The following is a 101595-nucleotide window of genomic DNA, read 5'->3' as shown; positions in this document are numbered from 1 at the left end:
GAAGAGGGGAAGACAGAGAGGGGGAGAGAAAGATAGACACCTGTAGACCTGCTTCACCACTTGTGAAGCGACTCCCCTGCAGGTGGGGAGCTGGGGGCTCGAACCGGATCCTTAAGGCGGTCCTTGCGCTTTGCGCCATGTGTGCTTAACCAGCTGCGCTACCGCCCGACTCCCTATGTTTTATTTTAATGAGGTAATAGAGAAACTAGAGCACTGCTCAGCTCTGGCTTATGGTGGTGCTAAAGATTAAAGCTAGGGTCTTGGAGTGTCACGTATGAAACTTGAAAATCGACTACTCAAATGATGTTTTTTGACTTTTTTCAAAATTGTATTTTATTTACTTGTCTTTATTTTGCCTGTGGAATTTTCACTGGAGTTATATACATACTTGCACAATTCCACCACTCCAGAGTGAACTCTTTTTTGTTGTTGTTGTTCTTTTCTTTCAGAGCTTATGAGAGACACACAGATAGCAAGAGGGAGAGGAGTAACACCACGGTATCCCTTCACTGCTAGTGAAGCTTCCCCATGCAGGTGATCTCATGCAGTGAGAAAAGCTCAAACCCAGATCTCCAGGCATGATAAAATATATGCTCTGCTAGAACTCATCTGTTGCTTGCTGGTTAGCAAAGGTTGCTTTTGTTATCCTGCTAAGCCATACTTCTTTTTTAAAATCAGGAAGCTATCCTTTGTATTAAGTGCTCTAGATTTAGATTCTGTACCTTCCATTTGTTTTGTCATATAGGAACTTTACTCTAGAGAGTTGGGCGGGTTAAGCGCACATGGCGCGCAATCGGCTGTAGGGATTCCGCGATCCCGGTGAGCCCCCGGCTCCTCACCTGCAGGGGAATCACTTCACAAGTAGTGAAGCAGGTCTGCACGTGTCTATCTTTCTCTCTTCTCTGTTTTCCCCTCCTCTCTCCATTTCTCTCTGTCCTATCCAACAACAATGACATCAATAACAACAATAATAACTACAATAATAAAACAACAAGGGCAACAAAAGGGAATAAATATTTTTAAAAGTTATATAAAAAAGGACTTTAGTCTTTCTCCATTAATATCAGAGAGTAGGAACTCCTTTCTTACAGCAATCCTGCACCTACAACATTTAAAGTTTAAAAGAGTTTTTTTGGTGGCCAAGGATGCTCAGTAGTAGGAGCAAAGGACTTGCCTGCTTGGGGTCCTGAGTTTGTTTCCTGGCTTTGCATATGCCAGAGTGATGTTCTGGTTCTTCACCTTCTCTTATCATATAAACAAATAATTTTTTAATTAATAAAAATATTAGAAAAGATTTTACAGAAAGTGCAAGGTTTTTGTGATTGCTTCCTCAGCTGCAAGGATGCCTTCACACATTTCCTTTTGTTCGTTTATTTACTTTTACAACAAATGGTTCTTGTCCTGGAGACATTAATCTTTAAAAAGTAGACAGTTCTAAGCGCAAGAACCAGGAGTAAGGATCCCAGTTCAAGACCCCAGCTCCCCACCTGCAGGGGAGTCGCTTCACAGGTGGTGAAGCAGGTCTGCAGGTGTCTATCTTTCCCCCTCCTCTCTCCATTTCTCTCTGTCCTATCTAACAACAACAATAATAACCACAACAACAGTAAAAAAACAAGGGCAACAAAAGGGAAAATAAATTTTAAAAGAATAAGGAAAATGAGGAGAAAAGATTGTATTATGACCATTCAGTAAGTATCATTCTATTTTATCTCACTGGAAAAAGTTTATGGGGGGGGGCAGCCAGTGGTGCACCAACACACATAGTACAAAGTACAAGGACCCGAACAACATACATTTCTTAACTTAGTATAGTAAATACATTCCTTCTTCACTTCCAAGGCAATTTTTCTACCTACATTTTAGATGTTATTTTTTCATAGGGTTGACTGCACTTAGACTTGCATAATAGTAAACTATCCCTAACCGGAAAGTTTCTTTCCTGTACTAGTTCCTGTATCTAATTTACGATCATTTGTCAATTCTATATATATATATTTACAGTTTAGGAGATAGAGTCAATGTTCAGTCATATTCCTTTCTATAGTGGGACTTTTTCTTTGGCATCTGGTTATTCCAGTGACTTGGAGACTTAAATTATTGCCACTAATTTCTTTGTAAAGTCACAACTTATGGTTGTCCTAAGGCAGTTTAGGGAGAAACTCAATCAGAACTTTACTTCCAGGCTATTCTTTCCCTGCCTTCTACTACAATCTATCTAATCTAACCTTAACTTACAAGCACATATTTATTCTAGTCTTCAGTTTTCCCAGGATTTATCAGTTTGTTTCAATTCCAGAAAGCCAGGTTCTCTATAATTTCTCCAGAATAAACTAAGACTAGAGGGAATTCATTTATGCACATTAAAGATTGGTCTCTTTTTCTTAATTTCTTTATTGGGGAATTAATGTTTTACATTCAACAGTAAATACAATAGTTTGTACATGCATAACATTCCCTAGTTTCCCATCTAACAATACACCCCCACTAGGTCCTCTGTCATCCTTCTTGGATCTGTATTCTCCCCATCCACCCACCCCAGAGTCTTTTACTTTGGTGCAATACGCCAATTCCATTTCAGGTTCTATTTGTGTTTTCTTTTCTGATCTTGTTTTTCAACTTCTGCCTGAGAGTGAGATCATCCCATATTCATCCTTCTGTTTCTGACTTATTTCACTTAACATGAATTTTCCAAGGTTCATCCAAGATGGGCTAAAAACGGTGAAGTCACCATTTTTAACAGCTGAGTAGTATGGTTTCTAAGAATTTTGTGTTTCTTTACTCATCATTTTAAATTTTATTTAGTGACTACCAGATGTTATTTCTCAATAATTCATCATATCCCTTTGACATTTTCCTTCTGATCCTGGCATTTGATAGTTCACAAATACCTTATCCTCTTCTGGGGGTTATTTTTCATGTTAGAAGATATTCTTCAAATACCTGACAAACCAGTACAATGCTCATCTAAAAGTATGTGATACTGTAATGAGAACTTCTATGTAATAAGGAGTGTATTTTGCTTACTTTGTGATCTGATTGGGTTGATTCATTGAGGATTGTCCACTTTTGGTAATTTAGTCTTTTGAGTATAATTTTCTTATAAAAGAAGACCTTTATTTTCCCTTCTTTTTTTAAAGATTTTATTTATTTATTAATGAGAGAAAGAGAGAGAGAGAGAGAGAGAAAGAACTAGACATCACTCTGGCACATGTGCTCCTGGGGACAGAACTCAGGACCTCATGCTTGAGAATCCAAGGCCTCATCCACTGTGCCACCTCCTGGACCACTGTTTTCCCTTCTGATGAGGGAGGGACTTGGGGATTAAGCTGGATTGAAACAACAGGTTTTCACCTTTTTCTATTCTCACAGAAAACACCAAATGTTAGTTTTATGTTAGAATAAGAATGTATGTTATTCTTGTGTGTCAGAGGAATTCTTAGAATTCTCACTCCAAAAAAAAAAAAAAAAAACAAAAAGAATTCTCACTACTAAAATAATCTTTGAATTCATCCTCCAATTTATTTGGCATTTCCTGTGCACCCCACTATTAGAACTGAAGAATGCTCATTCTCTTACATTTGTGGGGCTCTGCACAGTGAATCTGTATTGCCATATTGACCCACTGTAGCCTCATTTTGATTTCCTCTTCTGCACTCACTTCCTAGCTTCCAAGTTCTGTTACTGTCATGTTTTGTCCCAGTGGGATTTGTCTTTTTCTTTTTTAATTTCTTTATTGGGGGATTAATGTTTTACATTCGACAGTAAATACAGTAGTTTGTACACACATAACATTCTTAGTTTTCCACATAACAATACAACCCCACAGGGGGATTTTTCTTTACTCGCTTACTGCAATTTTGTGTGTGTGTGTATTACTGAACAATCAGTGATAAACTTCTAATTATACACTCCAATTTTTAATATCAGTTATATCCTTTTTAAAAATACCATTGACATTCATTACAGATTCCATTATGTTTTATGTACTCACTAAAATTTATTTCTAAATCCCAAATCAATATCACATATTTATGACCATCTGTTAGACATCTCACAAAAGATAAAAATGTTGACACTGAGTTCTGTCTCCTCACAAATTGTTTTATTATAACTACCTTTCTCACACTCAGTTTGCCTTCCTTCTTAGTCAGTGTCATGACTTAACAATTCTATTCCTCTTTCCCAAGGACAATATTATAGAGTTCCAAAGCATGTTGACTGGCTACGGAAGAAGGGCAAACGCTAGAAGAACTACTTGAGTTCAGCCATATTGAGAACTTCTAAGCATTTTCCTCCACAGAGTATTTACAACTCAATCTTCCTATTTAAGTTTTGAAGTGTAATCTCTCCCAGTATAGAAAAAAATGAACATATGCTTTTATTTTCTTTCAGACCTGTAATCTATGTGTAACAGCAAAATATTGTCTCTAAAGAAGAGACATTTTAGCCAGGTAATAATATTTACCCATGAAGACATGCCCACTTTCATTCAGCCTACATTTCTCAGTCCACATAAAAAATATTTGTGAAGAGAAATTGTCTCAATGTAGGTTATGTGGAAAGACTTTTAATCAAAACTCCAAATTTATTCAGCATCAGAAAATTCATTCTGCTGGGAAAGTCTATGAATGTAAGGAATGTGGGAAATCTTTTAGTCACGGCTCACTTGTAACTTGGCATCAGAAGATTCACACTGGTGTGAAACCCTCTGAATGTAAATAATGTGGCAAGGCTTTTAGTTGTAGTTCATATTTTTCACATCAAAGGATTCACATAGGTGAGAAACCCTATGAATGTAAGGAATGTGGAAAGACCTTTAATTATTGCTCAAACCTTAATGATCATCAGAGAATTCAGAGGTGAGAAACCCTATGAATGTAAAGTATGTGGAAAAGTCTTTACTAAAGTTCACAACTTTTCCCTCATCTAAGAGTTCGTACAGGTGAGAAGCCATATGAATGTAAAGAATGTAGGAAAGCCTTTACTCAACAATCAAGGCTTATTCAGCATCAGAGAATGCATACTTGTGAGAAACCTTACGAATGTAAGGAATGTGGGAAGACTTTCAGTAGTGCCTCAACACTAACCACCACAGAATTTATGCTGGTGAGAAACTATGAATGTAAAGAATGAGGAAAGGCCTTTATTCAGAGTTCAGAACTTATTCAACATCAGATCATCCATCCAGATGAAAAACCGTATGAATGTAATGAATGTGGGAAGTCCTTTAATAAAGGCTCAAACCTTACAAGACATCAAAGAATTCACAGTGGTGAGAAACCTATGACTGTAAGGAATGTGGAAAGGCCTTTGGTAGTCGCTCAGATCTTGTTCATCATGAAGGAATTCATACTGGGTGACTTGAGAAACCTGCTTGGCAAATATATAATAACCAAGAATTATCGCCGAGGCTTGGTGACTGCACGACATCATTGTTCCTTGCAGCCATTTGTTTCTTTTTGATTTTTGAGAGTGAGAGACAAGGGAGAGGTAACTACAGCACTGCTGTACTGCTCATGAAGCCTGCCCCTTGCAGATGGGGACAGGAAGCATGAACCTAGATCTTCACATATGGTCATTTGTACAGTTCTACCAGATGCATCACTGCCTGGCCCCAAACCCTTACATTTTTAAAACCAGGTATTGTTAAAAGAAATGAAGTCATAATGAAATTTCCTCTGTGGGGAAAGAAAATAGCTCGTAGAGAAGGACACATGCCAAGGCTGTGTGTGACCCAGGTTCCAGTCCCAGTACGAGATAAAAGTATCACAGCATGTGAGTGGCAGTGATGGACGCTCTGGTGCTGTGGTAACTCTCCCTCCTAGGTGAGTGAAAGCAACACAGGAGCAATGGAACTGCATGTGCCAGCTTCTGGTTCATGAAAGCAAACAACAAAAATATGCTCTGTTTTCTAGAACTAATGTATCAAAATGACACCTACTGCAACAGGAATTTATTCTCATGGTTTTCTCTTGAAACCCAAAGTCAGAGTTACTGACAGCTGCTAAGGAGGAGAATCTGTTTCATTCCCTTTCAGCCTGGAACAGCCAGGAAACTTTGACATTTATTGGCTTCTAGATATACTAGTCCAATCTCTGACACTCTCTGACACTGCATTTTCACCATCTCTGTCTCTCGTCCCCTTAACAGACACAGATCATACCAGGTTGGAGTGCACACTAACTCCATCTTAAATTGACTACATTCACAAAGTGTATACTCCTTGTAAGGTCACATGCACAAGAAGAGATGAGAATTAATCATAGTTTAAAATATAATCTCTTATGTAATTTTCTAATTTATGCATAACTTCATGGCCAAATGTGATTTAAATGTCACAATAAACTTTATTTAAATTAAATATGTTTGAGGGCCATCTTTTCTGACCCCCTTATACAGATAGCTCTGCTTCTGCCAATATTACTCTATTGTGTTTCATAGGCCATATTTTTAGTCCTAGCATAATTAACTTTGCTTTGGGAATTCTATTTTTTCCTTTATAAAATTAGTATTTTATCTTATTGTAGACAGAGAATACAAAGAAAAAAAAGAGTTGTAGTTCTATAAAAGAATACTGTTAATATATTTTAAAATAGTTTATTAATTGGATAGAGATGCATAGTGGTTATGCAAAAAGACTGCCATACCTGAGACACAAAGGAGCCAGAGCTGAACCGTGCTCTGGTAAATTCAGTCAACCCAGAAACAGTAGATTTGCACATGTGCAAGGGCCCAGCACTGCACATATGTTGACCTGTAGGTAAATGCTTTTCTATGCAAAAATGTTTCATGACATTTTTTTTTTGCCTCCAGGGTTAACACTGGGGCTATGTGCTAGCACTACTAATCCACAGTTCCTGGTGGCCATTTTTTCCCGTTTTGTTGGATAGGTCAGAGAAATTGAAAGGGGAGGGGAAATTACAGAGAGGGAGAGAAAGAGACACCTGCAAACCTATTTTCACTGCTTGTGAAGTGATCCTCTGACAGGTAAGGAGCCAGGAGCTTGAACTGGGATCCTTGTGTGGATTGTGCTCTGTTCTTAACCCCCCTAAATTATTAGTGATTTAGTAGTGATTAACAAGGCTGTGGGAAAAGTGGCATGACTTTTTCAACAATACAATACATAAGATCAAGGTTAATATCACCAGTAATTCCCCATTTTACACACATGTACCTTATATGATGCATTTAGGACCCATCACTTCTGTAATATTAATGTATAACCTTACATAATGAATATTAATGGAAAGTGCTGCTGTTTCCTATTAATGGGAAATGCTGCTGTTTCCTTACTATTGAATTGTTGGAAAAGTGTTTTTTTGTTTGTTTGTTTTTTACCAGAGCACACTCACTGCTCAGCACTGGCTTACGGTGGTGTGGGAGATTGAACCTGGGACTTTAGAGCCTTAGGCATGAGAGTCTCTTTGCATAACAATTGTGCTATCCACTCCTGCCTGTGTTTGTCTTTTCTGACAATCCAAAAGTTGTTGATAGTGCGCAAGGACCTAGGTTCAAGTTTCTATATCAAGTTTCTCGTTTTTCTAATTACATGATTCTGATATTAGGGAAAGCTGAGTAAGGACTATGCAGGAACTCATCTTACAAGTTGAAAATAACCTCCAAATTACATAAAAATACCCTCTCTACTTAGGTATATCAAAGTATTTACTTTTGCTCTTCAAATACACTTCTTTTATTCTAGTGACAACATAAGGACTGAACTGGAGGAAAGGCAATAGATTGGGTAGGGAATCATTTTGTCAGAAACATGCATATATAGTTTGACAACCATCCCTTATTTTTTTAATTTAAAAAGTAGTATGCTGCAACAGTAAAATAATACATATGCATGAAATAAGTTTGTATTTCCTTTTCCTATTAACATAACTACTGTTAAATACCTTGTATGTCCTTTCACACTTAGCTTTGTTCAAACATACACGTGCATATGAACAAATATAGGGGGAGTTGGGCAGTAGCGCAGGGGTTAAGCGCATGTGGCGCAAAGCCTAAGGACCAGTAGAAGGATCCCGGTTCGAGCCGCCGGCTCCCCACCTGCAGGGGAGTCGCAGGTCTGCAGGTGTCTGTCTTTCTCTCCCGCTCTGTCTTCCCCTCCTCTCTCCATTTCTCTCTGTCCTATCCAACAACAACATCAATAATAACTACAACAATGAAACAACGAGGGCAACAAAAGGAAATAAAGAAATAAAAAAGGAAAAAAAAAATTTTTTTTAATGAACAAATATAGGGAGTTTTAATAAATACTACTTATACACATTATTCTAGTTTACTGTTTTCACTTTACAATGCCACAAATAGTCCAGCACATTAGAGTTCTAGCTTTCCCCTCAAATGTATTTAATAAAACATTTGCGATATAACTTGGCTCAGTCACTTACATATTGTTTACACTGATTTTCCCCTCCCAACTCTCTGATGATCCAACCTCCCCATAACCCATAAACTTGGAAACATTTGTTGTACATAAAACACCAAGAAGTATTTTGTCATTGATATGTAAAAGCAAATCAGGGGCCAGATAGTGGCACACCTGGTTGAGCAGACACATTGCAGAGTGTAAAGACCTGAGTTCAAGTGCCTGGTACCCACCCTTCTGGCAGGGGCAAGTCTCATAAACAGTGAAGAAGTATTGCAAGTATCACCCTCTCTCCCTCCATCTCTATCCAAAATAATAAAGGCAAGTCACAGTTTATATATTACTTTGCTTGTTTTTCCCACTCAAGAAAACCTAGTAGAGGGGCCAGGTGGTGGCACACCTGGTTGATCAAGCACACGTGATAGTGCACAAAGACCTAGATTCAAGCCCCTGGTCTTCACCTGCCTGGGGAAAGCTTTGCAAGTGGTGAAGCAGTGTTGCCTGCATCTGTCTCCCTTCCTTCTTGATTTCTGATTGCCTATTCAATAAATAAAGATAATAAAAAAAGAAAACCTAGTGGAATTTCATTCAAGCCCACAAGAAAACCTAGTGGAATTTCATTCAAGCCCACCAACATAGTTAACTTCTCCACATTAATGGCTTTATAAACAATGGCATAGATATACTGTAATTACTTCCCTTGTCTGATTTTCAATGAGAATTTATTTTAATACTAGTGTTTGCTTTTTTAAAAGCCACGGAAAATAATTTTACAATTCTGTCCTTTATGTATTGGGTTTTAATTCTAAGGGAAGTTTCCTCAGGGTGTCATAAGTTATAACAGATGTCAGATTGCTATTCAAAAAAGCTGTAGGAGCCAGGGAAGTAGCACAATAACTTCTGCTACAGATTTTCATACCTGAGGCTCAAAGGTCCCAAGTTCAATCTGAGCAGAGCTGAGTAGTGCTCTAGTCAAAAATAAATAAAAATATATTTTAAAACTCCCATATGGTTGGGAAAATAGTCAACTGGTAGACCACTGGACTTGTATGCATGCCTGAGGTTCCCAATTTAATGTCAGTTGTTTCTGTCTCATGTGAAATTCTCTCCATTAGAACATATTACCCTGAGGGAGGACTCAAGTCCCCCATCCCTACATGCAAAGGGGAAGCTTCATGAGTGGTATAGTAGTGTTGTAGATGTTTCTCCTCTCAGTATCTCAACTTCTATAAAAAAAAAATTTTATAAAAAGCCACTCAGAATGGTGGAGCTATGTAAGGACTAATCCCTAGTTCTAACTGGCAACAAAAACAAACTTATAAAGTAAAATAAATCCTAAAAAACTAAAACTTGCAGGTTGAGGAGATAGCTCACTGAGTAGGCCATCTGATGAGTAGACTTTTTAAAATATATTTATTTACTCCCTTTTGTTGCTTTTGTTTTTTTAATCTTTATTTATTGGATACAGACAGCCAGAAATCAAGAGGGAAGGGGGTGATAGGGAGATAGACACCTGCAGCCCTGCTTCACCACTCATGAAGCTTCCCCCTGCAGGTAGGGACCGGGGGCTCAAACCCGGGTCCTTGTGCACTATAATACAGGCGCTCAACCAGGTGCACCACCACCTGGCCCTTGTTTTATTGTTGTAGTTATTATTGTCATTATTGGATAGGACAGAGAGAAATGGAGAGAGAAGGGGAAGACAGAAAGGAGTAGAGAAAAACACCTGCAGACTTGCTTCACCGCCTGCAGGTGGGAGCTGGAGGCTCAAATCGGGGTCCTTATGCCAGTCCTTGCACTTTGCGCCACATGCTCTTAACCTGTTGCACTACTGCCCGATTCCTGAGTAGGCATTTCTTTTTGCATCGAAATACCAAAGCACTGAAAGAAGTTTATTTACTGTGGCATCTCTTCTTCTGCGTGAATGAATAGAATTTAAGAGTGCTGAAATCTCTCACGTGCAAGACACCTGCAAAAGACTGAAGGAAAAAAAAACAACTAGCAAAGGGCCCAAGAGATAGCTTACCCCAAATTCAAGACCCTTACTCACTACTTGGAAGCACCATGTGAAGGGGAAGTTTCGTGAACAGTGGGGTAGTGCTATGTAGTCTCTCCTCTGTTTCTCTTTCCCTAGGGCTTTGTCTCTCATTCATGATCTTAAAAAAAAAGAAAGCGTGGTAGAATCATGGAAGCGTTGGTAGCAAAAAAGACAAACAAAGCAAACAAAATTTCATAGGTGATGAATATAGTTGAAACTGTGCTAATTTGAAGGCCTGATGCCCCCAGAAATCACAGGTTCAACTCCTGACACGACATTGTTAAAGGTCAGTAGTGGTCTGATCTTCTCTCTCACTAATCTTATTTTTTTCCAAAGTTAAGATTCATCATGAAATCACCTGGACTTGGAGCATTTTCAATTGTAGATCTTAATCTACAAGTTTTCTTTATCAAGTTTTCTACTTCGATTAATTTATTTATTGGAGACAGAGAAATTGAGAGGGGAGTGGAAGACAGAGAGGGAGAGAAACAGACACCTGGAGCTCAGCTTCACCACTTGTGAAGCGAAATTTCCCCCATAGGTGGGGACCAGCGGCTTGAACCCAGATCCTTGTGCACTCTAATGTGCGCTTAACCAGGCATGCCACCACGTAGCCCTCAAATTTTCTTTTTTAATTGCATTTTTCTTTTAATATTTATTCCCTTTTGTTGCTCTTTTAAAAAAAATTCTAAGAATATTTATTCCCTTTTGTTGCCCTTGTTTTAATTGTTGTAGTTATTGTAGTCATCATTGTCGGATAGGACAGAGAGAAATGGCAAGAGGAGGAGAGGGGGAGAGAAAGATACCAGCAGACCTGCTTCACCGTCTGTGAGGCGACTGCACTGCAGGTGGGGAGCCGGGGCTCAAAACAGGATCATTATGCCAGTTCTTGCACTTTGCGCCACATGCACTTAACCCTCTGTGCTACCACCCGACTCCTAAATTTTCTACTGCTTATGGCAATGTTCACAATTTATGTTTTGATAAAAAATCAGTGTCCTACATTTAAATAATATGCTATTTTAGGGCTAAGAAAATAACTCAGTTCATTCCCATGTGCATAATCCAGGTTTAAGCCTAATCCACACACTGAAGGTAACTTTGGTATTGTGGTCTCTAATCTCCTGACTCTTTCTCTCCCTATGTCTCTAGCTGAAAAAGTCATCCTAGACCAGCAGAGCACCAGAGATGATAAAAAATGTTCTAGAAGTTGCATAGTTTACTTTATGATCCTTTTAATCATGTTATTTGTAACGATATTTCCTTTCCATTTCAGAACATTCATTCTTACAAGGAGACAAATCTTGACCAATGTAATCTTTTTTTTTTTTTTTTTTTAATGATATGACAGCTCAAGGAAGCAGTCCCCATCCTCACTCCTAAAGGTTTGGAATGTTGAAAAACAAACAAAACTAGGAATTCAGAGTCCAGAACATTCAAAGGGAAATGTACAGAGAAGTGGATTTTGTTATACAAATTAGAAAAAAAACAAACTCCTGTCATTGGCTTCTGCTTGAAACATTTCTGAATTGGGACTGGCTGTCGGCGACACACCTGGTTCAACGTTCACATTACAGCGCGCAGGGACCCAGGTTTGAGCCTCCAGTCCCTACCTTCTGGGGGCAAACTTCATAAGTAATGAAGCAGTGCTGCAGGTGTCTCTCTCTTTCTATCTCCCCCTGCCCTCTCAATTTCTGGCTGTCTAATCAATAAATAAAGATAATAAAATTTAAAAAAGAAACATTTCTGGATTATAAGATTCATAGAGTATATCTTCTGCTAATTTGCTATAAAAATTTTAATCCAGGAAAAAAAATAGGAATAGTGTACAATACCAGGGCCATATTCTGTCAAATAATTAATTGTTAAATTACTTTGTCCTCCCAACATTGATAAGGGCAAAATAATTTATAATTTATTTGCTTAGTATTCAGTATTATTTAAAATAAATAATTTACTATGTATTTAATTTTAATTCACACATCTTATATAAAGGGAAAGTAAATGCCTTTAAAAATTATCTACGTTTAATAAAGTGGGGCTGGCTTAACAAAAGATGTTAGGCCACTGTATTCCTATTCAGGAAAGAGTCTATTAACAAATGTCATAGTTGCCACAAAGAGGTGGAGAAAATATAGTTAGTATAATAGATTAACAGTTTCTTTTTTATTCCCCTTTGTTGCCCTTGTTGTAGTTATTATTGTTGCCATTGTTGTATAGGACAGAGAGAATTGGAGAGAGGAGGGGAACACAGAAAGACACTTACGGACCTGCTTCAGCACTCCCCTGCAGGTGGGGAACCGAGAGCTCAAACCAGGATCCTTCTGCCGTTCCTTTATATCACAATTGAAGCACATATACAATGACTATACCATGAAGCTGGGTAACTTGTTCAAGTTTTTTCCATTATAATGTTTTAATTTCTATAGGTATTCTTCCTAGCATGAATTTCCTGATGTCTACTGAGGGTGGACTTCTGGTTGAAAGCTTTGCCACATTCCTTGCACTCATAGGGTTTTTCTCTTGTATGTATTCGCCAGTGTTTATTGAGGCATGACTTTTGACTGAAGGATTTTCCACATTCTTTACAATGATAGGGTTTCTCACCTGTGTGTCTTTTCTGATGTACATTAAGGTATGATTTTTCAGCAAATGACTTTCCACATTCATTGCATACAAAGGGTCTCTCTCCTGTATGGGTTCTTTGATGTTCTCTGCGGTGTGACTTCTGGGTGAAGGCTTTTCCACAAAAAAAGCACTCAAAGGGTCTAACCCCAGTGTGAATTCTCTGGTGTTTAATAAGCGTTGATTTATGTGAGAATGCTTTCCCACAGTCAGTGCATCCATATGGCTTCTCCCCATTGTGACTTCTCTGATGTCTAATGAATTCAGACTTGTAGCAAAACGCTTTTCCACACTCGCTACAGACATGGGGTTTCTTTGTAGGCGGAACTCTCTTACGTTTGTACACAGGAGAACTGGCTACTGCTGTTTTATATTTAAGTTCTGAGTTATGGCCAAAAACTTTCTCACAGTGACTACATTCCCATAACTTTCCTCCATTAGGTTTTTGATCATGGTTTGGATGCTGCAACAACTTCAAATATCCAACAAACTCATCTCTTTTTTTTGAATAGTTTCTCTTCAAACCAGTCAAGGCTAAATTATGGTTAACAAACTTCCCACAAGAGCCCCAGTTGGTGGGGGTTTGAACTGAAGGAAAAAGATTAGTGGTCAGAAGTGGTTTCCTCCCAAACTTATGGCATTTGTGTCTTCTTTCCTTGGGCAGTGCTTTCTTGCTGGTGAATACATTTTGCCTCAAAAGCACATCTTGCTGTCTTTTCCTCTTGATATTAATTTGCCACACGTTTTCTAGAGAAAGTAGAGTGAACCTTTATGAATATTTCTGTTACTATGATCTGGAATAAAACTACTTGAGAAGTGTCTTCGAAATTTAAAGGGTACACAGTAAAAGCAATAAAGAACATGAACCAACTAACACTCAGAGCAGAACAGGTATTGTTGGAATATTTTAAAGAGCTGATAGCAGCAGGACAGTCATTCTTAATATTAAAGAGAAGTAGTTAAAAATAGCTAAGTTTTTACAAACTGTTATATTTTACTGTCAACTGTAAACCATTAATTCCCCAATGAAGAAATTTAAAAAAAACAGCTAAGTTTAGTTATCTTTTACCCAACTGCGCTATCTCACATGGAGTTAACTGCTTCCTCCTCTGTGATAGAAATTAAAGAACTAAGGGATGACTAAGGGACTAAGGGAAAGCTGAAAAGTGAGACTGTGGGTAGGGCAAGCAGGTTTGAAGCATTTCACCTACAAAGTGTTAAGATGAGAGAATAAGAAGGGATTGACAAGGATGGAGGAATCATAGGAGCTTAATTGTTAAATTGACTGAATGTGAAAGAGAAACTACACCTATATTTTCAAGATAAAGAGTAAGTATGGGGCTGGGGGTGATGGAGGAAGGAGAAAGAACAAGCACACAGGGAGAGGAAAGATTTAAAAGAGGGAAGAGGAACACCTGGAAAAGGGAGCTAGGATTCATGAAAGTTGAAGAGTCACCAATGGCTGAAGTTTGTAGAGAATGTGTCCAGGTGCTTGCAAATCTCTTATTTTCAGACCTGTTAGTCCCCCATAGTTCCTGGTGTTATTGGTAAGTTCATCATACTTACCCTGGCAGTGGCAGCCAGAGCACACTGCCTCACAAATCCACGGTGCTTCTTCCTGCTCCAGTCTGAGGATCACATATGGTTTGATGCCTTTATAACCTGTTCCAGGGAAACAATTCAGGCCTTGAGTTGAACTCTGGGTTCTAGAAGCACTCAGCAGGCATAACACTGGGGACTGGACTGTAGTGCAGTGGGTCAAGCACACATGGCGCAAAGTGCAAGGAACAACCTAAGGATCCTGGTTTGAACAAACCCATGGCTCCCCACCTGCACGGAGGTCGCGCTTCATGGGCAGCTAAGCACGTCTGCAGGTGTCTATCTTTCTCTCCCCGCTCTCCTGATTTCTTTCCGTGCTATCCAACAACAGTAGTAAGAATACAACAACAGCAAGGGCAACAAAATGGGGGGGAAAAAATGGCCTCCAGGAGCAGTGAATTTGTGGTGAAGGCACCAAGCACCAGCAATAACCCTCGAGGCAAAAGGAAAAAAAAGCAACACAATAGGGCAGAGATGATAGTATGGTTATTCAAAATCACTTTCAACCTGAGATTCTGGGGTCACTCTTCCACACTGCCATAAACCAGAACTAAGTAGTGCTCTGGTAGTGAATAATTTAGGATCACCCAGTCTCAAAACAACAAAAAAAACTCAAGAAGCACAAAAATGCAGACTGGAGTTTAAATCCTACCATGGCTCTGCTATGTACTGGGTAACACTGGTCAAGTTGTTTCACTTCTCTGTCTAGGTTTCCAAAGTGGTAAGGTACTGTGTACCTATCCCATAAAGGTATTTTGAAGATGAACTAAGTGTTTTAACAGTAGCTAGAAGTGTTTGACAAATAGCAAGCTACTTCAGAAGCTCTAGGGAGTTCATAAATTTTAGCAACTGAGAGGAAAGGTGGTCATGTAAGCATATTCTAGATTGAGCAGGGAAGTGGTCCTTACCCACTGAGATGAGGTTGCTATAGGTCTCCAGCATCACATCCCGGTATAGGGCCCTCTGAGTAGGATTCAGCCTGTGCCATTCCTCTTGAGTGAAATACACTACCACATCCTTGAATGACACAGGTCTCTGCTGAAGATGACATGCCATTCAACCAGGTGGTCAAAATGAAGGCAGGGTGAGTGGTACTGATTTCTTGTGTGTATAAACCAGAGCTTATCATGCATTTACCTATCTAGGATGCTTTTTATATTCCTGGCTTTGGGCTAGGTAAGGTAGAAATACTGGAAACCCTTGTATACTCGGAGTCTGCCAACACTGACTAAAGATCTACTATGTCCCTGACCCCATGATGGTTACTAGAGATATGATCATGATGGTTCCTGGCATCAAGGAGTTCACACCCTGGCACAGAGATCACTGTGTAAAAGCCATCAATAAAAAAGTACTCTAAGAACTGTGGTGGTAAGACAACTAGGGCACGGCATACAGAGAAGTGAATGATCCACTGAACATCTCACAGTCTAGTGAGGTTTCAGAGAGAAAGGCTTTCTTGATCCAAGGTTTCTCTGCAGAGGGTAGCATGAACAAAGGCGTGATGGCAAAACACTGGTTTTTATATTATATATATTTTATTATATACATTATATATTTTTATTTTTATTATAAATATATATTTTTTATATATAACAGGACAGGGTACAGAGGTCTGTGATAAGATGATGGACTTCAAGACAACAGATGGGCAGTAAGGTAGCTCCTTTAGATTGTGTGCCAGCTCTGTCATTTACGTAATCCAGGTTCAAGCCTAGCCCCCACAGCATTGGAACATTTGGTACTATGGTGTTTTCCACTTCTCTGTCTATCTGAAAAAGTCAGGTTATATGTTATATTCCTAAATACTAATATCAAATGTAAAGAAATGTACCTGAAGTAAGTAGAATTCTTAGAAATATTCATCCACACAAGCACAAAAAAAAACACAGAAATTGAGGATCAGCGGTGAGGTGGTGGCACACCTGGTTAAATGCACACATTATAGTGTGTAAGGACCCAGGTTCAAGTCCCTGGTACCCACCCAAGTGGTGAAGCAGGGTTGCTGGTGTCTCTCTGTCTCTTTCCTTCTCTACCTCCTCCTCTCTTCTCAATTTCTCTGTCTCTATCCAGTAATAAATGAATGAAATGAAATAAGTTAAAGAAACTAAGGATCCGAAAAATTGAAAAGATGTCGACAGTTATCAATTCAACCATCTCAGTCATTAAATTAACTACATGGAATTATAATTTTATATACATGTTCCAAAGAGGCAGAGAATGCTAACTGGATTTAAAAGGCAACATTTCTTAACAGTAATTAAAAAAAAAAAAAACTTTGAAAGTGAATATATAAAAGAAAAACTGTCAGTAATCTGGAGGGAATGGAGAAGACCATAATAACTTACAAGGGCAGAAACATGGGGAGTAGGAACACTAAATGGAGCAGATCCTGCACCCAATTATGAGTAAGGAAGAGGCAAGGCATGAAAAGTCTTTTCTATACCCACTATTCCTAGCCTGTATCTTATTGCCCTAGTAAATAACTATGAGTTTAATTTTCAGTGAATTATTAAACCTGTGTATAGCCTTGTGGATTCCACTCTAACTTTAAGTGACTGACAGAGGTTAAACAGAGTACAACGGGGGGAGTCGCTGGCGCAGGCACAGAGGGTGACGTGCACGTGGCGAAGTCCAAGGACCCGCATAAGGATCCTGGTAAGACACCCCTCCTCTACAACCCCCACCTTCTGAGGGTTCACCTCACAGGCAGTGAAGCAGGTCTGCAGGTGTCTTTCTCTTCCCCTCTCTATCTTCCTCTCCTCTTTCAATTTCTCTCTGTCCTATCCAACCACGACAGCAATAACAACAATAAACAACAAGGGCAACAAAAGGAAAAAAATAGCCTCTAGAAGCAGTGGGTTCATAGTGCAGGCACTGAGCCCCAGCGATAACCCTGGAGGCAAAGAAAGAAGCTTACACTGTGGTTTAAACTACCTATCTGAGTCTTGACCTTGAAAGATTTAACTTCTCTGTGCCTCAGTTTTTTGCATCAATTCAATGGAAATAAAATTACACATGTCTCTTAGTTATTATGACATTTAATGAGTGAATATGTATAGTCTTTAAAATATTTATTTATTTATTGGATAGAGACAGGTAGAAATTGAGAGGGATGGGGAAATAAAGAGAGACACTGCTTCACCACTTCCAAAGCTTTCCCCCTGTAGGTAGGGACAAGGGCTCAAACCTGGGTCCTTGCACACTGCAAAACATCTGTGGTCAAGTGCAACACCATCCAGCCCCTTAGGGTCTTTAAACCACATCTGGTATACAACTGCATTATCTAGAAGAGGACTTTATGAAAGGAAAAAAACATTTCTAACGGGGGTCGGGCGGTGGCACAGTGGGTTAAGCGCATGTGGCGCAAAGCGCAGGGACCGAGGTAAGGATCCCGGTTCGAGCCCCCGGCTCCCCACCTGCAGGGGAGTCGCTTCACAGGCGGTGAAGCAGGTCTGCAGGTGTCTATCTTTCTCTCCTCCTCTCTGTCTTCCCCTCCTCTCTCCATTTCTCTCTGTCCTATCCAACAACGAATTGCGTCAACAAGGGCAACAAAAGGGGGAAAAAAATGGCCTCCAGGAGCGGTGGATTCAGGGTGCAGGCACCGAGCCCAGCAATAACCCTGGAGGAGGAAAAGAAAAAGAAAAAAAAAAAAACATTTCTAACAAGAAAAAAGGAGGAAGAGGAGAAGAAGGAATGTCCATGTTCAATGGAGAAGTAATTACAGAAGCCAGACCTTCTACCTTCTGCACACCATAAAGAATTCTGGTCCATATCACAGAGAGAAAGAATAAGTAAGCTTCCAAAGGAGGGGATAGGACATAGAACTCTGGTTGTGGGAACTGTAGGCCTATTATCTTACAATCTTATTATTCACTATTAAATCACTAATAACAGAAAAGAAAGAGTAGGGGGCCCCAGACTGTGTGTCCTTGGTGTTAGTGTGGTGCACTGCACACTGCAAAGTGCCAAGGGCACTGGCCTCCCCCGCCTCCAGCCTCTTAGAGTGAAAAGAGGAGAGAAACACTGACAAATCCTCATAGAGATGAGAGTGGGTAAGAGCAGTCCAGACCTGCACTCCACTCTCAGGAAGCTTTTGGCCTATTTGAAGAATCCCAGACCTTCCAAAGGATGTAGTAACCCAGGCAGATGATCTGAAGGCAGGACCAGAAGCAGAATTGGGGGGGGGGGTGTTGTCCACGGGTACAGGCACATGGCACTCTTGAAACTACACAAAGACCAAGTACACGGGAGATGTCATCAGATACCCTCACTGATGTATCTACCCACTGTGTGTCTAGTGAATTAAAAAAAAAAAAAAAAAGCTGGAGCGGTAGCTCAGCAGTGGAGTGCATGTCATGCATGTGTAATGACCCAGAACAACATAAAAACAAGACAGATGGTGACTAGGGAGGTGGCTCAGTGGGTTCGAGCACAAGGCTTGCTTGCCTGAACTCCCAGATCTCATCCACTGAATTGTATACATACATCAGAGAGGTGTCCTGGTTTCTAACAAATCTTAATTTTTTAAAATTAAAAACTAAGGCCAGCCTGGGAGGTGGCAAAGTATCTAGAGTACCAGACTTGCAAGTATAAAATCCCCGATTTAATACCAGTATCACATATGCCAGAGTAATATTCTGGTTTTTCCCTTTCATGTGTTAACCTTTTAAAAATAAGAAATGCAGAGCTTGGCAGTGGGTTGTCCAGTAGAGTACACACATCACTGCGCACAAGAACTGTCTGAGTCTGTTTTCCTGAGAAGCCAGCCTGTGACAAGGGTTCAAGCCCCCAGCTCTGACCTGCATGGGAGAAGCTTCTGATTGGTTAAGTATGTCTGCAGGTGATGCTCTCTCTCCCTATCTTCCCTTTCCCTCTAAATTTCTCAGTCTATATCAACAAATATAAAAGAAAATATAAATAAAAAAGAAAATCAAACAGAACACCCCAAATGGCAGTGTTTTGTGTGTGCTCTGACAAAGGAAAACAGACAAAAGATTTAAAAAATAAGTTTAAAAGATTAAATAAAATGGCAAAGTATAAATATAATACCTCTCTAAGATATTTTAACTGAAACAAAAAGGTAGAGTAGTATGTATAATACGTATCTTGTCTTTGCATATCTATGTACAGATTAGCTGTGAAATTTCACTCAAATCTCCTTTAGGATCAGGCATGTCTCTCAGCTACTTGTAGAAGGTTGACTACTACAACAGACATGAGACTTTATTTTCATGCCAGAGCATAGTTCAACCCTGGCTCATGGTGGGCTGGGGACTGAACCTGGGACCTCTGGTACCTCAGGCATAAAAAGACTTGAGACATTATTGAGAACCTCCCCTGATGGCAGGAAGCGTCTTACTTATTAACAAGGTTATGATTCCTCCTTTGTGCAGTCTATAAATAGTGACGACCTGACTTCAGAATACAAAGCCCTCTGGTTCCATTTGGGACAACACTGAAGACTGTTCTAGCTTCAAAGCAACTGACAAGATCAGCTGACACTTCTGTTCAACAACATGTCCAATCCTGTTTCCTTCTCTGCCTTGCAAGTGTTGAGTCTCCCTAATAAACTTCCTGTGTGCATATCTTCATCTGAGTCTATTTTCCTGAGAACCCTGCCTGTGACAAAGTATATAGGCCTGAAATGCATGTGTTTTTTTTCTTGAAGAGTTTCCCCATGAAGGGAAAATAGGTTACTTAACACCACACTTACCTGGTATGCAGTCATTTTCTTGGAAAAAGATCTTAGACCTGTGAAGATAAAAGACTGGGGGCTGGGGAGTGGAAAAAACAGAGCAGTGAGAGACCATGCTTGTCATGGGACTTGCAAATTCTCTGTATAGTTTCTATACAAAAAATTGCATTTTATCTTTAAGATTAAAAAATGTTTATTATTGAGAGACAGAGAGGAGAGAGAACCAGAGGATCCTATAATGTCCAGGATTAAAGGCAGGATCTCATGCTTCCCAGTCCTGCATTTTAGATATAGTGTCACCCTGGTTGACTAAAACCTTGTTTTTTAAGGCATTCTGGGAGGGGGAAGATAAGCCATTCAACTCAAAATATAGATGCATAAAACAGACCCTCAAGGAAGTAAAAGCTATCATCAAGGAGGAACTGAAAATTGATTAAAATCAAGCAGGGGCTGGGAAAATGGTAACATGGGGGAGTACCAGGTTTGCATGCAAAAAGTCACAGACTTGATCCCCAGCGCCACCAATAGCTGAGTATAATAAGGCACATGCCCAGCTACATGAGCTATCGTCATTGTTGTAACTAGCTCTAATAAAACTCATGAGGTTAAAAGTACCATGCCAAGTGTCAAAATTGTAACTAAGTTTAAGATATATTTATGATTTATAGGAATAAAATCATGTAACTGCACATAGAAAATAAATAAAATAAATAAAAGTACTATGACTTCAATCCAGGTACCACCACAAGCCAGCTAAGTTTGTAAGCTGATAAAATTAATCAAGATAGAGTGGTGGTGCACCTGGTTGAGCACACGTTACAATGTGCAAGGACCAGGGTTCAAGCCCCACTTCTCACCTGCAGAGGGAAAGCTTTGCGAGTGGTAAAGCAGGTCTGCAGGTGTCCCTCTGTTTCTCTCCCTCTCTGTCATTCCCTTCCCTCTTGATTTCTGGCTGTCTTTATCCAATAAATAAAGAATTTAAAAAATTAGGGAGTTGGGCAGTAGCTCAGCGGGTTAACAGCACGTGGCACAAAGGGCAAGGACCGGCATAAGGATCCCGGTTCCGGCCACCTGCTCTCCACCTGCAGGGGAGTCACTTCACAGGCAGTGAAGCAGGTCTGCAGGTATCTATCTTTCTCTCCCCGTCTTCCCTTCCTCACTCCATTTCTCTCTGTCCTAACAATGACGTCAATAACTACAAAAAAAAAAAGGGCAACAAAAGGGAAGATAAATATTAAAAAGTTAAAAAATTAAAAAAAAAAAAAAAAAAAGGAGTTGAGCGGTGGCCCAGCGGGTTAAGCGCACGTGGCGCAAAGCGCAAGGACCTACGTAAGGATCCCGGTTCTAGCCCCCATCCCCACCTGCGGGGGAGTCACTTCAGGAGCGGTGAAGCAGGTCTATAGGTGTCTGTCTTTCCTCCCCCTGTCTTCCCCTCCTCTCTCCATTTCTCTCTGTCCTAGCCAACGACAACAACATCAATAACCACAACAATGTGGGAATTGTGCAGTTGTACCCCTCCTACCCTATGGTTTTGTTAATTTATCCTTTCTTAAATAAAAAGTAAATTAAAAAAAAAAAGAATTTTGTTTAAATAAAATCATCCCCTCCCCCCCCAAAAAAAGAAAAAGACTCATGGCTCTCCAGCCAATCATGACTAGCTGATCTTTGCCCATTGCCTATTTTGCGGTAACTATGACTGCAATGTTAATAAACTCCCCATTTGTTTAAACCCTGACCACATCTGCATGAGAAATCATGTTTTAGTTACTATAATACCAAAAAGATAGAACAGAATTGACCCAAAGGCATATATGTACTCCCATGTTTAAAGCAGCTTTATTCACAATAGCAAAAACCTGTAAGCAACCAAAATGCCCTTCCACAGATGACTAGATAAAGGTATGAGAATATATTTGAGTTGAGCCCATATAAAAGTATTCTATATTGGGACCAGGTGGTGGCGCACTGGGTTAAGCTCAGATGCTGCGAAGCAAAGCATTAGGACCTGAGCAAGGATCTCAATTTGAGCCCCTGGCTCCCCACCTGGAGGGTGGGGGGTGTTGCTTCACAGTGAAGCAGGTAGGTCTACATACAGGTGTCTTTCTCTCCCCCTCTGTCTTCCCCTCCTCAATTTCCCTCTGTCCTATCCAACAACAAAATGGAAAAAATGGCCACCAGTAGTGGATCAGTAGTGCAGGTACCTAGCCTCAGTGATAACCCTGGGAGCAAAAAAAAAAAAAAGTATTCTATATTTCTAAATGCTCCCAGTATGCTCCTTCAATTTCTTTACAATATCAGTTTAGATACTTACTCATTAAACTCTGTTTTCTAACCACAGGCAAGGTCATATACACCATAGTTTCCATGGAGTCAGAATAGATTTCCAGGAAGCAGGTTCACTATTGGCATATGGTCACAGAAGGGCATGTTATTATTTTGGTCAGAAAAAACCTTAAAGAGAACCTTAGAAGAAATATACATTAGATCCTTGGTAAGAAAAATCAAAAACCACATCTTTAGTGAGTAACTATATTAAAGTTTAACACTTGATTTTCTTAAAACCACTATTATCGATGCGGAGGGGGAAATCTTTTTTAAAAGGAAGGGATGTTTCAAAAAAAGTTTCAAAGCTGGCCTGAACCCACTGGTGACTCTTCATCTGGAGAGTGCCACATTGGTGAACTGAATATACCTTACAGCCCCCAAATCCTTAATTCTCCTATCTTCAGCTTCTGAATTTCACCTCAACACCAAGTCCCTGAAACGTCCTCATTATATGGTGGTGCAAATAATACAGAACTCTCACAGTTCCATGTATATAACAGCCCATAGGTATAATTATGGTCAAACACCATAGTGACAGCAAATTTCACTGATCCATTCTGATAGCAAAACAGTGAATTACAACGCTTTCCAATCAATAAGTCACACTGATTACCAATGATGGGGATCAGTCATTGACCATCACAGTCCTATCTCTCCCCCACAACTGACAATTTCCACCGTTTCCCATTTCCTGATTTGCAAAACGTTCAATAAGTATCCTCATATGCTGCCCTCTTCCACCACTGATCTGAAGGAAGCCTCAATCATCACTAACACGTATCCAAACAACGACGCTCACTCACCCCTTCATCACTGAATCTCGATGTTTCCACAATCACCAGGTTCAGCAACTAAATTATTGCCCACAGAACAGAGACCCTCCAACTATTGATTCCCTCAAACTTCCACTCACTGAGGCCTAAAGCTGTTCAAATCAATGTCTAGGAAGGACCCCTCCTGGCCCCGTGTCTCCTGAATTACAGCTGACCTCCTCGCATGCCATCAAATGAAAGAATCGAGAGTCATTTATTGAGCCCCACACATTCCCAACCCAGCCTCTTCACAACACACTGCCAGTGATTCCCACAAACCTCTTCCCGTTATCTTTCTCTCCCTCACCTCTGAACTCAAGAAGTCCAATGATACAGACATACACAGACGGCAGACACACGCACTCCCACCTCTGGACTCAGACATCCAGTGACTAATCCTTCCGCATGCTCTGAAACCTTGAAGACGCCCAGGACTGACCCAGTCGGGCTACCGTGGTGTGTCCCCATCCTACACTGACCTTCCCAAAGCCCGAATCCGTGAGACTGACCGCCACGCGGAAGCGGCTTTTCCCAACCCGACGGTGGTGGTCAGTGCGCAGACTCAGTCGCGACTCTCAGGCCGCCCGCAGCCAGGCGGCGCGCGTCGGGAGAACAGGATTCTGGGCCTGAAGAGGAGCATGATGGCCACGCCCCCGACAGCCGCCGCCCCGCAGCCACGTTTACGCTCCTGCCGCGCGGAGGCGGGGCCAGCGGTTTGCGTCACCTTCGCAGAGAAGCAAGTCTTCCTGCTTGGCTAAGCACCGATGTTGGTTTTAGCTTCTCAGTAGCGCAGACCTCTCGTCCCCAACACTGCGGGCCGTGAAATGAGATGGATGTGTATATATTAACACGTGTTACGTGCGGCCATGCCGTAGGAGGCGCTTTGTCCAGCAAGGGAAAACTCTTTCTGGGTCCACTCAGGCTGGAAAGCGGCCTTTGGCACTTGTGTTTCTCCAGAGCCTCAGACCCGATAGGTGCAGCTGCCAGGCTTCACCGGGGGGCGGGACCCTAGGGGCGGGGCCCTAGGGGCGGGGCCCTAGGGGCGGGGCCCTAGGGGCGGGGCCCTAGGGGCGGGGCCCTAGGGGCGGGGCCCTAGGGGCGGGGCCCTAGGGGCGGGGCCCTAGGGGCGGGGCCCTAGGGGCGGGGCCCTAGGGGCGGGGCCCTAGGGGCGGGGCCCTAGGGGCGGGGCCCTAGGGGCGGGGCCCTAGGGGCGGGGCCCTAGGGGCGGGGCCCTAGGGGCGGGGCGGAGTTCTTAGCGCAGGCAAGACTTGGGGATATAGCATAATGGTTATGCAAGAGAGTATTTTATTATTCCTGAAGCTACAAGGTTCCAGGTTCAGTTCTCAACCAGAACTGAACAGTGATCTGGTAGAAAATAAATTTGTAAAAAAAAAGGCACACACATATGAATAAACACTGATATTTCTTTAAATTGAAGACGAACATGTTTTTTATAAACAAAAAAAAGATTTTTTAAATGACAAGAACAGGGACTTCACCCCCGAAGCATACTTGAGACATGAACAGGACTGCAGGTAGTTTACTTGACAGGTAGAGATGGGATAAAAACCAGTACCAAGGGAGCCAGCGGATTAAGCGCACATGGCGCAAAGCGCAAGGATCCTAAGGATCCAGGCTCCCCACCTGCAGGGGAGTCGCTTCACAAGTGGTGAAGCAGGTCTGCAGGTGTCTTTCTCTCCCTCTCTCTGTCTTCCCCTCCTCTCTCCATTTCTGTCCTATCCAACAACGACAACAGTAATAACTACAACAGTAAAACAAGGGTAACAAAAGGGAATAAATAAATATTTAAAAAAACAGTACCGAGTGTACTCATGGGTCGATGACTCATCTCAGCAAAGCAGGCTCAGCCCTGTATGGATCTCTGAGACACTGAGTAGACACTGATACATCTTCAAGTTGTCATACTCGAAGCCAAATAAAGCATACATTTTGATATATCATCTCACATTCCTCACTGCTGAGATCTACTGGATTGTCAGAAAAGTCATGACGTATTTTTGTTTTCCTTTGCAAAAATGTATCATAACTTTTTCAACAGCCCAATACTTCTAGTAAGAATCACAGCCAAGTCTCAGGCAATGTGTGGATATGTGCACATGATGAATGAGGGGGGAGGAAAAATAAGCTCGGAGCAGTGATTTATAGTGCCCAGCTACGAGCCTCAGTGATAACCCTGGTGGTAATTAAAAAGAAACGAATACTATTGGGAAAAGGTAGATAGCATAATGGTTATTTTTTAAATTTCACTAGTGATTTAATATTTATTTACAAAAATTATATGTCAACAGGGGTATAATTCCACACCGTTCACACCACCAGAGTTGAATCCCCAATTCTTCCATTGCAGTCCACCCCAAGTTCTCCCAAGGTTGTAGACATGGGTTAACTGTCATCTTTACAACTATCTGTCTACATTTGTACATAATTGCCCCCTTTTTTCTTCCAGGTTCCATCCTCTCTTCCCCTCCAAGCCACACATAACTCTATTACTTCTTCCAAATGTCTCTCCCTTTCCCTTCCTTTCTCTGGGTCCTGATAGAGCTGGAATTCAGAGCTCTCTTATCCTCTTCCTCCTGTCACTTCTCTCCCATTGGGAGTATGGATCAAAATTGATTTCTTCTTTGCTGGACATGGACATTGGCAGGTCATTAAATATTCCATATGATTTCAATTATGCTCCCTGATTGGCACCCACTGGTTAGAATTTAGGAGTACCTGCACAAATACAGTTTCCTTCCATTCCACAAGTGTTGGTGGCATATTTGAAATCTGAAAGGTGCATTGCCTGATCCCATGCAGTTTAAGGATAGAAAGTGATCTGAAGTTGGGATGATATGTGACATCCTTTTCCTCTGGCATTACTTATATTGGGCATTTTGAGGGTTCTTGATCAGATAGCCTATGAACTCCAACTAGGTAGGTCTAGACCATCTTGTAATCAGCAGATCCTGTGAGGGGGTGGAGACGAATTAACAAAATCTCCAGGTGAGATCATTTTCCCCCTCTCACCATCATGAATCTACGTTAGCCAATCAAAAGAGAGAAAGGAGTTCATTGGTCAGCTTCTGGGGGAGCAGGTCTTTTTCTTCCCACTTTTTTAGTTTGCTGACTGTGGAAACTGGCCCAGGAGATTTGGTACCAGAGTGAGTGAGTTTATTTTTCTTGCCAACTTGGTTTCTTTTGATTAAAAAGGAATTTTGTTTATTTTGCTACTGAAATTCTCCATTTTGGGGGGTTAAAATGTGCTAAATATTATTAGTGGGGGGAAGAGAGGGAGAGGGAAAACATTAGTCTGGTACTTGCCAAGTACAATGCCAAGGATCAAACTGAGGACTTCATGTTCTTAGGATCAATGCACCACTTAGGATCAGTGACCCCTGCACCACCTCCCAGTCTCTTTTTTATTGTTTTTCTTTATCCAAAACTTCTTATTCTGTGTGACCTCACTACCATAGATATCATTTTGCTGGTTGGTACAAATGTTGATAGGCAAGGGTACCTTTTTGCACATTTTGTTTTAATGAGAGAGATACAGAAAGGGAAAGAAAGACCCTAGAGCACGACTTAGCTCTGGTTTATGGTGATATTGGGAATTGAACCTTGAAGCCTCAGATATGAAAGTTTTTTGCATGACCATTACGCTGTCACCTCAGCCCTAGACAGGATATCTTACGTTTATGGTGTGCCAGAGACTGAACTTAGGGTCTCAGACATGTGCTTTACTGCTGAGGAATTCCTCAGTCCAATTTGAAGACTGAGAGGAAACCAGCCAGCAAAGCAGCTTACCTGCTAGTGGGCCTACTTTGTCATGTATACACCCCAAGCTGGAGTCCCACTTCCGCATGATTTTCTGCACTCTTTCCTCCCGTCTTCTCTCTCTTCTTTCCCTTTCTTCTTCCTTACTTTCCTTCTATTTTCTTTTCCCCTCCCTCCCCCTTCCTTCGGAAACAAAAGGTAGAGAATGAAACAGAAGCTTCCTTCAATACAGTGGGGGCTGGGCTTGAAGATGGAGCGCACACATGGCAAAGCACAGCACTATATAAGTGAACTGTTTCACCAGTTACTGTCTTATCTGAGAAAGTCAGCCTGAAGTTGTGAAGTTTAGCAAAGGCAAAGAGATAAAAGCAAGCACCACTCTGCTATCCGTGGAGTTCTACCTATTATGTTTTTATGGTTTTCATGTGGTGCTGGGGCAGGGAATTAAGGTCTCATGCATGCAAACAGGGTGTTCTGGAACTGAACCATCTCCCTGTTCCTTAGATGTAACATTTAAAAAATAACCCAATACGTAGGCAGGTAGCAGAGCACATTAAGACCACATAGTGCGAGTGCAAGGACTGGCATAGGGATCCCAGTTCAAGCCCCGACTCACTACTTGCAGGGGGGTTGCTTCACAAGCAGCGAAGCAGATATGCAAGTGTCTAACTCTCTCCCTGTCTTCCTCTTCTCTCTTGATTTCTCTGTCCTGTCCAACAACAGCAGCAATAACAATGGCAACAAAATGGGAAAAATGGCTTCCAGGAGCAGTGGATTCATAGGGCAGGCACTGAGCCCTAGTAATAACCCTCAGGAGGCAATAAATAAATAAAATAACCAGATATGTAGGCTGGGCAGTAGCGCAGTGGGTTAAGCACACATGGTGTGAAGCCCAAGGACTGGTGTGAGGATCCCAGTTCAAGTCCTCGGCTCCCCACCTGTGGGAGATCATTTCATGGGCAGTGAAGCAGATCTGCAGATGTCTATCTTTCTCTGCCCCTCCTCTCTCGATTTCTGTCCTATCCAACAATAGCAATGGCAGCAATAACAACAATAAGGGTAACAAAATGGGAAAAATGGCCTCCAGGAACAGTGGATACGTGGTGTAGGCACTGAGCCCCAGCAATAACCCTGGAGGCAATAATTAGATACTAATTCTACTTCTAGGAATGCTCAGCTGTGTTCTAAAACAGTTCTTCTCAATTTGGGCTACTTGTCAAAAAATCTAGGAATTGTAACAAAGCCCAAACTCCTGGGTCTGACTTCCAGAAATTCTAGTTTAATAGGTGTGGGCATTTCTGGTTGCTGGGATTACAAAGTAAAAATTCAGAAATAGGAAAAACTACCAAGTCATTGAAATATTTCAGATGTGTTTATGGTGCATGTAAGATTCAGCTGGGGTGGGGGTCTGGCGGTAGCGCAGCAGTTAATTGTACATGGTGTGAAGCACAAGGACTGGTGTAAGGATCCTGGTTCTAGCCCCCGGCTCCCCACCTGCAGGGGGGTTGCTTCACAAGCGGTCAAGCAGGTCTGCAGGTGTATATCTTTCTCTCCCCATCTTCCCCTCCTCTCTCCATTTCTCTGTCCTATCCAACAACAATAACCCTATCCAACAACAATAACAACAATAATAATACAATATTACCCACAACGATAAAACAAGGGCAACAAAAGCGGGGGGGGGGGGAAGCCTCCAGGAGCCGTGGATTCATGGTGCTGGCACCGAGCTCCAGCAATAACCCTGGAGGCAAAAAAAAAAAAAAAAAAGATTCAACTGGGGACTTTGAAATCTCCAAGTGATGGGGAGTTCAGAGGTGTGAGACAGGATGGCTTATGAAGAAAATAAGAATATCATTCTCCACAGTGGCTGGATATATACTGATACCGTGGGGGTAGGCCTAGCGATAGCACAAGTGGCAATGGGAACATTTTCTATTAAGAGATTTTTATCAGCTCCCCAAGTGATTCCCAGCAATGCTAGAGATGGTGCAGTCTAAGACCCCTCATTGGTCACTAGTTATTGACCACCTCTCATGTGTAGCTGGGTTACTTCAAAGCTTTAGTGGTAACTTTTCATATGGAACTCAGTGTAGGTGTTGAACCCCACCAAAGCTCAAGTGAGGCTGAAGTCACAAAGAAGCTCAAAGAGGGTGTAAATGACAAGTGAAAGAAGGGAGTGAGCTTAGTTTAGAAGAATGGCTAAATTTTGTGAAACTTAAATCTTACTACTGTATGCTAAATTGAGATCCTCGATCTCTTGAATTACAAGAACGAAAATGGTGGTTACAAGAAAGAAAGGGTGTAGAACTGGGTAAAGAGTGAAATATAAGTAAAAGATGGAAATTAGACTCTGGTGGTAAACAGTGTGGTAGGTAAGGATGCTGAATCCAAGGTGGCGTGCCTAAAACCTATATGTCATGAAGTAATCTTCATTGGAAAAAAAAAAAAAAACTATTACATAATCTTTATGCCTAGCAGTTCTGCTTCAGTTTAAAACTAGGTATATCAAGTGTCTCGAATTAACAAAAACTTTTAATACAGGGTTGTGCCTAATTCCTAATTTTCAGAGGTACTTAAAAGAAATGCCAGCTAATGGCATTTCACCTGTTCTTTCACTTCTGATTTTACAATTGGTTGAGAGCACCTTCTGCTATGCAGAAGGACCCAGGTTCAAACCCCCAGTCCCCATCTACAGGAGGGGGACTTCATGAGTGTGAAGCAGGACTGCAGGTGTCTTTCTCCCTCTTTGTCCCCTCTGTTTCTTTCTACTATCAAAAAAGAAAAAAAATGGCCATGAGGAATGGTGAATTTGTCATGCAGACAGCAGAACCCCAACAATAATTCTGGTATCAATGAAATACAACCACTAATGATAAACCTTTAGTGCTACTTATTTTCCTCATGAAACAGCTCTACTCTCCACCTCCATCCTAACAATCCTCTGTGCTGTGATGCTTTCTTTGAATTATAGAGCTCCTGAATTAAGGTTAATTTTTGTTAAAACTTGGCTCTTTTGAATTACATCTTTGTTTACTGCTACTGTCAGTTTTCTTGGGATAATACATATGACATAAGCTAATTTTTAAAAAAGATTTTATTTATTTGAGGAAGATAGGAGGAGAGAGAAAGAACCAGACATAACTCTGGCACATGCGCTGCCGGGGATTGAACCCGGGATCTCATGCTTGAGAGTCCAAAGCCCCATCACTGTGCCACCTCCCAGACCACCATGAGCTAATTTTTAAGAAAATATTTATTTACTCATTCCCTTTTGTTGCCCTTGTTTTATTGTTGTAGTTATTGTTGTTGTTATTGATGTCATCATTGTTAGATAGGACAGAGAAATGGAGAGGGAGAAGACAGAGAGGGAGGAGAGAAAGATAGACACCTGCAGACCTGCTTCACCACCTGTGAAGCGACTCCCCTGCAGGTGGGGAGCCAGATGCTCGAACTGGGATCCTTATGCTGGTCCTTGTGCTTTGCACCATGTGCACTTAAACTGCTGCGCTACCGCCCGACTCCAACATAAGCTAATTTTTATTGCCACCAGGTTTATCACTGGGGCTTGGTTTCTGCATCCACCGTCCCCAGTGGCCATTTTCATTATTTTTTTTTCCTTTTGATAGGAATAGAGATTTGACAGATTTGTTAGGGAGGGCAGAAGAGACACACCTGCAGTACTGCTCTATCACTTCTGAAACTTCACAGCTGCAGGTGGGAACCTGGAGCTTAACCCCAAGTCTTCATACATGGTAATGTGTACCCTGCATCAGCCTATGTTTTTAAGTGGCTATCACACCCTTTAAAAGGTAAAACATACACATTACTGTTGGTATGCTTCTAAATTCTCCTTCTAAGACCCCTTCTGTTTCATTGGTTTAATCCCCCCTGCTTAACACTGTATTCTATTTACATAACCACTGTTAACTAAGCACCACCCTGCCTCCAGGGCATTGGTTTAATCCTCACTGTTTTGCCCGCTTTTTCCTTCTCCCCACCCCCTATCCTATGTACATCCTCTTCGGACCTGACTCTTCCGCCTCAGGATAGATAAGGACAAGATTGTGATTAGAGATAGCTTATATTGTGCTGCATTCCACATGAATAAAGACTGAACTGCGTACCATTCAGCCATGAGTCCTTGGTCATCTCTTTCTCCTGCCCGCGAAGCTAGCCTGGCACATTACCATGCATAAGGTCCTGGGTCCAAGATGCCATGCACACCTGCAGTCAAGGAACTTTCACAAATGGTGGAGCAGTGCTGAAGGGGGTTGTGGGTTTGTCACGCAGGTGCTGAGCCCCACTGGTAACCCTGGTAGCAAATAAATAGTAAAAATATAACTGGCTAATTTGAAGTTTGAGTATAAACTGGTAAAAGACTAGTGCTTCTTCTCATTTAAACAATATTCTGTCTAGGAATTTAATGAATATATTTCATGGCAATGGGAAATCATAACACTGTTACTGTGTGCTCTGTTGGGGCTGCTTGTGAATATATGCATAACACACAGTACGTTTCCCCCTAAGTATGACTTTTCAGTTACAAAAGAAAGACTACATAATAGAAACAGATGTCTGTCTCCGCAAAAGTTTCTATTTCTGTCAAATCTCAAAACCAAAATGTTTATGAATTGGGTTGTTTTTTTAGATAAGAACATTGCCCTTGGACATAAACAATATTCTATGTTTATCTCAATTCACAGAACTTTATCAAGGTCAGTTGTCAGTGACTGCCCCAAAATTTAGATCCATTTAATTTACTGTTAATAAGACTATTGAAAGGCAGATCCATGCAGACCACAGGAGTTTTCCTATTATGTCAAATTAGGAAGAACTGATGCTACTATATAGTTACATTCTTTAATTCATCTTTATTTTCTAGATTCCACATTGCTAGATCCTCAGGATCCTTTCTAAGTTTGACTTTGCTGAAGAAGTAAGATGGCAGAGCCAGTTTCTAGTGACTTTGACCTGACATGGTATCTACACAAACTCAATAAAAAGGAATTCCACACTTTACTGGATCTCATTAGAAATGAGTCTCTGGAAAGGGGACTTCCCCCAATCCAGAGGAGACGCAAAGAAGAGCTGGTAAACCTACTAGCAACTTATGAAACACAACATGTGTGGAATATCATGTTCAGTATCTTCCAAAAGATGAATCGTAAAGATCTCTGTGACAAGATTACTGCTAGACGAAATCGTGAGTACTGGGTAGGGATGGAGATAGATTTTAGGAAGACTGGTTGTTTTCAAAAGTGACTTCCAAGAAGTTGGGCAGTAGCACAGTGGGTTAAGCACATGTGGCGCCAAGTGCATGGATCCGCACTAAGGATCCTGGTTCTAGCCCCCAGCGGCTCCCCACCTGCAGGGGAGCTGCTTCCCAGGCGGTGAAGCGGGTCTGCAGGTGTCTTTCTCTCCCCCTCTATCTTTCCCTCCTCTCTCCATTTCTCTGTCTTATCTAACAATGATGACATCAATAACAACTACAACAATAAAACAAGGGCAACAAAAGGGAAAATAAATATTTTTTAAAAGTGACTTCCCCCTCACCTCTCACTGTAACCCCTTCATTCCACCAGTCAGCACATCTAGAAGCCTTCTAAGGATCATGAGCTCTTGGTCAGTATTTTTCTACTGCTATGCCCCATTTCAATTCATACTACTTCTGCATTTTAGGTTTTTTTTTTTTCATTGTCACTAGGGTTATTGTTGGAGATTGGTGCCAGCACTTTGAAACTGCTGCTCCTGGTGGCCATTTTCCTCTTACAGAGAGGGAGCGATGGAGAATGAGAGCAAACAAGAACAGCCTTCAGCATAAAAACTTCCTTCAGTGCAGTAGAAGCCAGGCTCAAACCTGGATTGTGCACATGGAAAAGCAGCACACTAACAAAGTGAGCTATTTTACTGACCCTCTCAACAAGTGCACAGTACAATTGTTGCTAGACACTACATTGTGCAACGGAACTCTAGACTTTTGTCTTACGTAATAGGAAATGTCTGTCCATTGAAAAAGTCCATCTTCCCCTTACCTTAAGCCCAGAGTAGCCACCATCCTATGCAGACCTGCTTCTCTTCTTGTGAAGCAACTCCCTTGCAGGTGTGGAGTCCTGGGCTCCAAGGGGAAAACTTGTGTAGGTCCTTGCACTTCCTACTAACCCAGTGCACACTGCCCAACCCCCTCAATTTCCTGCTGTTCTCACTAGTACTTGTTAGCTGAGGTTGTTAGCTGAATACTATGAAAGGAAAATGAAAATACTTGTTATGAAAATACTTGTTAGCTGAATACTATGAAAGGAAAGGTCTCACCCGAGTAATGAAGCTGAAGGGTTGTCATTCCACACCTGAAGTCTTTGGACACAGTCTGAAGTGAAGCATGCTGGGGTGGCACTAGCTGAGTTGATTAGGTTGTGATCGGTGGATGCAATATTATTTGATAAGAATTGAGAGAAGCATGCAGGAAAGTGCACTCCACAAGGTTCCAGGACTGGGGAAAATATAGGCTCTATAGTGGAAATGTGAAGTTTTACTGTCTTAGGGTTCAAGAAGACAATGGATAGTTGTTATCATCACATTATTTGGTAATTGGGTTAACTTTGAAAAGTCCCTTTATTAGGGTTTGCTGTGTAATACCCAGCATCTTGTATATAGCTGTGCCACCCGGTTGCTTCTGTTCTACCTGGTCTAGGCTTTTGAGAGAGTCAACATATCAAAGACTCAGCCTATGTATTAAAAAGACTCAGTCTGTGTTTTTAAAAGTTTGAGGCATACAATCAATTTATTAATTAGTGATTTATATGACTAAAATTTAATCAGAGTATACATAAACATCATTCCCACCACCAAAAGACTGTGTCCCATTCCACCCACCCACCCCTTCCCCCCCCCCCAACGCCCCAGGAAGCCGAATGTTCACCCTCCCCCTGAGCACAGGATTTTTACTTTGGTGCCCTACTCTAGATTTAGTCAAATCCTGCTTTTAGTTTCCCTTTCTGTTCTTTTCTCAACTTGTTGATGAGTAGGATCATCCCATACTCTATCCTTCTGACTTAGCTCACTTAACATAATTCCTTCTAGCTCCATCCAAGATGGGTCAGAGAAGGTGGGTTCCTTGTTTTTAATAGCTGCATAGGATCACTTCTCTATTTTTTAAAAATTATTTTTATTGGATAGAAACAGCCAGAAATCAAGAGGGAAGGGCTATAGAGTGAGCAAGAGGCAGACACTTGCAGTCCTGCTTCATCAATCACAAAGCTTTCCCTCTGCAGGTAGGGACCAGGTCTTGAGCCCTGGTCCTTGCACATTCTAACTTGTGCGCTTAACTGGGTGTGCCACCACCTGGCCCCTTCACTATATTTGCTTTTATCTTGTAAAATAAAACCTATTAAGAAGGGAACAGAAACAAACTTCAAAGAATCATTACCAATATATGAATGGTAGCAGCTTCAAATCAGTTAAATCTTGGTGGTGATGGGATCTCTAAGCCACTAGTTCTTCAAATACTCATTCTATATTTTCCTCCTTTTGAAACTGCTTTATGCTTTTATTTTTTGATACTGTGTTACAATTCTCTTGAGTTGTTGTTGAATCTAAGGATCTTTGGTCTTCTAATTAGGGTAGTTAAATTAATCTATAGCTTCCCAATCCTATTTTTTTTAAAAAAACATCTGTCATGCTGTTTGAATTCTTTTTAATTCTATTTCATTCCTTCTGTAGTTTTTTCCTTTACTAACCCCTGTTCAATCTTCTTGTCCTTCCTTACCTCCTAAACTGAACAGCAAGCAAGAAAGGACCAGAGTATCACTTAGCATATGTGGTTTTAGGGATCAAACTCAGGGTCTCATGCTTACAAGTCCTGATCTCTGCGTTAAGCCATCAACTAGACCACAAATCTTTGTTCCAGATACTATCTGACATAATTTTCTACTATCAAAATAATAAAATATTTTTGCTTTCTGAAATATTTTTTGAGGAAAAAAAATGAGGAAATAGAGACAGAAGCATTGTTCAGCTCTTGGGTAAGGTGGTGCCAGGAATTGAACCTTTGGATCTAGGACCTCAGACATCAAAGTTGTTGATTTCAAAGACTAAACTATCTCCTTGATGTGTTCTCTTCGATTTGTTTCTGTATGTCTCTCCATCACATACACACATATTCCTATTGCCATAGCCAAGGCTTTATTGCTCTAGGCCAACATTTTCAGGTAGAGAAAGACAGGCAGAGGGAAAAATACCACTGTACTGAACTTTTCTCCAGTGTGGTGAGGGCCAAATTCAAACCTGGGGCATGGCAGATCAGGTGAGCTATCTTATTAACTCTTAAATTTTTTAATTGAGGTAAAATGTATCTACATTATTGTATGCTTCAGGAGGGTTTTTATACAACTTCCAAAGTAAGTTATCATATCACACCCAACACCAAAGTGCCATATACCACTACCATCTACTCATCCTAATTACTTGATTAATTTCATGAACCTACTAGCATTCTGTTCAACATGTGTTCTAGCGTCTAATATTCCATGTGCACTTAAGAAGAATGTTTATTTAGCCTTTGAGGGTATATGAATGCCCTATAGCTATCTAGTAAGCCCACTGGGTCTAATTTGTTCCTTATGGCTTCTCATTGTTGGAAATTCTTATTTACTAATCGCATATAGAAGATATTACTTTTCATTTCTAGGTAGTTTATCATTTGTGATAAATTATAGTAGAAATACTGGGTCAATTTTTTCTTTCGTCCTTCCTTTCTTTTTCTTTTTTGTCTCCAGGGTTATCACTGGGGCTCAATGCCTGCACTACACATCCACTGCTCCTGCAGCCGTGTGTGTGTGTGTGTGTGTGTGTGTGTGTGTGTATGTATTCTGATATGACAGAAATTGTGAGAGGAAAGATAAGATACCTGCAGACCTGCTTCACCGCTTGTGAGGCAACACTCCTAAGGTCTCCTGGGGAGTCAAGGGCTCATAACCTGGATCCTTGCACAGGTCCTTGCGCTTGGTACTGTATGCGCTTAACCCAGTGTGCTACTGCCCTGACCCCTCAAATTTTTCTTTTGATATCTTGAGCTTTGATCTGTTTTGTATGTTTTTTCTCCTGTCTCCACTCACTTAGGTAGCAAAGAAATGCACCGAGTTCTGATGAAGGAAAAACTCATGCACAAATGGGAGAAACACTATTCTGGATATACTGAGAATGAATTCTACAAAGATCTAAGAGAAGAAATTCTCAAAATACTTGACTTTATCTATAGTTCTACACAGGAGGTGTACTCAAAAGATAGTAACCTGTTCGTTTTGGGAGAGCAAGGCGTGGGGAAAACTTTGGTGATAACGTGGGCAGTATTAGAGTGGGCTAAAGGCTCATTATGGAAGGATATGTTTTCATACATTGTGTTCATCACTTCTCATGAGATAAACCAGATGGGCTACATCAGCTTGGTGGATTTGATCTCCAGGGATTGGCCCAATGGCCAGGCTCCAGTGGCAGATATCCTATCAGACTCTAAGGAACTGCTCTTCATTGTGGAAGACCTGGACAATGTGGACATGGGCAACAATATCAACTCATCCAATTTATGTGTTGACAGCAGAGACAGAGTGTGTCCGTCATTCCTCTTAGCCAGCTTGCTGAGGAGAAAGATGACTCCAGATGCTTCATTCCTCATCTCACTGAGATCCGACTCTGAAGCGAGCCTATTGTCAATGGTGCAGGCATTGGGGCATAGTATGATGATGGGACTCTCTAGTAAAAAGAGGGAGAAGTACTTCACTGACTTCTTTGAGGGTGGTGAAAAGGCTGAGATAGCCTACCAGTTTGTCCAGGACAATGAGGTAATCATGAGTTTATGCCTGTCACCTGCTTTGTGCTGGGTCACTGGCATGGCCCTCCAACGCCAGATGGATCAGAGAGTGGATGTGAAACACTCCCTCCAAACACCAACGGACATATATGCTCATTTCCTGACTAACAGTCTCACATCTGAGGCTGGAGATAGTGCTGGCCATTCCCATCTGGGCCTCCTGGGACGTCTTTGTTCTCTGGCTGCAGAAGGACTATATTGCCACACACTGCATTTTTGCAAGGAGGATCTTTGTAGTGTTGGGTTCACTGAGGCTGAGGTCCACACACTGCAAGCCCTGATGATTCTTTTGCCAAGCAGCAGGTGTGGAGACTATTACATGTTCCAACACTTGAAAATCCAGGAGTTTTGTGCAGCCCTTGCACATATGATGACACTGAGACAATGGGTAATCCACTCAGCCAGAAGGAGGATCAAAGAGAAACGGGAAAGATATGAGGATTTTACTCATGTTGCAGTTTCTGTTTGCGGTCTTCTTAATGAGTCGAGGAGAAAAATAATTGAGGTAACTTTTGGCTGCCACCTGTTAACGTGGGAACTCAAGAACTACATTCTAGAGAAGATGATATATTTGGGTAATCATCCTGAAGCAATGAATCACCACATGCCTGTGTTTTATTGTCTCTATGAGAATCGGGAGGAAGAATTTGTGAACCAGATTATAAACTCTTTCACTGAAGTTACCATTTATATGAAAGAAAACAAAGATATGCTCATTTCATTATATTGTCTGCAGCGTTGCCACACTCTGCAAAAACTTAGGCTGGGTATTCAACACATTTTTGAATATAAGAAACGTAGTGATGTGCCTCTATCTGCCAAGTGAGTCTTTAAAAATCATTTTATTTGAAATAATTTATAAAACTTGTCACATATAGCACAAGTCTTGTTTGTCTCCAGGATCATCACTGGGGCTCAGTGCCTGCACTATTAATCCACTGCTCCTAGAAGCCATTTTTTCCCGTTTTTTATTGCACTTGTTACTATTGTCATTGTTATTGCTGTTGGACAGGACAGAGAAAATGAGAGAGAGGGGAGTAAAAGATAAGACACCTGCAGATCCAGTTCACTGCTTATGCAGTGATTCCCCCTGCAGGTTGGGAGCCGGGGGCTCAAACCGGGAACTTATGCTTTGCGCCATGTGCACTTAACCCACTGTGCTATTGCCCGACCCCTGCACATAAGTCTTTTTAAGGTGTTACTTCCTATGAATCAGGAGTTGGGAGAGCACAGGACTTTTAGGCATAAGGTCATGAGTTGAATTCTAGTCATATGTATGCCAGAGAAATGATCTATGTCTCCTTCCCTCCATTTCTCTTGAATACATTCTTAATATTCCCAGGAAGAGAAGGCAGAATCATAGAAAAAAATGGGCAAATATGTAGTTCTAGAATTTAGTCAATCCATATGTGTGACTTTGGGAGAACTACTGCAGTTACCAATGGAGGGAATGGGGACACACAACTTTGGTGGTGAGAAAGGTGTGGAGTTATACCCATTATCTCATCATTTTGTAAAACAAAGCACTAATGAAACAAAAAAATCTTCCCAGGATACTAATGTCTGCTGAGTATCTAAAACTAAAACCAGGGGCTAGGTAGACCTTGATTTGCAGTCTAGTCTCTAACTGAACCAATGAGACCTTTTTGGTCATTGTTGGGGCTTCATTGTTGGGGGGGGGGGAGTGAGCATGTAAACACAGGATTCAAGTTTCTCCCAGGCTGGTGGGGGCCAGGCTTAAACGTGGGTTGTACACATGGCAAAACAGGCACCCTCTCAGGTGAGCTATTTTGCCAGCCTGAATCAGTGACTTTTGACATTTGCCTACTTTAGGCTAACTCAGGGCTTCTGGCATTTGGTTTGTGGTGGTGGGCAGTTCTGTCCACTGGCCTGTCAACCAGAATATCCATAAAACCTATTCAGGGGGGCCAGGTGGTGGCACACCTGGATGAGTGCACATATTACAGTGTGCAAGGACCCAGGTTCAAGCCCCTGGCCCCTGTAGGGAGAAAGTTTCACAAGTGGTGAAGCAGTGCTGCAGGTGTCTTTGTCTCTCTCCCTCCCTATCACCCCCATCCCTCTCAATTTCTGACTGTCTCTATCCAGCAAATAGATTTAAAAAATAAAAATAAAAACCTACTCAGGGAAGAGGGTAGATAGCATAATGGCTATGTAAAGAGGTTCAGTCCCTTGCACCATCATAAGCCAGAGCTGAACAGTGCTCTGGTGTAAAAACAAAACAAAACAAAACAAAACAAACAGACCTATTTTTTTTCCTCCAGGGTTATCACTGGGGCTCAGTGCCTGCACTAGGAATCCACTGCTCTTGGAGGCCATTTTTCCCATTTTATTGCCCTTGTTGTGCTTGTTATTGTTGTCGTAGCTGTTGTTGGACAGGACAGAGAGAAATGGAAAGAGGAGGGGAAGACGGAGAGAAAAAGAGATACCTGCAGACCTGCTTCACAGCCTGCAAAGCGACCCCCCTGCAGGTGGGGAGCTGGGGGGTCCCCAGGATCCTCACACCGGCCCTTATGCTTTGCACCATGTGCGCTTAACCCACTGCACTACCACCCAGCTCCCAAAAACCTATTTCTTTAACCAGGATAATGAAAACTGTTGAGATGCCCAAATTTGTTCCTAGTTGGGAACAACTAACTTAATCTCAGCTCTTTGGATGTGGGGTGTGGGCTCACTGAATCTTCCTTTTGGAACTGGAAGTGGCACATGTCTTGGATGCCTGAGTCCCAAATGATGCTCCCCATCATTGCATTTTTTTTAAAAATTGAACTCCTTCTCATTTAAAGTCCCTGACACAATAAGTTGGCTGTCCACAGATTAACAACCACCTTTGTGAATATGGGTGTTTAGTATACTTGCTCATATTTTCTTTTCTGGTATTAAGTTTAAGCCAGGTAGCAGCTATTCTCAAGACTTTGTGTGCATGTGGTTGCTGGTGATTCACTGATGCAGGCTTTTTCAGATAGAGAAAGGGAAAGACAGAAGGAGAGAGGGAAAGATACCACAGTACCATAACTCCATGACACTTAAGCTTCCTTCAGCATGGTAGGGGGCAGCCTCCAACATGCCTAATTTGCATAACAAAATAGGCACACTATCCAGGTGAGCTATCTTGTCAGCCCAAACATTTCTTAAGGATTTCTTTATTGGTGAACTAGGAGGTATCTTACCTGACAGAGTAAGGGTTTGTATGCATAACGCTCCTGGTTTGATACCTAGTGTCATATGTGTTAGAATGGCATTTCTGAAACTTGTACAACTGCGTAACTCTGGTTTATGATGGTGCTGAGTGAAACCTGGACCCTCAAGCTTGTGAGTTCTGTATTCTAAGACTCAACTATTTCCTGGTCCCTCAAAATACATTTGAATAGAGGTATTAATAGTTTGAGTTGCTGGAGCTGGACATATGTCTTTAAAGAATTCTTTTTTTTTTTCTCCTTGTAGTAAAGTGAAAAGCCTCATCTACTGGAGAGACCTCTGCTCTCTACTCCACACCAAAGAGACCCTCCAGGAACTGGAAATATCTAATGCCTATTTTGATGACACCTCAGAGCGCATTCTGTGTAAAGCCCTGCAAAACCCCAGCTGTCGGATTCAAACGTTCAAGTGGGTGTGATCTTGGCCCTCTGCCTTCAAAGGTCCTTTGGGAATAAGTGTCTCCTTTGTTTTCTCTGGGAGGGGAGACAAGTCATATTTCCCTACATCATGGAGTAACCATTCTACATGAGAGGGAATTCTGGGAAAGGGGAACAGATGAAAACTCCTTCAGTGTTGTGCAAGGGGTGGATAGACTCCTGAGTTTCTGGTAAGGGTTTGCAGATTAAGGAAACTGATAGGTTAAAAAAGAAAACAATGAAAATTGATAGGTATAAGACTCAAAGCAGGATTAAGCTCTGCCTTATATTGTAACAGAATCATAAGAAAACACCAAGAATTGCTCATGTTTCAGTCCACAAGGGCATTCATTGGAAATTTCACATTTTGAATGGCCAATGAAATAGTTTAACTAGTAGAGTGAAGGACTTGCATGCCTGAGGTTCCTGGTTCAATCCAGGGCACTACACATACCACATTAGTGTACTAACTTCTTTTGCTTTCCATGTTTTTGTGGTGATTGTCCTGTGTGGATGACAACCAATATTGTGGCTGGATGGACCCCATTGATTCTTCCCACAATCACAGAATACCATTCAACAATAACTATCAGGAAACTTTGAAAACAGTTTAATAACTTGAGGGGGTCTGGAAATTACCCAACACATCTCACTTGGCCTCAGTGAGGTCAGGAGAGAGGGTAGGGGAGAGGTAGCACAGGGGGAGGGTGAATTTAAAACTGGAAGAGGGGTAAGGAAAAAGCACACTGGTTGTGCATTAAATTTATATGCTTGCAGAACCCAGAGCTTGCAGGTTTAATCTGTAGCACCACTGTGCCAGACCTAAGCAATGTTAGTATATCATGAAAATAAATACTCAAAATTAGCCCTCAAAATTTGCATATGTAATGAAAAAGAAGCAAAACTCACCTGTACTTGTTTTGTCATGCATGTGACCAGGTTCAAGTCTAGCTTCCATTATACTGGAGGAAGCATTAGTACTGTGATGTCTTTCTCTGTTTCTGTTCCTGTATCTGAAAAAGTTGGCCTGCAGTAGTGAAGCCCTGGGGCAGGGGGGAGAGAGAGAGAGAGAGCCACAAAGTTAGTTCTCTTGAGTCTATCTATAAAAGTAAAGAACCTCTGGGCACGTGGGTGCCACCCTTTAGCCTCACCCCCACCACCTTCAAGCTGTTTATTTACCTTTTTCCATTTCTTGCTTTTTAAAAAAATATTTATTTTATTTATTTATTCCCTTTTGTTGCCCTTGTTGTTTTTTTTATTGTTGTAGTTATTATTGTTGTTGTTCTTGGATAGGACAGAGAGAAATGGAGAGAGAAGGGGAAGACAGAGAGGAGGAGAGAAAGATAGACACCTGCAGACCTGCTTCACCGCCTGTGAAGCGACTCCCCTGCAGGTGGGGAGCCGGGGTTCGAACCGGGATCCTTATGCCGGTCCTTGTGCTTTGCGCCACCTGCGCTTAACCCGCTGTGCTACAGCCCGATTCCCTTTTTCCATTTCTTAACTTGTGATTAATAGGTTATAAAATTGTAATACTATAGTGTATAGTTCCATATCCTGTGTTTTCTGGTAGGGTGAGGATACAGAATTTTGGTAGTTTTCTTAATTCAGAATTTTTCTTAATTCAGAATTTTGGTAGTTTTCTTTCACAGTTGTCTTGAGTCTAAGAAAGTTTGCTTGCTTCTGTTTTTTAGTCCATGTGTATCTGATCTTTAGATTCTATGTATGAGTGAAACCATACTTTGCTAAACATAATCATATCCAGTTCCATCCATTTTTGTCCCAAAGGACAGAATATATATTTTTTGATAAGTAATATTCAATGGAATATATATCCCATCACTTCTATAGCCAGTCATCTGTTGATGGGCATTTAGGCTGCTTCCACTCTTTGATTATGGTAAATAATGCAGCTTATGTTATAAGGGTACATATGCCCTTTTTGAATTAGTATTTGAGGGTCTTTTAGATAAATTTCAGACTGGCTTTTATTCTCACATGCTTTGTAATATGTATGCCCTGGGTCTGAGCCACAAATGACAAAGATTGCTCTGGGAGAGGAAATGAAACTCCTGGATCCCAGTTTCTATTAGTGGTGTGTGGGCTCTTTTTTCCACACTGACTGCCCCAGTTTACATTCCACCAGCAGCACATAAGGTTTTCCTTTCCACCACATCCTTGCCAACACTTGTTTCTTCTATTGTGCATGTAAACCATGGTGAGGAAGTTTAAATGTGGACCTATGGAAATTACCCAGGTTGATCTTTGAGTATATCCTTCTCATGAGATGGGGAGGGCGACCACCTTCCTATGTTATATAGGTGTGCCTGCTGGCAGAGAAAGCAGCATGCTCCAAGACATGTACAGATATGAACTGCAGTGTGAAAGGAGACAAGTATGAGCTGAGAGTGCAAAGGAGAACAGGAAAAAGTGAGGCCAGAGTGTGACCAGATCCAAATTATAAACAGTCATGTTGCCCCCTCAAGCTGTTGTTAACTGATTGATTAAAAAATGGCTGGAAAGTGATTGGTTGGAAAGATAATTTGACTGGCAGAGCATCAAACTTAAATAGCTGAGGCTCCTAGTTCAATTCCCAACATAAGAATAGTGCTCTGGCATATCTCTCCTTCCTGCCTAATGTCTCCTTCACATCCAATAAATAAAATACATAAAGTAGTTTGAGAGCTGAAATCAGAATAGTGAGACACTATCTAATAGTGCCCAAATACAGCTTCTGGGTGGATGGAGGAACATAGGGAGGAAATGTGGAAAGAACAAAAATTGGAAGGCTTATGGATTGGGGAGACAGCTATGGAAAGGGCCGTTCATTCCTGAGTCACCAAAGGTCCCAGGTTCAATCCGTAACACCATAAGTTAGAGCTAAGCAGAGCTCTCTGGTCAGTGAAATATAAACTAGTGAAAAATTCATGGGAAAGACCAATAAAAGTAGAGAGAAAAAAATGAGCTGATTTGTATGTATTCCAGAGCTACAGGTGATAAGATCTGCTTGTTCTGGGGTGTATTTGTACAGGAGAAAAGATATTCTCACTGTGGTGAGGTCTCCAAGGATCCAGGGACTTTTTTTTCTATGAAATTGAGTTATTAATGTATGTTCTTGTAGATATTGGCCATCACAGGGCTAGGGAGATAGCTTCATGTTATAGTACAAACTTGATGTCAGAGGCCCCTGGTTAACTCTCCAGGCACCCCGCTGAGCAGTACTAATTTATGTGTCACAGAGCTGAGCAGTATTAATTTATCTGTATCTCTGAAAGTTAAGTCTTGAAAAATGTTAACTTGTATTTTAAAAAAAATAATTCATCCATCAGCATGTTACGATCATGGCACTTGTGGTACATAACGTTGCTTAACTTTGGATATATGGAGTGTATGTTCACTTGACATCATTCTCATTCTGGGGTACTGCTTGGAGGAAGGTTAGTGTAGAAAACACATGATCAAGACATGGAGGAATGACCCTGAGATGGCTCAGAAGTAGAAGTGATCTTAAAAACATAGTCTTGAACTTAAACTCTCACAAAGTATATGTTCTGGTTTCTGCATTCTCCCTAGATAAATAAATCATACAAAAAAAAAAAGACACAAAGACTATTTGGACCTGCTCAGGAACCTATGAATAAGCAGCTTATTAGCACCTATACTCAAAATTCATTCTAGAATGAAGGCAGGCAAGCAGGACAAATGGTAAGCAAGTCATGCAGACCTTGCGTGTATCTTTAATCCTACCCCTGCCACTCTTTTATCTTCTATAGGTTGGCCTATCTCCCCACATCGTTCAAATTTGAAAGCATATTTAACACGCTTGCTCAGATCCAGAGCCTAACCTTTCTGGGCCTAACTTACATTAGCATCTCCTGTGAGATGATGTCACTTATTCAGGATTTGTGGCAAGATCCACTGTGCCACATGCAGCACCTCAGGTGAGGCATCTGGTGGACTGTTCCTTGGGCTTGGGGGCCTTACTGGGTGTTGGTGCTCAGGGGTGCTCCTTAGATAATACCTGTTGTCTCTTTGCTGCCATTTCCCCCCCCCAACACTAGTTCTCCTATCATTTCGGATGACTTCAATTTCTAAGTGGATGACCTTTTCTATAACTTGGCTTCTGATGCCTGCCTCAGAGAAATCTTTTTTTTTAATTTTTTTTTATATTTATTTTATTTATTTATTCCCTTTTGTTGCCCTTGTTGTTTTATTGTTGTGGTTATTATTGTTGTTGTCGTTGTTGGATAGGACAGAGAGAAATGGAGAGAGGAGGGGAAGACAGAGAGGAGGAGAGAAAGACAGACACCTGTAGACCTGCTTCACCGCCTGTGAAGCGACTCCCCTGCAGGTGGGGAGCCGGGGTTCGAACCGGGATCCTTATGCCGGTCCTTGTGCTTTGCGCCACCTATGCTTAACCCGCTGTACTACAGCCCGACTCCCTCAGAGAAATCTTATACCAGCCATATAGATAATACAGAACTTGGCAATATCCACATTAAGAAAAGTTTATTAAAGAGTAGCCAGGTGGTGGTTCATCTGGCAGAGCACAGGAATTGCATGGTGGAGGCCCTGAGTCCCATCTTCAACTGGAACAGTGCTCTGGCTTCTCTCCTTCATTCTCTTTACATTATGAAATAAATACATCTTAATTTTAAGAAAACCAACAAATTATAATTGATACCTTAACTCAACTATACCAAATTCTCTCAATACAGTTAATTCAGTAAAAGAGAGGAATGCTATTCTGCATTTGTGTGACAACTCAGAGCTTCAAAACCCAGCATGCACTCTACACATATACACACATCCACTCTGGTGTTTAATTTTCATCAGACACTAGATCTCTACAGTTGAAAAGGTTGATGTATACTCAAAGTAATACATCTGAAATTCATCCTAAACATACTCTGTGTCCATTCTATTCTCTCAACCATTACCACTCATTAAATCATCTCTATAGGCTGACTCCTGTATCTACATTCCTACAGGCATATAGATCTCATTTTAGACACATACTCAATTAACTTCTTAAATCTCTAGTCTTAAATTTGGCTTAATATATTCATACATTTTAAGAGTATAGTTTCACACTTACATGTGCGTCTAAGAATCACTATACACATTAAAGTTAAAGTAATGGTGCCTTTACATCAAAGACATTCTTCTCCCTGTACCTCCCTAGCCCTCCTCCTTCCCTCTCATTTACATCTAATAACATTTCAAATAGGATTTCCTAGTGGCTTGGTTTAGACAGGTCAAATTTATAATCAGAGTGGATCCCTATGAACACATCTTGGCTGGTAAAACCCAAATTACTATTTTTCTTCTGTTTGATTTCTCTGACCTATTTCTCTATCCTCATGTCTGTTCTCTCTGACCCACATCTACTGTATGAGAGAGACTACAGAAGGGCAACTTTAGCTTGCAGTCTTCAATTAGGTTTTGCCACTCATCTATCCTATTACCTTCAATTTTCATTGACTTCCACTCTTTCCCAAAATGAAATCAGTTTCCACCATGGAAAGACCTGGTTAACTCAGATTTATCCCAAACTCATTATCTACTTAACTACATTAGAACTACACTGCACTTGAAGCAGGTCTCTGAACCCTCAAACTGCTCTACCTCAGCTTTTGCACCTTTTTCTTCTACCAGAAATTCTCCCCTAGAGATTGAGTTTACTATCAAGTTCTCGGATTGCTGCTCAGATGAATTCTGCTCTGTATAAATGCAGAATATCTCGCCCCCTTTCCCTGCAAGTCAACCTGATTTTTCTTTATACAGAACCAACCTCCTAATACTACATGCATCACTTATTTTATTTGGTCACTTATTTCTACCATCACATTGCTTTCTTCTGGATCTCTGCCAGAATTTTTACCTGAAATTCTAATAGCCAATTATGCAGTAATCTTGGAGAAACTCAAGCAACAGCATGGTGACAATGACAAGAGCAGTGGTATTGGTGGGTTTGAGAAGAGTGAGGAGACTAGGGAGGATGTGTAGAGTTTTCAGTGAATGGAGAACTACCCAGCTGAGCACATTATCATATGTGAGTACCTGGATTCAAATCCTTGGTCTTCACCTGTGGGAGGGGGTAAGTTTTATAAGCAGTGGAGTATGATTTAGGTATCTCTATTTTTATCTCCCTTTCCATTTCCCTATTTGTTTCCTACCCTCCATTAAAAAAGACAGAAAAAGGACACTGGAAATGGTAGAGCTGTGTAGGTACCAAGTTCCAGTGATAACCCTGGGGTTCAAAAAGTAGTCTGACAAAAAAAAAATTCAGTCTTTCAGAGCAGTGGAATTGTGTGGGTGTAGGACCCCAGCAATAACCCTGGTGGCTAAAAATAAGAGTAGAGGGTTAACTAATTTCCTATTTTAAGTAGGTATCATGAGATTCTGTTTAATTTTGCTTAAAAAGGAAGTGAATTGGAAAAACTAGGCATCCTCACTTTATCTAAGATTCTTTTTACAGTTTGACGAAGTGTGAATTGTCACTTACAGTCTATGATGGAATAGCCTTGCTCATCAACAGCAAGAAACTGAAAAAACTTAGCCTAATCAGCATTCAAATGAACAATGAAGAGGTGAAAATACTAAGCAAAGCTTTGGACAGTCCAGATTGTCCTCTGGAGTCATTAACGTAAGTCAGTTAAGACAAGCCTACTATGTAGAAGTTGGAACTTAACTGTGTGAATATCCAGGTCTGTGGTCAAATAACAAAGAAGGCATGGCAAAGCACAATGGCTGAAGGTCAGGTCTGGGTAGTTATTCTGTATGGACAATGAATTTGCACTACAGTGTTAAAAATCACTATTAGATTTTCTCATTATGGGAAACAGTCATGGCATACTGCTGTTTGTAGAGTTTAATGTAGTGCTAAAAAAGCTGGAACACAAGCAGCTGACTTGATAAAAGCAAGAATGATGGAAGCTGGTATGTGAATGGTAATGTTAGAGTAAAAGGAAGAACAAAGAACAGGGTTGGAGCTAGATTGTTGTGAAATAGGAATGATGATTTTCTGGTTTCTTCATCTAAGATGGCAGACAATGGGCTCTTCCTGTGTGTACATTTCTTGTTGGTTTTAATTATGTAAAATCTTTCCTGGCTCTAGGAAAGTTGCTACAAAAGTGACCTTTTTAGATGGTTGACTCATTGAAAAAACAAGTAATATAGCTACAAAAGTGGAGATTTTCAGGCTTGATCAGAAAGCAAGAGTACAGAGCTCAATAGTTGATTGGAGAAAGTGGTAGGGTTGTTTCTTAGAATGTGATCTCAACACTTAGCAGTCTGAGCTGAAACAACTAATCTTTGTCTTTCTGTAGAACTAGTCATGTGGCTGCATGTAGTACTGATCCATTAGTGTTACATATTATATCTTACATATAATACATAGTTATCTTAAAAATCTCAAATTCTACATTATATTTCTGAACCTAAAAGTATCCAATGACTGCCAACATGAGCTTTATATTACAGGAAAGTTGTAATGAAAAAGGGACATAACTGGCTAAAAATGTGGCTTCAAAAAGGGCTTCAAATAGGTGTTTCATATCTATATATTTTTCCTACTGCATTTTTTCGGATTTGAGATAATTCACATTCCATGAAATCCTGTCCATTTAATGTGTACATTCAGAGACGAGAGATTGCTGACCAAGTGGGGTACCTGCCTTGCTGGCTCTGAACCCCAGTACTACATAAGAGGAATTATGAATATGGAAGAAGTTCCAGTGCTGTGGGGTCTCTTCACACACACACACACACACACACACACACACACACACACACGATGTCCTTTCATCTGAATGAAAAAGGTGCCTGGAGAGAGAAAACTGCTCATGCATCAGGTTTCAGTTCCACCAAAAGAATATACAAAATTAACTCTGAATATACAAAATAAAAAATAACTACAGTCTAATTTTAACAGTCTTATAATCCTGGAAGGTTGACATAGTTTGCCTTTATAAATCAACACAAATGCAAGATGTTCAAATAAGAACATACACAAAAAATCAATATAAGAAAATCAAATTGATGTTCTAATATGGTCTCATTTTGAGAAAGCTAATGAATGGGAAATTCTGTAAATGGCTCTCTAGAATGAGAACAGAACATCATTCTGTCACTTGCAGTTCAATGGGTTGAATTTGAGAGTTTATGCTTGACTCTAACGCTATACAATGTGCCACCTCCCAGATCACTGGCTTTCTAATATAAAGTCAATGTAACATAACCTAAATGTTCAATCCTATATTAACAATCAAGGTGTAGTAAAAGATACTGCATTAAAATTTACATTACTATTTTAAGCAACAGTAAAAAGTATTTATTTCAAATTATAGCTAGGGGTTGGGAAATAATATGATTATGCAAAAAGACTTGCATGCCTGAGACCCCAAGATTCCAGGTTTAATCCTCAGCATCATTATAAACCAGAGCTAAGTATTGTGGGTGCTTCCATAGGGGCCTTGAACACAGTAAAGTATTGCTCTAGTGGATAAACTACCTCCTGACTGTCAAACATTTAAAAGCATATAACACCTTTCATTAATGGCTGCACAGGCACACCAGAATTTGGATTAGATCTTCTGCTAACTCCTGCTCTAGTGCTTCATTCCTCACTCTTTTTAAAAAATATTTTATTATCTTTATTTACTGGATAGAGACAGCCAGAAATCGAAAGGGAAGGTGGTGATAGAGAGGGAGAGACGAAGAGACACCTGCAACACTGCTTCACCACTTGTAAAGCTTTCCCCCTGCAGGTGGGGACTGGGGGCTCGAACCTGGGTCCTTATTCTCGTGTGCCTAACCAGGTGTGCCACCACCCAGCTCCTCATTCCTCACTCTTAAGTAAAAAGAATTAAAGGGGAGTCAGGTGTTAGCGCAGCAGGTTAAGCACACGTGGCGCAAAGCGCAAGGTCGGGCATAAGGATCCCGGTTTGAGCCCCTGGCTCCCCACCTGTAAGGGAGTCGCTTCATAGGCGGTGAAGCAGGTCTGCAGGTGTCTCTCTGTCTCTTCCTCTCTATCTCCCCCTTCTCTCTCAATTTCTCTGTCTCTATCCAATAACAAAGTTAAAACATTTTTAAAAGATTAATAAATTTAAAAAATTAAAGAATTTTGGAATGAAATTGAACCAAATATGTCAACAGGAAAACCAGTCCATAGAAGTAATGTTTTAATTGATAAGATTGGATGTGTTCAGAGTGGTATGACTGTAGATGAATGTCTAATTCATTAGAAGAGTGCTGATTTTTCTTATATTCAACATTGTGTTATGCATTCCATCTCTTAAACCTCAGCATGATTTCAGGTGTGTTCTTTCCCTCTTTCAAGTAAGAAGTCATGGAGGTTGGTTTGGGCGGGGGTGGAGGTGGGGTGGGTTGAGGGGATGGCAGTTGAAAGTATGGAACCACATATGGCTTTGGGATGGGTGGTTACATGGGGTCCTCTTTCTGGGGGTCAAACTATGTCTGACATGGTCCTCTCTTCTATGTTTGATTTCTTGCAGGTTAGTCTACTGTTCCCTGAATTCAGTTGGTTGCAATTATATTGCCAAAACTTTTATGAAAAACAGAACTCTAAAACACCTTGACCTGAGTGTAAATAAAATACAGGACCACGGAGTGTTGTTTTTAACTCTGCCCTTGTCCTTTCCCATCTGTAACTTACAGGAGCTAGAGTAAGTCTGATTTTCTATATCCATTGTCCTGAGGGTTTGTATGATTGATTTGGTGATAAAAGGAGAAAAGTCTTATTAATGTTTGGGTGGTAACTGGTATACAGAGCTTCAGAGAACCTGTTAGAAACACTTATGACATAGAAACAGGGTGAGGTTTTTTTAAGCTTTGAGCTAGGAAAAATTAGATTCCACAGAATTGTGTGTGCTATCATACAGAGAGGTGCCTGGATATCAGCCTCATTAATAAGGAGGAAACATTTGTGAGAAATTTGAGGAAGTGAGATGCTGAGTTGTATAAGTCAGAGGAGTGCTTTCATGGAGAAAGAACAGCAATGGAATGAAGTATTCAGAGATCCACCTGCTGAACACAAGGTTCCCTGAGGTGGTAAGGAGGCGAGGCAGTTTGTAAAATGCAGTAGGAGAGGAAGAGAAGATAGAAAAAGTTTCAGATTACTTGCACATCAATGAGTTACAAGGACTCTACTTACTCTGAAGGAATGAGGTTATTTTTTTCCCTCTAGGGTTATCATTGGGGCTTGGTGTCTGCACTATAAATCCACTGCTCCTGGCAGCCACCCCCCCCCCCCATTTTATTGGATAGGACAGAAATAGCACTTGGAAATAGTTTGGTGTAACAAAAAAGCATCCACTGGAAATACTTGATCCACTTTCTGCATTTTCAAATACTAATGCTTAGAATGTTTGTCCTGTTTATAAAATCAAAAAGCCCAGTATGCCACAGTGTTCTGTACAGAAAGTCTTAAACAATGCATAGTTTGAACACTGTGGTCTGACAACATGACTCTTGTTCTCATTATGCCTGTTCCTCATGGGTATCAAGAGAAGTCTAGGAACACTTCTACTTCTTGACACAAAACTGGAGACAGAACCATGATGAAAGCTCATCTTAATATTTTATAGGCTGTGTGGATGTATGATAACCAGTGACATCACCCACAATATTGCCTCTATGGCCATTACATCTCCCAACCTGAAGAGCATGGAGCTTGGGAGCAATCATTTTGGGAATAGGGGACTGGCAAACCTATGTGAGGCTTTGGAAGATGATTCCTGCAAATTAGAGAACCTTGGGTAAGGACTTGGTGGGAAGAGGCCCCCTGTTAAGAATTGCTGAAAAAAAAATGCTAAAGGGAGTAGACTGGGGAATGGAGACTTAGTTTTACTAGTCTGGTGCTTGGAAAATTTGTCTGTCTGGAGTTCGTGAGGGAGGTATTCAAAATAATCCAATTCACATACCATACTCCGCCTACTGTGCCACATCTCCCCAAGGTCTGTGACCTATCTACTTGTGCCTCTCCTTGTTACAGGATAGAAGAATGCAACTTCACCAGTGCTGCCTCCAGGGTTCTTATCTTGGCTCTTATGCGAAATAAAACTCTGAAAAGACTCAATCTGATTGGAAATAATATGGGGAATAAAGTAATTGCGCACATTCTCTTGTTACTGAACAAGCCAAGGTGTAGTCTTCAGACAATCGGGTATGTTGCAAGCTATTTTCCTGTCTGGTGGGAACAGTTATCAAAGTTTTATAACTTGATATATTCTCATGTGTTGGTTTTACTTCTGTTGCTTCTGGTGTTAGATCCATAATGTCATAGCCAAGATAAACATCAAAAATTTGTTTTCTTGGAGTTTTGAGACTTTTGTCCTCTTAACCACACAAACCTACTGTAGTTAAAAAAACATTGTCCTTCAGTGTTGTCTACATGATCATGGGTGGTAACATCTATAAGAGGCAGGGTAGTTAGCATAATGGTTATGCAAAGAGCATAAACTAGAGCTGATCAGTGCTCCAGTAAAAAAGAAAATACACACACACACACAGAGTTAGGTACCTGTAAAATGTTGCTCACAATATCAGTGGTTCATATTCAAAGTGTGCTTCGAATGGAAGGTATACAGGGTATACAAAGGGTATTCAGGGTATACAAAGTGTGCTCCCAATGGAAGGTATACAGGGAGTAAGTACAGTTGAAACCAAGTGGAAATAAAACATATAGAATTAATAGCATTAATCTCTCTATTTTCAGACTTCCAGTCATAAAAAAAAGTGCCAGAATTGCAAGCATGTTGAGTAGCTTAAAAGAGAAAAAACCCCATTTGACCTTCATTTATGAAACCTGGGCTAAAAAGGAAGGCAGAACAATAGATGAAGTAATCGGTGAGCCAAGACCTCCTGACTCAGTTCCAAAGGCAATCAAACGGACTTGGGATGTTATCTCTAGGAACATGCCCAGAAAGTTTATGCCAAATGTGGTTCCTGAGTAACCACCTAAACTGTGTTCTACATAAGCTGTATTTGACATGAATGGCCCTGACTGGAGTGTGGGAAAACTAGGATTAATGGCTTTTCATTTGTTTTGTGACTTGATTAAGTCAACCACTTTCTGTAGAAAATGCTTGAGTGTACAAAAAGAAATGAAAGCATTGGGTGAAGAAATAAAAGGCCAAAATGCATTGAGAAAAATTGTGAAGCATGATTCTTACCTAACATTTTGTGTGCTGTAACACATACTGAGCCACAATCCTTTAGCTCATTTGACTAGCACAGTTGTCAAAGGCAACCCTAGGAATTTGACAGGACCAGCAAAGTAACTCACCTGGATAGTGTGCTGCTTTGCCATGTACACAACTCAGGTTCAAACCTGGCTCCCACTGCACTAAGAGTTTACATGATGTGTCATGTCACTCTCTGCCTCTCTAAAAGTTTCTTAATGAGAAACCTTTATCTTACATTTCTGTCATTGTATGGCAGTGTCAATTCTTACCATTCCCAATCTCTTATCTTTAGCTGGTATTTTGTTCGATGTCTTATATCCCTCCACTTGTGCTCACAAACCCCAGTAGTGCTTCCATGGGTTGAAGGGTGACCCCCCCCCCCACCCCACATTCACATAAATATGTGGTCTGTGTGATTTCAGAAAGCCCTTTCCTTTCTGCAATTTCTATCAAAAATAGGACTTGAAAATGAAGCATCCTCAGTAACCTTTACAGCTGATACCTCATTTACTGTACATGATTTCAAAGCATTTGATTCTGCTGTATCTAAAATGGTCACAGAAGAAAAAGGAAAGTTAACCAAATTCAGATTCTAAGGTTCTTAAAAAGGGCAATTTTGGGGGTGGGGGGTGGGGAGAGGTACAGCTATTTTCCTTAGAGGCTATACAAACTTGCATTCCCACCAACAATGCATAAGCACCTCCTCTTCAGACTCATCAGTCATCTCACTTAAATATTTTGTGAGAGCATATTGTCATGCAAAAAGACTTCCATGCCTGAGGATCCAAAATTCCATGTTTAATCCCCTAAACCAACATAGGGCAGAGCTGAGCAGTGCTCTGTTAAGTAAATAAACCTTGATAGCCATCCTAATTGGTATGAGCTAGTGTCTCACTGGTTTTTTATTGCACTACTGGCACAGGCACCACCATGCAAGCTGCTTGACAGGGTACCAGCTTAGCAGGAAGTTCAGCAGGGCTGGACTCTCCAGGCCAAACAAACCATCTTGCCTTTTGCCATGTATAGGACTTGGGATTAAATTCTGTGTGGTCTTAATATTTACCTATGGCCAGCCTCAGAGCCTGATCAATAACAAAAGTAATGACAAAACCTGAAGTGCACTCTGTAAGATTAATCATAATGGAACAAGAAATATGAATAATGCAGAATTTTTTAGGAGACTACAAGAAGAAATGTTTCCCCCTTTATCTACACCACTTCCTTTAGTATTTCCACTAAAATACAGGGAAAAGGGCCTGGATTTGGCTAACTTCCCATTCCCTCCCCTCACCCCCATGCCCCACATATACTCTCAATAATACCGGGCAAGTTAGCTCTCTAATAGTTCTCTTCCTTTGACAATGCACAACCCAGGTTTAAGTCCATTCACACTACACAAAAGGAAGCTTTGATGCTGTTATTTGTCTCTCTGTCCTTCTGTCAGACCAAAAAAAAAAAAAAAAATTTCACCAATGTATCTCAGAACCTTACCTCTCCAGAGAAAGAAACAGGCTGGGGATATGGATTGACCGCCAACACCCATGTCCAGCAAAGAAGCAATTACAGAAGTCAGACTCCCACCTTCTGCAACCCATAAAGAATTTTGGTTGGACCAGGTGGTGGCACACCTGGTTGAGTGCACATATACAATGCACAAGGACCTGGGTTTCAGCTCCCGGTCTCCATCTACAGAGGGAAAGCTTCACAAGTGGTGAAGCAGGGTTGCAGGTTGCAGGTGTGTCTCTGTCTCTCTCCCTCTCTATCACCCCTTTTCCTCTTGATTTCTGGCTATTCAATAAAGATAATCAAAAAAAGGATATTGGAGGTAGTAACAGGTGTAGGGGTGACTTAGAAAGGAAGAGACCTTGCCCTCACTGCAGAGCAGCAATGGTAGGGACTGCCAGCATGCGGACATACCCGCGCGCGCGCGCACACACCCAGGTCTCCATTTTCACCTTCTTTCTTCCAGAGTCAATTGCTCTCTCAGCTGTGTAAATGTTCTCTAGTCCCTCCCATCTTTTGAACTTAAAGGCTATGTATCTCCAGGGTCATGGCTGGGGATCCGTGCCTGCACTGTGAATCCACTGCTCCTGGAGGCCATGTTCTCTACTTTGTGGTTATTGAGAAATTGAGAGAGGAGAGGAAGACAGCTAGGTGGAGAGAAAGATAACGCATCTGCATGCAAGGATCCAAAAGACAGACAAAATAGTACCTTGCTGGGATGTAATTTTCTTTCATTATGATTATGATTATTTATTTTTTATATTTATTTATTTTCCCTTTTGCCGCCCTTCTTGTTTATCGTTGTTGTTATTGCTGTCATTGTTGTTGGATAGAACAGAGAGAGAAATGGAAAGAGGAAGGGAAGACAAGAGAGGGGGTTGAAAAAGACAGACACCTGCGACTTCTATACCCCCGCCCCAGGGGACCCCCTTGGGGGTCAGAGCGCACCGCGTGCGGCATAGGGGCGCCCTGGCATCTGCTCCCTCGGGTGACCTGACTGTGGTGGGGCGGGGGGGGGGGGGGGTGGGGGGGAGTTTCACCCCTGATCAGGAACCTGCCCCACACATAGCTCGTCTGGGCGCCTTTTCCTGGAGGAAAGCGTCTGGCAGGGATGCGCCTCCACTTTCCACGTTGCGGCTGCAGCGAGTTAGAGGGCGCCACTGGACAACGCGGAGACGACAATGAGCCACCTGCGGAGCTCTTCCGCACCCATCTCACTGGCTCCTGCCTCAGAAGAGGGCTGCCCACGGAGGCCCAATCACAGTGCAGACTCAAGAGTCCGGGTTAATTAAAGGGCCGTTGCCCACCGTTTAATCTTCTACAGTCCATTGAGGGTGAGACGTGCGCGTGGCTGGGCACGCGCAGGACTAGTCACGTGCAGGACTAGTCACGTGCAGAGCTACGCATGCGCAAACGCGCCACGGAAAACTCCAGGTGTAGCGTCGTTTTTTTTCAGGTGTTTTTTTCCTGATGTAGACCTGAGAGCGGGTGCTGCGGGGCTCTTCTATTCTCAGCCCTCAGACCTGTGTGTGAGGCTTCCCACACTGCAGAAACCAATGATAAGTCTCCCGATGCCCGTGGCGTGCTATTGGGCATGAATCCCTAATTCAACCATGCTTCCGTATGTGTGGGGTGTGGAGATGTGTGCAGCCGGCCTAGAATGCACGTCACACCTGGTGTGCCGCCGTGTGCTTGCTTGGCTCCATTTTAGACTTCATGCATCTGACACTTAAAAGTTACAGGTCTCAGGAGGTCGGGCGGTAGGTAGCACAGCGGGTTAAGTGCACGTGGTACAAAGCACAAGGACTGGTGTAAGGATCCCGGGTTCGAGCCCCTGGCTCCCCACCTGTGGGGGAGTCGCTTCACAGGCGGTGAAGCAGGTCTGCAGGTGTCTGTCTTTCTCTCCCCCTTTCTGTCTTCCCCTCCTCCATTTCCCTCTGTCCTATTCAACAACGAACGACATCAACAACAATAATAACCACAACAAGGCTACAACAACAATGGCAACAAAAGGGGGAAAGATGGCCTCCAGGAGCAGTGGATTCATGGTGCAGGCACTGAGCCCCAGCAATAACCCTGGAGGCAAAAAAAAAATTAGAGGTCTCAACCAAGCAGGTTGTGCATTAACATGCAATGCCAGACTCGCAGACTTGGCTGATCCCTGCCACAATTATATATGCATTACTATTCTATTATTCTAATTCTATTATTCTATTATAATTCTATTATTCTATTATAATTCTTTTTTAAAATTTCTTTATTGGGGAATTAATGTTTTACATTCAACAGTAAATACAATAGTTTGTACATGCATAACATTCCCCAGTTTCCCGTTTAACAATACAACCCCCACTAGGTCCTCTGTCATCCTTGAACCTGTATTCTCCCCACCCATCCACCCCTGAGTCTTTTACTTTGGTGCGATTCGCCAATTCCATTTCAGGTTCTACTTATGTTTTCTTTTCTGATCTTGTTTTTCAAGTTTTGCCTGAGAGTGAGATCATTCCATATTCATCCTTCCGTTTCTGACTTATTTCACTTAATACGAATTTTTCAAGGTCCATCCAAGATCGGCTGAAAACGGTGAAGTCACCATTTTTTATAGCTGAGCAGTATTCCATCATATATATATATACCACAACTTGCTCAGCCACTCATCTGTTGTTGGACACCTGGGTTGCTTCCAGGTTTTGGCTATTACAAATTGTGCTGCCAAGAACATATTTGTACACAGATCTTTTTGGATGGGTGTGTTGGGTTCCTTAGGATATATCCCCAGGAGAGGAATTGCAGGATCATAGGGTAGGTCCATTTCTAGCCTTCTGAGAGTTCTCCAGACTGTTCTCCACAGAGGTTGGACCAATTGACATTCCCACCAGCAGTGTAGGTGGGCTCCTTTGGCCCCACACCCTCTCCAGCATTTGTTGCTGTTACCTTTTCTGATGTATGACATTCTCACAGGAGTGAAGTGGTATCTCATTGTTGTCTTTATTTGCATTTCTCTGACAACCAGAGACTTGGAGCATTTTTTCATGTGTTTCTCGGCCTTTTGGATCTCTTCTGTCCATGTCCTCCCCCCATTTTTGGATGGGGTTATTTGTTGTCTTGTTGTTGAGTTTGGCAAGCTCTTTATAAATGTTGGTTATTAAACTCTTGTCTGATGTATGGCATGTAAAGATCTTCTCCCATTCTGTGAGGGGTCTCTTGGTTTGGGTAGTGGTTTCTTTTGCTGTGAAGAAGCTTTTTAGTTTGATGTAGTCCCATAGGTTTATACTTGCCTTAGTCTTCTTTGTAATTGGATTTGTTTCATTGAAGATGTCTTTAAAATTTATTGGAAAAGAGTTCTGCCAGTATTTTCCTCTAAGTATCTGATAGTTTGTGGTCTAACATCCAAGTCCTTGATCCACTTGGAATTTACTTTTGTATTTGGTGAAATACAGTGGTTCAGTTTCTATTATAATTATATTATTCTAATTCTATTATTCTATTACTATTCTAATTCTAATTTTTACCTGAACAGTTAAAAGCCAAGCAAACAACATGTATTTTACAGATCCTGGTGGCTGGATGGCTAGAGCATTGGACTTAAGTCTAAGGTCCCAAGTTTGTTGGCTAATATAATATGTGCTCAGTTTGGTTCTCTACTCTTCTCTGTGTCTCTGACACACACATATACATACACATCCTTGCTTAGCATTTCACATTATGCCCAACAGAGCACGACTTTTCTCACTGAGAAATGTCAGCCCTCTGTACTTTATTATGTGTGAGATACACTTAACTGCATAAAAGCTCATACATGGAGATATATCTTTAGGTTGTATTCCTGACTATAAAACCCTACTGAAAAAAAAACATTTTGATTCTCAGGAATATGGACAGTAAAATCAACTGTAGCTTCTGTCAAAATCTGGGAAGAATATGAGACCATATGAATCAAAATTCTGTGCATATGTAGCTAGAGGGTGTTGAATAAATGGGAAATAAAATGCTAGTCATGGAAGGGTGTTCTTTTGTTACCGCAGTTATGAATTTGAATATATTATACATAACAGTTCAAAAAGTGTCAAAATCAGAAAGGGTTAACCAGTTCCTTTTGCAGAAAAGAAGGCTTGATAGTTAATGTGTGTTGACTTTCTCTCACTCCCATCATCCCCCTTACCTCTGTCTTGGCCCTCTAGCTTGTTTCCCCAGGGTGGCTTCTTCATCCATTAAGCAAGTCTTTATTTTTTCATCTTGTATATTTATTTATTAATGATTTGTTATAGGATTAGAGGACTATAGGATAAGAGGGCTACAATTCCATATAATTTCCACTGCCAGAGTTCCATGTCCCATCCCCTCCATTGGAAGCTTCCCTATTCTTTATCCCTCTGGGAGTATGGACGAAAAATCTTTATGGGGTGCAGAAGGTGGGAGGTCTGGCTTCTGTAATTGCTTCTCCACTGGACATTGGCAGGTCGATGCGTACCCCTACCCCGAGCCTGTTTCTATCTTTCCTTGATTAGACAGATCTCTGGAGAGGTGAAGTTTGGGAACATATTAGTGAGGTTGTCTGCCCAGGGAAGTCAGGATGGCATCATGGTAGTTTCTGCAACTTGGTGGCTTAAAAGAAGTAAGATATAAAGCAGGAAAAATTGTTTGATAATCAGGAACCTAAGGGACAGAATAGAGAAGCTGGAACTAAGGATCTCTGAGTGCAAAGAAGCTAGGAAGTCTATTTGAGGTAGATTCCAAGGAACCCATGACTTTAGTAATTTTTGCCTGAGCCCAGTAGCTAATAGTGAAAGTGGGCTAAAAGTATTGTCTGGGAAGATGGTGTCAGAGTTGAGACTAGGACTAGAAAGCTGGATTAGGACAGAGAGTAGTTCCCAAATATGGGGAAAGTATTTAAGTACCATTAAGTGTAAACCCCATGGATCTGACCTAGGGCCCATATTTCTTTGTATTAACACAGGAGCCTGTGTATCCCCTGAGTCCCTGTCTATCTGAGCTGGCATTCCATGGTCACAGCTATTAACATTCTAGGCTGCACTCATTTCAGGACCAGTCTTCCTCCAGTGGCAGAGTATGTTGACACAGCCTCCTTTTGGACGTGTTGCCTTTTTGTCTTGACAAGGCTTTGCCTTTCTCTGAAAAAAAACATTCTGTGGTAGAAGCTCATGTCTGCTTTGGGAAGAGAGAGGCCTTGGTGAAATCATTAGACAGATATATCTCCTTGTTCCTTTGCCTAAATCAGAGTGTGCAAACAGGACATTAGAAACCCTGGTCTCGGGATTGCAGCGGTAGCGCAGTGGGTTAAGCGCATATGGCGCGAAGCGCAAGGACCGGCGTAAGGATCCTGGTTCGAGCCCCAGCTCCCCACCTGCAGGGGAGTCGATTCACAAGTGGTGAAGTAGGTCTGCAGGTGTCTATCTTTCTTTCCCCCTCTCTGTCTTCCCCTCCTCTCTCCATTTCTCTCTGTCCTATCCAACAACGATGACAACAGCAGCAATAATAACTACAATAAAAAGCAACAAGAGCAACAAGAGAAAATAAATAAATATTAAATTTTTTTTTAAAAATCAAGAAACCCTGGTCTCGGGAGTCAGGCGGTAGCACAGCGGGTTAAGTGCATATAGCATAAAGTGCAAGGGCCGGCAATAAGGATCCCAGTTTGAGCCCCCGGATCCCCACCTGCAGGAGGTCACTTTGCAAGCGGTGAAGCAGGTCTGCAGGTGTCTTTCTCTCCTCTTCTCTGTCTTCCCCTCCTGTCTCCATTTCTATCTGTCCTATCCAACAACAACAACAACAGCAATAACAACTACAAGAAGCACAACAAGGGCAACAGAATGGGAAAAATAGCCTCCAGGAGCAGTGGATTTGTAGTGCAGGCAGCGAGCTCCAGGAATAACCCTGGAGGCAAAAAAGAAAGAAAGAAAGAAAGAAAGAAAGAAAGAAAGAAAGAAAGAAAGAAAGAAAGAAAGAATCCCTGGTCTCAGACAGGAGGTGTGTGTAGTAAATCCAGTGGAATCCATGCCCCTCCTGATAGATATTCAACTATTTTATTTTTTTCAGAATGCAGAAGGTCACAAGTACAGCTAGGGTTATCTCTGCGGAAAGCAGTATGGATGCCAGCCAGCTCATTAAGTCAGAATTAGATGTATGCTGTGACATCTTGTGATCTGAGGGTAGTCCACTTACTACCATTGGTCAGATATTACATCGATGAAATAAACATCTGCATTAGGCTTTCAGGGTTGAAGGAATGAATGCACCGTTTCCCATGGAGAGACACAAGTTTTTGTTGTTGTTTTGTTTGTTTTTCTTCTAAGGTTATCGCTGGGCTGGTGCTGGCACTATGAATCCACTACTTCTGGCAGTCATTTTTTCCATTTTATTAGACAGGACAAGGAGAAGTTGAGAGGGAAGGGAGAGATAGTAAGGGTGAGAAAAAGAGGGACACCTGGAGACCTTTGCTACTTGTGAAATGTACCCCCTGCAGGTAGGGAACTGGGGGGCTTGAATCTGGGCCCCTGCACAGATCCTTGAGCCTAGTACTATGTGCACTTAACCAGATGCACCACCACCCAGCCCCATATGTGCTTTTTATCCAATGGAATCCCAACTTGCAGTGGCTGTACCAGCAAGGTGGAAATTAAGGTCATAAACTGATGCCACATTGGACCCCCTTAGTTGAATCGCTGTCCCCCTCCCACCCTCCCACCCCAAAATTTCAAGTCATGTTATAACTGATGATAAATACATAACATGGCTCTTAAGGTTCCCAACAACTCAGCTAGCTTTAAAGCAAGTACTGTAACTGGACTATTATTATTTTTGTCTCCTCCAAATCTATAGTTGACTGTAGTTCAAATGACTAGTAGAACTCAGCCAAAGAAAGCCACCCCATGGTACTGCTTTTGAAAAGCCTCAAAAAAAAAGGGCTAGTGAAATAGATCACTTGGATAGTGCACTGCTTTGTCATGTGCATGACAAAATTCAAGCCTGGCCCCTATCACACTGAAAGAAGCATCAGTGTTGTGGTCTCTTTCACTCTCTGCCTCTTTGTCTAAAAGTAGGGGAGGAGGGAAGCCCCAGAAAGTCAGATTTAGGTGGATTTTGTTTGGCATTGTGGGTCTCTTCATGGAAGGAGTAATTTTATGGAAAAAAAAAGTTACTGTAAGGGTAGAGAAAGGCTATAGAATCCCACCCAATCTTAGCTGAATAACTATGGATGCGGATTTAGGGTGCTTGACAATAATGTTATCTATGAAAGTCAAGGAGACACGTACGAGTCAGCCAGAAGTACTGGACAATGTCCTTGCCCAGTTAGGCACAGATTTAGAACACACACTAGTCAGGAAGGCAGGGAAGAAAGGGGGAGTCATATATGCAAACACACAGCCATGCAGTCTCAGTCTCAGTGAGGAAAAGGGACTGCAGGGTGACTCAGGCCCAGTGGGCAAGACCTTTCCCTCTACTGGTGTGGGTGGCGTCTTGGCAGGGACTTTTGACTCCAGGCATTGAAGCCTTTAAAGGAGGAAAGTTGTCAAAATCACACTGGGGGTCATAAGGCAGACCACTGGTGGGAAAGTGCAAAGCACACTCACAAGGCCCACCAAGGAAAGATTCCAACTTCCTAACAGCTCAGCTTCATCAGTTGACTGAAACCTGACCTTCCTTTATTCTTGGGAGCCTCAATTATCCGTCTCTTCATTCCACCATTCACCCATCTTCCTTTAGCTCTCATTTATCTGGTGGACAGAATGTATGCCTCAGACCTCATAGAACCCCTCCCCTGAGTACAACCGCAGGCATGTCACAGGCAGTGTACATGCTAGAACTACCGAGACTTGACATTTAGTAACCCATGAGATCACTGCAGATTCTTTGTAGCTAGTAGCCCAAGCCTGATCAGCTGGAGATCCCACTTCAAGTGCAAGGATTCTGACTAGTAATAAGTGGTGGTGGTTGTAGGGGACTCATCTCAGGTAGTTAGAAGAACAAAGACATCGGGGGGTGTGTGTGTTCTGAATCTCTTTCCACTTTCCTATCTGTGGCCCAGACTTCTTCATCTTGCTTTCTGTAGTCCAATAGATGACTTTTTTAAAAAAATTATATTCCCTTTTATTGCCCTTGTTTCATTGTTGTTGTTATTGATGTCATTGTTGGATAGGACAGACAGTAATGGAGAGAGGAGGGGAAGGCAGAGGGGGAGAGAGAGAGACCTGCTTCACTGCCTGTGAAGCGACTCCCCTGCAGATGGGGAGCCAGGGGCTCCAACCAGGATCCTTAAGCTGGTCATTGCACTTTGCACCATGTGCACTTAACCCGCTGCGCTACCACCCGACTCCCAACATGATTTTTTTAACCTGCAGCCCGACTCTCAATAGATGACTTTTTAATGCAAAACCAGGTACTTGAGATACCCTGTGGTTCTGAATAGGTATGTGACTGATGGGAATGGGTTTATAGGTACTGAAATGTGAGATGAAATCTAGTGAGTAGGGAGTAAAGTAGATATATGAATCTCTCAAAGTGATGGTCTACTGAAAGTTCAATGGCTATACTACTTTTTTAGAGGTGGGACGGAGGTCTCTGCCCTGGCTTTATTCCTTCCTTAATGTTAAAAACAATCAAACTTGAACTTGTCAAGGAATAAAAATATTGGCCAGCTATAGCTGCTTTGGATCTTGTGCTGTCTTTTACTATACTTTAAATTTACAATATAAACATAAAACTTAAACATGGGCAAATACAAGTAATTGAAAGGTTATATATACAAAATATTTAAAATGTGATACAATAGTCATATATTTAATAAAATTGAATTACAATGCTATATTGTAAATAGAATATTACTGTAGTACATACTGCTGTGCACCATAAACATACCAATTTAAGAATTTATGAATATGTGTAATCAAGTACTAAGTAATCTTTTACAAATATAGCTTGCTATCACATTATAAAATAGCTTGAAGATAATTCCATGTTTTAGTTTGTATCAATAGATTATCTCTGGTTTCACAACTCAGCAAATTCAGGGTTGAGTAGCATTTCATTACATAGATGTACAACTTACTTATTTACACACTGATGGGTCATTGGGCTATTTCCAATCTTTTGTCAGTTTTAAATATGTTTTTGTGAAGATTCAGGTACATGAATAATTTTCCTTTTTTTTTTTACATGATTATTTCCCTAAGGTAGATATCTAGGAATAAGGTGATTGGTGTTAGTACATATGTATGTTAGTACATGTGTACCTTTATGAAAACTATTTTATCTTTTGACCCAAGTGACATACATACTATTTATATTCCCACTAGAAATGCATGAATTTCCATTGTTGTTGTATCCTTATCAACGTTTGGTTCTATATGTTTAGAACAATGTTTCTGCCCATTCCAATAGGTACACAGTGGTATACTGTATATATATATTTTTAAAAGGTTTTTTTAAAAAAAATTGTATTCCCTTTTGTGCCCTTTTTTTTTTTAGAGAAAAAAGTCCATACTTTATTATAAAGCAATAACATACTCCCCCTAATCAATTGCACAAAAGAAAGAGGCAATGGTGCCAGCTTTAATTAAATTTGTTCAGTTATAACTAAGAGTCACCATGACACAAGGAAATAGGTAGCAACTGAGGAACCCCACAGGGATTATGACCAATTACTACACAAACGGGCTAAGACCAGAGGAACAGTTACAAGAATCACATTCTTTGATGGGGAAAAAAAAAACTGAAATTTTTATCACTCTTTCAAAAAGGGAGATGGTGGACAAAAGGCTTGTTAACACAAATTCAAAACTGACAGGGATGCTGAGTTAGTTTATAAACTGCCCCCTCCAGGCTTAGGAATTCCATCCTGCTTGGGGAGAAGATAAATACCCACCCAGCACCCTTGCTGACAGTCAAGGAGGGTGTGTGCTGAGGTTTGCGGACTCTGGGCAGCAGTCAATCTCTGATGCCAGTCTTCTGGTTGCTGCCTTCACTACAGTTACAAAGTGAAAGAGACGGAAGACGGGGGGGGGGGGGGGGGGGAGTGTTTCATAGTTCTGGTTTTGGCTCTGCTAGGATTACTTCAGGTAAGTCAGTCCCTTGCTGTGGGTCTTGATTTTCTCATTTTTAGGGCGAATTTCTCCTGAGTCCTCTTGAAGATCTGTAAAACTTTTCCGTTGATGCCCAGCCCCAGGACCTGCGTGACGACCTTGTAGTTGTCAATGATGGCTTTCTTCTTGATCTTCAGGCTCCACTTGACATAGAACTGAGGGAACTTCTGCTGGGGCTGTGGCAGCTGGGCCAGCGCGGAGGGTTGCGGTGGTGGTTGTGGCAGCGGCGGGCTGGAGAACAGCACCTGTGGTGACTGGGTTTGGGAGTTGGACAGCATGCTGCCGGGAGACCCGGGGGCCTAGACGGGAGGGCCCGCGGCCGTCCCCTGCTCCGGTTCCAGACTGGACCCCTGCCACCCCCACACCCCACCCCCCGGGACGTTTGCTCCGGGCTGGAGCCCACTTCCCCGACCGGCCCGGCTCCAGGCTCAGCTGATCGTAGGGCTCCGTGGGTGCCCCGTGCCCGCCTCCCACCCTCTCCTCCCTCCCCACCCCACCCCCCAGGCCTGGCGCTCGGTGGAAGGTGGACGGCGGGGCCTGCTTTTGTTGTTTTATTGTTGTAGTTATTATTGTTGTCACTGTTGTTGGATAGGACCGAGAGAAATGGAAAGAGGAGGGTAAGAGAAAGACAGACACCTACAGACCTGCTTCACTGCTTGTGAAGCGACTCCCCTGCAGGTGGGGAGCCAAGGGCTCCAACCGGGCCAGTCCTTGTGCTTTGCGCCACCTGCGCTACCGCCTGACTCCCGGTATATTTTATATATTTATTTATTTGATAGAGATAGCCAGAATTGAGAGGAAGGGGGATACAGAGAGTTAAGAGACAGAGAGACACCTGCAGCAATGCTTCAACACTCATAAAGCTTTCCTCCTCAGGTGGGGAGTGGGGGCCTGAGCCTGGGTCCTCGCACATTGTAACATATATGCTACCACCAGGCCCCCATAACGATATTTTTATCATGTTTAATTTCTATTTTCCTAATAACTAATGATATTTAGCATTTTTTATCATTCCCATATAACTCAAATATATTACATTAATGAAAGAAATACTTAAAAGGAGCTACAAATATATGGTTACATACATTCATCATTATAGAAATGGCAAAACCGTGGACAGAAAGCAAATCAGATCACTGATCATGACAGACTGGGAGAAGGGGGAAAGATCGACTAAAAAAGGATAGAAGGGGACCCAAGGTTACACAGACTTCTGTGCTAAATATTAATAGATACGGATGGGCCCTAGATCAGATCGATGGGGTTAAGTTAATGGTATTTATATCCTTTCCTCTTATTTGGGAACTACTCTCTGTCCTAATCCAGCTTTCTAGTCCTATTCTCAACTCTGACACCATCTCCTCAGAGAATACTACCAGCATGTTAGTTATCAGGCTCAGGCAAAAATTACTAGTCATGGGCCACATGAACCATAACTAAAATAAACTTCCTAACTTTCCATATGTAGACCCCTAGTTTCATGTGCTCTATTCCTACCTTTGGGTTCCTGTTTATTGAACAATTTGCTTTATATCTTACCACCTTTCAGCCACCAAGTTATAGATGCTACCATGACACCCATCACACCCTCCCTATGCAAATGACCAAAGAAGCCTAGAACCTCTCTTCTCCAGAGCATTACCCCACTAGGGAAAGATAGAAACAGGCTGGGGGTATGGATCCACCTGCCAACATCTATGTCCAGCAAAGAAGCAGTTACAGAAGCCAGACATCCCAATTTCTGCACCCCACAAAGAATGTTGGACCATACTCCCAGAGGGATACAGAATAGGGAAGCTTCCAAAGGAGGGGATGGAACATGGAACTCTGTTGATGGGAACTGTGTGGAACTGTACTCCTGTTAACTTAAAATCTTTAATCATTATTAAATCACTAATAAAATTTTTTAGAAAGGTATAGAAGGAAGTTTGGAAGAGTGAAGAGCTATTCTGTCTTGATTTTACTGATTATATGAATGTATGTATTTATCAAAGCTCCTAGAACCATAAACTAGAAAGGGTGAATAGTGTTGTAAGCAATTTATACCACATAAATTGGACTTTAGATATTTGTCAGTATTCTAGTGGTCTGGGAGACAGCACAGTGGATATAGCTTTTAAACATGAAGCCCTGAGTTCAGTCTGCTTTGCATGTGACAGAGTGATGCTCTGGTTCTCTCTCATTAATAAATAACTTTAATAGAATTAACAGGGAACCCCAGTTGGTTTCCATCAGTCCTATTCCTCTTCATGTGACTCATATTAAGTATACTTCATCCTCCATAATTCCACTTTACATGTTAAGAAATTTTAAGTTTGGGGGCTGGGTGGTAACGCAATGGGTTAACTGCACAGCGTAAGGATCCCGGTTCAAGCCCCCCAGCTCCCCACCTGCAGGGGGGGGTCACTTTGCAAGTGGTGAAGCAGGTCTGCAGGTGTCTCTCTCTCCTCCTCTCTCTCCCCCTCCTCTCTCGGTTTCTGTCCTATCCAACAACAGCAGCTATAACAACAATAACAACTACAACAAGGACAACAAAATGGGGGGGGAGGAAAGAAATTTAAGTTTGCATATAATCTGAAGGTTTATGTCTATAGACATAATAATCTTTTTTTTAAATTAATTTATTATCTTTTTTTAATTTTTATTTTATTTATTTTATTTATTCCCTTTTGTTGCCCTTGTTGTTTTTTATTGTTGTAGCTATTATTGTTGTTGTTGGATAGGACAGAGAGAAATGGAGAGAGGAGGGGAGGACAGAGAGGGGGAGAGAAAGACAGACACCTGCAGACCTGCTTCACCGCCTGTGAAGCGACTCCCCTGCAGGTGGGGAGCCGGGGCTCGAACCGGGATCCTTCTGCTGGTCCTTGTGCTTTGCACCACCTGCACTTAACCCGCTGCGCTACAGCCCGACTCCCCCATAATAATCTTATTTTATTGCCTTTCTTCATAGAAATATTCAGTGGGGTGGGGTGGTGGCATACCTGGTAAAGCACACGTATCACCTCAGCTTCCCACCTATGAGGGAATGGCTCATGAGTGGTAAAACAGGTCTGCAGGTGTCTATCTTCTTCTCTCCCTCTCTATCTCCCTTCCCCTCTCAATTTCTTTGTCCTGTCAAATGAAATAGAAAGGAAGGGAGGGAGGGAAGAAAGAAGGAAAGAAGGAAAAAAATGGATAAAATGGCTGCTGGGAGCAGTGGACTTTTAGTCAGGCACTGAGCCCCAGTGATAACCCTGGTGTGGCCACACACACACACACACACACACACACGTACATCAGTGGGGAATTGATGTTATATTCAATACAGAATGGAGAGATAAATAAAAACAAAGTGAAACAAACAACCTGAAACTGTTATACTATGTGTTCTGCAACAAACACGTCACAGAATTTAGGATTTGTCACTGTGATACACTACATACTATTGTTCTATTATTCAATTTAATGACCTTTTACAATGCTACAGCAAACAGGATTATCATAGCATGATTTATATAATTTGCTGATTTTAATAAGTGTTCCATGATATCTTTCACTAGCAGGATTATTAAAATACATTAAAGTCCATCCTCTGCATAACTGCCTCAAAGTTTAATGAGACTAGTGATCATGTTGAAAGAAGTCTCCCCCCCCCCCATAGACACACTGCCATTCAGGACCCTGAGGTCCTTTTCTATACAGTAATATCTGACATTCCAATTGGAGGGGGCATTTCTATTTATAATAATATTTATGTGTTCAGCTGCATGAATCCAGAAAAATACAATCTTCACCAACCTCACTGAGGTTTTTTTTACATCATTTCCTTCAAGTGTGAATACTCTGATGTACATTCAGTACTGATTTTTGAACAAAGCCTTTTCCACATACTAAACACTTGTATGGTTTGTCTCTGGTGTGTATTGTCTGATGTTTATTCAAATTTGACCTGTCAGTGAAGGCTTTCCCACACTCAGAACACACATAAGGCTTCTCTCCTGTATGAATTCGCTGATGCACTTGGAGCTGTGATTTCTTAGTAAAAGATTTTCTGCAGTCACTGCATTCATAAGGTTTCTCTCCAGTGTGAATTCTATGATGTATAATCAATTCTGACTTCTGCCTAAAGGTCTTCCCACACTCAGAGCATATGTAGGGCTTTTCTCCAGTGTGAGTTTTCTGGTGTTTGCTGAGATTTGACCTGCCACTAAATGCTTTTCCACAAACAGCACACACATATGGTTTTTCACCTGTGTGAATTGGTTGATGTACCAGGAGCTGAGATTTGGAGGTGAAGGACTTCCCACAATCATTGCATTCATAAGGTTTCTCTCCAGTATGAATTCTGTGATGGGTAATGAAGTTTGACTTGCGGATAAAGGCTCTTCCACACTCAGTGCATACATAAGGTTTCTCTCCTGTATGAATTTTTTGATGCACAATGAGAATCGACTTCTGGTTAAAGGCTTTTCCACATTCATGGCATTCATACTGTCTCTCTCCAGTGTGAATTCTCTGGTGTATATTAAGGTGTGACTTCTGGGTGAAAGCTTTCCCACAGGTATTACATTCATAAGGTTTCTCTCCAGTATGTATTCTTTGATGTGTAATCAAGTCTGACCTTTGAGTGAAGGCCTTTCCACATTTAGGACAAATGTAGGATTTCTCACCTGTATGAGTTTTCTGATGTGTCATAAGATTTGACCTGTTGGTGAATGCTTTCCCACATTTAGTGCACAGATAAGGTTTCTCTCCTGTGTGGATTCGTTTATGCACATGGAGTTGTGACTTGGAAGTAAAGGATTTTCCACAGTGACCACATTTATAAGGTTTCTCTCCTGTATGAATAATTTGATGTGCAATTAAGTGTGCCTTCTGGATAAAGGCTAGCCCACATTTCATGCATACATATGATTTTTCTCCTGTATGAATTCTCTGATGCACTGTAAGTGCTGATTTCTGAGTGAAGGCTTTTCCACAATCACTACATTTATAAGGTTTTTCTCCAGTATGAATTCTTTGATGTATAATCAACTCTGATCTATAGGTAAAAGCCTTTCCACATTCAGTACACAGAGAAGATTTCTCTCTAACCTGAGCTTTTTTCTGGGTAGTGAGATTAGAATTATTGAAGACATTCCCATATTCAGTACATAGAAAAGGTTTCATTCTTGTGTGAATTCGCAGGTGTACTTGGAGTTGTGACTTGGAAATAAAAGATCTCCCACAGTTACTGCATTCATATGGTTTTTCTCCAGTATGAATTCGTCGGTGAGCAGTCAAGTGTGTCTTTTGGATGAAGGCCTGTCCACAATCAATACATATGTATGACCTCTCACCTGTATGAATTTTCTGATGCATCTTCAGTGTGGACTTTTGTGTGAATGCTTTGCCACATTCACTGCATTCATGGTGTTTCTCTCCAGTATGAATTTTCTGATGTATAAGGAGATCTGAGTTGTAAGAAAAGCCTTTCCCACATTCACTGCACTCATAGAGCTTTTCTCCAGTATGAAGCCTTTGATGCCTGAAGAGAGAAGATACCTGAAAAAATGCTTTCCCACATTCATTGCATTTATAAGGTTTCTCTCTAGTGTGAGATTTTTGATGTGCAAAGAATTCTGACTTCTGTACAAAAGCTTTTCCACAGTCAACACATACATAAAGTTTTTCTCCAGTGTGAACTTTCAGATGTAGCTTGATTTGTGACTTTTGGTTACAGATCTTTCCAAATTCCACACATTCATAAACTTTTCTCCCTGTATGAATTTCCTGGTGCTGAGAGGGTTCTTGTTTATAGTTGAGAATTTCTCCACATTGATAATGTTTCCATAATTTCTCTTCCAGTGGAGTATATCCATGGCCAGTATAAAAAGAAATTTTACCATATTCAGTAATCCTATTAATTTTCTTTGATACATTGACTCTACTATGACTATGTAAATCTAAATTATACTTTGAAGTATTTTTAATTGAGTCATTTTGAAGGGGTCCTTTGGGGTAGTAAATGTTTGGTCTTATATATATTAATTTTCCAAGGTCCTTATATTCATAATCCCTCTTTATGGTCAGTATTTTCTTGATGAAAGCAGTATCTCTTAAAGATCTATTTTCTCTTTGTTGATAGCTTTCTATTTGGTTATCAGTCTGCGACAATGCTTCTAGAATGAAAGATAACAAAATATCACTTGTAGCATCAATTTCCTTGTTAGTGTAGAAAAAAAAAAGTTATAGGCATTCTCAAGTTAGCTTTGAAAATCAAACTCTACTTCTCATATTAGTATGAGAGGATGTTAGCCTAATGAGCAGCTAGCAGAGGCCATGTGGCTCCTCTGAGTAGAACAGAGAGAAGAGGATGGAGGTAAATAATAGGTGAAGAAGCTGGTGACAGTGATGACTGGAAACAAACTGGCTGACAAGTCAGCAGTTAGAGGCAATTTGTGAATACATTGCTTCATGGATAGAAGTAGAAAAAGGTAAAGAAAAAGATACATATATAGCACAACTGCTTTTATATAGATAAAGTTAACTTAAACTTTAAAGGGAAGTAGATGAGTTGGAAAATGTTTCCTGATACTGAGAGATAGCTCACTAGATAGGGCACATACATTGCCTGAGTTCAAACCCAAGCACCACACAGGAATGCCACAGCATCAGGAGAAGCTCCAGTGCTATTGTGTCTCTCCCTTTCTCTTTGTCTAGCTGAAGTAAAAATGCTTTCTTTGAAACTATATGGCAATGGGTAGTAACCTAATTTACTGTGATCATATTGCAATATATGGGATCAAATTATGAACACTTGAAACTAATATAGTGCTATTTGTCAGTTATATCTTTAAAAAAAATTTTAAAATGTTTTTATCATATAAATCAGATTGTCATGGCCCAGGAGGTGTCATAGTGGCTATAGTGTTAGATTTAAAATTATGAGGTGCTGAATTTGATCTCTGGAATTGCATGTGCCAGAGTAATATTTGGATTCTCCTCTCTCTCAATAGATGAATATTAAATAAAAATGCTTTAATATCCTGCTGTGTCATGTGAATCAGGTTTAAACCTAATAGTTCCTATTACACTGGAGGAAACCTTAGTCCTGTGGTATGTTTTCTTTTCTCTGTTTTTAGCTGAAAAAGCTCAGAAAGGTAATATCACAATGATCAGAAAAGAACAAAACAAACAAAACCTAGATGGAGGGGTATAAGATAAGTGTGGGGAAAATAAAGAAAAGGGAGTAAAATAAAAATGAAACAATAGAATCCTTACCCAGATTGGTAATGATAATGTATCCTGAATGAGAAAAAGATCAAACCCAAACTTCATGTGAAGTACAGAAATAGAACAATTACAAAAAAGCAGCTAACTATACAGGGACCTCAATCAGTGTTAAATTATTCAAATATAGAAAGGAAATGTGAGAAAGGTACTTCTAAAGCTTAGGGAACAATGACCACTAAATCACTAGTTAGATGATAGATATGGGAGATATGGAAGTGAGAAAATTTATGCTAGTGATTATGGAGAAAATAAATTGACAGCCTGGGGGGCTAGGTGGTGGCACACCTGGTTAAGTGCATGTATTTACATGCACAAGGACCCAGGTTCAAGCCCCTGGTCCCCACCTGCAGGGGAAGAAGCTTCACAAGTGGTGAAGCAGTGCTGCAAGGTGTCTCTCTCTTCCTCTCAATTTCTCTTTGTTCTATCAAATAAATAAAGTTAAAAAAAAGACAGCCTAGTTGAAGGAAAAGCTCCCAGGCATTTCACAGTATGAAAGAAATGAAAGGGGATCTCCAGAAGAATGAATGTGTGACATACATACAGTAATTTTGGAAGGAGCAGATCTATGAATGCCTGAATAAGAATAAAAAAAAAAAAAAACCTCAAGTAATGGAGAAGATATGAAGAAAAATAATGCTACAGAAATTAGTATAACTAAAGATGGAGAAAATAAATTTCATTAACTAACTTTAATTTAATTTCTTTAAACAGAGTACTGCTCAATTGTGGCTTACAGTGGTGCCAGAGATTGAACTTGCGAGTTCAGAACTTAAAGTATGAAAACTGTTTTAGCATTGTGCTATCTCCTTAGTCTGAAAGAAATTTTTTAATAAAATAGAAAGGTACAAGACCCCAAACCCAAAATGTCTAGGAAGAAGATGGTTAGAAATGACAAAGGCATTTACACAGAAGGTATTTTAGAAAAGCCAACTTAATAGCATTGCAAAGATACCAGTGCTTCTCAAGACTGCTGAGGTTTATTCCCCTGTCTTCTAGATAGCTAGGTCACATCACTCACCTGAAGAACTCTGATAGGGACTATCATCCTGCATTTTCCATGGCTCCCTCCCATGTCCCATCATGAAAACCTCTGGATCAGGAACTTGATACCCTGTTCATGAAAAATGATAAAAGAGGGCCAGTGTACCAGGGTGCTCTTAAGAGTCCAATCAAGAAAGTGATTATTTTAAGGTTTTTTTTTTAAGTGACATATACAGTAGGTCTTGAAATAATGTTTTCTTTTGTGACAACTTTAATGGGGGGGAAGACCCCAATCAGCGATAAACAAAATGCCAAAGTGATACTACCAAGGACCTGCTATACTTACATGCTGTTTTGCTTAAAATCAATTTCCAAAACAATTAAGAACAATGAACTTTATACTGCTTTTCTAGGGAAAAGAGTAATATATTTAGAGTGCCCCAAAGAGGTGAAGACTCCTGCACAAATCAAGGACAGAAGTACCACGTTTCAGATGCCTCCCAACATTCAGTTACTGAAAACAGAACCTCTCACCTTTCTGATACACAGGTACCTATGCTTACCTATTGAGAGCAGGTGGTTGTAGGTCTCTAGCATCACATCTCGGTACAGGTTTTTCTGAGCAAGGTCTAGATGCTGCCACTCTTCTCTGCTAAAATCTACAGCCACATCCCTCAAGGACACTGATCCCTGTAAAGGTACATTCCTGATCAGTGTGAATACTTGGCTTTAGGGAAATAGAAAGACTATATTTAATAATATGGAATATGGGTTTTGCTGTCAACTTATTATTATTATTACTTTTGCTTCCAGGGTTATTGCTGGGACTCGGTGCCTGCACTACGAATCCACTGCTCCTGGAGGCTATTTCTCCCATTTTGTTGCCCTTATTGTTATCATTGTTATTGTCACTGCTGTTAGATAGGACAGAGAGAAATCGAGAGAGGAGGGGAAGACAGAGAAGGGGAGAGAAAGACAGACACCTGCAGACCTGCTTCACTGCCTGTAAAGCGACTCCCCTGCAGGTGGGGGAGCCGGGGGCTTGAACCAGGATCCTTACACTGATCCTTGCACTTTGCACCCCATGCGCTTAATCAGCTGCACTACCGCTAGACACCCCCCTTTACTTATTTTAAAGAAGCTACTCCCTCCTATATTTCCCTATGAAACTTTTCTGTCATAACTCAAGCTTTTATTTTTTGCTGGAGAGACATAATTTGAGTTTCTTTTCTGAAAAATGTTTTGTTGAAATTTTAAAAAATTGAAATAATGATGCACTATAACATCGTGCAAGTGGCATATGTGATTACTGAAAATAAGATGTATATAATACATTAATTTCACCACTGAAAATCCAATTTTATCTTTGAACATTTTCAAAAAGGAAGCTTTAAAGAGTTGTATAGGAAAAACCTGTATCCTCACCACTTAGGATCTATCATTTACATTTTAAAAAATATATTTTTGCATAACAACTATGCTATCCCGATACCCTTGGACCATTAACATTTTATTCAATTGATATTTTTTATTATCCATTTATTTGCTCATCCTTTTCTCTATCCATCAATCTTTTTTTGTGTTTTTCAAAGTAAATTTTTGTTCATAGTGCACTTCCTCCTAAATAGTTCTGAATATAAATCATTAAATGTATGCTAATGTATATTTAAAAGTCATTGACTTATTCTTTTTTTTTTTTTTGGCTCTAAGGTTAATGCTGGGACTTGGTGCCTGCACCACGAATCCACTGCATCTGGCAGCCACCTTTTTCCATTGTTGTTGTTCTGCTGCTGCTGTTGTTGGATAGGACAGAGAAATTGAGAGGAAGAGAGAAAGATAGACAACCCCCCCCCAACCCGAATGTGGGGGGTAGGGGGCTAGAACGGAATTCTTGAGCGGGTCCTTGCGCTTTGTACTATGTGCGCTTACCCCAGTGTGCTACCACCCAACTGCCCTCCTCCCTTTGAAGCAATTTAGGACTGTCATGCTAGTCCTGTGAACAGGGCAATGAATTATTGTTTCTAATCTTTTAGTAACTTAAAAGTTTCGGGAAATAAACAAGACCTTAGAGAAGACTCAAATTCACAAATGTGTTAAAAAGTATATCTCTATAAAGAACACATTGAAAAACCCAAAATATATAATGTGTAGTATATATATATATATATATATATATATATATATATACAGTGTATTATATTAAAAAGCTACACTATGAGTTTTAAGTTGGGAGATAAACAGTGTAATATAGAATGGGTGAGGGAGTGGGGGGTAGTTATTTCTCAGAAAAGACAAATGTAAAGGTATAAAACTATAACATGATTTAACTGAATGCAACTGAGGTAATCATATTTATTAATATTTTCTCCACAACATCTATGTTACACTAAGTAAAAGAAGAGGCCAGGATAGAAGCAGAATATAATTTCACAACAGTTAATGAAGTAATGAATTTAAACAAAATTATTAGGTAGCTCAACTGTTTCAAATAAAAGACTAAACAAAAATTCTGCAATGAATAGTCCAGGTAATGAAATCTGCATTCACAATCAATTTTTAATCAGAAAAAGGGGAAACTTAATATTATCATGTTCTTTCTGAGGTAAAATAATGACTTAATTAAATGGCCCACGACATATTTTTGAAAATGGAAAAGAATAGTCTAATCTGAATCTCATCAAGTTTCCAGCTTTAACAAACTACTCACAGGCAATAAGCAGAGGAACAATATGTTGAAAAATATCAAGACCGAAACATCAGCTAAGATCAGGAGCAAATAATCCTTCTCTTTAAAAAAAAAAAGGAAGGGGGGGTCGGGGGGGCGGGCACTGGCGCAGTGGGTTAAGCGCATGTGGCGCAATGCGCAGGGACCGGCGTAAGGATCCCGGTTCGAGCCCCCCGCTCCCCACCTGCAGGGGAGTCGCTTCACAGGCGGTGAAGCAGGTCTGCAGGTGTCTGTCTTTCTCTCCCCCTCTCTCTGTCTTCCCCTCCTCTCTCCATTTCTCTCTGTCCTATCTAACAACAAAGCAACGTCAACAATGGCAATAAAAACCGCAACGAGGCTGCAACAACTAGGGCAACAAAAGGGGAAAAATGGCCTCCAGGAGCGGTGGATTCATGGTGCAGGCACTGAGAACCAGCAATAACCCTGGAGGAAAGAAAAAAAAAAAAAAGGAAGGGAATTTTTCTTGTATACAAAAAAGTTGTATTAATGGCTTAAAAGTCATGTTAACCAAATGTAACTTCTGGATATTTCTTAGTTCTTAAATTCAGACAAGTTGTTATTAAAACAACATTTACAGTGCGGTCTGGAAGGTGATGTATTGGGTAGAACACTGAGTTTGCAAGTGTGGGATCCCTAGTTCAATCTCCCCCATAATGTGTGCCAAAATGATTCTCTGGTTCTTTCTCTTCTGTCTCTATTTTGTTACTAAATACATATTTTTTTTTAAATCAGAACACTGCTCAGCTCTTCTCTGACTTATGGTAGTACTAGGAATTAACCTGGGACCTGGGAGCTCAGGCATGAAATTCTCTTGCATAATCATTATGCTATCTTCCCTGCCCAATAAATAATTAAAAAAAAAAAGACATTGATGGAAGTCAGGCAAGTGGCAAAGGGAACAAAGTGTTGAACTCTGTCTTCTCTTCCTCTCTCCATTTCTCTCTGTCCTATCAAACAATGATATCAATAACAACAACAGTAATAACTACAACAACAATAAAAAAGACAAAGGCAACAAAAGGGAAAATAAATATAAACAAATAAAATACACATAATCTTGGCTAATAATTATTTAAATAAATGTCTACTTTACTTGCAAAAATTTTATCCATAATTCTTGAAATATATGATCAATGAACAGAAGTGCAAGTGAGGTGCCTAAGCCACATTTTTGTGTTTACTGTCTGCTTTCAATAAAAGGTGAGCAGCTTGTGGCACTTTTCTTTTTCAGAGTAGGGTTGGGTGGTGATAAGACAAATAACATCTGTGAGCAAAAAAAAAGTTTTAAATACAGAAGAAACAGACACATGTAGACAAATTCAGTATATTTAAGTTTATATTTATTTTAGCTGAAAAAATAATCCATATAAAATAACTATGAAAGTATTGAATAGCTCACCTGGTGGAGTAGATGCTGTTCCATCTTGAAGACTAAAGTTTTGAATCTCAGAACCAGGTGAAGTTCTACATATGGAAAGTGCTGCAGTTCTTTCCTCTGTCTCCCCACTTCTGAAATTAAAAAGAAAATAAAGTAGGTCCAGGAACAATACTTTTGTACATGCACAAGGCTCTAGCACTGAAAGAAATATATATATATATATATATATATATATATATATATATATATAACAGGTAGATACAACTAATGCACTTAATATACTTCTAATAGACATTATCTTTATAAAAATAGTTAATAAACAAGACCACAAAGAATTTTTTTTGTTGTTGTTATTTGTCCACCAAGGTTTGATCCAGCGGCCACTTTTTTTGTTTGTTTGTTTCTTTTTGATAGAGAGTAAGAGGCAGATACAGGGAGGAAGAGAGACACTTGTAGTACTGCTCCTCAGTTAAGGAAATTTTCCCCTGCAGGTGAGGACCAGGGGCTTGAACCTGGGTTCTTGAGCATGATAATGTGTGTGCTCTCCCGGGTGAGCCACCACATAGCCCTAAGAGTAATTTTATAATCTATTTGTTTATGTTGGTGGCAGGTTCAAACTTAGGACCTCATGCATGCAAAGCATGCACTCTGATCTCCATTTTGGGTTTGCAATGTCTTTTTTTTTTTTTTTTAGAATCTATGTTTTGCATATTCATTTGTATAAGATAGACTAAAATTGAGGGGGGAAGGCAGAGAAACAGATACACCTGCAGCACTGCTTCACTGTTCATGAAGCTCCCCAGCTGCAACTGGGGACCAGGACCTTGAACCCGGTTCTGCATGTACTCAATCAGCTGCTCCACCTCCTATCCCCTTCACCTTTTTTCCCCTTAAATGTGTCATAACGGATTTTAAAAACTCAAATAGGACCAGAGGCTTTATTTTAAATAGAGAATGCGCTTCTAAATAACTTACAGCTAAAAAGAAAAAAAGGGAGGAGGGGAGTTGGGATTCCGAAAACTTGTCAAGCATTTAGATTTGAACAATTAAAAATTGTTACATGCCAAAGCTTGTGAACGTTTTGTGAAAGCAAGCTCCTAACAGATCCCATAAGTAGCCCCACAGCTGAGGCCACAAGCCAAGCTGTCATCACTCAGTCCCGGTCGCTGCTCTCACAGAGCCCATCACAGACCAGGACCACCTACCTAGCTCTGCTGCCCATCGCCATCGAGCGCACCCCCTCACCACCACCATACACCCCCAACTACCATCACCAATTCCAAGGACAATTCCTTCACCAGTGACCCCACAGATAATCATCACCAAACGCAATCACCTCAGCAACCTCTCGGGATTAAATACGCAGATGCTCTAAACAGTCATTGGGAAGAAAACACACATATACACACACACACCCCATTCAGGAGGACCATCCCAACTTCCGGTTCAACCTCTAGCCCCTCCTCTTTCTTACCGCTTGCTTTGCGCATGCTCTCAACTAACTCGGACGCCGCGGTCAGGTGAGCCAGCAATCAGTAAGGCGCATCGCCCCGCCTCCCCTCCCCCCCCCCCCCCCCGCCCCACTACAACCCTCGCGCATTTTCCGTTAGCTGAGCGGTCGGGCAGGGAACATGGCCGCGCCCAATGGTGTTTCTGCGCGTGGGACGCCATCTTGGAGGCCTGTTCTTTCCGTACAGAGGAAGCCTAGACGTACCGCTATGGGTTTTGTTTTGTGGGGTTTTTTTTTGCTTTTTGCTTTTGTCTTGAAAGCGAGGCAAGACTGTAGAGACTCGTCCACTGTCTAGGTAGTTTTTCGAGAGGAGGAGGGTGGTGGACATGGAGACCCGCACTCTGTTATATGTAGAAAATCTAGCTCGCTTCTGGGAATATCGCTCCCCTGGGAGCGCAATTAGTTGTTGAAAGAAACCAAGAGAAAAGGGGCGTCAAGGAGGTGAAAAAAATCAAGGCGGGAGAGGTACAGAAGTGTCCTACGCCAGGGTAGGCTGCTGGAAACCACCAGAGAAAGAGGGGGAACTCCAGACAGCAAACTCGCTTTTTGGAAAAGCCACTTTGAGAAGGACCTCTTAGGAGAAAGTGGCGCCGAACCCCTTCACCCCCATCTCGGCGGTGGTCTCTCCCACTAGGTCGGTCCTTGTCCTTCCGTCCCACGTGGGACGGCCCTTCCACCACAGGGGTGACAGCCCCTTTCTCCAGGATTTGCCACCCTCTCCCTGAGCCTCCTCTTCTAAAGAGCTGGGGATGCAGAAGACCGCGACTAAAACCCACCCCAGTCATCTCCTTTGGCCTCCACCCTAACTACTGCAAGTAAAATGATAGTACGCAGCAGCTGTAACATAACAATCCTTACTATTGCCCACGCGTAGCTATAAGCACCCAAGGAAAACTGCACCACCACCCCCACCACCCCCCCCCCCGTAACTTTGATTTATTTTTACAAGAACGCTGGTCAGCTCTTGCTTACAGTGCTGCCTCACATTGAACCAGGCACCCAGGAGCCTCAGGCATGAAAACCTTTTTGCATAAACAGTTACCTCCTATATAATTTTAAATCCAAATAATAACAGTATATTTAAAAGAAGACACGGGTCATGTGCCTGACGCTTTCCTTAGTTTCTCTTACATGGAAATAATGGGGTGATTAATATTAATACATCTCCCTCCTCTTTGGAGAGTGAGGAGTGGAAAATATGAGTTGTAAAACGATATTGTCCTTTCCTGCAGCTTGGCAACCTGGTTGAGTGCACAAACTACAGCGCCCAAGGGTTCAAGCCTCTATACTTCACCTGACAGAAGTCTCACTGAGCGGTGAAGTAGTGCTTTGAGGAGGTTGGGGGGGAGCCACACAAGACAGTTCCTTTCACCTGATTCACTGCTAAACGTTCTCCAAAGCCTGACTAACTCACTCTTCCAGTGATATGTCAGATTCTAATACAGAAACATCTACAGGATAGGAGCCGGGCAGCAGTGCACCCGGTTAAGCGCACATATTACCAAGTGCAAGGACACCAGTTCCAGCCCCAGCTCCCCACCTGAGGGGGGGGTCTGCCTCACGCAGGTCTGCAGGTGTCTGCCTTTCTCTATCCTCTCTAATTTCTGTCAGGGCCGAGGTAGATAGCACAGTGGTTATGCAAAAAACTGTCATGCCTGAGGCTCCAAAGTCTCAGGTCCAGTCTCCCACACCACCATAAACAGAGCAGTGCTCTGGTAAAATTAATTAAAATTCTCTCTGTCCTAGCTAACAACAACAAAAAATCCACTGAGGCCAGGAGATAGCTCACCCAGTAAAGTGCACATCTTTTCATGCCTAATCTTAATTTTAGAAAAGCAAAGGGGCTGAGTGTGGTGCACCTGGTTGTGCGCACATGTTACAGTGCACAAGTACCCAGGGTCGAGCGCCCTAGTCTCCACCTGCAGGGGGGAAGCTTCACGAGTGGTGAAGAGGTCCTACAGATGTTTCTCTGTCTCTCTCCTCTATCTCCCCCTACCCTTTCAATTTCTGACTGTCTCTATCCAATAAAGATAATTTAAAAAAAAACTAAAAAATACAAAAGGGTATTGACTTAAAATAAATAAATAAATAAATAAATAAATAAAAGCAGGGAGTCGGGTAGCGCCGCGGGTTAAGCGCAGGTGGCGCAAAGCGCAAGGACCAGTGTTAAGGATCCCGGTTAGAGCCCCAGCTCCTCACCTGCTGGGGAATCGCTTCATAGACGGTGAAGCAGGTCTGTAGTGTCTTTCTCTTCCCCTTTTTGTCTTCCCCTCCTCTCTCCATTTCTCTCTGTCCTATCCAACAACAACGACCGCAATAATAACTACAACAATAAAACAACAAGGACAACAGAAGGGAATAAATAAATAAATAAATATTAAGGAAAAATTTTTTTAAAGCAACATTTTTTGAAACATTATATCTGTTGTGAAAACAAGTGTGTGTAATGTGTTGGAAAAACTCAGCACTAAAAGGAATATAACTCATTTCTTTCAAATGGGTATATCTTATTTTAACTATGGCACTGCACAGCTCTGGTTTATGGTGCTGCTGGAGATTGCACTTGGACCTTTGATGCCTCAGATATGAAAATCTTATTTTTCATAACCATTATTCCAACTCCCCAGCACCGCGACCACCCCTACACACACACAATGGGTAGATTCTAAATGGGACCAGGAGGTAGATCAGGGGCTCGGGCTCAGGGACTAGAGCATTGAACTTGTGTAATAGAATTAAATCCTTAGTTCTACCCCTGACATAGCATATGTTACAGTGATGCTCTGCTTCTCTTTTTCTTCTCTCTCTGCTTCTTCATCATAAGTGAGTAAATAAATAAATGGAATTCGGCAGTGACACACTTGATTGATTGCACACATCACCATGCACAAAGACTCAGGTTCAAGCCCTGGTCCCCATCTACAGGGGGCAAGCTTCGTGAGTGGTGGTGCAGTGCTGCAGGTGTCTCTCTTTCTTTCCCCTACTTCCCCCCCCCCAATTTTTCTTTTTTATCAAAGAGAAGAAAAATAAAAATAAAAGTAAAAATAGTATATATCATTATAGTTAAAACATAAATGAAACAAAGAATGTGTTAATGAAAAAATACCTAACATGATGAGAAATAAAGTTTAGTACAGTAATTATAAAGCATACATAAATACTAATCTCATTTATTAAAATATATATAGATCCCAGGTACTTGGTACCCATAACAAATAAACTTATGTAAGAGAGGAGTAAAGTAAAGCAATAATGTCACATGTTAATTAATTAATTAGTTAATTAATTACTTTATTTATTTTACTTCCAGGGTTATTACTGGGGCTTGGTACCTGCACTACAAATCCACTGCTTCTGGCAGACCATTTTTTCCATTTTGTTGCTGCTGCTGTTGTTGTTGGATAGGACAGAGAGAAATTGAGAGAGGAGGAGAAGACAGAGAGGGAGAGGGAAAGACACCTGCAAACCTACTTCACCACTTGTGAAGTGACCCATGCGATCCTTGTGCCAGTCCTTGCACTTTGTGTCATGTGCATTTAACCCGCTGTGTTACTGCCCAGCCTCCTGTCACATGTTACTTTTAACCAAAGTAAACACGACAATGTGAATAACATTCAAAATAGTATAAGGCCAGATACGTTAATAAGGATAAAGAATATATTTCTTTTTTAGTAGTTTATTTTTATTACTGGGTACACAGAGAAATTGAGAGGGGAGGGGTAGATAGAGAAGACAGAGAGACACCTACAGCCCTACTCCACTACTCATGAAGCTTTCCCCCTGCAGGTGGGGACCAAGGGCTTGAACCTGGGTCCTTGCACACTGTAATGTGAGCACTTTTTAATTTATTTTATTTTATTTATTTATTCCCTTTTGTTGCCCTTGTTGTTTTATTGTTGTAGTTGTTATTGTTGTCATTGTTGGGTAGGACAGAGAGAAATGGAGAGGGGAGGGGGAAGATAGAGAGAGGGAGAGAAAGATAGACACCTGCAGACCTGCTTCACCGCTTGTGAAGCGACCCCCTGCAGGTGGGGAGCCAGGCCTCGAACCAGGATCCTTACGCGGGTCCTTGTGCTTAGCACCACCTGCGCTTAACCCGCTGTGCTACAGCCTGACTCCCAATGTGAGCACTTAACGAGGTGCACCACTGCCTGGCCCTGAGAACAGAATTAATAAACCACTATGAGGATTTACTAGTCAAGAATTTATAAAGTGTAAGGACGTGGGTTCAAGCCTCCTGTCCCCACCTTCAGGGAGAAAGCTTTATGAAGCAGTGCTGCAGGTGTCTCTCTTTCTCTTTCTCTCTCTATTTCTCCCTACCCTCTTATTTCTGGCTGTCTCTATCCAATAAGTAAAGATAATAGGGGGGCAGGTGGTGGTGCACCTGGGTAAACGCTCATGTTACAAAGATAATACAAAATTTTAAAATGAATTATTAAAAAAGAATTTGTACGGTTCTGCTAATGTATTCTCACAATATATAAAGTATGTATAATTTCCTTTGCATGTAATACTGTTCCACAGCTCCCAAGACTGTAAAAATATATATATATAGTAAGAAAAATGGAGAGAAACAGAAAGAGAAACACCAAAGTACTCTACCATCCTTGAAATTTTTGCTGCTATAAAAAATTTCTCAAACTCAGCACGTTGCACATATAAGGCACACATACTAATAGAATGGGCTACTTCCTGGCCTCTCACAATAATACATTTTTAAATTAATTTTTATTATTTATTTTGGATAGAGAAAGAAATCGAGAGGGAAGGGAGAGATAGAAAGTAAAAAAAAAAAAGGGTCAGAGACACCTGAAGCACTCTACCACTTTTGAAACTTCTCCCCCTACAGGTGAAGGCTTCACCTCCACTCTTGTGCACTGCGGTGGCTACACTCAATCTGGTTTGCCATCACCAGACCCATTCATTAAAACAAACATGTCAAGGTCTAGGAGGTGGCACAGTGGATAGTGTTGGATTCTCAAGCATAAGGTCCTGAGTTCGATCTGAGCAGCACATATGCCAGAGTGATGTCTGGTTCTCTTCTCTATCATTAATAAATAAAAACTTTTAAAAATATGAGGGATGGGCTGAGCGATAGTACTGTGGGTTAAGCGCACTTGGCGCAAAGCACAAAGACGGTTGTAAAGCTCCCGGTTCGAGCCCCCAGCTCCCCACCTGCAGGGGGGTCCCTTCACAGGCAGTGAAGCAGATCTGTAGGTGTCTATCTTTCTCTCTTCTCTGTCTTCCCCTCCTCTCTCGATTTCTCTCTGTCTTATCCAACAATAACAACAACAGCTATAACAACAATAACAACCAGAACAAGGGCAACAAAATGGGAAAAACAGCCTCTAGGAGCAGTGGATTCGTAGTCCTGGTATGGAGCCCAGGTGTTAATCCCGGAGGCAAATATATATATATATATGGGGACAGGATGATGGTGCACCCAATTAAAGGCACATATTACCATGCACAAGGATCCAGGTTCCAGGATGTCCCCCACTCTCCTCACCCCCTGCAGTACACTTCATGGGCAGTGAAGCAGGCATGCAGATGTCTCTGTTTCTCTCTCCATCTCTGTCTCTCCCCTGCTCTCAGTTTCCCTCTGTCATATCCAATAAAATAGAGAGTCAGGTGGTTGCGCAGCGGATTAAGCGCACATGGCACAAAGCGCAAGGACAGGCATAACCATCCAGTTTGAGCCCCTGGCTCCCCATCTGCAAGGGAGTCGCTTCACATGAGGTGAAGCAGGTCTGCAGGGGTCTATCTTTCTCTTCCCCTCTCTGTCTTTCCCTCCTCTTTCCATTTCTCTCTGTCCTAACAACGACATCAATAACAACAACAATAATAACTACAACAATAAAAAAAACAAACAAGGGCAACAAAAGGAAAAGTAAATTTAAAAAAAAGAGTGGGAGTCGGGCGGTGGCGCAGTGGGTTAAGCGCATGTGGCGCAAAGCGCAGGGACCGGCGTAAGGATCCCGGTTCGAGCCCCCGGCTCCCCACCTGCAGGGGAGTCGCTTCACAGGCGGTGAAGTAGGTCTGCAGGTGTCTATCTTTCTCTCCCCTTCTCTGTCTTCCCCTCCTCTCTCCATTTCTCTCTGTCCTACCCAACAACGAATTGTGTCAACAAGGGCAATAATAATAGCCACAACGAAGCTACAACAAGGGCAACAAAAGGGGGAAAAATGGCCTCCAGGAGCGGTGGATTCATGGTGCAGGCACCGAGCCCAGCAATAACCCTGGAGGAGGAAAAAAAAAAAAAAAGAGTGAGAAGGAATAAAAAGGTGAATGTTTAGTGCCAGTACTGAGCCCCAGATATAACCCTTGTGACAATAAAAAAGAAATACATGTCCATAAACTAATAGGTCAATTAGTAACAGTAAAGAAACTAAAAGTAAGCAGTAAAGATATATTTAAATTTAATAAGTCTTGATTTGTAAGCTGTATGTGTTGGCTTTCCTCATAAGTGGTTCTTTATAAGCACAGACAATATTTAATTGAAATTGGTCATAATTCAAAGATTGGGTATCCTCAAATTCACTTACTAGACAAATGGAAATTAAATTGTAGCCAGAAATAAATGAATAAATTAAAAACCCACATACGTTTTCAATGCCTGAACAGTCTTGAATTAGTAATAGATGTGGAGCAATTATAGGGGATGGGGAGATTCATACTCGTTATGCAAAAAGACTTTCATGTCTGAGGCTTCAAGGTCCCAGGTTCAATCTCAAGTACTACCATAAGCCAGATTTGAGTGGTGTTCTTTAAAAAAAATACGGTACTTTGGGGGTCGGTCGCTAGCGCAGCGGGTTAAGTGCTCGGCGCAAAGCGCAAGGACCAGCATAGGAATCCTGGTTTGAGCACCCGGGGGTCGCTTCACAGGCGGTGAAGCAGGTCTGCAGGTGTCTATAGTTGAATTCCAGTGGCACAATCGGTTAGCACGTGGTACTTATACAGAACTTTACTATAGTTCATCAAAGAAAAAGGAAGTTAAAATAGGGACATTAAAAATTTAACTATCAATAAAATATGGACTAAAATTCATAAACAAATAGACTTAATGCTAGCATTTTTCAACCTGTATTAGATAATTAGCTTTTAAAATTAACATTTGGCCCAAGAGATAGTGCAGTGGTAAAGTGTAGAACTTGTAAGCATAAGATCCTGAATTTGATCACCAATGCTGTCTATGTCAGTGATGCTCTGATTTTTTTCTCTCACTCCCACAAATATATATGTGTGTGTGTGTGTGTGTGTGTGTGTGTGTATCATTTCTCAAGAAGAAACAAAATTCCCATAGGTGGCTAACCATTAGAGAAGAATTGCCTTTGATCTCTCAACCAACACCTTGTACAAATGGTTATAAACTTTTATCTTTTCCTCTTTTTTTTTTTTTTCCTCCAGGGTTATTGCTGGGCTCGGTGCCTGCGCCATGAATCCACCGCTCCTGGAGGCCATTTTTCCCCCTTTTTGTTGCCCTAGTTGTTGCAGCCTTGTTGCGGTCATCATTGCCATTGTTGATGTTGCTTTGTTGTTGGATAGGACAGAGAGAAATGGAGAGAGGAGGGGAAGACAGAGAGGAGAGAGAAAGATAGACACCTGCAGACCTGCTTCACCGCCTGTGAAGCGACTCCCCTGCAGGTGGGGAGCCGAGGGCTCAAACCTGGATCCTTACGCCGGTCCCTGCGCTTTGCGCCATGTGCGCTTAACCCACTGCGCCACCGACCGACTCCCAAACTTTTATCTTTTAAGAAAAGATTAATGAATACCCATAAATATGGTTCCACTAACTATAAAAATAAAGTTTCTGCAGGACCAAGTGGTGGCACACCGGTTTAGCATACATAATACTAAGTGCAAGGACCAGGGTTCAAGCCTGGGATTCCCCACCAGAAGCTGGGGCACTTCACAAAGTGGTGAAGCAGGTATGCAGGTGTCTTTCTCTCTCCCTCTTTATCTCCCCCACCCCTCTCAATTTTTCTCTGTCCTATCCAATAAAATGGGGGGGGGGGACAAAAAGGCCACCAGCAGTGGTGGATTCATAGTGCTGGCACAAAGCCCCAGAGACTAAAGGCAAAATAATAATAATATAGCCAGTTAATGTGCTTTGAGATTAGATAGGACAGAGAGAAATTGAGAGAGGATGGGGAGACAGAGAGAGGGAGAGGAAGATAGACCTCTGCATACCCTCTTCATTCGTGAAGTGTTCCCCATGCAGGTGGGGAGCGGGTTGTTTGAACCTGTGTCCATGCATGTATCCTTTCATGTAGTACTATGTGTGCTTAACCAGGTGCGCCATCACCTGGCCCCTTTAAGGCAAATTTTACATCGCAACAAATATAGTTCAAGGAACAGAAATTATAGATTGATCTCATTCATTATCATATTTACAAAAATACAACATAAAATTTTAAGAAATGAGTTATAGATGTATGTTAAAAGAGGACATAATATGATTGTGTGGTATTTATACCAGAAATACACAAATGGATTAATATCAGGAAATGTATCAATTTAATATACCTTACTATCAGATGAAAAACAGTCATATATCATCTCAGCAAAACAGTTCATAAAATTCAAAATTAGTGGTCCTGGAGGTAGTGCAGCGGATAAAGCATTGGACTCTCAAGCATGAGGTTCTGAATTCAATCCCAGGCAGCACATGTACCAGAGTGATGTCTGGTTCTTTCATTCTCTCTCTCCTCCTATCTTTCTCATTAATAAATAAATAAATAAATAATTCAAAATTAATTCATGATTAGTAACAGAAAATCCCTTCTTGAATAACTAGAAATAAGAGACGACTTAAATTTTAATTTATGTTTTCTTTTCTTATTATTATCATTATTTTACAAGAGCACAGCTCAGATGAAGGGTGAGGGGATTGAAACTGGGACCTTTGGACCTACCTGCTCAAAGTAGACATGAGAGTCTAATTGCATAAACATTATGATCTCCCCCAACCTAATTCTTAATTTCTAATGTGACAAGAGTTGCTTACCAAACCCCAAAGGGGATGTGCTACTATGTAAAAGACTGAAGTCCTTTACATTTTTTTTTCTATTTGCCTCCAGGGTTATCACTGCAGCTTGGTGCCTGCGCTATGAATCCACTGCTCCTGGAGGCCGTTTTTTCCCATTATTGTTGCCCTTGTTATTATTATTATTGTTGTTGGATAGGACAGAGAGAAATTGAGAGAAATTGAGGGAAGACAGAGAGGGAGAGAGAGACCTGCAGACCTACTTCACCGTTTGTGAAGCTACACCCCTGCAGGTGGGGAGCCAGAGAGTAGAACCGGGATCCTTACACCGGTCCTTGCTCTTTGCAGCATGTGCACTTAACCTGCTGTGCTACTGTCCAGCCCCTGTCCTTTACATTTTTAAAATATTTATTTATCTATTTATTCCTTTTTTTTCCTTTTTGTTTTATTGTTGTAGTTATTATTGTTTTAGTTGATGTCGTTGTTGGATAGAACAGACAGAAATGGAGAGAGGAGGAGAAGACAGAGAGGGGGAGAGAAAGATAGACACCTCCAGACCTTCTTCACCACCTGTGAAGCGATTCCCTGGCAGGTGGGGAGCCGGGGCTCGAACCAGGATCTTTACTCCAGTCCTTGCACTTTGCGCCACCGGCGCTTAACCCGCTGCTCTACCACCCAACCTGTCCTTTACATTTTTATGAAAAGAGGACATGCACTAGTACAGTTATTAAACATAGTTTTAGAAATGTAAACCAATAAAATAAGGTAAATGAATATACTAACAGATGTAAACACTAGTCAAAATCATTTCCATTTATTTATTTTAGACAGAAACAGAGAGAAATTAACAAGGAAGAGGAAGATAGAGGGGGAGAGAGAGTGAGACATCTGCAGTACTGTTTCAATGCTCATGTGGTGAGAACCAGGGGCCTGAACAAGGGTCCTTGAACATTCCAATGAGTGTGCTTAACCAGGTATGCCACCACCTGGCCTTATCAAAATGATTTTCAATTAAATCATATATTAGTACACCTGGATAAACAAAGATGCTATTAGAAAATATTATTTGGGGCCAGGTGGTGGCAAACCTGGTTGAGCGCATATGTTACAATGTGCAAGGACCCATGTTCAAGCCCTCAGTCCCCACCTGCAAGGGAAGAGCTTGGCAAGTGGTGAAGCAGTGCTACAGGTATCTATCTCTCTCCCAATCACCCCCTCCCTCTCAATTTCTGGCTGTCTCTATCAAATAAGTAAAGATAATAAAAAATAATAATAAAAGAAAATATTATTTGGTGTGATGAGTATAAATTATGGTTATAAGTATCAATACCATTTTCTGTATTAGCTGTAACCAGCTAGAAAATAAGTTTATGGTAGGGGTCAGCAGGCACCTCATCTACAGAGTGCCTGCCATGTGTATGTATATATATATATATATATGGCTCTGGGTTCCTTACACAATTTCTTGCAGTAAATGTTCTATTCTCTCTCTTTCTCTCTTTTGTATTTTTTTCTGCTTTCTTTATTAAATGGAGACAGAGATGCAGAGAGGTAGTGAGAGTAAAAGAGATTACAACACCAAGCTTCCTTCACTGTGGTGGAAGCCAGACTCAACCCTGCCAAACCTGGGTTGCTCACATAGTAAAGCAGTATACCGTCTGAGTGATCTATTTCGCTAGCCTTACTCTCTCTGTTTCACAATAAAAAAAGTGTTTGTTTTTTTAAATCTCAGTCCCACAGTCATAAAATACAAGAATAAATCTAAATAAAGGAGCACAATCCACATCTTAAAAAGACAAGATTTTACTAAGGAGAATATAATAAAATATGAAAAATCATGTGAGAGACCATATTCCTGAATGGGAAGATTTAAGAGAAGGGAAATGTCAATTAGGCACCAGCAAGATAGCTCACCTGAACAGTGTTACCTGCTCTGTCTTGCACATGACTGAGGTTTCAGCCCAGGCCCCACTGTACTAGAGAAAATTTCAATATTATGGTATTTCCCCTTTTCTCCTGTTATCTCTCCTTTATTTTATTTCTTTATTTATTACTGGAGAGAGAGAAATTGAGAGGGGGAGATAGGGAGAGAAAGAGAAATGCCTGCAGCCGAGCTTCACCACTCATGAAGCTTCCCCGCCTGCAGGAGAGGACCAGGGGCTTGTACCTGGGTCCTTGCACAGTCTAATGTGTGCACTTAGCCAGGTATGTCACCGCCTGGCCCCTTGTCTCTCTCCATATATCTGAAAATTTTTACTTGTAGTAGCAGAGACCTGGTAAAGATGAGAGAGAGGGAGGGAGGAGGGGAGGGGAAGTTATTATTTTTTAAAATTATCTTTATTTATTGGATAGAGACAGTCAGAAATAAAGAAAGAAGGGGGTGATATATATATATATATAGAGAGAGAGACCTGCAGACCTGCTTCACCACTGGTGAATCTTTCCCCCTCCAGGTGGGGACCAAGGACTCAATCCCAGACCCAAGCACACTAACATGCTTGCTCTACCAGGTGTGCCACCACCCGCCCTGAAGGGGGGGGTCTATTAATAGCATAAAATGCCTAAACACCTAAAAATAAATTAAGAAATATATGTAGGACACTTCAACAATTTGATCTGAACTAATGGGAAGACTTTGTCTTTTTAAAAAAATTCTCTCCAAATGATTTATCTATTCACTTTTTCTCCGGCACACTTTCAGTTGGGACTTTTTGCGGCTATGGGGATTAAACCTGGGGCCTGCAGTGACTGAAGCATAAAAGTCACTTGTATGAACTGCTGGACTATTAGCCGAAATCTCCGTAATTTATCTATATTTTTAAAAATGTATTTATTTGATAGAAAAGACAAAAATTAAGAGGGAACTGGAGATATAAGTGGCAGAGAAAAACAACTGCAGCACTGCTTCTCCCCTGCAGGTGGGGATCTGCGGCTTGAACCAGTATACTTGCACACTACATGCACTCAACCAGTTGTGCCATTGCTTGCTTACTTTTTTAAAGTTTTTTTTTAATTTATTACATATAAGAATTTCACATGAAACAATTAAGAGAGATAAACCAGTGCAACACTCTGGTATGTGCACTGCTGCGTAGTTGAACCAGCAACCTTAAGCATGAAAGTTTGATGCTCTACCAGTTGAACTATTTCCTCAGCCATTCCCCCAAGTAATTAGTTACCCTCAATTAATTAACTGAGAAAGGGAGGCACCACAGCACTGAAGCATCCTTCAATACTCTAGGGGCTGGGTTCCAACCTGGGACATACACGGCAAAGTAGCACACTATTCAAGTGAGCTGTTTTGCTTCCCCACATTTATTTGTTTCTTTATTTACTTATTTATTTTTATCAAAGCACTGCTCAGCTCTGGCTTATGGTAGTGCAGGGGATTTGAACCTGGGACTCCGAAGCCTCAGGCATGATCAGAGTCTCTTAGCATAACCATTATGCTATTTCCCCCGCCCTCAGTCATTTCTAACTGAAGTATTTTGATATAGGGGTTCACACACAGTTATAAGAATGAATAGAGATGTGAAAGGGATAGCGCTCATAAAGTTTCATACTACTAATACTTCTTTTTTTTCCCTAGTTGAGGAAATGAGCTGTCACGTAAGACTGGTGAGGAATAAATAAATGTTGTAGAGGAAATCTGAAAATAATATCCCTAGGGCACTGGAAGTTATAGGACCCACAATCATGTGCAAGAAGCAGATCAAGTACTGATTTTTAAACGCACATTTGAAATTATGTTCTGGCAAAACACTTTCATGCCTGAATCTCCAAGGTCACAGGTTCATTCCGTCATACCACCATAAATCTAAGCTGAGCAGTGCTCTGGTAAAAAGTAAATACTAAATAAATCAGGTGTTCAACAAGTTGTTCTGCTTTTTTGCTTCTTCAAATATCAAGTAAAATTCATGATCCCAAAAGCATGCACCCTGAGTGTCACCATTTTCCAGATGGAGAAAGTGGTGTTCTACATATAGCCATCCTCAGAGTCTACACCATCATCCCCAACACTTACACTGATGCTGGAGACAGACAACCTGCCCTATCAACCTCATTACTATCCTTGGTGAGGTTCAAACCTGTTAGTCTCAGATTTTTGCTCTCTGAGAAGGCCACGTCCACCCATCGATAAATGGCTATTTCCTCACTCCGGGGTATTCTCTGAGTTGGCCACAGCTTCTAGAAGAGTCGTGACGGCGGCAACTCAGCTCTTCCAAAGGTAGTAGGATCAGTGCAGAAACATCTACAACAACCTCCTGGCTCAGCAACCTTCCCGCCTCAAGACTACATTTCCCAGAAGAGCTTGCGGCTCTCAGCGACTCCCGGCGCGAATACAGTGGCCTTTTTCTATTACTGGGAGAACATAAGACTCATGGAGTGAGATGGCCCCCTGCGTGTGGGTCTTGCCTTTCTCTGAGGCTAAGTCCGAATTTCCAATGTTCCCAGTAACGAGAGGCTCGAGGGTGTTGGTTGGACTTAGACTGTGCGCGCGCCGGAAACAGCGGAGCCGACCGCCATCTTGGCCTTTTGACTCCATTTTCGGACTACATTTCCCAGCGGCCCACAAGGGTGCAGGGTTGCCCCTCGGTCCGCTTGTGGGACCCTCGGCCTTGGGGCAAGAAAAGAACAAGTGGAGTGACCCTCGGTCCTGCACGCGGGGTTGTGCTACTCCGTCGCATCTGTGAGTGTCTGAGTGGACTGTCCAGGCTAGTCCGGAGTCCTGAGCCGGTGTGAGTTGATCAGGCTGAGGGAGGGGCCAGGAGGCGTGGGGGGGGATTGTGACTTTGTTACTGTGCGGCGCTTGTGTGCGGGGTGTGTGTGTTTGTGTGTGTGTGTGTGTGTGTGTGTGTGTGTGTGTGTGTGTGTGTGTGTGTGTGTGACTGTCGCTGCGATGGATCTTTAGGAGGACAGAGCCCCGATCTCCACGTGCAGGTGTGACACCTTCCTGCAGGTGTTTAACGCTGACCGTGTGTGTGTGTGTGTGTGTGTGTGTGTGTGTGTGTGTGTGTGTGTCTCCCATGGGGGGACCGTGATTGTGTGTATAACTTTGAACAGTCTCGTGTGGCGGGGTGTGTGGGAGGGGAGGGGAGGTAGAGAATCTGTTTCTGCCACGTCGACTGTGTCATCTGTGTGTGACTGTGGTCGTATTTTCTGTGATTGTGTGAGTATGAGCGAGTAAGAGCATATAACTCTTTCCGATGTAATGGGATAGAAGTCTCCACACAGAAATCACAATACTCCACACCAAGTCAGGTGGTTGAGTATGAATTCATACAAGCCTACTCAGCTGAGGGTCCAGCCCAGGGAAAACTCAGGCAGGAGCTACCCAAGGACTGAACGCCTAAGCACAGTCACAAGCATCTTTTTTATACTTTTGGCAGCTTATACCAGCATTGGTTACATACAATATTTTGCACAGTTTCCAGCACTTGGCTTGTTTACCTGAAATCTAATGACTTGGGGGGCTTTTCGGCTTGCACTACAAAAACATCTTGTTTTCCCAGAAACAAATGTCCTGACTTACCAAAAGTTGCGAGGTTTATGGAAACAGAAAGTTAGCATTATTCCTACCTAGGTCTGGTAAATATTTATTTATTTTCCCTTTTGTTGCCCTTGTTGTTTTTATTGTTGTTGTAGTTATTATTGTTGTCGTCATTGTTAGGACAGAGAGAATGGAGAGAGGAGGGGAAGACAGAGAGAGGGAGAGAAAGACACCTGCAGACCTGCTTCACCGCTTGTGAAGCGACTCCCCTGCAGGTGGGGAACCCGGGGCTGGAACCGGGATCCTTATGCCGATCTCTGTGCTTCGTGCCATGTGCGCTTAACCCGTTGCGCTACCGCCCGACTCCCGGTCTGGTAAATTTTTAATAGTTCTGTTTTTCTGGTGCCTGAGTATCATCTGGATTGATCTCTGAACTATGCTAGCAATTTCTTGGTTATACCTGTACTCATTTTTCCCTTGATTATACCAGTACCCATTTAAATTTTTTTTAATATTTATTTATTTTACCTTTTGTTGACCTTGTTATTGATGTTATTGATATGTCGTTGTTGGATAGGACAGAGAGAAATAGAGAAGGGAGGGGTAAACGGGGGTGGGGGGGGGAAAGACACCTGCAGACCTGCTTCACCGCTTGTGAAGCGACTCCCCACTTTTAACCCTCACACTGTCACTATCTTCGGCCAGAGAATACCTGTAATTGATTGGGTGGCAGTGTATCTGTCTAGTGTATGACTGATGTGAGACATCAGGACACATTTTTGGACTGACAACAGAAACTTCTTTTCTGAAACCAAGAATGCTCAAGACAATCCACACTCCTCTAACCTCTCTCCATCCCTCCTCTCCATGAGTGACAGGTGTGGGTGCAGAGCTACCCCTGAACTGGTCACTGTGGGCCACAAAAAGGAACAGTTATCCCAAGAGTCTCTTTCTCTTTCCTCAGTGCGGCTCTTCTTAGAGACATCCCTACAAGAGAGAGGAATGGCTGCTGGTCAAGCTAAATTCAAGGTATGCCGAACTGATATTTTTGCTTGCCTTTTCTTAGATTACTCCCTTTTTCTAAAACACAGATTCATCAAGTGTCTTGGTCCCTACATATTTTCATTTAAAAAAATGATGGGAAACCTTGGGAATGGGCACATAGGTCCTAGTGTTTTCATTTCCTTTTACATGATGTTTGCATATTAGTCTAGAAAATAGGTCACTTTCATCTGTGTACTGTTTTTCCTTCTTTTCAGCACACACCATGAATATTTTAAATTCTGTAAAATAGGAAGTTATCAGATAAAATCATAATTAATATCTTGGTTTACTTCCTTCTAATGAGTTTCCTGTGTGCATATTGTATACTATTTTCACGACTGGAATCTCACATTTATATAATTCACTAAAACTGATTCATATCTATTATATAGTGTATTTTTTTTAACTCCTGAGTATTACACATAGGTAGAAATGTATCTACAGGGGGCTGAACAGTAGCACAGTGGGTTAAGCACACATGGCGCAATGCACTGACTTGGAATAAGGATCCAGACTCAAGCCCCTGGCTCCCCACCTGCAGGGGGGGCGGTCACTTCACAAGCTGTGAAGCAGGTCTGCAGGTGTCTGTCTTTCTCTCCCCCTCTCTTTCTTCCCCTCCTCTCTCAATTTCTCTCTGTCTTATCCAACGACAAAAGCAATAACAACAACGATAAACAACAAGGACAACAAAAGGGAAAAAATGGCCTCCAGGAGCAGTGGATTCATAGTGCAGGCACCAAGCCCCACCAGTAACCCTGGAGGCAAAAAAAAATGTATTTACAATAAAATTTAGACATATTGGGTTGTTAGGGAAAGGGTTGCTTCAAAGGGTGAAGAGGATGATTTTATTATCAGAGAATAATAATAGGGGCTTCTTGACTGGTGATGTAAGTTAAAGTATATGTCTTAAAATATTGGGTTGTCAGAAAAGTTATGACACATTTTTTTCTATGTCTTGCTACGCAAAAATACGTCATGACTTTTCTGACAACCCATTATGACAGGAAGAAATCAAGAGAGGAGGGGAAGACAGAGAGGGGGAAAGACACCTGCAGACCTGGTTCACTGCTTGTGAGGTGACCCCCCCTGCAGGTGGGGAGCCAGGGGCTCCAACCAGGATCCTTACACCAGTCCTTCCCACTTTGGGAAACCCAATTTATTTTTTTTTTAAGATTTTATTTATTTATGAGAAAGATAGGAGAGAGAAAGAACCAGACATCACTCTGGCACATGTGCTACCGGGGATCAAACTTGGGACCTCATGCTTGAGAGTCCAAAGCTTTACCACTGCACTACTCCTGAACCATGGAAAAACCCAATTCTTGTCCCATCCATATACGACCTATCTCTTCCAGAGATAACCATTATCTATTTTCTGTACACACAACTTAATTTTACCAGTTTTTGAATTTTATATGAATAAAATCATACTGTATCTACTCCCTTCTGCTTGACTTCTTTTGTTCAGCATTATATTTCAAATATTACATGCAGGTGCCATGTAGTAATATGAATAGGCCCTTATTATAGTTATTGTAAAAATAATTATATTTTCAGCACACACCATGAATATATATATTTTTTTGCCTCCAGGGTTATTGCTGGGGCTCAGTGCCTGCACCATGAATCCACTGCTTCTGTAGTCCATTTTTCCCCCTTTTGTTGCCCTTATTGTGGTTATTATTGTTGTTGTTGTCATTCATTGTTGGATAGGACAGAAAAATGGAGAGAGGAGGAGAAGACAGAGAGGGGGAGAGAAATATAGACACCTGCAGACCTGCTTCACCTGAAGCAACTCCCCTGCAGGTGGGGAGCTGGGAACTCGAACCGGGAGCCTTACGTAGGTCCTTGCGTTTTGCACCACCTGCACTTAACCCGCTGCGCTACCACCCAACCCCAACACCATGAATATTTTAAATTCTCTAAAATAGGAAGTTGTCAGGTAAAATCACAGTTAATATCTTGATCTACTTCCTTCTAATGAGTTTCCTATGTACATACAATGAGTTTCCATTTGTAGCTTTGTTTGCCTGAGATCCCAAAAGTCTTAGATTCAATTTCAAGCACCATCATAAGCCAGAGCTGAGCAGTGATCTGATCTCTGTGCCTCTCTCATAAAAATAAATAAGAATAGGGAGTCGGGCATTAGCGCAACAGGTTAAACGCAGGTGGCGCAAAGTGCAGGGACCTAAGGATCCCAGTTCCAGCCCCGGGCTCCCCACCTGCAGGGGAGTCGCTTCACAAGTGGTGAAGCAGGTCTGCAGGTGTCTTTCTCTCCCCTTCTCTGTCTGCCCCTTCTCTCTCCATTTCTCTCTGTCCTATCCAACAACGACAACATCAATAATAACAACAATAATAACTACAACAATGAAACATAAAGGGGAATAAATAAATAAAATAATATTAAAAAATAAATAAGAATTAAAAATATGGGGCCAGGCAGTGGCGCACCCAGTTAAGTACACATACCCCACCTGCAGGGGTATGCTTCACAAGTAGTGAAGCAGCAGGTCTACAGGTATCTTTCTCTTGCCCATCCCCCCCCTTTTTTTTTGGCCTCTAGAGTTATTGCTAGGGCTCGGTACCTGCACTTAAACAAATCCACTGCTCCTGGTGGCCATTTTTTTACATTTGCTGTTGTCATTGTTGATGCTCTTGTTATTGGATAGGGCAGAGAGACATCGAAAGAGGAGGGGAAGACAGAGAGGGGAGAGAAAGATAAGACACCTGCAGACCTGCTTCACTGTCCATGAACTGACCCCCCTGGCTGGAGGGGAACCAGGGGTCCCAAGCAGGATAATTATGCCAGTCCTTGTACTTTGCACCATGTGCGCTTAACCTGGTGTGCCACCGACTGGCCCCCTTTCTCACCTTTTCTATCTCTCCATCTCTTTGTCCTGTCAAATAAAAAAATAGGAAAAAGAAAGAAGGGAGGAAAGAAGGAAGGAAGGGAAGAGAAGGGAATGAAAAAATGGCCACACAGTATGATAGATTAGCCTTGCAGGTACTGAGCCCCAACAATAATCCTGGTGGCAATAGAATATATATATATCCACTTTATGTGACTAGGGAATTAACACAACAGGTAGAGCACAGGACTTTTACTCTTGGGAACTCAGGTTCCATCTCCAGCAACACATATACAAGAGAAATCTGACCTCTCTCTTTTTTTTTTCTTATGTGTACACATGAAATGAATAGAACAGATCTTTAAGAAGTTAAGTGGTTTTTTTTTTTGGGGGGGAGGGCATGAGATAGCTTAATGGGGTTATTCACAAAGACTTTCATTCCTAAAGCTCCAAAGTTCAATCCCCCACACCACCATAAGCCTGAGCTGAGCAGTGCTTTGGTCTCTCCCTGTATTTATTTCTCTTTTCTCACATTAAAATAGAAATATATATATATATATTCATATATATATAATCTTTATTTATATATTGAATAGAAACAGCCAGAAATCAAGAGGGGCAGGGCTGATAGAAAGGGAAAGAGACAGAGACATCTGCAGCTTTACTACTTGCAAAGCTTTCCCTGTGCAGGTGGGGACTGGGGGCTTGAACGCAGGTCCTAGCACATTGTAACATGTGTGCTCAACCAGGTGTGCCAACACCCGGCCCCTCCAAAATATATTTTTTAAAAGAACCAATGAAAAGTTAAGATTTCAGGGGCCAGGTGGTGGTGCACCTGGTTGAGCGCACACATTACAATGTGCAAGGACCCAGGTTCAAGCTACCCAGTCCCCACCTTAGGGGGAAGCTTCATTAGTGGGAAAGCAAGTCTTCAGGTGTCTCTCCCTCTCTATCCCCCCTCCCTTCTCAATTTCTGTTTCTATCCAATAATAAATAAATATTACAGTTTAAATGTTACAGTTTAGCCACATTTTCATTAGTGATTGGCATGTGTATTGTTTCAGGTTGGTGCTATTATGAATATCAGCTACCATGAACATTTGTGCATGTGCTTTGTGGTGCATATATGAATGCACTTCTCTTGGGTATGGTTCTAGAAGTGAAATTTTAGGATCATAGTTTATGTATCTAGTATTTAATATATACTGACAGTTTTTCTTAATGGTTGTTTGGGTTTACACTCCTGATGAGAATAGACTTTAAGACAAAAATATTTAAAAGATATAAAAAACAAGAGAACAGTAGGTGGCTCATTTGGCAGACACACATGTTATCATATTCAAGGATCCAGGTTCAAACCCTGGGCCACCACATAGGACTATCTACATGGGAGGAGTTTCACAAGTGGAGTGGTACTCTGGAGTCTCTCTCTCTCTCTCTCTCCCTCTCTCTGTGCCTCTGTCTCTCACTCTCAATCTATAGGAAGAAAAAAATGGCCCCAAGATTACTAGAGTTGTATAGACATGGAACCCCACCCAGCAAACTGAATGACTTTAAAAATGTTAACATATTGGTCTGGGGAAACAGCATAAGGGGTCATGCAAAAGACTTTGATGCCTGGGGCTTTAAGGTCCCAGATTCAGTCCCCTACAACACTTTAAGCCAGAGCTGAACAGTACTCTTGTCTTTCTATCTTTCTCATTAAAACTAAATAAATCAAATATTTAAAAATTACCATATCATCGCACCAAAGTAAAAGACTCTGGGGTGGGTGGGTGGGGAGAATACAGGTCCATGAAGGATAATAGAGGACCTAGTGGGGGTGTATTATTAGATGGAAAACTGGGGAATGTTATGCATGTACAAACTATTGTGTTTACTGTTGAATGTAAAACATTAATTCCCCAATAAAGAAATAAAAAAAAGAAAAAAGAAAAGAAAATTACCATATCAAGATATAGGAGCTGGGGATACAGCTCAATGATAGAGCACATTCCTCACATGTATGAAGCTCTGAATTTTATCTCCATCATATGAAAGAGCAGGGTGATGTGAAAACTGAATTTAAGGGAAATATATAAGAATATAAAGACCGGGGGTTGGGCGGTAGCACAGCGGGTTAAGCGCACATGGTGCGAAGCTCAAGGAGCGGTGTAAGGATCCAGGTTTGAGACAGGTTGGAGCCCTGGCTTCCCACCTGCGGAGGAGTCGCTTCACTGGCAGTAAAGCTGATCTGCAGGCGTCTTTTTCTCCCCCTCTGTCTTTCCGTCCTCTCTCCGTTTCTCTCTGTCCTATCCAATAACAATGGCATCAATAACAACAACAATAATAATATCCACAACAATGATAAAACAGCAAGGGCAACAAAAAGGGAAAAAAATGGGGGGGGGGGGTCGGGCGGTGGCGCAGTGGGTTAAGCGCATGTGGCGCAAAGCGCAGGGATCGGAGTAAGGATCCCGGTTTGAGCCCCCGGCTCCCCACCTGCAGGGGAATCGCTTCACAGGCGGTGAAGTAGGTCTGCAGGTGTCTATCTGTCTTGCCCTCCTCTCTCCATTTCTCTCTGTCCTATCCAACAACGAATTGCGTCAACAAGGGCAATAATAATAACCACAACGAAGCTACAACAAGGGCAACAAAAGGGGGAAAAGAAAAAAAAAAAGGCCTCCAGGAGTGGTGGATTCATGGTACAGGCACCGAGCCCAGCAATAACCCTGGAGGAGGAAAAAAAAAAAATGGGAGTGGGGCGGTAGCGCGGTTATGCACACGTGGCGCAAAGCGCAAGGACCGGCAAAAGGATCCTGGTTTGAGCCCTGGCTCCCCACCTGCAGGGGAGTCGAAGCACATTTGCAGGTGTCAATCTTTCTCTCTCTCTCTGTCTTCCCCCCCCTCCATTTCTCTCTGTCCTATCCAACAACAATGACATTGATAACTACAACAAGAAAACAACAAGGGCAACAAAAGGGAATAAATATTAAAATTTTTTTTAAGAAGGGGAAAAAATAGTCTCCAGGAGCAATGGATTCATGGTACAGGCACCGAGCCCCCGTAATAATCCTGGAGGCAAATAAATAAATAAATAAATAAAATAAAGAACAATATAGAAAATAAGAATATTGACCCTAAATTAGTGGTTACCAGAAAGGAAGGAGGAGATGGGTAAATTGAATAAAATGGGTAAATTGTGTGATAAAGACTCAGATTGAATTTGTAGTAATGAACTGAATTTAGTAGACAGATACTAACTTATAATGATATATCCCTGAAACTTATATAATGTTGTGGTGTAATATTACAAAATAAAAAATTATTCAGTAATAAAAATATAGAAAAAAATCAAAATGAAAATTTAAAAGAAAAACTCACCAGTTTAATGGTCTGGGAATTCTAGTGCCCCTGTTTGGCTACTGATGGCACAGTCTCCTTGGCTGACTTAATAAGCAAATTTTTTCAGTCTCCAAAATTTTTCTCACTCTTTGGCAGTTTACTGGAAACAAGAAATCAGCAAGTAATCATGTAATTAAATTGAGTAGCATATCAACATTAACATATTGTGGGTTTACAGACAAATTTTGCTTTTTTTTAAATGATAAACAAGACAGAGGAAATTTTACATCATTATGGGTGCCTTCTTCCTCAGGAAAAGGACTGTGTGCATGGAAAGTACCTGCGAATACTCAATGCTGGTTCCATCTATAGCGCTAGAACATTCTAGCAGTGCCTCTATGACATCATAAAGCTGATAGCTTTCCCTCTAACTCTATTAATTTAAACATTAGAAGATACAAAAATAGGAGAATCAGAATATAGATTCTTTCCCCTCACCCCTAGTTTTCACTAGATAGGACATAGAGAAATTGAGAGAGGACAGGGAGATAGAAGGAAAGAAAGACACCTGTAGACCTTCTTTTCCACTCGTGAAGAGGATTCTCTGTAGGTGAGGAGCAGGAACTCAAAATTCGGTCCTTGTGCTTGGTAATAATATATGCATTTAACCAGGTATGCCATCACCCACCCCCTCTTTTTTTTTTTAATTACTTTATTGTGGGATTAATGATCGACAGATGACCATAAAATACAGTTGTTTATACATGCATAACATTTTCCAGTTTTACACATAACAGTTCAATCCCCACTAGGTCCTCCTTGCCATCATGATCCAGGACCTGAACAACCCCTCCCACCCCACCCACCCTAGAGTCTTTTACTTTGGTGCAATATACCAACTCCAGTCCAAATTCTGTTTAGTGTTTTCCATTCTGATTTTGTTTTCCAGCTTCTGTCTCTGAGTGAGATCATCCCATATTCATCCTTTTGTTTCTGACTTACCTCACTTAATATAGATTCTTTTTTAGTGCAGTATGGGGATTGAACTCAGAGCCTTGTAGGTGCACAGGACTACTGAATGACCTCCTGTCCAGTTTTCATTATTTTTTGAGAGAGAGAGAGACATAGAGAAAGGAGAAACGTAACACAGCTCCACCATTCATAGTGCTCCCATGTAGTGCTGGTGCTGGACCCCAGAAAGGTGTACACTGTACTAGGTGAACTTCTCCCAATACCAGGTAGTATTTTTACAAGATAAGCACTTAATCCTTTGAGTAAGTTTACTCTGAATTAAAACAATTTGAGTGGTTCAGATGAAAAACTGAAAAGTCTCAACAGAATCAGAATGAGCATCAGACTCTTCTTTACTGATGGGCCTAAACCCTTTAGAGGTCTCCTCCCCCACTTCATCCTCCTGGCCCAAACCAGGCATATAGGTGCTGACTCCCCTCTCATTTTACTCAAATTGTGCTTCTTACTCTCAATTTCTTTTCCAGGGT

General features: G+C 41.4%; 2 protein-coding genes and 1 long non-coding RNA gene across 7 annotated transcripts in view; 1 reads left to right on the top strand and 2 right to left on the bottom strand.

Annotated features, from left to right (window-relative positions):
• Positions 1–8210: 8210 nt before the first annotated feature.
• Positions 8211–9608, bottom strand: LOC132536809 (uncharacterized). The gene is made up of 2 exons (XR_009548344.1): positions 8984–9608; positions 8211–8950 (listed from the first exon to the last, which is right to left on the bottom strand). It is a non-coding gene; the product is annotated as an uncharacterized LOC132536809 (long non-coding RNA).
• A 2022-nt stretch (positions 9609–11630) lies between these two features.
• Positions 11631–78343, bottom strand: LOC132532872 (zinc finger protein 27-like). Its single transcript, XM_060172262.1, has 11 exons — positions 78308–78343; positions 76914–77023; positions 73353–73479; positions 72827–72919; positions 68363–70694; positions 64548–64785; positions 22649–22730; positions 20356–20393; positions 15548–15677; positions 14607–14702; positions 11631–13787 (listed from the first exon to the last, which is right to left on the bottom strand). Exons 2-11 carry the CDS (start codon positions 76935–76937, stop codon positions 12832–12834), a joined length of 4116 nt encoding a protein of 1371 aa, XP_060028245.1. The 5' UTR covers positions 76938–77023; positions 78308–78343; the 3' UTR covers positions 11631–12831.
• Positions 78344–91753: 13410 nt separating this feature from the next.
• LOC132536805 (zinc finger protein 383) overlaps positions 91754–101595 on the top strand; it is a 68206-nt gene continuing 58364 nt past the window's right edge. Inside the window, exons 1-2 of one of the 5 annotated variants that reach the window (XM_060185831.1) lie at positions 91754–92127; positions 93844–93908. In XM_060185831.1, coding sequence (XP_060041814.1) covers positions 93882–93908 — 27 coding nt within the window. In that variant the 5' untranslated portion in view covers positions 91754–92127; positions 93844–93881. The remainder of the gene's footprint in view (positions 92128–93843; positions 93909–101595) is intronic. The other 4 variants (XM_060185827.1, XM_060185826.1, XM_060185829.1 and 1 more) reach the window with 4 other exon arrangements.

Source organism: Erinaceus europaeus, chromosome 2 (genome assembly GCF_950295315.1).
Source record: "Erinaceus europaeus chromosome 2, mEriEur2.1, whole genome shotgun sequence".
In the NCBI taxonomy this organism is placed as follows: Eukaryota; Metazoa; Chordata; class Mammalia; order Eulipotyphla; family Erinaceidae; genus Erinaceus; species Erinaceus europaeus.
Note: the sequence above shows the minus strand (reverse complement) of the source record. Positions and strands in the feature narration are given on the sequence as shown.

What these genes read in the sequence shown, in the direction of transcription:
- LOC132532872 (XM_060172262.1), bottom strand. Translation starts at nt 76,937, where the DNA reads ATGGAACAGCATCTACTCCACCAG. An exon ending in AACAGCATCTACTCCACCAG is followed by an intron (nt 73,480 to 76,913) that starts GTGAGCTATTCA and finishes GTACCTTTACAG; the next exon opens with GGATCAGTGTCCTTGAGGGA. An exon ending in AGAAAATGACTGCATACCAG is followed by an intron (nt 15,678 to 20,355) that starts GTAAGTGTGGTG and finishes TGTCATCTTCAG; the next exon opens with CAGAGACCTGTGTCATTCAA.